A 144,179-nucleotide genomic window follows, 5' to 3' on the forward strand; every position below is an offset into this window, starting at 1 on the left:
AACATTTATCATTTCTTTATTGTAAAAACTTTCAAAATACTTGTAGCTTTTAAAAAATATGAATATATTATCATCATCTATAGTCACCTTATTATGCAACAAAACCCAGAATTTTTTCATCCTCTTAACAGTAACTTAGTTTGCATTCATCTACCTTTCCTATTCCACCTTTCTCTACTCTAACCACCATTCTACTCACAATATCTATAAGATCGAGTTTTTTAGGTCCCATATATGAATAATGTAATGGGGGTACTTGTCTTTCTATGTCTGGCTTATTTCACTTAAGGTAATAATCTTTAGTTTCATATGTAGCAAATAGCAGGATTTTATTCATTTTTATGGCTAAATATACAGCATTGTATACATGTACCAATTTACCCATTTATTTATTGATTGATTTTTAGGTTATTTCTATATCCTAGTGCTTGTGAATAGAAATGCAGAATACTCAGGAATACTGACATAATAAACATGCTGATTAATTTCCTTTGAATATAAACCTATTAGCGGGATTGCTGGATCCTGTGGAAATTCTACTTTTAATTATTTGAGATAACTCTAAATTGTTTTTCATTGTAGTTGCACTAAAATAAACTCCAACCAACAGTATGGAAGTTTTCCCTTTTTTTTACCCTCATACTTACCAATACTTTTGTTTTTATAATAGCCATCTTTTTTTGTTAATAACTATTTTTATTAGAGTGAGGTGATATCTCATTCCAGTTTTGATTTGCGTTTTCCTGATATACCTATTGATTATTTGTATGTTTTTGCATGCATTGTTTCCTTTGTTATAGTTTTTAAAATTAGATGTAATCCTATTTGTCTATTTATGCTTTTGTTTCTTGGGCTTTTGAGGTCTTATTTTAAAAATTCTTAACTATTCCAATATCATGAAGAATTTCTCCTATTTTTTCCTACTAGTTTCAAAATTTTAGGTCTTACATTTAAGTTTTTCAACCCATTTTAATTTATTTTTATAACTATCAGGAAATATGGGTCTAGTTTCATTCTTCTGCATGTAGATATTCAATTTTCACCCCATCACCTAATGAAAAGATTCTCCCATATGTATTCTTAGCAACTTTCTCAAATATCTCAAATATCAGATATCGAAGTGTAACAACATTTTAAAACATTTTAAAAATATCCTTCTAATATCACCTTACTATATTAAATTGTGGAATGCAAGCCCCAGAAAACAAGGAAGCATAAAGATAATGGAAAGGTGTTTCATTTGCTAACCTTGGTAACTTATCGGAAAAAACAAATATGAACTAGGTATAGATGGGGAAAACATGGGAAAGTGTATATACTGGCAAGTATTGTAATGTTTAAGCAGGAATCTTCCTCTTATAAAATGTACCCTTTAAATCAGAAAGATTCAAGGAAACAAGTTGCTCTGAACTAAATTAATGCATGTGGTAAAGGATTAATTGAAACATGATTTTCAGGAGATTCTGAGCTTCTTGTGTTAGAAAGAAACCTTGCAGGAACCTACACAGAGAGTAAGGTCTAGAAGGACAATATTTCTAGAAGGACTTCAATATTTCTTTATTGTAAAACTTTGGAGCTAGTACATCTATTCTGTCAGAAATCAGTACAGAAAAACAAGTTCAATAATAAAACTTAAATATTGATTGAATCATAAAGAACCATAAATTTCTGCTTTCTACAAAATTAAATGAACAGTATATTTCTGAAAAGAACATTGCTGAAACAAGTGAAAACACTACAGGTTATTTCCTGGTTTCACAGACAAATGTAGTAAGATAACACTCATATGAAATAAAAGGGATAAAGCATTTTTAAAGTAAAATAGGGTAAGATCATGAAGAACATAAAAGTAGCTTTCTGGAAAAATAACTAATAAAAAAACAAACAAACCCAGCTAAAATCCGCATAAAGATGTTAATGATTTGCAACAATATTTCTGCATTCAGGAATACATGCAACAATAAATATTGGCAAGGATGTGGGGAAACAGGTACACTCATACATTGCTGGTGGGACTGCAAATTTGTACAACCATTATGGAAAGCAGTATAGAGATTCCTTAGAAAACTTGGAATTGAACCACCATTTAATCCAGCTATCTCACTCTTCACTTTATCCCTAAAGGACTTAAAATAAGCATGCTACAGTGACACCGCCACATTAATGTTTATAGCAGCTCAATTCACAGTAGCTAAACTATAGAACCAAAGTAGGTGTCCTTCTACAGATAAATTGATAAAGAAAATGTGATATATATACACAATGGAATATTACTCAGCCTTAAAGAAGAATGAAATGGTGACATCTTCCAGTAAATGGATGGAGCTGGAGAATATCATGCTAAGCAAAATAAGCCAATCACAAAAACAAAACAAAAAAAAGCTGAATGTTTTCACTGATATATAGATCCTAATTCACAACAAGGCTGTGTGTGGCTAGGGAAGAATAGGGTTACTTTGGATTAGGCAGAGGGGAATGAAGGGAAGGGAGGGGTTATGGAGTTAGGAAGGATAGTAGAATCAGAATGAATCAGTCGGTATTATCCTGTGTACATATATGACTATAAGACCATTGTGATTCTATATCATGTACAACCAGAAGATTGAGAAATTATACTCCATATATGTTTGATGTGTCAAAGTACATCCTGTTGTCTTTTATAACTAATTAGAATAAATAAAATAATTTTAAAAACAGAACATGGTGCACATGAATTCAAAATGTGCTTTTCTACATAGCAAGAAGTTAATATTGGCCAAATTTTATATATATATATATATATATATATATATATATATATATATATCTGCAGTATTTTTATTTATATGTCAACTCTATTTAACTCAAAGTGTTGTGTGTGCACACACACACGAAGGTTTAATGAGACAATGCATGTATAATAATTGCACAATAATAGTTTAAAATTAAAATAATAACAGCAATTATATTACCAATAGTATAACAACATTATATTTAAGAATATTATGTGACAAACACACAATATAATTTTCATGAAAATTATTCATAACAAAAATAGATTTGTTATGAAAATAACAAAAATCTCTGTCATTAATTTTGAATCCATTTGGAAGTTGATAGCAAAACTTGATTTAAAAATGTAAAAACTCAAAAACATAAATTTGTATAAAAATAGTATACTATAAGCAAAGAGGCCCTGACAAAAGAATGCAAGGACGGTGCAACATAGGAAATTGTACTGATACGTCATATCAACAACTAAAAGGAGAAAATTATAATTATATTAAGAGGTTTTTAAAAGACATGTAATAAATTTAGTACTCATTCAAAGAAAATTTCTCGTTAAAATTTGAGTAATGTATATACACATGGGAATGTCTTTCTAGAAGGAAATAACATATGCATCATTCTAAAGATGGAATGTAAAAAACAGTTTCAATAATTAGCAAGGTAGAGTGCAAAAAATAAAATTATTTTAATTATTTTTGTATTTGCTCTTTATGATTTTTAGAGAATATGTTAAGACTAAAAAATAAAATAGTTGATGTACTTGTTATAAACTATGGTAAAATGACACTTGCAAACAGCAGATATTTCATAACAGTCACTGCATGCGAACTAAATAAACAAACAAGTCAATTTATGGATTATTTTTACAATAATTAAATAATGGGAATTAAATATAAATATTAAATTCATGATAGCAAAAATATCAAGCAATAAGTTTGATGAGAGAGCAAATCTAAAAGAAAGTTTTATATATATATATATATATATATATATATATATATATATATATATATCTGTTTTAAGGACATTAATAAAATTATTTAAATAATGAATACAATACCATTTATTTGCTTGGGAAAAATTTGATTCAAGATTAACAATTCTCCAATGCAATTATATTTATAATGTTACTCTAATTAGAAATCATGTCTATACTAGTTTTAAATATATTTTTTCATTAAAATAAAAATCACTTAAAAATATTTTTAAATAAAAAACTTTTGAGGGTTAGTGCTGTAGCTCAGCGGCAGAGCACTTGCCTTATACATGGGAGGCACTCTGTTCAATCCTCAGCATCACATTAAAAAATACACAAATAAAATAAAGGCATGCAGTCCATCTACAATTACAAAAAATAAATAAATAAATAAAAATTTGAAAATTACTTATGGATAAAATATCAGCATTGAATATTAAGTTGGTTCAATAGATAAATATATAAGAATAAAAGAAATTAAAGTATTAAAGTGCAAAATTAGCTTCCAATATATTCACAAAACTATTTTATAAAAAATACAATTTCAATTATAATTTAAACTACCAAAATTTGTAGATAATTTTATCTGTGGTCCCATTTCCTGACTCTGCATTTACCAACCACATTTCTTGATAACCCTAGTAAAATATATACTAATTTACTGAATTATATAGCTTTATATTTTCCCACATAAAATAACAATCACTAAAAATTCTAAGAAATAAAAATAAAATTTACTTTTTCCATTGCAAAATAAAAGTGACCACCATATTTACTAAAAAACAGACTTCAGAAAGTAATGTATAAATTGATTTTCAGGAAAAGATATTAAAATACTTTTCTTCTTAAAACCTGATTTAGGGTAAAATTTTATATACATCAAAGAAACAGTATATCATAACACATTGAATGGAAAAGCAACTAAAAAACCCAGGAGCTTTCATTGAGACAGATTTAAAGAACTTTGCGAAAAATGTAAAAAGTGCTATTATCACTTATTACAATTTATTTTTAACTATAATTATTTTTCACATAAATTTGGTTTTTGTTAACATGTAATGTGTTTATTATTGTTATTTTAAATGAATTAACAAATATTTAAAATTATTCTTCCTTGTAATTTTTATGCATTTGTTAATGAAAAATGTAATTTACACATAAAAATATTTCTTTGAGTGTTCAATAAGTTTCAAGGTTGTACAGTAATCATGACACCAGAATGATAAATGTTGTCATTAAAAAACAATATACATTTGGCAGGGTTTTAGGAAGGTTGTACTTAGTACAGAATCTAGTACTTAATAATCATTCACATTACTGTATCTTTTGTTTTCCTTCATGATAATAATGTTCTCAACAGTACCTTAAAAATAATTATTGCTTGAGAACAAACATTTAAGTATTCTTGAATTACATCTAAGTACTTTAAGTAAATGTCACAGTACTATTCATTTTATAATGTAAACTTTAAATATTTTATTTACAATCTATTTGAAGCAAATGAAAACTGCATGCAGTAATTTCAGCTACAAAATCTATATCTTTTTACAGCATTTAAATTGGTAATTTACTACTACATAGTATGTATTGGAATTAATAATTTTTAAATCAGTCATTATTCTCCCTCTATAATGCTTTAATGAAGATATAAGTAAGCAATAAATATTTAAATATTTCAGAAGAATCATATAATGGCAGTCTTGACAACTGGAGATTGTAAATTCTATTTTCACTATCAGGGATGAGTGAGTGAACCTGGATTTTGCACCATCTGTTTTAATATCCTCCTCTATAAAATGGGAATGATGCTAATGGTTCTACGAGGTGCTCTGAAAATAGTAGGTTACTAAGTACTATGAAATTCCCAGATATGAAGTGTCACCCTGGAGCAGTGTATTATTAAAAACTTGTAGAGTTATGAAAATATGTCAGTTAAAAGAAAGAATACTATCACAAATGTGTTTTATTTTATGAAAGAAAGGTTAAATATGAAATCCTGTTTAGTCCTGAAAATGGAGAAATTAAGTACTTATTAGGTATTTCATTTTTGTATTAGTTGTTCAAAACATTACATAACTCTTGATATATCATATTTCATACATTTGATTCAAGTGGGTTATGAACTCCCATTTTTTTAGATGATGAAGTATTATTTGGTTCTTCTAAGAAACAGTGGGGATTAGCATAATAAATTACTTAACTCTGAATTGCTAGCACCTTCCTCAAAAAACCCAATCATTTCTGTACATTTATATACAGGTGGCCCATTTTGGGACATCTCATCTATGTCAGGGACTATATCTAGTTTGGTTTTGAATTTTCTTTCATGCCTTGAAACATATTTGACATGCTTAATAATTTTGCTAAGTGAATCATATTGGTGGAATAATTTAAATAAACTAAGCCCTGTTGAGAGGAGGGAGATAATTAGAGAAAAGAAATCTAAGTATTTGTCCTAAGATAAAGTTTAATATAGCTGATAACACATGATATCTAAAGGAAATAATAACAGATTGATTTCTTAACATTGGACTCTAGGGCAACATGGAATAGGGAAATCTCAGTGGCAAGAGTGGACACCATGAACAGGATAGGTGGTGGAGTTAGAGATTAACAAGTAGGACAGGATTGTTTTTTCAGTAGTGTTAACATCTTCAATCCTTGTTGTAATTATAAATATAAAGTCAATAGTAATGTTTTTCATAACCTTTTGATCTTGTTGATCTCTTTCTGTTTTAAGCACCATTTTTGATTATTTACAACTCATAACCAATCATAGCAATAAGGAAATGGACTCACAAGTGTTGCTTGACTTAACATTCAACAAAGAACAAGTGTGAGAATTATTTATTAGCATGATCTAAATTAAAAGCATCATGCATTTAAAACCAATATTGATGCTTTTGCCTCTGCAGTAGTGTCTTGAGAATCATGGCATCAAATAGAAAATTAGAATATTTGAGATTTTGAAAAAACTGACTTAAGAAAAATACCTAAAACGAGACCTAGCATTTGAAGGAGGTTTTACTGAAATTTTAAGCTTGTAAAAAAGGCAGCGATGTCTATCCAGTCACAGTCTATGGAAGAAAACACTAATTCATAAATATCTTTTCAATGAGATATGAAACATTGAATTTGACAGAATAATGGTCCCTAAAGACTTCTGCATCCTCAATCCTGGAACCTGTTAGTACATTGCCCTATGTATGTGGCAAAAGGAGTTTGCAGGTACAATGATATTAGGCTCTTCTTGTGGGAAGATTATCCCAGGTCATCTGAGTATAATCAGTGTAATCAGAAGGATTGTTATAAGTGAAAGAGATGGAGGAATCAAGAGTAAGAGATGGAGAAGAAATAGGTCAAAAAGACAAGTTGCAGCCTTTGATGTGGAAGAGGGCCATGGGACAAGAAATAGGAACAGTTTCTAGAAAGTACTAAAGGTTAATAAATTCCCTAGAATTTCCAGAAGGAACACAAGACTACCAAGACTTTGATTTTAGAAACATTTGACCTATTTCAGACAGAACCACCAGCAGTATACTTGATAAGTTTGCATTGTGTTAAGACACTATTTTGTGGTAATTGGTTACAGAAATAATAGGAATCCAATAAATATGCAAACACCAAAATTAACATCTTGCTCAGAAACTTTCCAGTTCATTTTTAGTTCACAAGCCTTGAATACTGGATAGCAGGTGCAGACCATCTGGTCTTCTGTTGTAATTAATACTACTTAGTCTCTACTATGGTTCCTAAAAGAACTGAATATTGGATTTTGCAAGCATAAATTTTCCTGAGATAATTGTCTTAGAATCTAAGGATTGGACTGCCTTCTAAATTGTACAGGTCTTGAGCCTCTGCTAGTCTTAGGTCAAGCTAAAATGTTCTTTTAAGGCTTTAACCTATAAAAATGAGGGAAAGGAGGAATTTGCAATCAAATTACTATAATTCCCAGCCAAAAGAACTACACCTGCTCTGTAGGCAAGATAGTTTAGGCCAGATGCCAATGTTGGTAGCCTCATTTCCTTTCAGAAATCAAGAAAACCCTGGCACACTCTAAACTAGACAAGAAAGTGACTATCATTGTTTTGGATTTTATTTAATTTAGAATTGTGGATGTAAGGCTTTTGATACTCAAGTTTTATAGCAAATGATCTTGAAGTTCAATTCCTTAGAACCTTGGATTTTAATTTTCAAAGGGAATTACTATTATAACAGATTCTTCCTTCGGAAATTTATGAGACGTATTCATATTTAAAATTGGTTTCATCTCTATGTTGTTTGCATGTGATTATTGAACTACCTTTATAGATTTTATTTTAAAGTGGCCTTTTATTTTTTAGTTTTATATGTGCTTTGCTTAAAACTCCAAGGCAAAGAGCTTTGAGGGTGTTCTTACAGAATGAGTTCTGAACTGTCTATTACTGTCCTGTTTAGCTGCCTGACTTGGAAAAGGTGGTAACTGTTGTTCCAAATTGTGATTACAACAGAGACAAACCCTGGTGGGTATGCAGTTCTGTATTCCTAGAGCTTCAGATGATAACAGTAATTTTCGTGAATTTGGTCATTATAAGCAAATTTAGATACATGTATTGCTATGATAATTTTCTCTCTTATGAAAGTTTTTTTTACATTTTTCTAAGAATGTGTAGATAGGTAACTATGTACTTAGTATTCTTATACGTTGAAGAATGTGGGAAAGAAAATAGAGAAGAAAATACATGGCATCATAAAACCAGTGACTTATTTGATTGATAAATCAACAAAAATAACTGTGCATATTGGGCTCAGCTCATTCTTCCTTTGAGAGGAAGTCGGCTCAGGGTTTCCTTTCCAGCTTGTCCACGTAGTAAATCTTACTGGGGATTTCTACATATCAAGAAGCCTAGTCAAAGAAAGGCTGCCTGTGATTGAGTAATAAATTGTTCCAATCCTGCAAAGCAGCTCACAGATGTAAACAATATCTTCCAACCTGGCCTTTATTTGCAGTAAAGTTTATATAGCAGCCTCCATCTTTACATTCTTTATTGACTAATTCATATATGGTCAGAGAAGAAGATTATAATTTAGTGGGTCTACTTCAGAAATGCCAACATATTTTATGTCCAAAATAAAATAATATACAGTATTTTTCAACCAGGCCATATTAGGTTAGAAAAGTGACGCTATGTGTGTGCACACAAAACAACCAAACCTACACACATCAGAATAGCTCCTTGGATGTGTGGGGTTGTGTAGTGCTTTTATTTAGGTACTTTATTCTTCTGAGCCACTAAACTTCAAAAAATAAAAAATAAATGGTTACTGAAGACAGGGCTAAGGATAAAAGTTGCACCTGAAAATTACAGCAATCTTATCAGAAGGAACATATTGCCAAGGCCAGAAGCAAGACAAAATAATGGTAAAGTGCAATAAGTAACAGAAACAAACAAATAAACCAACCTTGGTTGGAAGCCACTAGAAAATAGGTTTACCTTTTGAAACAGTGTAATTTCCTGGAAATATTATTCTCTCTGTTTAAGCTCCAGTGCCATCAGGTTCAATGACAAATCTTTAGCAATACAGCAGGTTTTCTTACATTGGATTCTTGATCTGTGCTGGCACATTTGCACAATATGACACCCTACTGTTAATGAAAAGTGCAGGGGATATCTATGTTGAGAGTTTGCAGAAGAGAAAACCCGCCATCTGTTAGTGCAGAAAACTTTATGAACAAACACCCAAAGTACTTCAGAAGGAGAGATTCATGAATACCTTACACCAGGCAACAGAGATTAGCCGTCTGAGTTCTGCCTTCTACATGTCTTTTCTGCTGCTGTGAAAGCAGAGTGTTTCTATAATGATTCCAAAGTAGGACGAAGTAACATGTTCAGAGATAAGTGTGAGGGAAGGTCTATATCACACTCAAGATACAGAGATTATGAAATAACTACTAATATATGTAATCTGGAAATTTAGGAAAAAAATTAATTCAACTCCCCCAAAGATAGTATTTCAAAAGAATGCCATAGCCTTCTCATGGGCTTTGTGTCCTGTATATTTCCCACTTCCTTTGACTAAAGTCAACCTGTTATTCTATTACTGGCTTAAGTTAGCACCATACTGATACATTGCAGGTTTGGAAAATTATAATGGTTGAATTATAAAACCTCTGAACATTATTATATTTCTTACAATATATGAAAACATCTGAAGGCCGAAGATGCATAGTGTAATGATAACAAGAACAGTCCCTGGTGCTAACTTTCTGAGATTAATGCTTGTCTCTTCCACATTGTAACCATGAAATAATGGGCAGCTTCTGTGTCCTTGTTTCCCTCAGATTACAAAATCGGAATAAAAATAATTTTTCTTATCTTGTAATGTAGTTATTAATATAATTGATTCCAATATCCAACATTGTTTTGCACAAGAAAGCAATATATGCCTGTTAAAGAAAGTTTAATAATTGATATTTTAGAAGGCATCTTATGTTCTTTGAAACACTTATTGTCATCTAGAAACCAAATACATTCCCTTTTTATGTATCACTAAATATTGTACATTTTTTCTTTCATAGAACCTTTTTTGTTTTTAAAAATGCTTATTTATTATTTACTTTTCAATAGAGTATAAAAACATTGTTTGTCATATTACCTGTTGATTACCTAATACTTAATAGAGTGTATGACAAATTAACTGACAAATATTCATTAAATAAATGATTGATGAAATGATTCATGTTTCAGATTATCTCCGATACATATATATATATATATATATGTATATATATACATATATATATATATGTGTGTGTGTATACACACACACACACACACACACACACATACACTACTTGTTAGGTACTCAATATTTGTTAAATTGAACTGAGTAATTTCTACTACAGGCTTCTCAGTCAAAATATCAGAAAATTACTAATTGCGGTCCTGTGTACCTTATAATATATTAGCTATAAGAAAGCAATGAACAAAACTGTAAAAAAAAAAAAAGACAGCTTGAAAATGTAATTATAGAGCATTTCTATTCCCTTCCTCTGTCACTTCAAAACTTCTAAAGGGTAGTAACTGATTTTTCAATCTAAACACCATACGAGAAGAGTTCTGGTGGATTTGTTAGGTCTTCGACATTCTCTATTTCCAGAGTTCCACGTGCATTACGTGACAACTAAATTGTGTGCAAATTTGGACATTGCAGAAAATTAAATAATCTACATATTTACACATGTTTATGATGGGATATATTTTAAAAGAAGTTAAGTTGCACATTTATACAGGATATTTAACTATTTTTTATTATATAGTTCTATGAATTAAAATGCCTATAGGTTCATTTAACCACCACAATAATCAATACACAGAATAATTCCATATCTCAAATTGTTACTTCATGCTATCTTTCTGAGTCAAACCTCTCTCTACCACTGATTTTTGTCATTGCAATTTTTGTCATTTTGAGTATTCCATATAGGTGAAAAAGCAAGCTGTTTCGGCTGGCTTGGTTCACTTAACATCATGCTTCTATGATTCACATTATGTTTTTTCAGGTTTCAACACTTCACTATTTCTTTATTCCTGAGAAGTATTTCATTGAGTGAATTTGCCACTCTATTTACTCTCCCACTGAAGGAAACAAGTTGTTTCCAGTTTGGTTGATTCTGATCAAATAATTATAGAGAACCTACTATGTATCATGGGTTCTAATGGAAGGAATATGATGATGGCAATGGTAGAAAAGTTGAATCCTCATTAAAGTCCATTAAGTTAATTATGATTTAATATGCTACTCATATATAAAATAAGGATTATGCTAGAATTATGAACAGAGTGTATTTTGTTTGTTTTTTCGTTAAGGGTAGTTTTTCAGAGTTACGAAGGCAAGAGCAGGCGACGTTTTGTTTAAGCCATTATAAATGAGTCTGATTAATACTTGGGGTCAAATTGACTGCTCTAAATTTTTGAAATAGAAAATCCAAGCAATGCTGACTTATATGTCACTTTATTTATTTATTTATTTGGTACCAGGGATTGAAACCAGAGGTGCTTAACTACTGAGCCTCATCCACAGCCCTTTTTTTGTGTGTGTGTTTATATATATATATATATATATATATATATATATATATATATATATATATATATATTATAACTAGTATATATATATATAATATTATATATACATATATATATATATGTATATACATTATGTAGAAACTAAATAAGTTGCTGAGGCTGGGTTGAATTCACAATCATCCTGCCTCAGCCTCCAGATCCACTAGGATTATAGGCATGCATCACCTCACCCAGCATATGTCACTTTAAAGACATTAGTATAATCTAGTGGCTTCACTACTTAACATTAATTAGTAGTATATGATCTCATATTAATCTTCTTCCTATTAATGTATTGAGAGATACATATATCTGTAACTTGACATTGATACCATTATACAATAAGAGGCTATACAATGAGAATTTCTATATTCCCCAAAAAGAGGATACACCAGTGTCAGCCTTCCTCTAAGACCTTTCACCTAAGGTATCTTAGAACAATCACATACATGCTCAGCTTTCAGTCTTCTATCCTAGAAATCCATTTCTGTGCAATTATGATCTTTACATTAAATTTATTAAAAATCTAAATTTAATATATCAAATTTAATATATCTTCCAAATTAAATTTTATATTTAATATAAAAACCTAAATTTAATAATATTTGATAGTTTGAGTATCAAATGTGTCCATTCTGTAAATTTTAACCTGATATTTAAATAAAAGAGTACATGAGTGTCTTATATTGCAGTTGAAATTCTCTCTTTAAAGACTCACCTGTTTTCTCTTTTATCTGGTGGTATGAGATGTGCTATTTAAATCCTATATGTTTTGCAAGAAATAAGTACAGATTTAGACTCAATCTAACCCAACAGGTAGGAGGGCAGCCAGAAAGAGGTGACAGTTTACATGAGTGTTAGAATAGTTAAAGAGAAACAAGGTTAGTATGAATTTCAGTAATTTTTTGAAGCACAGCTTTTCACCTAAATAACAATATTTTTCTCAAATCAGACTATATAGGAGAATGATAGGCATAAAATTTATAGATCAAATATATTTTATTATCATTGACCATTTTTTCTGTAAAAAACAATATCTATGATCATAAACAATAGGAGACAAATAAAATAAAACATATGTTGCTTTTATGTAACAAAACTACTTCTATTTATGAACAATTACCTGTTGACCTGAAATGTTCATTCAGCTGATAACTTCTTTCTTTTTATGTATGGAGTTATTAATAATAATATCAATTACTCAAATATTTTAAAACCCTGAAGCTCAAAGTTTGAGAAGAATGATCTCATAAGTTCCCTCTCTCTCTCTTATTGGAGAGATAATTGCATGATTGGTTTGGATGAATTTCTGTAATATTCAACTTGAGACTGAGAGTTTTTTTCATCCAAATGAATTTTAGAACACATTTTTCTCACTCTGTAAAGAATGTCATTGGAATTTTGATGGGGATTGCATTGAGTCTGTAAAAAATGATCCTATGGCTATTTTGGTAATATCAATTCAGCCCATCCAAAAACATGGAGGCCTTTCTATCTTCTAATGTCTTCTTCAATTTCTTTCTTCATGGTTTCATAATTTTCATTGTAGAGATTTTTCACCTTCTTTGTTAGATTAATTTCCAAGAATTCTTTTTTGAGGTTACTGTGAATGGGATAGTTTTCGGATTTCTTCTCAGCAAATTGATTATTGGAGTATAGGAGAGATATTGATTCACGTATGTTGAACTTATGTCTTTCTGAATTTGTTCATTAGCTCTAGAAGTTTCCTGGTAGAGGTTTTGTGGTCTTCTAGATAAAGGATTATGTCATCAATAAACATAATTTGACTTCTTTTCTTAATTGTATTTCTTTAATTTCTCTTATCCGATTGTTCTGGCTAGACTTTCAAGAACTAGGTTGAATAGAAGTGGTACATCCTTGTCTTGTCCAGGTTTTAGAGGAAATGATCTCAGTTTTTTCTGTTCAATGTGATATTGGCCCTGAGTTAGTCATATTTTTTTTTATAACATTGAGGTAAGCTCCTTCTGTTCCTAGTTTTTCTAGTATTTTTACCATGAATGGACCCTGAGTTTTGTTGAATGTTTTTATTGTATCTATTGAGATTATCATGCTTCCTGTTCTTAACTCTATTTGTGTGGTGAATTACATTTATTGGTTTGTGTATGCTGAACCAACCTTGCATTTCTGGGATGAAACCCACTTGTACTATCTTCTTGATGTGTTTTTGAATGAGATTTGCCAATTAAGGACTTTTGCATCTGTATTCATCAGGGATATTGATCTGTAGTATTCTCTTCTTGGCATGTCTTTGTTCGGTTTTTGTATTGGGGTGATACTGACTTCATAGAATAAATGGGAGTGTTCCTCCACTTTCTGTTAATAATTGGAGGTAGAATTGGTGTTCATTTTTATTTGAAGATCTGATAGAACATGTTTGGGACTCCATCATGTCCTGGGTTTTTCTTTGTTGGAAGGCTTTTAATCTCTACTTTATTTTTTTTTTCAGTATAATCTCTTTTTTTTTTTTATCCACTATTTCTAGACACTTTATTTGTACTGGCAAGGTATTTGCACAATCCATCCATTAGGAAAGGTGTCAAATTCTATTGCAGAATGATTAGGACAGTAAGGTATTTGGTGGATTTCTTTTTTTTTTTTTATCAGTTACATATCCCCATTTTTACAAAATGCCATATTAGTAACTGTTGTATTCTGCTACCTTTCCTATCCTATACTGTCCCCCCTCCCCTCCCCTCCCCTCCCATCCTCTCTATCTACCCCATCCACTGTAATTTATTTCTCTCCTTATTTATTTTCCCATTCCCCTCACAGCCTCTTATATGTATTTAATCTCATTGCTTCATATAGATCTGTGTAGGTTTTATATATCTTCATAGTTTATTTTGGGCAGGTCATGGGTATCTAGACCTTCTAGATTTTCCAGTTTATTGGTGGATAAATTTTCAAAACACTTCCTAATGATGAAAATGGTTAAGTTCATAATGGTGACCACGTCAAAAGAAGAAAACATCAATTTTGTGTATTAAGGTTAAGGAAAATAAAAAGGAGTGAAATTGAATGATTTACTTATTTCAAGTAAGTATTAAGTTTTTATATAAGTTTTTAATTCCAGTTTCTTTTCAAAAATTTATCTAGGTTACTGGGAGTTCCTTCTGAAAGACTTATGTGCTTACTTCATTTTAAAAAATGAAATTTAAAAAAAATTGTCTATTTTTGTTTATAATCCAATGAACTTTTCTTTATGCCTTCTCTTTAAATCAGGTTAAAATCATTTTATAGTCACACTCATTGATGACATTAACTATTACCCCTACACTTAAATAGTGACAGATGATTCTGTTACAATTAACTATTTCCTTGGAACATTAAAATTCACAATATTTGAATATCTCATCCCAAGCTTCAAATTTAGTTTACAAATTTTTGTAATACAAATGCAGTTATACATTAAAAATGTCACTCTCTAAACATATCCATGAATTATACTTTAAATGTCAAAAGGGCTGGTATATTTACATGATTTTTCAAATGTTTTCATTTTAACATAAAAACAAAAACAAAAACACCAAATTAATTAGACCGAAGATGTGTTCCTAAAAATAAAAAATTATAACTCGTTATCAAAGGGTAATTTTTTTTAAATTTTTTTTTAAATTTTCATTTTTGCTGCTTCTTTCCTCTTAACTGTACAGGACTCATCCTCAGTGAGGCAGGTGAAATGATTGGCTTTCCCTGTAAGGACTTCAAAATGAAAAAAAGATTATTTTCATTACCACATCTGGGGGAGGCCAGATGTCTAAACAACCAAGAACACAAAGTTTTTTTAGTTTATTATTTTTGTGATATAAATAAGAATGAAAATTTACTGCCTTAATCATATTTAAGTTCACATACACATGCATGATTGTGTGTACCTGAGTGTATACACAATATATGCTATTTTCCTCCTGAAAAAATAGTTAGATATTATAAAATGTCAAAGTGAACCTTCAGAGCAGGTTTAAACCTAAGACTATAATAAACCTGAAATGTGAAAAGAGAACACACATGCAACAGAAGAGTTATTTAATTTTTAATCATATCACACATTTGTGATTTTTCTATTCTAATAAAACAATTAGTTTCCTACTAGTTTTGAAATATGTGTAGTGGGTAGAATGGTTAATGAAAACAAAGTGTGGATATTTTGTTTTTGATATTTTTGTAGTGGCTTGGTAAAGATTACAATAGCCATGATGCAGGTTTATAGTTATATTTTTAAATTTCTCTCCACACATGTCATGTTTTCTCTGTGTTTTCTGTTATTATTATTCTATTCCATTTTAGGAATAAAAAGACAAATCTAAGTGACCTGCTTAGTTTCCCAGAAACATTTAGTGGTAAAACCAGAGCTTTAAACAAGACTTTCCAACAGCAAAACACATTCTCTTAAAATACATTATTTCATGATCCTTTGGAAAGACTTTGATGAATATACTAGAAATATTAATGGCTCAATGCAGACAGATATTGTGGACTTTAAAATTTTGCTTCTAGAATTATATATTTTTTAATGAGGTTGATATTGAAATTTATCCCATAAAATGTTTTTTGGGAAAAATATATTCAAATGCATCTATTTGATCCTTCACATATTATTGCTTTTCTTTCTATCTATATTTGTTATACAACTCAGAGAAAAATAAGTCATGCGAAGTTGTAATATAATGTCATAAGAGTCCTTATAATGCCTCACATTTATTTAAACTAACATCAAATTGTAAATGCTGTTTCTCTCATGTTCCTCTTAAACATTGAGTGTTAACCTAGTCTAGAAACAAATTATTTTAAATGATTAGAAAATTAAGTTCATGAACACATTACAAGGTATTGATATGCAGGGAATAGTTAACTCAAATGAAAGAGAAGTTTTGAGATCTAACCAAGTCTCTTGGGAGACCACCTGGGAGCTTTGATACTGCTTCATGGCATTTTCACATTTTTCTTTTTAATTTATACTCATATATAGTATTCATTCAGCAAACACAATGCTCAGGCATGCCACCAGTAAACTCATTTGAGTACTTAATAACATTTATAACTTTGGTCTTCTAATTTTAATTGTCAGCTGGGGATGTAGCTCAGTTGTAGAGCACTTGCCTAGCATAAGTGAGCCCCTAAGTTTAATCTCCAATACTAAAAAGGAAAAAAAAACAAATTTTAATAATCATACATCCATTCTTCATAAAATAAAGTGGCTCTCTGGGTAATTCCAGGAATATGAAATATTTTCATTGACTAATAGGATAATTAGGGCAGAAATATTAAGTTTGATAGTTTATTTAAGAAGAGAGCTGCAAAAATCTCTGTATACCCTAAAGAAATCAAAGCTGATTTGTGAAGTTCTCCAAGTCAATGGAGCTCTGTCCTCTCTTGTGATTCTCTGAAATAAAAGAATAATTAGAATTTTGAAAATTAAGGGTATTCTTTGAGGTAAGTAATTATAGACCCTAGCCAAATATATCAGTAAATTTAGAAATTCAGACTTTCAGAAATTTCCCTACAAGTATCACAAATTAATCTTGGGACCAGGTGCAAGATAAAACTATAACTTTCAAACACTCTCCATTTTCACCCAGAAGCTAAACATTATCACTTGTATTAAATATACTATGGAAATCATAAACTTATAAACTTTAAAGAACTCATACAGCTTTGTGTATTCTGGTCTCTGAAAGAAATCTCACCTGCAAAGCCTGTTCTCTAAAAGTGATGTGGCAATAAAAAGTAAATCTTGGCAGGATATGATACATCTCCACACCTCTGATGGTTCAAGTACATAGTTTTGTGTGGTGTTTTAAAGCAAATTCTTTCTTAGTCTTCAGGAAATAAATCAATTTTGTAAATTTGAAACTGTGTAAATTAACTTTTTAAGGTGCCAGAAAGATCATGTATAAGTAGGTGTTTAATTGACTTGTATTAATCAAAGGTGTTCAAGTTCCATAGGACTTAATTTATTCATAGAAAACTTAATGGGGCAGGATTTTGCCTACATTTTAAGACAATCTTTTAATCTTAACTCCTCTTCTGCACTTTTTTTACTAAATCCACTAACAACTAAAATATAATGTAATTTGAGAAAAATATATTCAAATGCATCTTTTTGATCCTTCACATACTTATTGATTTTCTATCTGAATAAATATATAATATAATATATATATTCCAATCTCTTTAAACCTTCTCAAAATATTCATAGTGTTACAACAAAACCTATATAATTGTCTTACCATTTTGAGTTACTGAATTAAAAAGTGACCTTCTGAAGCTTTTCATACAATACATCATTTTCATTTTCTATTACCCATGTTCTTTTAATTTTTTTAAATGTATTATTTTAATCATAAAATAGCATTTTGCATAGATGCCTATGCTATTTAAATAAAAAAAAAAACTGCCCTTGCTGTTTATGAATGGTTCTCCAAATAGCATCAATACTTACCATGAATATCACTTCTATTAAAAATAAATTTAGAACAAATAAATGTATCTCAAGATGAAGTTCACTATCACATTGACTGGAAAGACATAACCTAGGGTGCCCATTACCAGCATGGTGATCATGCACTCAGACAAATCATCTTGTGAGGTCAGAGGTATTCTTTTTTTTTTTTTTTTTTTTTTTTTTTTTGCTTAGTAAACTTTTTATTTTTTTTTAATTGGTTGTTCAAAACATTACAAAGCTCTTGACATAGCATATTTCTTACATAAGCTTTGAGTGAGTTATCAGAGGTATTCTTAACCGCATCTGGGAACACCTCCAGTTCCCACATGGCTCAAGGTAAAGGTCTTCTGTTTTATAACAATGTCTATATAAGGTAATGAACGTAGAGGAACATAGATATAATTATTGCAAATATTCAAAGTAAAACAAGAGAAAAATAATAAATTGCTTGGAATTATTGGTATCAGTAAGAAATACTGAAAGTCTAAGCCAGAAAAAAAAGGAACAGAATATATATAATAAGTTAAAACCAGTAAATAGGAAAATAATGAAAAATACTGCACTAAAATATATATTCATAAGCATTCCATTATCATTTACCACCTTAATTCTTTTTTTACTAAATCTCTTTGTTGCTAATTATTCTAGATGATTTTAAGTGTGAACATATGGTCCATGCTATAATTAAAGTCAACAAATATTAAAATCTTCTTTAAAATAATCATATACCAGCTAAGGAATATGTAACATATACTTACTTGTTTAATACAGAATTCAATGGAATCTATTTTGAATATATTTGTTTAAAAAATCAAGGAAGGACTGTAGCTAAGTGGTACAGTGCTCACCTAGTATGGGTTTGATTCCTATCACTGGAAAAACAAAAACAAAAGAAAGGAAGGAAAAACTAAACAAAATACAAATAACATATTAAATTTATATTATGCTTCTTTTCTTTTTTATAGCATTCTAAGATTTCCTTGAAACCTGTTTTTAAATCCAAATAAAGCAATTTCTATAGATAAATGGTTAATTTTGTTCATGCTTTTTTTCTGTCTCTGTTATTTTGCCTCTATCTCTGTCTCACTACACACACACACACACAGAGTATAGAGCATATGTGTGTATATATATTTGTATATATATATATGTGTGTGTGTGTGTGTGTGTGTGTGTATATATATATGTGTGTAGACATATATACACATGTTTATACAAACATATTTGTGTGCATATATATCACAAATATGTATGCATTTGATTTAAAAATTGGTTTTAATGTTGCTTCTTTTTTAAATGTCTTTTTTTTTAGTTGTAGATGGACACAATACCTTTATTTTATTTATTTATATGTGGTGCTGAGGATCGAACCCAGGGCCTCACACATGGAAGGGAAGCACTCTAGCACTGAGCCACAACCCCAGCCCTGAAATATCCATATTTTTAATTTACTTTTTTTCTTCATTCTATGAGAGAAGTAATTTCTAGCCAATATCATTATTTATGTCTTACCTTTATTTAGGTTATTTTTCATTATCTAGACTAGGGAGAATAAAGCATTTGGGTGTTCAAAAGAAAATAAATGTAATTGAATTGATATTTTTATTCTCTCAGTGTAGCTAAATTATCTATACAAAGTCATTACTAATAGAATATATGTGTTTCATTTTAGTAGAAAGTTATATTTGTGTAACTTACTCTATTATGTTTACCATAATAAAGTTCTTAAAGTTTTACCATGCTCTAGACTAAGTTTGAACATAGACTGATATACTTTATTTTTCAGCATACTCTAATAACTTTATATTTTTTTTCCATTCTAGATACTTTTTTATTTATTGAAATATGTGGAGATAGGTTTCTATAAAAATAATAATTTTATTGTCAAAATAGGTGTTCAAATAATTCAAATTTTGAGCTTTCAGTAAATTACAAGATGTAAAGAGAATGGAAATGGATTATGAAATTTTGTCTTAAAATGAAAATAGCTTTAATGACAATTTTTCAATGGCAATCATTCAGGATATCTACTAAAACCGTTTTGTTAAATTTGTGCATTTTTTTTAGATATCTTGATGTATTAAGCAATGTTTAAGATAAGTGATCTAATTGGACAAAGATTAATCATACTAAATAGAATTAGAAGGCATTTAAGTTAAAAAATAATTTACTTTTTTTGATCTTTTCTAAGCCCTTAGGTTTATGTTTTTATCTAGCTTCAAATCTGGTAGATGAGTTGCAAGTTAAGGCATTTCTTAAATCAGTGTTATATACCAATAACCAAAATAATATTAACACCTAAAGCTGGTTAGACAAGTCAAGATCTCTCTACCACATTATCTAATGACCTCATAAATATCTCTAAATTTCCTCCAGAGTCACAGTAAAAGTAGAAGTCAAACAGAGTTCTTTAAATCCCTTTCTTGGATCACAACTAGATGATGGTAATAAGCATATATACAATATTGGGATTTAGTAGTTTTCTGAAATACACAAATCTGTTGTAGTTGGCAGAGAAATTGATCTAGGTATATAGCTAATCTATGTGCCTGATTTTTCTGTTTGTTTGGTTATAAAATTTCAACCCACAGCCTTGCTTATGCTAAGTACATGCTTTACCATTGGATCACAGCCCAGCCCCTATTGATCTGAATTTCATTATTTAAAGTGATAAATACATGTAAATATCTTATTCTGCTAGTATTGCATGCTTATTTTATATAAATATAAAATAATTTTAAATGTTACAGTTCTTTAAAGAATCTTACAATTTGAAATATTGTACACCAATATTGAATTATAATGTATGACCCAAAAAGAGGTTTGGGTAAAATCTTGTCATTTAAGGATCACTTGGCATACATCTGTTATCAAATTAAATAGTCCCCTTAGGGACCACTCCCTTGAGTGGTAAGGATCTCACTGGTTAGTTTACACAGTCACTTTTCATAAGAGTCAAAACAATGCTTTCTAATTTATCATGAATTGAGTCTTGATATTTCCTACATTGGAAGATATTTTGATCTTTGTTGTCAACAATCCTTCTCTTATGTGATTTATAAGCAATGTTGAGAGACAACAAGTAAACCTATTAAATTAAAGAAGAACAATGAAGATACTACATAAGACAATGTATCAACAATTCCTATTAATATGTATATTTTTCTATAGGCTCTTGTGATAATAAAAGTTTGCATTATATGGGAATAAATAACTTGGTAGTAGGAAAGCTACTTTAATAGTCACTATATGTTGAATTTTATTATAAATTATATATGTAATACATACACCAATACTCTAGTATAATTCCTTTACCAAATATGAATTTTGGAAATATTTTCTTCAAGTAATTATTTAATTTTTGAGGACATTAAATTTGTCAATTTTTATTTACATATTTCACCCCCTTTGCAATTTACATTTGCCTAAAACAAAATCACAAATATTTTCTCCATTTTATATAAATACAAATAACTTTAAATGTTATAGTTTTATAGGTTTAAATTTAAGTGTATGATATGTTTTTGAGTTTAGTTAAGGCTCAATACTCTTTAGCTTTTGTAATAAATATCTGAATTTTTTAGCACCATTCTTTGAAATATTATTGTTTGTTTATCGGCTCATCTCAGTAGTTTTTTTTCTTAGTATCTGTGTCTGGTTTTATAATCACAAATGGGCTTCACGTATCTTGGGTCTTATTCTGGGCTTAGGTAGGATTGGATTATGAAAATTTTTCTCACTGTCATTACTTTAACCTCAGTTTTAAACCAACTTTCTGTGACTACACAACAAAGGCAGTATTTCTCTAAGCTCTTTCCCTTCCTCCAGTAGGCAACTGTTATTTGTTGCTTAGTGCTTTCTAACTTCGTGGTACAGGGGCTGGGATGGTTTATTGTCCTGGAACAGCCTGAGTCTCAGGCAGGATCTGCATCCTTAAGTTCTTGGAGCTGGGACTTTCTCAGTGGCCCTTCCCCCACTTTCAACAGCAAGAATCTATGTCAAGACCTACAACCGTTTCCTGTCCTTCGGTTAGAGCTAAAAATTCATTTACTTTCCATCTTTCCCGGAGGCAGTGAGGTTCTTCATCTGTGTCCTGGGTGTGATTACTGAGGTTTAAGATTTTGTTCTTTAATACAGAAACAGGTGGACTTCCCAGTATTATTCATAACTATATGCTGTTTAAACATACAATGAGGGCTGTGTTTTAGAATCATGTACAGAGGGTATTTTGTTTATTTTTTTATTTGTTTTTTTGGTTGAGTATAATTTTCAGAATTACAAAGGCAAGCCCAGGATACATGCATTTTGTTTAAACTCTCATAAATGATTTTGATTCCTCTGGGAATAAGAATTAATGGTAGAGGTTTGCTCTACTGTCTTGATCTGTCCACATTGTTATTATTGCCAACCTATAATGGTCTCTGGAAAAAGCCTTGGAATGTGTACAAATTCCCCTTGAAATAATGACTCTGATGAGGTCTATATTCATATGCTCACACAAGCCAAGACTTTATAAACCCATTCACAAATTTTATTTGAATTCTCTATCCTTATGAATAATGGATTCATTTTCTTTGGGAGCCTTGCCATAAGTAACACCATGTTTATATGTCATCCCTCCTAAGGATACCTACCTTACATTATATTATAGGCTAGTTTACTGTCTTGCTGTATCACCCCTCTGAAAGCTTCAAAAAGTAATGATTTTGTAGATAATGTAGATTTTTACTATTACTAGTATAGAAATGACCCTCTTTCTACTTTTCTGGAACCTAACATAATCCAGATGTCTTATATCACCTTTTATGTAATTGACACTTCTATGTAAAGTGACAGTATAAACTTTTTTAAAGACATTATATGGCATTTTAAACAAATTAACAGTGTAGAAAATGTAAAGGTCATAAATGAACTGCTTTCCAATGAGAAAGAGCATCCACTTAGAAAAAGGGAAGACTAAAATAATAATCAGATGGTTTTAAGAAGTCCAAATGTTATCGAATAAAACTGAGGTAATGCTAATATGAATATATGGAATACTTTATTAGCAACTGGGAATAATTATTATCATAAAGTTTGCTATATCTTCAGTGATATTATGTAAGTTAAGATGTTGTGCCCACATTGAGAATGACTCATTGAGTATATCCAAGAAAGACAAATATAAATAGATCTACTCTTCACTAATCTAAGTAGGCAGCCATCCTTGGTCACAGTAGAGAAGTATACTGAAGTATACAGAAAGATTCAATATCTTTCTTTGGCTAATTTCCAGCTGTGTCTGTATAAAGTCAACTGCAACATTTGGCACCATATGGAACAGAGATGGCAATTCAATACAATATTTTTACCCCTTGAATCATTTTAACTAAATTGTGGTCAACTGAGAAGCAGCCAAACACTGATTTGGTGTTAGGGGTATACCTGTTCCTCATTGAAATAATCATTTCAAACAAACTAGTCAAATTTTCTCTATAATTCCAAATACATGGGATCACACATGTACTATTCTAAACATGAAATCTTAGAAACTTAGTGGCAGTTAGATATGTGGTTGACATATGTCACAAAAAACAAAGGGATATAATAATTTCAGTCTTCTTATTTTGCAAGCAGTTGTTAAAAAAATCATCAGATAATTCCTATCTGTAGACCATCTAGACTGACAAGAACTCTATTGATTGAGTTTAATTTTGTATCTACAAAGTAAATTACTAATTTTCATCATCATTATCTGTTATTGTTTGGATATGAGGTGTCCCCAAAAGCTCATATGTGAAACAATGCAAGAAGATTCGGAGGAAAAATGATTAGATTGTGAGAGTCAAACCCAATCAGTGAATTAATCCCTGATGGGGTTAATGAGTGGTAACTAGAGTCAGGTGGGGTGTGGCTGGAGGAAGTTAATTGGGGGCGTGGCTATGGGTTATATATTTTGTAGCTAGAGCTGGAGTTTCTCTCTCTGCTTCCTGATATGAGCTACTTTTCCTCTGCCACATTCTCCTGCCATGATATTCAGCCTCACCTGGAACCCAGATGAATGGAGCCAGCCTTCTATGGACAAAGTCCTCTGAAATCGTGAGCCCTCAAATAATTTTTTCCTTCTTATAGTAGTTCTGGTCAGATCCTATAGTCAACAGCAGCAAAAAAGCTGACTAAACATTATCACACTCAAAATCTTCATGGACATTAAAATAAAAATAGCTGAACATAATAGTAATGTTTGATTCCTGGGAATCTTTTTTCAGTTACTTAAAATAGTCTTTGAGTAAGTTGTTTAATATTTTCATGCTTCATTTTTAAAAATGTAATGTGGATATAATGTATTCACCCCAAATTTAAATATTTATTTTGAAAATTAAATGAATTACAGGTGTAAAACTCTAATAATTGGGTATGCTATGAGTTAAAAGTATTTGAGAATTGCAGTAACTTCCTCATCAAACCTTAGTATGTGTGCAATTGTATCACATTGTGATACTAACTTTCAATTTCCCCAATGAATATTGATATTTATCATCTTTTATGAAGACTATTTAGAATGTTTTGCTAAATAATTAGATTAATGAGTTGTAGGAATGATATGTATATTAAGTATAATCTATTGTGTGACGTATGCCCTGTAGTATTTCTTTAAGTTGATGGCTTGGTTTTTTTACTTAATAGTATCTTGGAAAGAAAAATTTAAATTATGTTTTAGAAAATCCAGCTATTTTGTGATCCATATTTTTCTCTGTTTTATCTAAGAATGTTGCTTACTTCACAGAAATTTTTTACAATGTGTTCTAGAAATGTTAATTTTAGGTTTTATGCTTAGGCATTTGGTCCATACCCAATTAATTTTGGGTATACAGTCAAGGTAAAGGACCACATCCATGATATCTTTTTAAACATACTTAAATAATTCCAAAGTATATCTAGTATACAGAATACATATATTAAAGTGCTTAACCTGATGAACTCAGTTGATTTTCCCAATCATCACCCAGTTACTAGATTGCCTATTATTGCCTAAACCACTTGCCTGCTTTAAGAATGGAAAGCATCTGTAGTCTGATTGTCTGACACATAATGTAGACATAAAGGCATTTATATAATTATTAGATTATTTGTATGCCTTAAGTATAGCAAGGTAAAAAAGCTCATGAAACTATGAATATTATATTTTGCAATTCCAGTAAAAACTATAATATTAGAATATTTTGATTCATAACTAATTATGACTTTTTCAAATAGAAAATCAACCAGTACCATTATGTCCAAATATTTCCAAAATGCTGATTTAGTAAAATCGTTTACTTTTAACAGCAGTATCTACTTCCTTCTGTTGCATAGATGCTAAAAAGAACTTCTATGTGGTGTTCTTATGAAATCTTACTCTAAAAAAGACAGAATACTATTGCAGTTCCTATATGATGCCTTATAAACATTATCAACTATTTATTAAATGAAGCATTAACAGAATTTACCCAGTAAGGAGATAAAATAATTTTTTATAAGCTGAGATAGGTGTGACACTTCAATACTCCAAAGGACAGAATACAGAATACAGAATGGTAGTGGCTGCAAATCTACCCTCTAGCTCTCCTTCTGTTCTCTTGGAGTTGTGGCTGAAACCCTGATTCAGTTTCCCAAAACAATGTAACAATCACTGATCAACAGAAAAATAAATACATTGATTACCAAGAAACAATCCTTTTAGAATCATCACCTCACTTAATCTTAACAATATCATTGAATATGCAGCATTGCTTCTATCTTGTACATGAAGATGTACAAGATAGAACTTCATGTACAAGATAGAACTTCCTCAAAGCCATACTTAATATGTGAAAATTCCATGTTTGGATTAAGGCCAATCTGGTGTTAAAATTCACGCTATTGTCATTATAACACACTGCCTCCTGGATCTTACAGACATTAGTGAACATAATCACAAAAACAAAAGTTGAACTGCAACTCTGATTGTTATTAACTAACAACATATAGTGTTTTAAGAGCCTAGCATAAAATGCATTAGCCTACTCAAGGAGGTCATAGACAGTATCCTTTAAAGATAGCTTTTAAAAAATAGTTTTTACTGAAAATTTATTTTGATGACAATCCATTTTGTTTGTTTCTTTTGTTTTCTCACTGCATCTTATATATACCTCTGTCTTATAAGATTTCCTCTTGAATTGCTTCCATTTGTTCCTCCTAACTCAAAAATGAATGCTTAGAAGAGAAGGACAATGTTTTTTTCCATATATCTTTATATTACCCCACCTAGAACATTGCACATAGGAATTAATTATTTGCTATTTCTCTTTTAAATTTTACAGTTTAAAAGACTTGTAAACCAGTTTAAACCATACCTCTCTGAAGTCTTCTCCTGGTGATGAGATTAGCTCCTATTTCACAAAATAGATGTGAAGTCTAGGAACCACTCTCATCAGTCATGTGCCATTTCTGTACAAATTTTTCTGTGAGGGATAATTTCCCAGATCCCATTTATGAAATTCATTCTCCAGTATTTAACAATGCATCATTTTGTGTGGTTCCTAAAAGATACCTGGCTTTACTTAAATATTCATCTGTAGATCAGATGCCTTTCCTCAGTTTGAGAAACTATTTCTAAGAGACTAATAGATATTTCTTGACTGTTTAAAGATACAATAAACTTCAAAACAAAATCAGTAACTGAGTGCATTTTTCCTTCCTATCCAACATGATCAATTTTGTGTTCAACATCTCAATTAAGTTTACCCCAAACAACACAATCTTTTGGGTGTATAGTCTTGCCATTAGCCTTATATAATTCATAACTTTATATATTAATAACTTATACAACTAACTCATAACTAAGTTTTATCTGTCTCTTATTCAAGAGCAGATAAATTTTTTTTCAATAAATTTTAGGGGGGCTGGGGATGTGGCTCAAGCGGTGGCGCGCTGGCCTGGCGTGCTTGCGGCCCGGGTTCGATCCTCAGCACCACATACAAACAAAGATGTTGTGTCCGCCGAGAACTAAGGAAAAATAAATAAATATTAAAATTCTCTCTCTCTCTCTCTCTGTCCCCCTCTCTCTTACTCTCTCTTTAAAAAAAAAATAAATAAATAAATAAATTTTAGGGATGCTAATTCTAATCTTCATCTTTATATCTTTACTAGTTGACCTCATATAATCCTTGTGGATCCACCTCACCATCAAATTTCATAAAATAGTGATCTATCCACCCAACCTCTGTAACAACTATTTGAAACCTATTAAATATTGAAAATGACAAATATTTTCTCCCTAAGTTAATGTGTTTAATAATTCTAATAATAAGATAGCTCCAGATAATCGTTAGAATGAGAAGAAAGAAACAATAACATATATAACGAGCTTAAGCCATGAAGAGTTCAAAAGTTGACAAAGTCAGGTCTAGAAAATGATGAAACCAAGTTGTGTTTTGGAATAGAATATCAATACTAATAGTTTTATGTGAATGATACCTTACTATGTATGTAGCTGTTGTAAAGAATTGAGATACAATAAATATATAGCTCTTGGAGGTCTGGAAATATAGGTTATATTATGTTTTCTTTAATAAATATGGACATAGAAATAACATTTAAATCATTATGATCAGTTATAAAGAAATCTGCTGTTTTCATTATTATATAACTATTGTAACATATGAAAAATTATGTAATTTTAGTACATTTGCTACTCCAAAAACTTATCTAGAGGGAATATTTTACATCAAATTTATACCTAAAACTATGCAAGCTAAGTGCCATGCCAATATTGAGTATTTTAAATGTTCATTGTATGTTATGAACTGATAGGCATATATGTATTTGCTTTCACATAAAATGGCAGATACAGAATAAATAAACAATAACAAAAAACATAGATAATGATAATAAATTTGTATATTGGTTATTTCCTTTCAGATGCTATTAATTTAGTTAAAACAGCCATCTCTGGGTGATCTGTTTTGAACTAGAGTAGGCGTGCATTGCTAAAAAGCATGTGACCTAATTGAAATGGTGTGTTATTCATCCTTTTATTCCTATTACCTAGAGCAAATCTTGACAAATACACAGGCAATACTAAATAAATATTTTTAAAATTAAAATTTAATTGTTTACTTTGGATTTTGTATATTAATGAAAGATTTTTTTCTACCAGAAATTAATATAACTCATTTATATGCCATTAATAATCAATATCATTGACTTTTAATTAATTTATAGCATGAATAATTATCGAAATATTTTGCAGTACAAATAGACTTGAGAAAGAATTCTATAATAGTCTATTTATGTGATAGTTTGTGATTTTATAAACTATTACATAAAGTTATCTGTCTATAAATTTGGCTGATATACAGAAAAACTATAAATATAAACATTTAAAAGTAAATAGCTCTCTTTAAAATTGCTGTGATTTTTGTCTGTGCATTATGAATGTGCATGAGGCTGGGAGTGTTGCTCATTGATTCAATAATGACTTTGGCAAATTCTGTTTAGTTACCTCCACACCTAATTTATCATGCTACCTTTGTTTGATTATAGTTAAAATGTAATATTTACTACTTGATGATATGTTTTGGGAAGTATTAAATAGGTTTGCTGCTTAGAAATGAATCATTTTTTATTTTATTTTTTTTAAATACAGCTCATTAGGAACCTTCTGGGCAGGGAAAGATATGTTTTAATCATCATCATCACTATTTTTCAACAAAGATAGAAAGGGAGAAACCCAGGAGGTAGTTAAAAAGCAAGACTTGATCTGAATTCAGAACATGAACTCCTATTTGCTGTTGTAAGTTTTGCAAATAAGTTTTAGCTACTGAATTATTAAAACTAATACTAATTTAATATATGACATAATTTTTTTCTATAAAGATAGATTTACCTAAAATTTTAGTGTACCAAATTACTTCTAAACTGTGCATTAAATTTTTATAACAATGTTAAAGATGTTGGGAGTCAGAGAAAGTAAGGTTCTTGGTTGAATAAAAGTAGTATTTTCAGTGCTCAGTAAATGTTTTATTAGTCCATCTGGCCCAATGTAAATTTTGCTCTCGAATGGAATTAAATGATGTAAGATTTTCTAGCCCCTCTTGAGGATAACCTTGAGAACAGATTTTGAGAAACACTGAGCTAATTCATCCAATATGGGATCATGTTCTTGGACAGGAAGTCCTATAGGTCCATATTTAAAGAAGCCTCCCTAAGCATCACCTTCAAGGAGATTTTTTAATTTTTCCTAAAATAAAACATTAGTGCTTTAATCCAAACTCTCAGCTTTTTTCTCTTTTCCATTGTTGTACTTCCTCCAGCTACTTCTCTGTAGTTATATAACATATATGTTCTACTTCACTTATACTTAATGTGAATTTTCTTTATATAATTTCTTTTGATTTTTTTTCTCTTAATTCTTATGTAATATAAAGGAAAAGATTTTTGGTTTAGCCCTTGTATTAGATTTCAGTTCAATTCAAATGAAAAAATAAACTAAATCAAAAACAATAATTTAAATTATGTAGATAAATTTTTCTTTCTCATGCAAAACTCTAGGTAAATGGCAGTGTTGCTAAGATGTTCATGATGTAGGTAAGACTTAATACTCATTACTCCTCATTCTTTCTTTGAGAATGGCCTTGAAATCATGGTCTCTAGTAGCCATTTCTACCATCATTTACATTTCAGTCACCAGGAAGGCATAGAAAGGTAGAGAAAAATAAACATTATATACATCTGATCCATTTTAACCTCAATAAATCTCTACAAAGTTCAATATAGCTGGAACAGGGATTTAGAAATGTGGATTTGTGGTGTCAAGGTGCTCAATTGAAATATGTACAATATAGAAATTCCATCAAAATTCATCATAGTCTTTCTGTGTAGTGAAAATATGTGGTAAGTACAGAGGAAAAACAAAGTGATACAGCATGCTTAAAATCAATCATACCTGAAGACATACCAATTCATAAAAATCACTCCACTTTTCAAGGTTATCACTAACACTTATAGTCTGAAATTAATGGGTCTATTCATTTTCCATCTTACTTGACCTATATATTTTCCCTTTTTTTATTCCTATTTTCCTTTCGTTTTTTGTCTTTCAACTTTTTAATTTAGGAGTGTTTTATGACTTCATTTTTGAAACTCTTCTATTATTTACATTTACTATCTTGATAATTTCCTTTAGCCTTCTGTTTGTAAATATCACCAAAGTTGATTTTAAAACATCTCCTCTAATCTTATTCCTTTATGGACTCCTCCTATATGTACTGTTGAAAATCTGATAGATAGCCCAGTTTTGTTTGTTTGTTTTTCTAACAGGGATTAAACACGGGAGTACTTAACCAGTGAGCCACATTCCCAGTTCCTTTTTATTATTTTTATTTTGAGAAGGGTCTCACTAAATTGCTGAGGCGAACTTTGAATTCCCAGTTCCTTTTTATTATTTTTATTTTGAGAAGGGTCTCACTAAATTGCTGAGGCGAACTTTGAATTTGTGATCTTCCTGCCTCAGCCTACTGAGCTTCTGGGAGATGCTCAATTTTACCATGACCATACTGACCTGTTAACTGTTTCCTAAAAATTGTTTCTTCTGATATTTTCCCAACTCAGTTGAAAGCAACTCCATTCTTGCTGTTCCACAGAGGAAAAAAATATTTCAGGAGTGTTTTACTTCTCTTTTCATCTACACTCCATGGACATTTTTTCAGCAATTACAAATGGCATAAAATAAAATACATAAAAATCTAACTCCTTCTCACCACCTCTACCACTACTTCTCCAGAACAAGTCAACATTATGTCTTCTGTACATTGTAGCAATAGTCTCTTAAATGGTCTCATGATTCCAAAATTGCCCTCATAGTTTGCTAAATAGTCACCATAGTAATACTGAAGTAATGCAAGTCAGGTGAAGTGATCTTTTTGCTCCAAATATTGCAGTGGTCTCACATTCTATTCAGACTCAACTTTCAAGTGTTTAAAACAGCTTCTAAGACTTTCCCATACCCATCATTACTTCCTTCTGTTTTCTTCTTTCTTTTCTCTGCCCTAAACACATTGACCATTTCTGTTTCCTGGTTACAGCCATCAGTATACTCTTGTTGAAAGGATTTTAATCTGTAATTCCTCTGTCTACAGTACTAATCACTTCTTTCTGCATCTCCAACAGTTTTACCTCCTTCAAATATCTTATCCTCAAATAGGCTTGCTTTTGTGATTTCATTTAAAATATCCACCACTATTAAATACTCCTAACCTTACTTTTAAATTTTTTTATTTCCAAGTTATAAACAGACTTTATAAGTTACTCTTATTGCTTACTAGCTACTATTTATGTTCTTCTAAAAGAATGCAAACTTCATAAAGCCAGGAGGTTTTTGGTATATATGTATTATTTGTTTAGTAAATAAATAACTTAGCAAAAAAATTAATTAATTTACCCCAAATAATAATCTGTGAATGGCAAGGAACCTCACCTTTCTGCATAGGTAGAAATAACCGATTAAATATAAATAAATAGAAGAGCCAAAGTAAGTCCAGTAGAGTAAAGAGAATGAGAGAGGGGAAGGAGGGCAAAGTTCAGGGAAAGGGAGAAAGAAACAGGGGAATCATGAAGTGAAATCAAATTCCATGCATGTAATAGTAGTTGGGTTCATCCCAACAAACTCAAACTATAAAACTCTAATTAAAAAAAAATACTGTGAATGGGCTTTTAAGTCATTTTATTGAAGTCAGATTCAAATTTTGATAATTTAAAGATAAAAGTAGAGATTCAGTATGAGTAATTTACTATAAATTATAAAAATGAATTTAAGTTATAGTTTTATTCTAAAATTTAATGTATTTACATGATTATGATAGCCAATGTTAAGAACTGAAAATGCAAAAAAGAAATATTTAGTGGTATCTTACTCTCTTCAGGGGAAGATGATGAGCTGATCTTTTGATAAGTGTATTTGTGCTCAGCAGATCAATATATTCTGTTAACATTATCCTTATGTTATACAGCAAAATCCTTAATAACCAATTCTATATTTATGGAAGAGTATTATCATGACAATTTTGCTTCTCTCACATTTTTAGATAATAAAAAATATAGACATAGGCCAAAGCACTCTATTTGGCATTTATAAATTAAATTTTAAATTATTAAAAGATCTTCCTTAAATGGAAGTCTCATACATTTTTAATGTAAATTAGAATTCCTGATTACTTCTGATTTTACTAAAATGTTAGTCACTGGACTTACAAAGCTAGTGTAGCCACCTAAGTGTATGGAATAAATATATGCCTAGGTAACTAAACCCTTTTGACTTTTATGTTAAGAATAAAGTTAATATGATAGCATGAGGGACTTTCACACAGAAGGATAAACATGGTTTAATTTGCTGGTTTTGAAAGACATCTATATTTTCTATGTACAAAATGCAAGATAGGGCAAGAATAGCGGTAGAACACAATTGGTAAAACCATTGCATTTACTTAAGAAAGATATGAATTAAGGTTGTGGTAATGGGGGTATAGATAAGTTGATAAGTAAATAAAAATTTAGGTGGCAAAATTGACATAACTTTGGAAGACCATATTATGTAATAAAGTCAGGTGTTTTAGTCAGCTTTCTCTCTGCTTTGACTATAGTATCTGACCAGCAAAACTGTGGAGGAGGAAGAGTTTATTTGAGGGCTCATGGTCTCAGAGGTATTAGTCCATAGAAGGCCAGCTGCATTTCTTAGGACTCAAGGTGATGCTGAACATCATGATAGGAGAGGGTGGTGGAAGAATGCAGCTCAAATTTTGGTGCCCAGGAGGCAGAGAGACTCTACTCTCCAGATACAAATATACATCCAAAGCTATGCCCCAATTCCTACCTTCTCCAGCCACATCCTACCACTTCAGTTACCATTCAGTTAATGCCTATCAGGGGATTAAATCACTGATTGGGTTAAGACCCTTACAACACAATCCTTTCTCCTCTGAACCTTCTTACATTGTCTCACATATGAGCTTTGGGGGGACACCCCACATCCAAACCATAAAATCGGGCACCTTGCATTTTCTACTTCCTGAATTCTCTCTTCTTGGACAAATTACTTATTGCAGAAGCTGTTGTTATCTCCTCAGTGATAATAGTAATTACCTCAGAGTTGATTAGATAGTTAAATGAGATTATGAGTATATGCCTGACACATAAAACTTAATAAGTAACTAATATTATTATCGTTCATATTAACATTAGATGTTGATTATGTATGCAGTGTTAAAATTAGAGAGAAAGAAAAAAATCTTAATATTTTTACCTGAGGAGAAAAGTTAATTATCAATAATGGAAAAACTGAAGAAAATCCAAGATTGGAGGGTTGAGTTAAAATTGAAGATACAAAGTTTAATTTGAAAACATTCTTATAGTACATTTATGTGTGAGAGTTGTAATTCTGACTTTTCAGAGATTACTAATAGAAGCATTAGCTAATAGCCACAGTAGTCAATTCTATGGTTTTCTCCTACTCATTTCTTACCAGGTAGAAGTTCCCTCACCCTCTGGATGCTAAGGATAGCATGAGCATTGTGTCCCAGTAGAATTCTGGGAGACAGATTGGAGGAGATATTCAGTTCTCTCTAAAACACACTTGTCTACCAGTCTGGTTATTTTGCTGATGTTGACCACATAGGCTGGTATTCTAAGCCTGTAAATGACAGATGTAATTAATCTTTCAGTAGCATTTGTTTGTTCACTTGCTATAATGTAGGATGGAGCAAATTAGAATCATGTTAGAAATTCAAATTATGCTAGCCAAAAGGACCACTATTTTATGTTTACCATAATCTTAAGTAACCTTAAAATGATAGAGAATACTGATAAAAATCAGGGATGAGGGAGGGAGAAAGATTGCTTAGCAAACAAAACAAAATGAAACAAACAACAAATCATCAAAAGTAGAAAAACAAAAATTCCGGATTTGTGTCCTTTCCTCAAATATGCAGGTAGCAGGATTTTCTATTTCAAATACCTTCCAATATGTCAAATAAAAAACTTAAGTGTTTTCCTTAAGTCCTTACTTTGTGTCTCATCACATATTCAATATATCAGCAGATATTATTAGCTTCATATTCAAATTATACTCAAAAATGATTACCTTTATCACCCTCACAACTATCAGTCTGGTCTTGGACTCCTTTATCTCTAGTCTGGATTAGTGTAATGACTTTCTGTCTTGAACATGTTTTTATTCTTGGCCTCTTTTAGTCTATTCTTCATCCATTAAAGATATCATTTTTAAATATAAACCGTATTGAATTATTTCTCTGCTTCAAACCTTGCAATCTGTCTTCTCACTTCCTTCAAATTAAAGTTATAGATTTGACAATTCCCTCAGATCATACATATTCCATTCATTTTCCTGATTTTAAGTTCTACTACATTACCTCCTTCAGCCAACCTGGCCTCCATTATTCTCCTTTGCTCATGTTGGGCAGCCATCCATCATAGGTACATTTTTCTTGCTGCCTTCTCTTCTTGAAACATTCCTCTATGAAGTACTCATCAGCATTGATATCCATTATGTATTCGGTAGTTGCTCAAATATCACCTTCTGTATGAAACTCATCCTGATGATTCTTGGTAAAGTGTTAGAGTATGCTTAACATGGAAGCTATTTCCCTTACTTTGAATCAGCTTCCTATGTATAGAACATAGTCCATCTCAACATGCTAAACTATATTAATCATATAAATTTTGGGAGGTGGGTGGGTACTAGGGATTAAACTCAGGTCAACAACTCATGTTGACCACTGAGCAACATCCCAGCCCTATTTTGCATTTTATTTAGAGAGGGGGTCTCACTGAATTGCTTAGCACCTTGCTTTTTTGCTGAGGTTGGCTTTGAACACATGATCCTCCTGCTTCAATCTCCCAAGCCACTGGGATTACAGACAAGCACCACCATGCCCAGTTTAATATGTATTAATATTTAATATCTATATTCTCTTCTTGAATATACTCTATGAGAGCACCAAACTTTATATTGTTTATTGACAGGTACAAGTATATACTAAAGTTTCTAGCACAAATATAGTAGTTCTTAAATTAACAGTAAATTAATGAATAAGAGAAAGGTACAGGAAAATTATGGAGACATTCCTATAGAATTGGCTTCTAAAAAATCTCTAAACAAATCAATGGCAATTTGTTAGTTGTATTATGCTAGTTAGAGCATCAACCTGTACTTCTAAGTATAATTCAGGGTAAAATCAGAGCATAATATAGGTGATTAATTGGAGTAATGTGTTTTAATATACAAAGTAAGTTCCACTGTCTTTAGGTTCAGTTAATTATGTACACTATCTTTTATTATAGAAAAAGGTTCATATTTATTAAATCATGCTTATACAAAAATGCTATTCAATAATATATTCAATGTATATATTGTCATATACCATGTAATACAGAATAATATCATGATTTATATTATCTCATTATGCAAAGCAAAAACAAAGACTGACTCAGAAGAGCAAAGGCAATTTATTCAGAGTTTTCTATAGTAAGGGAGACAGCCATTGTCACCCATATTTTGGCAGAGACTCAAAAGCAGGTAGAGGAAGGGAAAAACATTATAGTCAGAAAAAATTCATGGCTTCAGTTACACCTAATTTGAGGCTATTGGTATGGGGAAGTTGTAGATGAATAACAGCTATTAAAGCAACCAGTTGTTAATCAATTGTTGGCCAATTGGGACTGATTTTTACAGAAATTATTTAGCTTGCTGTATTGTTACTAGAGATAGCAATCTGACTTTTTTACAAAACTGGAATTTTGTAGGCCTGCTTCCTGAGTTATCTACTATGGTAAGTGTTTGGTTTTGTGAGCAACTGATGCTGGTTATAGTTTCAAATCTAAATACACACACACACACACACACACACACAAACACACACACACATATATATATATATATATATATATATGTAATCTCCATTGTCCATTTGTGAATTCAGCTCTCAGTATGCTCAAAACATTTATTGATCACTTATTATAAAATTATGTTATCTTCACAAAACTCTATTATAGATTTTGTACTTTTCAAATCTACATTTTATTGGTGAGATGTGACAGGTAGCAGTTTGGAGATTCAGCTTTGGTTACATAGTTAAAAAGTGGTAACAATTTGATTAAAATCTGGATTTATCTTGCTTAGGAGTCTTAATAATTTTTTTAACTTAATAACAGTATACTATCGGAAAGACCTAGATTTCAAAAGATAATTTAAGCATGATAGAAAATTTTCTCATAAATATTATGCAACAGAAATAAAGAGCTAAGAATTACTAGAAATATTCAAACTAAAATGATACTAATATACATAGCATATGTATTTATATGTTTGTGAATATATTTAAAGATACATATGTAGATAGCAATTTCAGTTTATTTAGGTATAAATAGGATCATAATTAAATTTATTATACTCTTTCAATTAAGTTTTAAACAATAATCATAATTATCACATTTCAAAAGAATATAACAAGTTTTGGTTTCTGTGGATTATATCTACTTTCTGTACATTATATTTTGAAATAAAATTTTCCTGCAAGGGCTATATCTTGCAATTTCAGTATGATAAATATTCATAATAACCACATAACTGGCTTCATGTAAAAGCAAATCTTATTTAATCTTTCAGCAAGTCTGCTTTCATGAAGAAATAATACATCCACAAAGTAAAGCAAATTAATATACCCACAAAGTAAAGCCAGAAACTAACCAAACTGAGGCATAAAATATCCTTAAAGTAAAACTGACAACTTAAAGGTGATTTTCTATATTAAGAAATATAGTATAAGTTAAATCCCAATTAAGCTACAGATTCTTTTCACAAAATTAACTATCCCAAGTCAATATGGGTAAGCTTTCAGTGAATTAAAATGCAAGTATAACTAATGGAACTAATCAATAATCTTATATTTGCATACAAAATATAATGTCAAACTACAACTTGCTTTTAGAACTATAAAGTTTATTTAAAAATCCAGTATAAACCTATCAAAATGAGGGAACTGAAATCCAATAAAGTAAGTGGTATATCTCCAGGAACATGCAACTAGTAAAAGAATGGAGTTAGGCTATAGCTCTCTTGACTTCCGGTTCAGTTATTTTGCTTTATTATCACTCTCTCATTACCCTGCCATAAATGCTTCCATCCTTTGTCCAGATCATATTTATAGATTCCAATATAATTTTAAGAGGTCTTGTTCAGTGGAGCAGAGAACATGATTTACACAAGGCCATGACACCATAATCCCTTAGTAATCACTTGTATTCAGTGGCCCTGGAAATTAATAGAGTCAATTTTATTTGTAGACAATCTAGAATAGAAAACCTTGTGAATTATATTAATGGCTATATTATAATCATAAAGATCTTTATGTCTCTCAATAATTAGTATTTGATAGGAGCAAACACTAGTCAGATCCAGAAGAGAAAAATCAACATTAGTATAAATATGCTTATTGTGCTTGTAATTTTTATTATAACTGGCTGAACATCAACAAATCAAAAGAATCAATGTTTACTTAAATACATTGTAAGTTTTAAGTTTAGTGCCACTAACACTAACACTAAATATTTTCATATATTTTTGCATATATTTGTATTATTTTGATTATTTAGAATCAGTTAACCTTGTATAATGAATGTTGTATATAAAATATTATTGTACCTGATAAGTACATTTGGAAATAAGTTACTTACAATATTTTGAAATATGACATGTACCTTGATTTTATAATTTTAAAATATGCTTTGGTGAAAAGGACTACAAAATTTTCAAAATTAAACTTTTACATATGTTTTTATGTTAATGAAGATTAATAATAATAAAAATTAACAAAGCCACATTACATGTTGCAGTAAGTAATTAAAGTACTTATTTATAATACAGTTTACATGTAATAATTTCAGTTTAACGATGTAAACTGTGTTATATTAATTATTTTAAAAATAATACATATAATTGTGAAATAACTTAGTCAAAAGCACAATGTTTTTAACATGTTTCTAAAATCCAATGTTTAGAAATATTTAAAACAATATTTCTAACTATTTTCTTCACTTATTAGACAGCTTATGAATTGTTTCTATGTTAAATTTCCAACATCCTTTTCATAATTTCACTGTACTATGATTTTTATCCTTTTAGAAAAATTGACCTCAAAATGATGAGTTTAGTTTTTGATCTCTAATTACACTTGGAATTAAATTATAAACCCCTTTAACTGAGAATTGAAATCACTCTCTTTTTTCTCTCTCCTACCTTATTTCTCTTTTTCTTGCTCTATTAAAAAAAACTGTGCATAATATTTTCTCAGGAACTTACTTGTCTTTTCAAATCTTTAAAGACATAGCCAATTCTACTGAATCAGTAGTAGTTTTTTTTTTTTTTCCTGTCTCATTCATAGTTTGTGGGTTACCTCACACTCAAGAAAGAAGAAATTTGAAGTGTATATGTATGGTAAATTTCCAACATCCTTTTCATAATTTCACTGAGCTATGAAAAGTGTGTATTCCACATTTAAATATGCTTATGGTGCTTGTAAATTTTACTGTAAATGGCAGAATATCAACAAATCAAGAGAATCAACACTCAATTAGTGTATATCATGTGATAAATCTTAATGAACACCTATATTATGCATAGATATGATATTTTATTTATAAAGTTAGAGATAAGTGAAAATTTATAAAGAAAATATTTTTGCAAGATATCAATAGGAAAGGATAAAAAAGGAAATAAATAAAAAAAGAGGAAAACAGAAATAGGGAGAAATAAAGCACCATAATCTCTTTGTTGTCTCTGGCAATAATTACTAGATATGATGATGGATGAAAGGGAGAAAAGATTGTGTTATTGATTTTATTTACTTCTAGTTAATAACCACATTAGTCTGATAAATCTGGGAATAAATTTTAGATTGCTTCTTTTGCCCATTCCATTATCCCACTTCAAGAAATATATTACCTAAATATACTTCCCACATAATTAGTATCTGTTTTTCTCCAAATTCTTTTGATCATTAAAAACATATAATAGATCTGAGGTCTAGATTCAAATGAACCATTATAATATGTTTTAAATAGTGAAACATAAAGTGATAATTAATTCATATTTTCTACTTATTTTGCATTCATTTCTACAATAGAAATGCAAAAATATTAAGGCCCAACACATTGGCTATTGAGTAATTACCCATTTCAGTCAATCTGTGATGCAATATACTTAACTAATATTTGAGGAAATGAATTTTTTAGAGTTACTGCTTTCACTTGTTTCACTTGGCACTTGAAACACACCTTCATAAATAGTATTATTTTCTCCAATCTTGACTTCATTTTAAAGTTTATTTTACCACTTCACAGATCCTTTAGGGAGATGTTAAACCCTTTGAAAAACTCAAGTTATTAGTTAGAGCACACTTAATCATGCATTAGTAAAAAAGAAATATTTCTAAGTCATTATAACATTTACAGGGCTAGGAAAATGAGTCATTGATAATTGGAAGGGCTGACATTTTCAAATAAGACAGATTAGATAATCCTTGCATACTGCAAACTTTAAGTAATTTAGGAAACTGATTAGTTAAAACACCAGGATTACCATGTATGGCAGCTTGAAAACAATATCAGTGATCCATGAATTGTTTGACCCAGGATGTCATTCCATTTGTATATTATTGGGTGTATATAGGCATTATACAAATTAGTGCTAGCAGAAAGATAAAGGAATAGAAATCCACTAGGATTACTGTCTGAACAATGACATTAGTGTATAGGTGTACCAGTCAGTCATGTGATTTTTAAACCAGCATTTTAATTTTTCTAAGCCTCAATTTTCTTGTTAAAAATTTGAATGAGAACAGTTGCCTTTCCTGTCTCCCACTGGCATCATTGATTTTCAATGGAGTAAAGTAGATGAAAGTTTCTATTAAATTCCCAATACCATTCCTCATTCTTTTTATTATCAAAATAATGTAATAGCTATTAACACCTGAGACTCTTTTTGCCTCTGCACGTCTCAGCAATATGTTCCTAATTTGTCTCCCAATCTTTTGTCTTTATATCTTACTTTTCTCTATTGTGCTCGTAGTCATTTTTCTTAAATTTCTGTCTGTGTCAATCTTTTGATAAAGCAGCTTAAGTAGATTCCACTTGCTTGTAAATTAAATTCCACAGGTTTCCAACTTCATGAAATAAAATCCATTCCCAACATAATAAAATAAAACTTTGCCTCTAGGCAAAATTCACTGTAAAGGAGTCCTCCCTTATAAACAGAGGATTCCATCTCCAGGGCCCCCAGTGGATACCTGAAACAACAGATATTACTAAAATATATATATATATATATATATATATATATATATATATATATATATACATACATATACATATATATTATCCTTTATACAAATTCATCAATAATGTTTAATTTATAAATTAGGCATAGTGAAATTAACTACACTAACAAAACAACAATTTAAACAATATTCTGGGATAATATACCCACAGACCAAGCAGGTGGAACATCATTAGTCAGTTGGCCATAGGAATGACTCTACCAATCCACACTCAGCCTCAGACACCAAGCAGGGAGCAAGAATTTAACCACTGGGGAGCAAGCCATGAAAGCTAGGACAGGACTTTGCCCTGGAGATCATTGAAGAAACTAGCACAGTAAAACACAGCATCAGGCATCAAATAAAGATCCTTATACCCAGGTCAGAATTCATGTATAGATCTTTTCTTCTAGCTTTTTAAACTATACAGTATGTTATCATCATCTCTAATTACCCTTATTATGTAATGAAAAACCATAACTTCTTACTCCTATCCAGCTATATCTCAGTACCTATCAATTAACATTTCCCTATCCCTTCCCTTGGTACTCTCTCTGACTGTTCCAGGAGCTTTGTGTATGTCAGTCATAGCTGGGCACAGGAGTTGTGGGACAACACTAGCATTGGTTTCACTGGCAAGCTTGGTACTGAGCTTCAGGTCTCAGACCTAGACACAATTCCTTCCTCCTTTCCCATTGGGAGGTATCCTTCACTCATCACTGTGGTCTGGAATTAAAAGAGGTAATGTGGGCAACTCTTTCCTTTCTGTTACCTTTGAAGCATCTGTTTATTGCACTAAAATCAGCCACTATGGTCTCTTACATGGCTTCCATAGTTAATTCTTATGAAGGTCGTTCAGTCAATGAATAGCTGTTCAATCTGGTGTGTATGTGGGGAGATGACCAGTGGAGGATTCTTACTCACCCACCATCTTGTTCCACTCCTGTTTTTTAGGTTTGTGTTGCTACTAACTTTTCTAATTTAAAAGTTCCTTATTTTTAAACAACACTCAAGAAAAATTTTCTTAATGTGGGAGATTGAATGATGCTTAATAAAGTTTTTTGGTGTGTAAGATTTTATTTCATTTCTTTCTTTTTGGTACTAGGAATTGAATCCAGAGGCACTTTAATACTGATCCCAAAGGCACTTTACTGCTGAGCGACATCCCCAGCCTTTTCTATTTTTATTTTGATATGTCTCACTAAGTTGCTTAGGGTCTCACTAAGCTGCTGAGGCTGGTTTTGAACTTGTGATCCTGCCTTCCTCAGCCTCTCTAGTCACCAGGATTATAGGTGTAAGCCGATAGAAGATATTTTTAAAAAATCATAAAAAAACCTTTGTAAATATATTGCAATTTTTTTGTGATTGGTGTGTATACCCCTTCACGTGCATATGTGTGTCTATCTGTAATCTGTGAGAAAAAAAAAGATTTAAAAAACACCTCTGTCTTATTACATATGCAGTTCCAAATATTAATGCAAACTAATACTGATTAATGAGGAAGAGGCAATAAGTTTTGGATTTTTATTATAGCACTAGTTTTACAAGATGATGAATTAATGTTATCTTTGGACTCTGATACTACTATAGAGAGCAATGAGTAGAAATGATTTTCACATCATTTCAATGTAATGATTGTCACCATTACATTTACTGAAAAGTAATAAAATTTGAAAAAATTTTTCTCAAGGCATATTAATTAGTCTCTTCAAATCTAAACACTCCTTCTGGAATTAAAGTTCTATGTCTACATACTCTCCATATTCTAATTGTTCATGCAGCCTCTGGCACATCAGTTTCTTCTTTCTAATATGTTGTACTTTTTGTATTATCTGAATTTTCATTCTAGAGTATTTTTCACCATTTTCCATTTAAAATATTTTTAAATAAATATGTCAAAAATGACATTTTAGAATCAGATTTTTTTTTCTGCTTCATGTTTGAATGAAATTCTAAAACAGAAGATTTTAAGGTGTAAGGTATGACCAAGAGAAATCCATTTCAAACAAATAGCAGTCACTTCTAAAGACAGCGCATGAAGTCCTTTCAGGTACATCAAGCATATGAAAGGCATAATAAAGGATTTTGTGGGGAAGGGGACACATGCTTCTGTAGAAGAAACTATTGATGTTGTGGCAGTTTCTATGCTACACCCACATGAGGGGAGGGACTTGCCTTGAGTATTTCCTGTACCTCAGATATTAAAACTGCAAAGAATTTTCCTGTTTGATCAGGAAACACTGAAGACAATTAAGAAGTGGTTGATTAACCTGTTTCCCAAGCTGCTGCAATGAGACCACTCTGTTCTTTGCTAGGTGTTTGAGGAGAGTGAGGCCTTTAAAAGGATTTCTCATTGTGGGAAAGGACCAGGCATGGAATGGGCTTGGCTCCTGTCCTAGAGAACTAAGGGAAAAGGTGAGAAGGAGCAACCAGAGATGCAGGGGGCAGCCTTCTCTAGACATACAGTGCTGAGGGCTATAAGGATACCCAAAGGAGATCAGCATTATTTTAGAATCAAGAAAAATGCTAAAGAGTGGGGCCAGCAGAGCATCCTTTGAATTGCTTTAAATAAATATGCACATTTAATCATTTTCCAGTCCTTGTACTTCAAGGTGTTCACATTTCTTCCATCTATGTCCACTCTCACCTGGTATTGAGAAGTCAGACTCACGAATAGCAACATTTTCCCTTCTATATGTTCAAGCATCATTTATATTCACCTTGCTTAAAAATTGTATTTGGATTCACTGCTTAATACAAATTTGTGGTGGGCATATGTGAAACAAAATGTAAAGAAACGAGACTGAGACATCAAACATTTTTTTTCTAGCATGTTTTTGAAGTTCTGAGTTACTTAAAAGGAAATATCTTTTAAAAACTTTTTTCTCTTCTCTTTAACTTGTGGATTAAAAAAAAAAAAAGAATTTGGTCTATCCCCTGAGGAAACACAAACTCAAACAAATTCATCCAAAAAGCATTTTGTAGGCTATCCTATGTAAATATTTCAATACTAAGACATTTTATGCCAACATTATTTAAGAACTCTTTATTAAAGGGGATATAAATTTTCATGAACTGGAGCCATATTATGCTTTCCTTTCATCTAATTTACATGAATCACTGCCAATAAATAATATCCTTTGAAGACCTGCACCGATTGTGCAAACCCTGTTGATCTTTCACATTATTAATTTCATTTTTTATAATAATATAAACTTATTTTCACATTCCTTTTTAACTATGCTCTTTGGATTTGGGATGAATAATTTATTTGAAGAACAGCTAAGGTTGTATACAATGAAAATATTTTAGACTTTTGGAGAGAACTGAGTTTGATGTGGTCAAGAACAATACAATCTCAAAAGATAATTTTATTACTTTTTAGTTAAATGGGTATTGTATGAACATGATTCTGAAAAATATACTATGCATAATAAGTAGGTACTATGTGAAGTCATGCCCAAAGATTAATAAATAAAACATAATCTCTGGAATAAAAATTATCATTTTTAGGATAGGACACTAGAAAAGAGAATTGATATTGAAACATTTTTAAAGATCAACTTTATTCTGCATACAATGCTTTTTCTTTTAATAGGAGAGTTGGGTTGATGTGTGCATGTGTGGATAAAGCAAGACTTGGGTTTTAAAGCCATTTGATTTATACTTGAAGTATCATCATTAATTTACTAGACATACACTTTTAAAAATGACTTCATTAGTGAGATCTTGTCTCAAACTAAAAAAATAAAAAGGGGCTGGGAATGTGGTTCAGTGGTCGAGAGTCCCTGGTTCAATACCTGGTACCAAAAACAACAACAAAGACCACATATTTTTAAATCCTTAAAACTAAGGTAATAATATTTTTGTTTAATAAAAGAGCTATTTATTTATAATGTTTAGAATATTAGGGTAGTCATGAATATCCATCTTGCACTTCACCTGTAAAATACAGTGAAATGAAGCTTGAATCCCTGCATGCTTTTAATTTGCAACGTGAGGTAGTAATTATTGATACCTTCTTATTAGGAACATTTACATTTAATATTCTAAAATTTAATTTTTATATAAATATGCATTGTTATATATAAATGCACACAGAACACGAATGCATGTGTGTATATAAACATACACTTACAATACACATATATGTTTTCTTTTTTAAAATTTATGATTTTATACTTAAAAACAATTCATAAGCATATTATTTAAAATTGTCATTTTATTACTTTTTAAATTTTTTCTTAAATTATTATAAAGCAAATGCCTGTTTAACAAAAACATAGACTAAAGATTAAAATTTTCATAATTTCCTAGAAACAGAGGTTTGTGTTTCTAGAAATTCCCAACACATTGCCCAGTGGTAAACACTATTCTCTGGGTCAAGAGAAAATTCCTGCTTTACACTGATACTTTAAGCACTTTGCTTTGGTTTCCATGTTTGCTGTTTTAGTCCCATTTATCTCTAGTTTCAAAAGAGTGGTAACAGCTCAAGGAAGTATAATCCTTAAAAGAATCAAAAGCTAACCTTTGCATTTATTTATTTCTTTTTATTTATTTCATTAGGAATCTTTACATACAATTAAGTTCACTATGTTAAAATATGTAGTTCAATGAATTTTCATAATTTTATACAGTTGTATAACCACAATTTTGGTTTTATGGAAGTGTCCCCGGCCAAAGCTCATGTGTGAAACAATGCAAGAAACTTATAGGTGAAATGATTGGGTTAGGAAAGCCTTCACCTATTCAGTGCTTTAATCTACTGAAAGAGATTAACTGGGTGGTAACTGAAAGCAGGTAACTGGAGGAGTTGAGTAATTGGAGGTGTGCCTTTGAGAGAGATATTTTATGAGCTGAGCTTACTCTCTTTCTGCTTCCTAGTGGCCATTCTGAGCAGCTGTCCTTTACCACATCTTTCTGACAGAATGTTTTGCCTCACCTCCAATCCAGAGCAATGGAGTCAGCCATCTCCAAACAAGGGCTTTTGAAACTGTGAGCCCTCAAATAAACTTTTTTTCCCCTAAAGTTTTCTTGTCAGGTCTTTTGGTCATAGTGGTGATAAAACTGACTGAAACAACTATGATTAGATAGAGACAAATGCCCTGATCTAATGTTTTTCCTCTTCTCCTTTTGTATTTGATCTTCTGTTCATACTCTAGAAGCTAAATAACTGTTGATCTTCTTCTATCAAGATTTTTTGTTTTCCTTTTTTTAGAATTCTGTATGATTATAATCATATACTACATGTTATTGTTGATTTGAATATTTTCAAGTAGCATAATCTACTTGATATTCATTTGTGTTTGCATGAACATCAGGTTTTTGTTCTTTTTATTGCAGTCCATAATAGAAGTAGACCACAACATATATTTATCTATTGACCAGAAACTGGTCAATGGAGTTGTTTCTGGTTTTAGGCTATTATGAATAAACTGTTATCAACATTCATGCACTTGATTTGGTGAAGACATATATATCCATATCTCTTAGATAACGAACTTGAATGTAGTTGACAGTATGCATGATAAACATCCTCTTAACTTGATATGATGTCACTATACTGTTTTTAAAAACGACATATCACTTTGTATTCCTCCCAGTAGTATACAAACATCCACATCCTTTGTAACTTTTCTAGCATTTCAGTAGTGCTTTTAATATTTCTGATGTCCAATGATGTTAAATATTTTTCTTCTTTGTTCATTGGCCATTTGTATGTCTTCATTTGTGAAATATCTGTTAAATTTTTGCCCATTCTTAATTTCTTTGCATTCTTTTTGTTAATTTCTTAAGGGCCTATATGGCTAACTTGTTTTTCATTCCTAATATTGCTAATTTGTGTTACTTTAAAAATCAATCTGTCTAGATGATTGCTCAATTTATGGTTTTTAAAAACAACTGGCTAGATTTCAGATTTCTCAACTGTTTTTGTTTTCAGTTTCATTGACTGCTGCTCTTGTTTTTTTTTTTTTATTGTTGTTTTGAAGTTAACTGACATCCTGCCTTATTATTTCCTTTCCTGTCTCTGCTTTGAAAATATATTTCTTCTTCTAGTTTGCTAAGGATAAACCACAGATTATTGATTTCAGATAGTTCTTCCTTTCATACGTTGGTGTTTAAGACTTTATTTTTCCCTCTGATCATTGTTTTTTCTCCATTACACATATTTAGTTAAATTCTTAGTTTATTAATAAACTTGTAAAAAGTTTTCTTTTTAAAGATCAAGACTGGTCATTTAACTATACCCAGATTATTTTCAGTGGTTTTCAGTATGTCTTTTTGGAGGATAAGAATTATCATGTGGTATCCTTTGTCTTCACTCTGATGAACTTCCTTTTATATTTATTACAGTGTTATCCACTGGCACCTTGATATTCTTTTAAATAATTTTTCCTCCATTAATAAATTTTACCTATATTCTTAAATTCTTGCTGAATACAGATTTCTGGGTTGATGGCTATGTCTTGTAGCACTATTCTGGCATGTTTCATAAAGAGAAGTCAACCATAATCCAATCATTGTACCTTGTAAAACTAATATGTCTCTTGATATTTTTAAGATTTGTTGTTCATCTTCAATTTTCAACTTTTTTATATATTTATTTTTTATTTGTTCTTTTTAGATATACATGACAGTAGAGTATATTTTGACATACATACATGGAATATAATTTATTCTAATTAATATCACATTCTTGTGGTTGTACAGGATGTTGAGATTCATTGTGGTGTATTCATATGATTTTCAACATTTTGAATATGCTGGACTTTTGGAATTGGTTTCTTTTGTATATTTGAGTCTCTTTTGTGCATTTTGTATGTGCAATTTTTTTCAAATTTGAGAAATATCAGATATTTTTGTTGCAAATATTTGTCTACACCATTGTTTCTTTCCTCTCCTTTTGTGTCTCCACTTACATATATCTTTGATTCTTTAATGTAATTTAACATCACCGTGGTGTTCTCTTCAATTTGTTTCCAACTTTTCTTTTTCTCTTGGTTTTTAGCCTCGGATGATTTCTACTAATCTGTCCTCAGGTTCACTTGTTCTTTCTCCTGCTAACCTATTTAAAAGACTAATTCTGTTTATTGACAATCTGTTTCAGAAATATTACTTCTTAGTCCTACAATTTTCATGTTTTAATTGTTTTCTTAGCTGAGATATTTTTCTTCTAATTTTTTGTACATTGAAAAAATGTTTTATTATACTTAATTGAAGGTAGTTATAATAGTAGCTGTTTCAAATCCTTATGTTACTTCCAACATTGGTTTACTTTATTTTATTTTGAGAATGTGTTTCATTTTTATATTTTTTGTGTGTTTTGAGTAAACGTGGAAATCTACACTGGATATTATTGATGTTAAATTGTTACATTAGATTCAGTTTATCTTGATCCAATTTGAGTGATTTCCTTTGTTTAAGCATATATTTTTCTTGGTTGGGTTTAAACTATATTAGCCCATTCAGACTATTACAGCAAGACACTACAAACTGGCTTATAAAGAACAGAAATGTATTTTTCACAAACTACAGACTAACAAGTGCTAAACTTGGTCTTTGGAGAAGACCTGCTTTCTGTTCTCAGTTAGTGCTTAGCTGTGTCCTCACATGGTGCCAAGGGAAAATTTAGGTCTCTTCAGCATCTTGTAACAGCACTTATCTTGTTTATGAAGGCTCTGCACTCATGAGGTAGTAATCTAATACTATCTACCTTAGAGCTTAATATTTGAATGAATGAACTGTTTTGGGAGAAGGCACATTCAGACCAATAATAGACTTCCAATTCTCTTTTGGTACAGCAACTCTTGTGTCATTTTATATTTGTGTTTTTAGTTGACCTATGTTGAGTTTGCACGCCAGCTCACAGTTAAGTAAGAGATGTGTGCATACCAAGTTAAGGGATTTCTCTTACCTATTTTTTTAATCACCATAATCTCTTTACCATTTAGAATTTCTTGGCTTCAAATTTCTCATTCCTCAAAGTATTAGGACTGTGGCTCTTACACAAGCTCTCTACTCCACTGAGACCTGCACTAAGCCCTAGACTGCAAGCTGTGAAAAAAGTAACTCATTTCTCCCCATCCTATTTTCCAAGTGTAGCCCCCACCATTCTCAGCCTGCTTCTCATCATTCTTCAATATTTTTAGGAGAGTGGTTCAGGGCGCCAGTCAGATTTTCTGCCAAGATCTGACTTGCTTTGAGTCTGTTCAGAGATGCATCAGAGCTTTGGACAGTGCAGCTGACTTTTCTTTCAGAGACTCCTGCACTTTCATAGAATCTGGGTTTTATTTTTCTGGTTTTTAAACTAGAAAGATTGTGCATTTTCATGAAAATCCTGCTGCTACTGCACAATCTGCAAACCATACTCAACTCCATTTAAAAAAAAAAAAAGAAAGGAGATGAGAAATTCTTCTCATAACTTCAATTTTTTTTTCTCTCCCAATGTGTTTGAAATCATTACCAGATTCTATCTGCTTCTCCTCACTGTCTAGTACTTTAGGTAGTTTTCTTACTTTGTATTAATTTTGATTTTATAATTGCATGCAGGCGAGTTTGTCTGATTGGGACCTAGTCCATCATACTAATAATTAACTTCCATATATTATGTTAGTAGATACATAACGTTAGGTTCCCTCATTAGTAATTCTAAAATTGGCCACCACCTTAGTGTTAGGACAGTCTAATCTTTGCACTGAACAGGTACATTTCCCTTCACCTTCATATGCTCTCTAGAAATATCAGAGAAAAAAGGGGATTTCGGTGATATATGAATATAACATTCATTATCAACACATTTTTTTCTGTATTTTAATGCTCTAACAAGGTATAATTTACCAAAAATTCATTTAGCACTGGTGTGCAATACAATTCATTTTTGCACTAATGTGAAATTCAATGATTTTTAGTACATTTCTAAAGTTGTTCAGCTCTTATCACCATCTAATCTTACAGAATTACCAATACTAGAAAAAGGAAATTTGTGCCACTTATTGTCACTTATCTTTCACTAACCTACCCCAAATACCATAATTTTATTTTATGATTCTATAGATTTGCCATTTCTGGGAATTTTGTAAAAATGAAAGCATGAAGTGTGTGTGTGTGTGTGTGTGTGTGTGTGTGTGTGTTTCCGACTAACTCTGTACACAACATACAGTTTTGAAGTTAAACCATTCCATGGCATGCATCAGTATTTTGTTCTATTTTATTGCCAATTGTTCTTTGTTGTATGATGAATACATAGTATTTCACTGATTGGTGGACATATGAGAACTATGAATAGTTCTCCTATCAATGTTCATATATAAGTGTTCTCCTTTCTTCTGTTTAGATACTTGAAAGTGGAATTGCGGTCTGGATGGTAAATATGTACAACAGCATAAGAAACTGCCAAATTATTTTCCAATGAAGAAGAATATTTTACATTCTATGATGGAATGTTCAGAGTCCCATTTTCCTGTCATCTTCACTAACATTTATGGTGTATATTTTTTTTATACTAGGGCTTGAACCCAAGTCTTCCCATATGCTAAGCCTGTCCTCTACCACTGAGATTCACTTCCAGATGCCTTCTTTTTTGTTTGTTTTGTTCATTTGTTTGTTTTTATTATTATAGTCCTTTTTGTAGGCATGGAATAGTACAGTTTGGAGAGGTATTTAATTACTTTTCCCACATTTAAAAAATAATGAGTAACTTGTCTTCTTATAAGTGGGTTATAAGAATTCATTATATATTCTGAATTATGTTTCTTATGAGATATAGGATTTGCAAACATTTTTTCCTGCTCTGTTTTCATTTCTTAATGTTATTTTGATGCTTGAAAGATTTCATTTGGATGAAGTCCAACTGATCAATGTGTTATTCTATTGCTTATGTTTTTACTTTTGTGTCTTAATGTTTGTTTAGATGTTCCTTTAAATTTTATAGTTTGAACTCTTATATTTAGGTCTCCGTATTAATATTTGCTATGGTGTGGGATGATAATAAATTATTTTATATTCATTAGCATATCCAATTTTCCCTATCCAATTTGTTGAAAAAAAAAACCCGAATCTTTCCTTATTGGATTGATCTAGTCCCTTTGTTCAAAAATAAATTGGACATCACATAAGGGTTTATTTCTCAACTCAAAACTCATATCTAAATGTATAATATTATAACATTGCCTCAATCTCTTAATACCTCTTTGTAATGAGTTTGACATAAGGAAATATCTATTCTACTTTCTTTCCTTTTAAGTTTGTTTTGTTACTGTATGCCCCTTGTGTTTCACATGAATTTTAGGACCAACTTATCAGTTTCTAGGAAGAAAAACAAGAAAAAAAAAAAAGCCAGCTAGATTATTGGTTGATAATTCATTGAGAGTGTTGATCGTTTCAACCATCATTATGGAGTATTCCTGTATTTATTTAGAGCACCTAAAAACTGCTTTATGAATATTAATATATTTATATATGTGTGTATGTGTGTGTGTGTATCTCCAGAGCCAATATCAACTGCTCACATTCTCTGTCTTTTCTTGTCTTTATTTAATATATATTCTGCAAAATTAAATATTAATGTTCATAGCTAGTGCTTATGTTAATATCATTTGTTTTATTTTTGGTAGACTGAACTCTCTCTCTCCAAAGGAGTCCTCTGAAAAGCCTCTTGGTAATAACATTGCTTGAATTTTGGAATGTTTCAAACAGATTGTGAGTTTTATTAAAAGCCAGTTATGCTGGATTTATAATCCTTGGCTTTTGTGTTCTTTTCTGAGTACATAAATTATGTTACATCATTTTCTTCTGGTACAAATTTTTGCTGTGGAAAAGTATAATTGCAACCTCGTTTTTCTTCAAATTCATGATTTTTTGCCTAGATGCTCTAAGAATTTTTTTTCTTTAAATATATCAACATTTCTTGAACATGACTTGTTGCATGTTCTGGCTCAATATTCTCAGATACCCTGTATTCTCTAATGCTAGGTAGTTTCATGTCGTTTTTTTAACTTCAGGAGATTTTTAAATGGATTATAATTTTCAATATTCAATTTCTTTGCTTTAAAACGAAATCCCTACTACTAACTCCTGTGAATTAAATTGTTATCTTAGTTACTCTTTTTAAAAAGTATTTCATTTCTTTCTTCTTTCTTTTTTTTCTTCAGAAAGCCCATTTTTAGGATTTACACTCTGATGTTATTAATGCTTGAATGGTATATTCTTTTGTTTCATTTTGAAATTGTTACCATCTCTAGTTCTGCTGAATATTCTGTAACCTCATTTCTTAATGTCAAAATCCTATTAACCTCATTTCTTAATGTCAAAATCCTATGTATAAGGTTCTCTGTCTTATTTTATTCTTAATGGTCTTTTACAATATCGGGTTTAACTTCCATCTCTTTTGTGAGTCTGCACTTCTGAATCACTTTTATTTTTGGTAGTGAAGTGATTCTCCTCATTTTCTGTTTTCCCCACATTTACCATGATATTTATTAGTTGCTTCTTTTCAAGAAATTATTTTTTGTAAAAGTGAAAAAAAAACTTTGTAGTTTAAGATAGCCTTTCTAACTTCTACTTTTTTATAGCACAGAATTTGAAAATATATTGGCTTTCTTTCTGATTTTTTTTTCTGGTTATCTGTTTCTATCCAACTTTTTTGGACCTTTTTTTTTTTCTTTTGAGACTGAAGTCTTTATATTCTGCTTCATTTGAACCCATTTCCAGCAGTTTGTATTCAGATGGAACTCTGTTTTGTAAGGCAACACTGTGTAATTGTTTTTGATAGATTACAGAGACAAGTGCACTTTTAAGACCTCTCTGAATCACTTTGGAGTCACCCACGACTAAATTTAGCAAAATCTGTCCTCCTTGGGGGCTCTGTCCACAGCCAGACTCACCAAGACTTCCCTACACTTGCTTATTGGTTATGTGGGGCTCTGATGTTCTGGACATTTTCTTTTTTCTGTTGCTTCCCTTTCCCTCTTCCAACAGCGACACTGACGGCACAATAGTTATGTGTCCACAGCCCCTTTAAGTTTAGTGTTCATGATGCTACAAGGTCATGTAGTTTCACTACATGTAAAATCCATGTATTTTCAGGATTGCTATCTATTTACTTTACATTCATGTGGCTATTGAACATATTCCAAAATTACCTTGACATTACTGACACCACTTTGCTAATTCAGTGCTTTTAATGTTATACAATTTATACTTTAAATATTCAGGAAGTTGTCTATAGAGAGTTGAATTTGGCATTGTTTGAAGTCTTGCTACTTTACTCTTAGATTATCTTCTTTGGTACTCTGGAGCAAAAGCCCCAAAGGTAAATGCTGCAGTCAGAGAATCATCAATGTTTTTACATGGTAATTAATTATGGAATATGCACATTTATGTGTAAATGAAATAGGCACTCAGGCCACAATTAATACTAAAAGATGAAAAAGTATACTTATATTGAATTAGAAAACATTGAATAAGTAGCTAAAAGCACAATTTTATAACTCAAAATTCCTCATTAAATACAGGCACAGTTGTCTTTTATATTTTAATACTTCATTTGTGTTTTAGTATAACCAATGTGAATGTAACTATTTTCAGTAAAATATTGTATTTAATTCAATAATTCATTATTTGTTCAATTCTGAAAGGATATAAGAATCTAAATTTGAAAGAAAGTTTCACATTTTTGTAATAATTGTTATTTTTCAAATGGAACAATGCTTTCAAAGGTATTTCTGATAGTTTTCAACATATTTTTCTGGACAACTAACTTTGATAACTATAGTTATTTTGTTATTTGCCAGAAATTCTGTGATTGATTTCCACATTGGTATTGTAGAAATAAAAAATTGCAGAACGTGGTGTTATCATTTTCTTTTCTAATATTTTTCATTCTTTTGATTAGCATGGATTAATTGTACAATTAATGAGATACTATGTGATATCTCAGTTCATACATAGAGTATGCTCTGATCAAATCAGAGAATTAGTATTTCCTTCTTATCATTTGTATATGCTTAGAGACATCAAACTCTTCTGATCTTTCTAAAAATATCGAGTAGTTCATTATGAACTATAGGCATCCAAACATGATGCAGAAAACCAGAACATTTCTATCTGTGTTTTGGTACCCCTTATTCAACTTCCATTTATTGCCTCACTCTTCATCACTTCCCATCCTCCAGTAATTACTGTTCCATATTCAGATCAACTCTTTAGTTTCCATATATGGGAGCAGACATGAAGTTATTTGTCTTTCTGCATCTTTCACTTAACATAAAGCCCTCCAATTTTATACCTTTTTGCTGCAAATTACAGGTCTTCATTTTTTATGGCTGAATAATATTCCATTGTATGTGTATAGATGAGCTTTTCAGGCCCATTAAAAGGATACCTGTCTCAAATTGGGTTTTGAACTCCCATATGAAAGATGATATATCATGAGCTATGTAATGTTTTAAATAATCAATTAAAAAAGTAGCAGAATACTTCCATGTTTTACAATGTTACCTTTAAACAAATCAAGCCCTCCTTATTACCTTCCAAAAATAAATTTAAATTCCTATTTCAAAAAAAAAAAAGATACCTGTCATTCATCATTGAGATCTTGAGAAGCAGCCCTTCTCAGAACTTATAAGTTAAAAAAAAAAAATCAGAGCTAAGGCACACTTGAAGAATATTACTGAAGCAAGGATTGTTCACACACACACACACACACACACACACACACACACACACACACCCCAAACATTTTTAATCTATTTACCAACTACCTAGGTTGATTCCATATCTTGATTATCCTAAATAGTGCCAACAGTAAACACAAGAGTGCACGTATATCTTTTGCATGCTAATTCAGTTCCTTTGGATATATATTCCAAAATGGGATCATTGAAAGATATTTTACTCAATTCTTAGTTTTTTGAGGAAACACAATATGATTATTCACAGTGATTGTGCTAATTTATATTCCTACCAACAATGTATGAGTTCCCTTTTCTCCATGTCCTTGCTAGCATTTGCTATTTTTTGCTCTTTAGATAAAGCCAATCTAAATGTAGTCTTGATTAGCATTTCCCTCATGTTGCCTTTCTGTATTTAAAAATAATGGGGCTAAATGTGTTCTCTCTGTGGCAGTTTTGTTTTGTCTTTGTTTTCTTCACTGATGCATCATAATCTGAGAGCATCTATTAATGCTTGGAATATAGTATAAAATAGCTGGTGAATTAGTTGTCATTTGAACTCCAACAATTTCAGAGGACAGATTTGAATGTTCAACCATTAAGTATAATTCTGTTGTAATGATTAATAGGATGTGTATTTTAGTCACTAGGATCCCCCAAATTCTTTCACATGTCCTGTAGCAAGAATACAACAAATGGCAATTAAAATTCACTTTACCATTAATGTCAGTGTAAGAGTTCAAACATTAGTTAAAGAGGTGTTTTAACTGAAGAAAAAAAATGTGTATGATTTTCAATACATGGGTTTTCTTTAGAGTGAAAATATTAGTTTTAGGATAATATTTCTGTTGCTATCAATAAGATATAAATCTAGTGTTTCAAATGAAAATTTTGATTATAAAATATTTTCTAGCTCAGAAATAAGAGCTGAATATTCATTCATTTATCATTTCATGCATGTCTAGTACAGTAATAAAAACATCTAATTTGTTCTTTTCCTAAGGCTTTTCTTGCATAAAGATCAAGCATCTTTCATTTCCAAATATTAAACAATTTTCATAATATCAGAAAATTAATTTATTCAAAGATGAAACTGTTGTGAGTAAAGAGACACACTTATGATAATTCTTTTTAAAATCTATGTAAAATATTTATCATAATCATTAAAAATAAAACTTATTAGAGATAAAATTTTAATTAATAATTCTATTCAAATACTTAAGTGGTATTGGAGGTTATATTATTTTATATTAAAGATGAAAACTGTGAAATAATCCTCAGTATTTTGATCTGTATAATAGCTAGCAATGCAACTGTCTTTTAATTTTATCACTGGAAAGTTAAATATGCATTATCAAGTTAAAAAAATCAAAGAATATAGAATGAATGGATTCATAAAATTATAACATAGGTATAAGTATATTATTTATCATGCTAAAAATATTTTTCTTCTAAAACAAAATCAGAGTATGTTATTGCCAAGTACAAAAATGTTTTCTATAATTAAATGATTTAAACAGTGATTAAGAAGCTGAATGAAAACATTGACAATATTTCTATTAGCTTCCCTATATTGCTCTTCTAAAGTTACAAAAGGGTTGGGTGAATGATACACACCTGTAATCCCAGCAACTTGGCAGGAGGAGCACAAGTTTGAGGACTGTCTGGGCAACTTAGGGAGACTGTCTCAAAATTTAAAAAAAAATAAATAAAAAGGGCTGGAGATATAGTCAGTGGTAGAATATCCCTGCCTGGGTTCAATCCCCAGTATTTAAAAAAACCAAAGACAATGAAATTGAATGAAAACTTGACATTTTCCCTTTTTCACAGGGATTTTTATTTTTATATTTATTTTTGTTCTAAATAGTAAACAATCATTTTTTTTTAGGTCTCCTTATTACTTAGAAAGAGAATCAACTCTGTTATAAAAGTGATTGATTAAAAGATGTGTTTTCAAAACAATATGCTCACAGTTTAATAGTAACTCAAACTATCTTATGTATGGCATATTTTGACAACTGTTACAATAAGCATAAATGTATTTTGTAATTTTGGGGCAAAAACCCATCAATATTTAAATAATCTAAATGTCCCTTCTACCATAATAACTCTGTTTTAGCAAAAGCAGTAAAACAAAATCATTGTTATTAAAATATTCTGTATTGATTTTGCTCCTCCAAACAATACACTTCTCATGTGCAAGTTTTTCATTAAGTATTCTGACTAGAAAGAATTCTAACATTCTCTACTAAGTAATCATAAAATTATAGATGATAAGCACCTCATTGTATTTAAGAGATCCTTCCCATTAAATTTCCTCTAAGCAGTTAGAGTGTTTTCATATTGGCCAATGCAGCCTCTAGGTGTCTTGAAACCAAAGATGTTAAAATTTGATTAGCACTGAATAAGGAAAAAAATTAAATGATTTTAGGCAAAACAATACATAAACCTTGGGCTGGGGTTGTGGCTCACTGGTAGATTGTTTGCCTAATATGCATGAGATCTTCTGTTCTATCCTCAGCACTGAAAAAAACAAAAATAAACAAATCCCTCATAAATTTATTTTATGGGATTATAAAATTATTTTGAGCTCTGTTTCAAGATTATAATTAATGTAATCACCAATTATGCAAAAATATAATTTAATTTTTAATATTTCAGTCATATTTTATCATACTTCATCACATTTGACGTTCAAATGTCTTCACTACCCCAAAGCTTATAGCTCACGAAAGAAGTAACACGTATATTTCTATGAAAAACATATTGATTTGTCTCTGCTAATTTAGAATTAGGGCTGGAGGCACAGTTTATTACCTTAATATTTTTTAATGAGACATGTTTGCTAAAGCAATTTAGCAGGATAAATAAAATATCTACGTTACATAAAAATTATCATTAATTAGAAACATCCAATTGCCTGCAACTTTTCTTGTGATTACTAATAATTTATAGCATTTTCTTAGAAACATGGTTCTAAAATGTGCTTACCATGCAATGGTTTATAAATTTCTTTCTCTATGTAAAACAGTAAATAATGTACAGTTTTTCTTTCCAAAAGTTCCAAAACCAGTTCTAAATGGTCTTCCTTCATACAACCTGTCTCTGATTATTTCAAGTCACATAACTTTCACCTTATGCCTACAAACCATTTATTTAGCTTCAAACAGATTTACTTCTGAGCATAAGTGATGTAGCCTTCTTTATCTTTAATTAAACATTAAATTATATATTATTTCTACCTTATTCTCTTTTTTTATTTCTAAGCCACAATTTATGAATAGAACCCAAACTTATAAATTATCACTGACACTGACAAATCCAAGTATTTACCTACCTGACAAATCCAAGTATTTTGTTCTAACCTGTCTTTGTCTTGCTTTCCTCCTTTAAGATATAGTCATAGCATTCAACTTCCCCGAGTGTCCCATTCTTAAAGGAGTAGTACTCAAATTCTGCCTCAATTTTCACCTTAAATTTTCTTCCATACCCATGTTGTTCTAACTTTTTTTTAACTCATCATCAATAAAGAAATTCCCAAACACTAGCAAACTAACACACTGCCAAACACAATTTTCATGCAGAAGTTTTTATGGCTTAGCTAGAATGTTCTTTCATGTTTAACAGTACTCATCATACATCCCTTAAAAGTATGCCTTACTTATATTTCCAGATTATTCATATCACATTTTCCCTAGTAATAATAAGTTCAAAATAAATATTTTAATTGCTTCCGATGGCACTGCAATTTTTTCCACAAATTGTACATGTAACTCTTAATCAGCATTGTCTAACAGGACTTCTATCATCCTCATCTCTTGTGCCTTGAAAAACTTAGCATCAAAAAATGAAGCAGCTATAAATAGGGACAGAGTAATTCACATGTGGTCAAAACATAATGCCAGTAATCTAATTTTTTAAAAGTTATATTTTTCAAAATATATAAAACTGGAAACATATTTTTTCATAATATTAATTTTATACTTTTTAGAGAAAAGAAAATTCATGAACTGTTTTTAAATCTCAATCATAAGTTTTGAACAGATGTGCAAAAAAAGTAGATACAATAAATAAGAATGCAGAATTAATTTTAGCAGGATTATTACTGCTGCCAATAAAACTTTATCTGCAATTTTCCTAAGATATTTAAGGAAGAATAAACTTATCAAATATGAATGTGTACTTTTTTCATCAATGTGAGCTAATAAAGGCATTTAATATATGATTAAAATGCATGAGTTCTCTTATGATTAAATCATTCTTGGTAATAGCTAGGTTCAAATTTCAATTATTTTAACTCCTTCTTAAAAAACTGAATTTCTATTTTATTCTGGAATTTCTTCTGATTTCTTTCTGGGGGGTGTTTGGGGAGAAATCTCAAACTGAGACATTCAGAAGGGGCTTTGGCGCCATCTTGTGGTTCTTTAAATTAGGTTCCTAATTTGTTTTGCTTTCCCAGGATGAAAAACTATATATATTTGTTGAAATCTTAAATTCCTATGCTGACCTTGCAAATTAGTAAATGCATTTCAACTGTCATGTATAGTAGTTATATTCTCAGTGATTGTATCATATTTATTTTTGCTTTTATGTGTTTACTGGTTGGTTTCTTTTTCATGACATCATCTATTTTTTTATCCTTTCATTCCTCATATTCAAGTTTTATTCATTAATCAAGAGTAAACCAAATTTAACACCTCCTCTTTGAAGACCTCATGCACTCCTCTAAGTTTCAATAGTTTATTTTTGAGCATTGTTAATACTCTTAAAATCAATGAGAAAAAGCACAATAGAGGACCTCACTTTCCAGTGGAAATATATTGATTTAAAGGAAGTAGACAAATTATTTAAACATTTTTATTATGAAAATTAAATGGTTTTATGAGCTTTTATGTACCCATTTTTCAAGTATACAATTATCTACTCAAGCCCAGTCATTTCATCCATAATCTTACTACTCAAAGTGTGCTACTCTGGGACCAATAACATTATCAAGAAGCTTCTCAGAAAGTAGAAACTCAGGTTTCATTAAAGAAGTATTGAATCAGAATATGTATTTTAACAAAATTTACAATTGCTCCTATGCACAGTAGTATTTAGGAAGCAGTCATCTACAATATAATACTCTTCTCTACCTCTTTCACACTGGTTTATTTTGGAAAAAAAAATATCCAAACATATCATATCTTCTTTAAATACTATGCAAGTTTTCTTCTACTGTAATAAATACTTGAGAAAGTAAGTTTATAAAATAAAGACTTGTTCTGACTCATAGTTTTGGAGGTTTCAGTCCATGGCCCTGTTGTTTTGGGGCCTTTGAGGAGCAGAACATCATGATGGCAGCACCTATTAGGCCCCACCTCCTAGAGTGGCCACCACCTATCAAGTGCCATTCTGGGAAACACACCTTTGTTTCTGGTGCTTCAGATAAAATCTGGGGGTGCTCCAGATTAAAACTACAACTAATAGTCCAATAAACATCTTTTAGAACGTTATTAGTGTATAAAATATCACTGATTTGGGGGTGTTAGTTTTGTACTCTGTAATTTTGCTATATTTATTCTGAAACATTTGGGTGGAATCTTCAGGGTATTCTGTATATAAGATGAGGTCACCAGCCAATAGCACCAATTTTTATTCTTCCTTTTCTACAGAATGTCTTTTATCTCTGTTGCTTCACTGCTCTGGAGAGCACTTTTTTCCCTTAATGTGATGAATCCTATTTATTTATTTACATATATTGAATCGTCCTTGCATTTCAGGGATAAATCCCACTGGATACTAATAAATGATTCCTTTCATGTCTTGTTGAATTATAATTGCTAGTATTTGGAGGATATTTGCATTTATGTTTATGAAGGATAGTAGCCTGAAGTCTTTTTTTTTTCCTTGTGATTTTCTTGTCTGGATTTGGTATCTGAGTAACACTGGTCTCAAACATTAGGATTCTTTATTAAAACATAGTCATAATATCATTACTATATAATTAACATGCAAAACCAAAATGAATATTTTTCAGTATTATCTCACTTTTTGTGTCATAATTCTTTAATTTTATAATTTATTTCTTAAAATTATATTTCAAATTCACATATACATTTTATTGAAGTGTGACTTAAGTTCGTAATGTAAAAATCCCTTTTATTATAACTTTCTTTTTTAAAAAATTGCATTTGTTGAATAAAGTAAATTCTTGAAGAGTTCCTCATATTTAAAATCATGCTGTTTGTAGTTCCAGAGTGTAGTGTACATAATAAGCCTAAAGATTATTCAGACATTCAGTATAGTTATAGAGTGTATAAGATGTTGTTTTTGTCATATATAGGTACAATAATATGGTGTAACAAACTCACTGCTTCAAAAAAGTTAGGCTTTATTCCATGTGTTTGTTCAGCTGTAGAATAATTTGGTGGCTTGCTGATATTACTGAGCTTTTTCATGTGCTTGAGTTTCAACATAGACAATTGTCTCAATTATATTTTTCCTGGTGTCTTATCCTCCAGAAAGTTATCCTAGGTTTATTCTCATGACACCTATAGGAATCCAAGAAAGACTAAAAGGATGTAAGTCCTATTCTCCCTACCCCCAGGGAGTTGGCCTCTCTGTGCTGAGAGTTGTCATTATTTCATCTCTGCTCCAATCATTGGTCAACTCCATTTTATAGTTCAGATTCAAGGGGTAGGCATATGAATTCTTCTTTTAATGTGTGGAGTTGCAAAAACACATTACAAAGAGGCAAAATGAATAATAAGAATCACTTTTCCTAATACAATTTTTAGAATATTTTGTTGTATATTTTAAAAATATCCAATGCTATATTATTTCCATGAGCAGTTTACTTAAATATTAATTACTATATGTCATTCTACCTTGCTAATGAAAACACTATAATATTTTTTAATTTGTGTGTCTTATAAAGTAATATTCTTTTTGAGTATTCTAGATGTTCTTTTAAGTTATTTAATCATCTTTAAATATATATACATATATAAGAAGTATACTTTTTCAATATTAATTATATTTTTGTTGACTTTTCTATGTTATTATGCATTAGTCTTACACATTGACCACAGTTATTATACCCCCAAAATATTGGTGCATGTGGTTTTGTGTGTGTGTGGGTGTATATGTGCACAATGTGTGGGAATCCTAGATAATATAGGCATAAATCAATAATAAGTGAAAGCAAAGCAAGGAATAAAAGTGGAAGCTAGATTTTCTTATAACTTGTTAGTCATTATCATTTGTCATTGCTTCTTCTTCTACTTAGTGAAAATGTGAATATCAGGTACTCAGTAGAGGTAGGCTTCTCACCACTGTCGACTCTTTCAGACAAATGCATACCTAATACTTATTTCCAAAACCTAAGGAAATACTATCCAGATTCCAGAGGTATTCTAAACCAGAGTTCATTTAGGCCTCTCTTTGCTATCTACAGTAGATCTCCACTTCAGAACATCTAAGCTAACATATGTTTCAGTTACTAATGGATAAAAGCAATAGAACATATGTGTTTTCCAGGGTTCATAAATAAACCATTAATTAATAGCAACTATTTACATATAGTAAGAATTCCTAAATACAGAAAACTATTATTTATTTGAATCATCAAATTTTTGTATCAAATAATGTATTTCTATGTAATGTTGTACAGTGCTAATTAAGATAGTTACTTAATATCACTTACTGAAAGTAACTTTTTACTTTAAAATGTAGAATTCTGTTTCCTTGACTTCTAAAGGAGATTTTGAATTTGGTTTCTCCATATACAACTTTCTGCTATCTTAATTAAAAAGTCTCGATCCCTTTTCTTATTTAAATTAAGAACTATTTCTTTTACAAGCAGGAATCCTGAAAAGATTATTAAATAAATTGTAAATGTAGAATTTATTATATTTTTCTCATTTTGTATATAATGTATGGAACTAATTCTGAAATTAAAGAATCAAACTATTTTCAGAAGGTATCATTAATATGACTGTATTATCAAAAATAATTCTGGGGCCAGGGTTGTGGCTCAGTGGTACAGCACCTACCTATCATGCATTGTAATGGCACCCCCCAAACACACAAAAAAATCTTAGCTTCTCCAGAAATCTTCACCATAATTGATTTTAAGACTATAAGCATGAGAGTCTCTGGATATTCCTTGGAAAACTGGGAATGGAACCACCATTTGTCCCAGCTATCCCTCTCCTCCATCTATACCCAAAGGACTTAAAAACAGCCCCATCAATGTTTATAGCAGCACAATTCACAATAGCTAAACTGTGGAACCAACCTAGATGCCCCTCAGTAGATGAATGGATTAAAAAATGTGGCAAATATACACAATGGCATATTCCTCAGCAATAAAAGAGAATGAAATAATGGCATTTGCAGGTAAATGAATGGTGTTAGAGAACATAATGCTAAGTGAAGTTAGCCAATCCCCTAAGAACAAATGCCGAATGTTTTCTCTGATATAAGGTGACTGACCCATAATGGGGTAGAGAGGGAGAACATGGGAGGAATAGAAGAACTCTAGTTAGGGCAGAGGGGTGGGAGAGAAGGGGAGGGAGAGGGGGTTAGCAATGATGGTGGAATGTGATGGAAATCATTATCCAAAATACATGTATGAAGACATGAATTGGTGTGAACATACTTGATATATAGAGATATGAAAAATTATGCTCTATATGTGTAATAAGAATTGTACTGCATTCCACTGTCATGTATTTGAAAAATAAGATCAATTAAATATTTAAAATAAAAAGAGTCTCTACAAAAAAGTCCAATGTAGATAAACTTTCTATTTTCATGTTGCCCTATTCTACTTGGCCACTAGCCTGGAAGAAATTAGCACTTCAGGTGCTGGACACCCCTTCTTAGTTTTTCACAAACATTTATCCAGTATAGTAGTTGATAGAAATGTAAACAAGGTCTCTTGCCTTGAGCTGAAGCTTCACAGAGATGTCTACATTTCTAAGATAAGAGAAGTTACCAATTGGGCTCTGTGGTAATAGGTGGCAGGGGGAGGGAAGAAAGGGGAGAAGAAGCTCTCCCCTTCTCAGGTATTATCCTTGAAGGATTAAGTTGCCCAAAACAGTGAAAGAAAAAACTGCTTTTATGTGAACTTCTGAAGACTGTGAACTTCTGAACTTCTCTCCTTACATGCTGGGTATAAAATTCTAAAATTACCTGAACTCAGGATTCAGGAGATAAATTGATTAAGCAGAAGCTGTGCCCTCTGAACCTGGCTGCAGCCAAATAAAATTGGTTCCTGCTATCTTCTATCTTCAGTGCTTTGCCTCATCTGTCCCAACCACAGTGTGAAGCACTTGGTTCGATGCCTGCACCACATAAAATAAATAAATAAATACATGAAGATATTGTGTCCATCTACAACTAAGAAAAAATTCTGTAGTAGATTCACAAATGTGAACAGATTAACTAAAAAATGTTTGTTTTCTTTATTATATGAATTATAAAATAGATATTTTGGGATGAGTAGTTGAAGTAATCTCTATTTCACAATAGAATCTAGATTCTCAAGACAATAGAAGTTGTTCCATCCATCTGTGTATTCTAAAGATCCCTATTATCAAAGATTATCTTACAGATGAGACAAAGAACAATTTAAAAACTCATATGAGTGATTGTCATGGGCCAGACTTGAAAAGTGTCAACACTGACACAAATTCCATTCATCAGAGCTGTTTTTCAGCCACACATAGCTGAGAAAGGCTGCAAACAGTACTGTGGTTGTGTCTTTAGAATTAAGAAAAAATTAATTTCATGAAAACTAGATTGTCACAAGCACATTGTTCTTGAAAAATGTGTTATGCATTGATTACAAAAGAGCTACATCAAGTGACACATAAAAATTAGTGCAGTTAGGAGAAAAAGTATAATGCTAATTTGAGTCAGCTATTAGAAGACTTTAGCTCTGCCATAAATTAGCTTAATGTTGCTACACATTTATTTTCTCTGTAAAATACAGTTCTTAGTCAAGTTAGTTGATGACATGAGTACATGAGTCCCAAAACTATTTGAGAATCAGAGACAGCTTATTAAAACTTTAAGTGCATATATATGTGTGTATATATACACATATATATACACACACATACACACACACACACATAACATGTTACAAATAATTTCATGTGGGTTGCACAAATTCTATAACCTAAGGCTTTTATTTGTAAGTATAATAAATTCAAATTATCTTAAGAAATAAATTCAAGATGTAGCATAAGAAAATATATTCTTTTTAATACTTTCAGTGATAAGGTACCCGGTAGACATTGATGATATATATATCAATATATATACACACACACACACATACTCTCAAATATCATATATATATATGTTTGTATTGATTTTTATTAATATTTATAAATGTTTTACATATATATGTAAATGTTGTATACATATATACATAAAGGTTTTTATTAATGCTTCAAAAAAAGGAAAGAATAAAAACCTTTTTTTTGGATGGTCAGCCTCGTATGACATTAGCAATAACTCATTTTATGATGTCAATGTTAGTTCACACCTGTGTGAGCTTGATATTTCTAATTCTGTGCCTTAAGAATTAGTTTTCAAAATAGGACAGGCAGTGGGAAAAACTAGATTGATCTTGTTCTTTAAAAATTTGATAGATTTTGGAAATTGAGAATGTTGCCCTGATATAAAAGAAACTTTTCATTTTTGTGTTGAAGGGGGAACAGAGAAAATATTCCTATTCCTTTAGTTAGCTTCCCTGAGTTGCTCATATATCACAGAACATAACATGGCATGAGAAAATTGATTCTCAGGGTATACGTATTAAGGATGAAAACAATTCCATTAATTTTATCCATTACTCTTTTTCTGTCCTAAAATTTGGACTAACTGGACAATGTCGGCTATTTTTGCAGTGATAAATAACAGGGATATTATAGGACTAAGGTGTTTTGGGCCATTCACACTTGAATTACAGGATGAAAAATGTAGGTTAAAAGCTTTTAAAATTTCAGTTTTAACTAAAATTTATGCTTAACCCATAATTTCAGCTTTTGTGCCAATTTCATGAACAGTCCCCATTTTATTAATAAACATTTAGATGTGCATATAAATTCATACTATACACTAAATATGCTATTAGCACACACAAGCTCCACATTTGATTTCCCATCTTCCTACTTAGTAGGTTAACTATTGCCTGTGAGTCATGAGAATTTAAAAACTTAGTGGAAATAATAAATTGCCCAATAATGTACTACTGCTACTGTTTCTGTAGCAGTATCTTTAACATATATAGTAGAAAACATTTGGAATACGAGTGTATGTTTTTAAATCATACAGTCATGTCATTTGCCTGATCACTCCTCAAGACCCCTGCGAACACACACAAAACATTACAAATTAAATTTAATCCACAATATTCACATTGGTCTCAGATTTCCAGTCTCAAAATATATTTTGAAAATTAATGGTACAGACAATAATTTTGAAAAATTCATCTCTTTTAGTTACAATTGCAATCCACATCCTGACCTATGTAACTTATAAATATATGGATGGTATGAATTGGAATGAGTTTTTCCAACTTATCTGGACAATATGTGGATCACATGGCAATAATAATTATTGGACAAGGAAAGATGGATGAAGAGTCAAGAGATTAGATATTGAATATGGGAGGTGATCCTTTAATCAAGGAAGGTCAAAAATTGGAGAAAAATTGAACACTCCAAAAACCTTGAATACCTCAAAAAGTAAAGTTGCAAATGCTGATTAATACGGACAAATTGTTAATGTAAGAGCACCACATCTTGGTCATAACTGAAACAAGAAAATTAAGATGGGAACATTCTGACCTCAGTTTAGTTAAGAAAATGACTAAGTATTTTCTGAATTAAAAAGATTTCATTTTTCTGCTTCAGGAAAATTTTTAGATTTTTGAAAAATAAAAGTACATTTTTTTCAAACCATGTCTAGCTTAAAATTCATTTGCCTTGTTTTGCATTACATGTTTTAAAAATATTTTCATGTTTTCTTTCTCAATATTTCTCATTAAACAGTTGAATTATATATATTACAAGTGAAAGGGCACTGAAGGTCATAGGGGCTATGAAAGTAATATTATACAATTAATACAATCAATAGTGGAAGAGACTGAACTCGATTTTAGGCTCTTAAGGACCTCCATATCCTCTTCCAAGCTCGTGCTAATATCCCTTATTAGACAAGTTGAGGAAAGTTAAACCAAGCCACATTTTTCACACAGATATCACGGTAAAATTTGTACACCTCTGTATAGTTTTCAAAGAACTATTCTTACTAGTTCTCTAATACTCATTGTGAGCCACGAGGTAACATTGATGATGAAAACTCAATAAAAAGAGTAATTTACAAAAATGTTTTCTCATTTTCCCATGAAGTCACTGTGCCTGCCTTGAATTGTCTATGTCCAAAAAATTCTACAATGTTTGCACCATCGGTTTCTCTCCTGCCTTTGGGAAACTGAAGCTAATCTTACACCCTATGAAAAATAAACTAAAAAGACACATAAAGAGATTTTTTTTTCTTTGACTAATTAGATCAGTCCATAGGACACTATTAGACATGATAATAATTAAATAGTTGATCTTCATATATCTTAAAAAAAAAAAAAGAATAAGAGCTGGAAGTGGCAGTACATGCCTGTAATCCCAGTGGGAAGCTGAGGTAGAAGGATCACAGCCTCAGCAACTTAGCAAGGCCCTAAGCAACTTATTGAGACTCTGTCTCAATAAATAAACAAATAAATAAGAGAATAGGTCACTCATAAGGAAAATGAGGACAAAGGGGAGAAGGAAGAAAAGTCAGAAATAAGAAAATGAATAACAGGGAAGCAGAATTGTCTGGCTTCAGCACTGTGCAGAGAAAGAGTCGTGGTCTAAAATTTAATTATCTTCGTATTTGTGACAGATAACCAGACATTTTTTCAACAATGGGAATATATAAATGAAGCTGTAAGAGACTATTATTTAATATTTGAATCATGTGCAATGACTTTCCTTATTATAATGGAATAATTGCAATGAAAATTTCTGATTGATTTGTCTTTTTTTGCCACATAAACTAATAAAGTTAATATGTAGGTATGTGTTACGGTTCTATAAATTAGTACATTAATTTCAGTTTCAATATATATTTTATGTTTTTGTGAGTTTAGTTTGTGAAATCAGTCTCGACTAAATATAATGAACTCTGGAACACAGATAAGAATGTATCTTTTCCAACATGACAACTTTGGTAGTCAGGCCCTGCACTGTGTGTGAACCATGGATCCTAAAAATATGGTTGATGAGGTGTCTTGCAAAATATGATCTAAACTTCCTTGGTCAAAATCATAAATAGCCCCAGTTTTTTTCACTACCTTTTTCTTCTTCTACACAAGATCACAAGATAGAAAATATTACAATAGAATGTGAGCAGGAAGCTTATAAAGGAACCTAGGAAGAAATTGACCTATAAAAGACACCCATCAGTGTTCCCTCAGATCCTTCTCATACTTAATACCTAAGAGATCCCATTTGAAGCACTTCAACTTGTTGGTTTTATATTTCCTCATGGTTTCAGAAAACTATGATATTTCTCATTCTTCTTGTGAAGCAGAAATGTATGTAGTTGGTTGCATATGGTAAAATGGTACCTAAACGTTTGTTTTTTCCATGTAAATATTTAGTGTGCTCATTGCATACACTGTACTTCTATATAACAATTACAAGATAAAACAATGTAGGAATACCTTAACAGAAATTTCTCAAAGTACTTTGTATTAGAATATCATGGAGTGCTTATAACCATAACGAACTCTGAGAGTGTGTTAGGCTTGTATGTAGCCATGATATATCAAGGCCTATAAAAGTGAACTCAAGTCAAAATTAGAATGTATTTTACGGTTCACCAATAAGTTCAAATTCTAGTTACAAAATTTTTGTTTATAATTTTCAGGACAATTTTAGATTGTTTTGCCTCCTTATATCTATTCTTCATATATTTTCCTCTGCCAGTTAGATTTTAATATTATCTGTCTTCCTCTTAAACTCTGTCTGTTCTTTCACAGTCTTTGATAACAATCACTATTCTTTGAACCTTAAATTATTTTATTATTTTACAACTTTCATAAATCATGTACATTTTCACCCCATTCGGTTTGATATCTGAGATGCACATAATCAAGAAGCATGCTGCTTCTATAAGTTCTAGCTTATGATTCAATGAGATGACATGGTCATCTTTATCAAACATCATGCCACGTATACTGGGAGTTTGCTGCAATTTGCTTAATCATTATCTTGAAAGATATACATTAGAAGTGAAATTTAGAAAATGTCGTTCGGTGTAGTATAACCCTGTGTAAGGCACATTGTACTTACTTTCACTTTCATACTTATGAACAACATGTTAAGCATCACCAGATGCAGCATTTTATATTAGATGGATAATATGCTAATTCTAAAATTAATTTACAATTATCAAACTTTCTATATTTCAGAGTGACTCACCTCCCTTTCTACCATATATTTTAAAGGTCTGCTATAATATTTGATCTGAACTGTTAGAAGAATAAGTTCATTAATTATTAACTATTAAAGTATTTTTCTGATATCACTATAGATACAATAGAAAAAAATATTTTTTGACTACTGAAAAAAATACATTTCCCTAACCAGTTGACAGTCAACTAGATATTTTATACATATATAAATACATCTCTACTTTCAAGAAAAAAAGCTCTTTTTAAAAGTAACATATAAAAATCAATTAAAGTGTTCATTAATTAGAAATACAGGCGTCCTCAAGTGTAAATTCCACAGTGGTATGGACAATGTCCACCTGATCAATGTTATACTCCTGGAATTCTCAAAATGAATAAGAGCTTGAAATAATAGATGAATGTGTCTGCAAATCCCTATACTTCCTGACCAGATGAGTTTTGAAAGACGTGTAGAAAATTTCTTTTATGCTGTTCCAAATCATCAAAACCAAATCTAAATATGTGATTTTAAAAATGATTATTTTACAGTGACTATAATAATCATAGTAGTTACAATACCTGTTACTTATAGAGCTATAATTATAAACCACACACTCTTCTAGTCTTTCATTAATTCATTAGTGCCCATGTAGTTAATACAGAATTTTTCAATTGATGAGGCTCAAGTACAGGAAAGTCAACCACTGAGCCACATCCCCAGCCCTATTTTTGTCTATTAAAGACAGAGTCTCACTAAGTTGCTTAGCACCTCTACATTACTGAGGCTGGCTTTGAACTCCTGTCTCAGAGCCTCCTGCCTCAGCCTTCTTAGATGCTGGAATTTCTACAGGCATGTGCCAATATGCCCAGAAAGATTTTCACTTGTTATACGAAAATGTTGGTAAATGCTGATTTATAATTCCATACAAGTAAGATTATATTTAATTTCTTTTATATTTTATGAAGATGTTTATAAATTATTTCTATTAAGTGGAACACAATGGGCACATCCCTAATCCTAGTGACTTGGAAGGCTGAAGCAGAAGGTTCATAAGTTCAGGATCATCCTGGGCAACTCATTAAGAACCTGAATCAAAATTAAAAAATGTGAGAAGGACTTCTATGGAAATCAGTGGTACGGCGGCACCCTGGGATCAATACACAGAGCCAATAAATAATACACACATAAATGAATAAAGTTTAAATTCTGCAACACATAATAATGAAATGTATTCTTTAGGTCTATAATTCATTATTTTAGTAAGAGTGTTTTCAACATAAGATTAAATACAAATGTATCAAATATAACTGTGTGTAGTTTTGCTTACATGTTTCAAATTTTAATTTTTCTAGGACAGCATTAAAAATGTATAGATTCTAAATTGTGTCAACTATTACTAGTTTATATTAATATCCTTAGGTTACAGCAAAGTTTTGGGGAAAAAAAAAGTTTTGACCCTAAGCACACCAAATGTGCTGTAGATCATTTGGAGGTCCCAGCGAAAGAAGTGATGAAATAAATGCTCTCACATACATTTGAAAAATTTGAAATGTAAGATAAAGGTAATTTCTAAAAAGCTTCTGTGCTATCTACAAAGTGAATAACACCTAATATATTTGGGGAAATAATACAACAAAATAAAGTTCTAGAAAAATAACTTTACCAAATTGTATGTTTGATGGTTGAAAGTAACAACATACAATTTGCAAGAGCAATTTCTATCTAGAGTTTGAGCTAGCTTGTGTTTTGTCACCTCTTGGCAAATATGTTTTATGTGGGAAGGAAGAATGAAATGAAACAACTTTTGTTTCATTTATCACTGAGAATGCATGACAACTCCCCCGCAAAGTAGAAAAGTATAGCACAGCCTCAAATGACACCATGTTTACCATTGACAAAGTTAATTTGGGGTTTAATTGTATAGACTGATTTGGAAGTTAGAACAAATATGTGATTACAAAAAACAAATTTATGCATCAGGTAATCTATTATTCACTGAGCACATATACCTTGAACAATATCTGACACCATGTAATCTTATGTTCTGACAAAATTCTTAATAATTTTAATGTTATTTTATATTTAATATTAATATTGAAAATCATTTAAACACATGTAAAATTAATTTAATGCACACTAGTTGTTTAAGAATGTATTTAAATTATAATTTTAAGAAACCAAGAGGATATGTAATTCAAGATAGTCTTTGAAATGTATGTTAACTCCAATCAGTTGATCACCACCCTATATATATGAATCAAAATATGACTTTGTACCTCATAAATAAGTATATTTATGCAAATAATAAAAATCCTTATGCTGAAGTAGGAAATATTATGAACAAATTTCAGGGTTTGTTAAATCCATTTCAGTCTATAATTTAACATACAAAATTTCTGTCAAGCAAACTACATAAATAAAAATGAAAAAAAGAAAATTTTACACAATCACTAAGGTAATATTTTCTATCATGTCAATTTGAAAAGTACACTCAGTACTGCCTAATACCCTTTATTAGAGTCTAGCCCTGAGATTTGAAATTTAGGGAGTCATTTTCTTGTCATCCTTCAGTTATTTACTGTTCTATATGATGAGTCATTCACATTCGAAGCAGACCACTGATTCAGAATGTGACTCCTATTAGCAGACTTTAGAGACTACCAAACTAACAGATAATTGGAACATACAGATGAGCATCCAAATGATGCTGAGCCTGTTTTAAGGCCTCCACATGCTTCATCCTTCCCCATCCTCCTGAGAGCCTGCTGTGTTGCCAGTCATTGACCAATATGGCAACTCTTTTACAGGGACAAGGAAGTATCTTGCCTGTATCTGAGGACTTTTGCAGTGCAGGACAAAACTGGGAATGTCAAGAGAAAAGGGAAGATAAAAGGCCCAGTGCTAGGGATATAATGATCAGCAGCCAAGTTCTTGGAATCCCATATCACCCAATTCCAGTACAGAAATCCAAGAATTATGAAAATTAAAAAAATTAAAAATTGGCCTTCCAATACACAATTAAGCTATATTTCCACATCTTGGAGGCTAAACATATTTTATTAATGTATTTTAGCTTGATTAATAATTTTTAAATATTTAAAAATGTAGCAAGTGAGTCTTCATTTATTCTGATTTATATCTCTTGCCCACAAAAATGATGTCTTTTGAGAATTCAGACTGCATACACCTTGGCCAATTTCCCTCAGAATGCAGAGTTGGATGAAGCTAAATCTTCCTGAGACTTAGCCTGGGAACTGAGCATAACTTCTGCCACATTCTATTGATTAAAGCACATCTCAGGACCAGAACTGATTCAGGGAGAGAAGATTACACTGGTGCATGAGTTATGTTCCATTCAGGGACACCAGAACTCTGCAGAACATACTTAGGAAAATTAATCAATAGGAAGATTAGAAAAGTAATGCAGTCAAAACTTAAGGCATAATAATATAAGCTGCTACAACATTTTAGTTGTGTAAAATTACAACTGCAATTTTAATTGTAAAAGGTTTCATGAATGAGGGGAAAGACTTCTCATTTCCTATTAGTTAAAGTCCACTAAGTCATTGGACAAATTTAAGTTTATTGTCTTTTTGCCACAAAGTCAATGCAGTCATGCAGTGTATCAGTAAGAGATTATTAGGAAAGTTTGGTTATAGAATTTGGCCTTATGCAATTTGACTTTTTGGAGGCTTTAAGTAGGACTGTATGTTATCCTAGGTTTCTATAACAAAAGTTCCACAAACTGGATTAATTCAAGTTACAGAAATTTATTCTATTTTGGTGGTTAGAAGTTTGAAATAAATGCATAACAGGCTCATGCCCCTCTATTATTGCCACTTATGATCCCTTAGAGAACACAATCAACCATACTCAAATAATACCATTTCCCCCCTGGTCCCTGAGATTCATGACATCTCACAAAATGTTAATTTTATCCTCAGTAGTCCCCAACATCCTAACACATTCCAGCATCACTCAAAGGTTCAAACCCAAAGTCTCTTCAGAGACTCGAGGCAAATTCTTTCAACCACAAATCCCTATAAAGTAATAATAATAAAAGAAACAAGTTACATACTTCCAAGGTGAAATGGTGGGACAAGGATAGGATAATTATTCTGAAAAATGGAAATATGGAAATAGAAGTAGCCAACTCAAAGCAAGGTCAAACCCAGAAGAACAGATCCTAAAGCTCTCTATTAAGCCGTGAAGCTTCAAGTTCAACATCCTGTGCACAATGAAGCAGGGAGTGAATCCCCAAAGCCTTGGGTAGTGCTGGCCCTAGGACTTTCATAATAGTAGGCCATACAGTTACTTTTTTTGGATAGCTTTATAAAGTACCTGCAAATCTCTCTAGTGGGCAATAAACATTGCTCATGACTCTACCTTTTAAGGAGAAGGGTATGGCTCCATCCCTGCAGCAAATCTCTGCTTGGACTTCAAGGATTTCTTTTGAAATTTTGGTGGGAAATGACACAATAATTCTTGCATTCTGTGCACCTGCAAAACCAGCACCATAGGAATGCCACCAAGTTCTGCCACTAATGTGAGCAGTACCTGAGAGTACTTGAATCATGGCTGAAGCTCTGGAGCATTTTACAATCAGACAGGAGGGAGCAAAATACATAAGGTGGCCCTGGGAAGCATAGAGGGTGACCTGGGCTCACTCTGAATCATATTTGTAATTCTCTAAACATAGTGGGAGATGCCCCTAAGGTCTTTTTTCCTATTGCCTTACTATTTAGCACGTGTCCTTCTATCTATGCTAATTTCTTTACCAAGGGATTCTTTGGAAAAATCCTTGTTTTATTTTCCCAAACGTGCCTGTTTTGTTTTTTGGTTTTTGGGTTTTTGGCTCTTTCCCTGGAAAGGTTAAAGATTTTTGTAGTATCTCTGCTCTATTTCCCTTTGCTCTCAAATTATGTTGAAAGCAGTCAAAAGAGAAGACATAATCCCTCTGTATTTTGATTAGAAATTTCTTCCACCAATTTTTCATCATTTTTAGATTTGGTGCTTCATAAAACTCTAGAGCATGAATACAGTGGCCAATTTTTCTGTAATGGTGTGGAGTGTATGGCATGTGTGTGAGACACACTTGGGGAGACAGGAAGCCAGAGATCAGGGAAGGGTCAGTCATGCTCCTTTATAAGAAACTCTCTTGTGGGAACTCACTAGGATCACAAGAAAACTATGGTAATCCCATCCAAGACCAGAGCTCCTAATGACCATCCACTAGAATACAACCCTTAGAGAACTCTGTACTTTTTAACATTGCCTTGTTTAGGATCAAGTTCTCAACACATATGGAAATTATCTCAACTACTCACATAGCAATAAATGTGAAGAGTTAGGATTGAAATTTTATCTGGACAAAGATGGGTGATTATGAATTCTATTTTCAACACCATGAATTGGTGTAATATTTATATGGTGATGCTGGAAATTGGAAATGAAGCTGGAGACACATTTTTTAAAAAATAAGAATGAATAAGTTCACTATAGGAATCCATTTAGCCATGAAGGAATTAAAAAAAAAATGGAACTTTCAAGAATATCTATAGATAGGGGGCTAGGGATATAGCTCAGTTGGTAGAGTACTACTGCCTCCCATGCACAAGGCCCTGGGTTCAATCCACAGAACCACCAAGAAAAAGAAGATCTATAGGTAGGACATTGAACAAAGAATATTAAGATAATTCTTAGAAGGAAGAATACCCTTAGACTTCTTTAATTACTAAAAGATTTACACAAGCAGGACTATATTAGAAGTAACAAGGTAGGCTGTTATAGTTTTGATGTGAAATGTCCCCCAAAAGCTGACATTTGAGACAACACAAGAAGGTTCAGGCAGAAAATGATTGGGTTGTGAGAGCCTTAACCAAATCAGTGAATTAATCCCTTGATAGGGATTAACTGCGTGGTAATTGAAGGCTAGTAGGGTATGGCTGGGTGAGGTGGGACTTTGGAGGGTGTGGCTTTAGGTATATATTCTGTATCTGGAGAGTGGAGTCTCCCTCTCTCTGTTTTCTGATCATTATGTGATCTGCTTCCCTCCACCACACTTCTCCCACCAAGATGTTCAGCCTCACCTTGAGCCCCAAGGAATGGAGCCTACCTTCTCTGGACTAAGACCTCTGAAACTGTGAGCCTCCCAATAAACTTTTCCTTCCCTACAATTGTCCTGGTCAGGTTTTTCAGTCAAAGTAGTGATAAAGCTGATTTAAACATCGGCCCTTTTAGTAACCATGAACCAGTACTTAGGACTATATTAATAGAAGAAAAGGTGCTTTATGAGCAAGTTTATTTCCTAACAACACAAACTTTAGAAGAATTCCTAAATTGCTACTTCCTGGTAAATGTTATAGGCATGAAGTGAGACAATTTTTTTTTTGTCCTGAGTCCATTATTCTATTACGGATAGTGAGAAATGATGGTAAAAAAGACATAATGATATTCACTGATAGTGATGTGGTTTACTGAAGCAAAATTTGAATTTATTTTCATATTATTGAGTGAGTAAACAATCTTAAAGCAAAGGAGGTGATATGATATGGTTTAGATATGAGTTATCCCCCAGAAGCTCCTGTTAATTTAGGAATGTTCAGAGGTGAAATTATTTAATTATCTGAGATGTAATCTAGTCAGTTCTAGTTTGAATGAACTGAGTTGGGTGGTGACTATACGCAGTGAGCCATGTTAGAGCAGGTAGGTCACTGAGGGCAAGACCTGGAAGTGTTGTTCTTTCTGGGACCCTTTTTTTTTTTTTTTTAATCTTTCTCTCTGCTGTCTGATCCTATTATAAGCTGAGCAGTTTTCTTTTACTGGGCCCTCCCCCCATGAAGTGCTGCCTCACCTTGGACCCAGAACAATGAAGTTCGCCAACTATAGCCTGAGATCTCTGAAACTCTGAGTCCCAAATAAAATTTCCTCCTCTAACTTGGTCTTACTGGGTATTCTCATAGCAGTGCAAAAGCCAACTAAAACAAAAGGGATAATCAATGAAGAGGGAAAAAGATAATACAAGAAGGTAGGAAGATGATAAAACAGCTTCTTTAGGGTAGGGTGCAGAACTAGAATCAAATGTCCAAGAATTCATGCTATATTTGGCACAGATGCAGTTAATCTCTTTAATAGTTTAGAAGAAGAATTTAGAAACTTTTGTTTATAGTTTTTTTTTTTTTGTTGTTGTTGTTGTTGTTTTTTGCAGGGGGGAGGTGACTCTTATTTGTACAAAGCCAAATTAATAGGAATTATGTTCCAAAGTGAAAATGCTTTCATATGACAATTATTCTCAGTATAATATTAAACAAGGAAATCTGTTAAAAGTGAAAAATGTAGAAGTGATATTTGAAGCATGAGTAATAAAAAAAAGAAAACCTTTAAAATATGATGGGCAAAAAAATAAACCAAAAAGAGTTAAAATAATATGAATTTATATGCAGTGCAATAAGAATAATGCCTTTCTCCAACCAAAATGAGCAAAAGTTGACAAGGTAAACTTAGAAGTAATACATGCTTTTGATTGGCATGGATAAAGTACAAAGATTAGCAGCACAAGGAGTAAATTAACAGAATGTATTGCTCATAGGTCCTTTGAAATAGGGAGCCAAGAAGAACTTTAAAACTGTTACACCTCTCATTTTCCTATCATGTATAACTAAAAAGAACAATAAAAACAACAATAACAAAAAACAATACAGAACCCTATGACCTCTCAATTTGTGAGTGGGGATGCTAAAAGCACAATTAGAGAAGTAGTTCTGCAGATGTATGGTTCTTGGATGACTATTTTAGGAAACTGAAATATGCTTTGTATCAGTAGCTCATTTGAAAAAACTTTTTAAAATGTCAGAGGGTTAAGTTGATGTTTACTCAAACTGGTTTTTATATTTAATAACAATTAAACAAACTCAAAAATTAATTGCCCTACATAGAAAAGAATAATTTATATTTGAGACAATATTTCAATACTTAGTAAAACTTAATAAGTTGTTTTTAATCAGAAATAATGGCTATTCAATTAGGAAAATAAAATATTCTTGTTTCAGGGAGCTGAAAATCAAGCTTAGTAATAATTAAAAGAATTCCAGCAACATACCTCTACTTGCTAGAGAAACATTGAGCCAATTCATTAATCTTCATTTACATTATAGTTTAATAAAATAGCAACTACATACATTGTAAATAATTGATGAATAGAATTGTTTAGTTTTGTTCTTTGGAGGATTATACTTAGAAGTGGGAAAATATATTGAATTGTCCAAAATCCCAAAGCATATGCTAGGCAAAAATTGCCTTAAGGTTTTCAAGAAAAATGTAATACAGTGGCTCCATGGTCAATTACATTTGATAGAAATATATTGGTCAGCTTCATGTGACAGGACCCAAAGGGCGTTCGGAATGAATCTGCCCAAATTCTGTTTCGTTTACTTACTAAAAGTAAGTAAACATTGGTATTACTTAACCTTTCTGAGATGCAGTGTCTCTATTTGTAAAATCATAAAATATTTATCTCTTAAAGATGTTGAGAAGATTAAATTGTTCATGAAATATATATATATGAAATCGTCTAGTAAGATATCTGTCACATATCAAATTTCCTTCTTTCTCTCATTTGTGTAAAGCCCTTAACATATTTTTCTTCCTTCCACAGGGAAAGTGTTGAATAAGGAGGTAATCTACAAAGCTGCTCAGCTTCCTTATGTCAGGATCCACATAATTTTCCATGTAAATAGAACCTGCTTAGTTATAGTACAAGAGATTATTGTCACTCTTGATAAAGGGGGAGAAAAGGAGATAAACCTAGTACTATAAATTTTTGCAGTTGATATCTATATCCAAAAATTATTTCTACATGAAAACCAACAGAATTTGTTGTAATATCAAGTACTCTATTGATTTTCTTAAATAACCAAGAAAGAATGTTAACCTGACCTCAAAATCAACACCAGAGATGTTTATATGATGACTTTAGCAGCAAAGCTACTTCTGGGTGGATGAGAATTGGTTTGTTCTGCATTTTATATCTATGGTCTCTTTTAGGGTGCTTTTCTTACCACATAGATGGCTCTTTTCCAAGTCTAGCATTCTTAACTCTTTCTAAAAGGCAACCAACTGTCAAACATAGAAGAGATTCTCAGAACCAGGTTTAGTGCAGTCATGTCTGTCAAGCCTCTGATCCAGCTCTAACTTGCCAGAAATAAGATCACTTGATAATCCTAAAGGCCAGGTGGGGAAAGGAAGAGAACAAGGGAAATAACCCCATCAGACCATAATCTGGCACACTTCCAGAATCAGTCTATCAGGGTCAAAGATGTTTGACATATGCTAAAAAAAAAAAAAAAAAAAAAAAAAAAAAAAATCAATGTATTTTTCATGTACTTGTTGATTGATTGTATATCCTCCTCTGAGAAGTGTCTGTTCAGGTCCTTGGCCCATTTGTTGATTGGGTTATTTGTTATCTTATTGTCTAATTTTTTGAGTACTTTGTATACTCTTGATAGTAGGGCTCTATCTGAAGTGTGAGAAGTAAAAATTTGTTCCCAGGATGTAGGCTCCCTATTTACCTCTCTTATTGTTTCTCTTGCTGAGAAAAAACTTTTTAGTTTAAGTCCCATTTGTTGATTCTTGTTATTAACTCTCGTGCTATGGGTGTCCTATTAAGGAATTTGGAGCCCGACCCCACAATATGTAGATCGGAGCCAACTTTTTCTTCTATCAGACGCAGAGTCTCTGATTTGATATCAAGCTCCTTGATCCATTTTGAGTTAACTTTTGTGCATGGCGAGAGAAAGGGATTCAGTTTCATTTTGTTGCATATGGATTTCCAGTTTTCCCAACACCATTTGTTAAAGATGCTATCCTTCCTCCATTGCATGCTTTTAGCCCCTTTATCAAATATAAGATAGTTGTAACTTTGTGGATTAGTCCCTGAGTCCTCTATTCTATACCATTGGTCCACCCGCCTGTTTTGGTACCAGTACCATGCTGTTTTTGTCACTATTGCTCTGTAATATAGTTTGAAATCTGGTATCGCTATACGGCCTGATTCACACTTCCTGTTTAGAATTGCTTTTGCTATTCATATTTTTCCATATGAATTTCATGATTGCTTTATCTGTTTCTACAAGAAATGCTGTTGGGATTTTGATTGGCATTGCATTAAACCTATAGAGAACTTTTGGTAATATCGCCATTTTGATGATCTTAGTTCTGCCTATCCATGAACAGGGTATATTTTTCCATCTTCTAAGATATTCTTCTACTTCTCTCTTTAGGGTTCTGTAGCAGTTCTCTAGCAGTCAGAGAAATGCAAATCAAAACCACCCTAAGATACCATCTCACTCCAGTAAGATTGGCAGCCACTATGAAGTCAAACAACAACAAGTGCTGGCGAGGATGTGGAGAAAAGGGTACACTTGTACATTGATGGTGGGACTGCAAATTGGTGCTGCCAATTTGGAAATCAGTTTGGAGATTACTGGGAAAGATGGGAATGGAACCACCATTTGACCCTGCTATTGTCCTTCTCGGACTATTCCCTGAAGACCTTAAAAGAGCATGCTACAGGGATACTGCCACATCGATGTTCATAGCAGCACAATTCACAATAACTAGACTTTGGAACCAACCCAGATGCCCTTCAATAGATGAATGGATAAAAAAAATGTGGCATCTATACACAATGGAGTACTATGCAGCAATAAAAAATGACAAAATCATAGAATTTGCAGGGAAATGGATGGCACCAGAGCAGATTATGCTTAGTGAAGCTAGCCAATCCCTAAAAAACAAATACCAAATGTCTTCTTTGATATAATGAGAGCAACTATGAACAGAGCAGGGAGGAAGAGCAGGAAGAAAAGATTAACTTTAAACAGAGACATGAGATGGGAGGGAAAGGGAGAGAAAAGGGAAATTGCATGGAAATGAAGGGAGACCCTCATTGCTATACAAAATTACATATAAGAGGTTGTGAGGGGAATGGGAAAATAAACAAGGAGAGAAATGAATTACAGTAGATGGGGTAGAGAGAGAAGATGGGAGGGGAGGGGAGGGGGGATAGTAGGGGATAGGAAAGGTAGCAGAATACAACAATTACTAATAGGGCATTATGTAAAATTGTGGATGTGTAACCGACGTTATTCTACAATCTGCATTTGGGGTAAAATTGGGGGTTCATAACCCACTTCAATCTAATGTATGAAATATGATATGTCAAGAGCTTTGCAATGTTGTGAACAACCAATAAAAATAAAATAAAATAAATTAAAAAAAGCAATGTAATTTATATCCTTATTGATGTGATCTTGGGAAGTGTTTACTTTTAACAAAATGAAACACAGATTCTGAGAATTATGGCAATTTAACTGAATGTACTTTCAAAATGCAAGTTGTTTATTTATAATTAGCTAGTACTGAAAATAATATAGCACTAATTTTTGGTAATTTTGGTTAATGATAACAGTTTTGTCAACTATGTAGATTAATTAATGCCTGCACAATAAAAGTGAGCAGAGATCATATTTTATTTCAAGTAGTTCCAACTATTCTTACATAAAAAATATTTATTTCAAGTTATTTCATAAATCATTTTTAGATAAAAACATGTAAAGAGTTAAAATCTTAACACTTAAAATATTTCAAGTGTACAAAATTTACAGGTTTTATAACCTGATTTTCTTGTTAAACTATACTAGCCTGAATTTACTTAAATTGTCAGTTTTCCATAATAATTCAACTATGTAGAAAGTCATTTCCAAAGATAGATTACCTTTAGAATATCTGCTTCTATAAACTGAGACCCATGAGCTATTTTTTGGTCCGACACAGGTCTTACCACATATTTTTGTTTCCTATCACCATTTTCCTTAAAACCAGGCCATCTTCCTCTTGCCACAAAATATCTTGCTAAAAAAACAAGATGGTCTCATTTAGACTTACTCTTTGTGAATAGCAGAGTTTTCTTATTTTTATTCTATGTATTTCTGGTGGGATTTTTTTCTAGTACTTTCCACACAATAAAAAAGTAAAGCTTCAAAAGTATCAATGAAATTTGGAAGAAATACATAAATGAGGAAAATTAGGGATATTTTCACACACACACACACACACACACAACACACACACAAATGGATGTTACAATTAGTAGGCTGTATTCAGACAAAGAACAATTGTGGATTTCGCTCAATAGACAAACAGCATGCTTGAAATGTTACATAATTTCAAGGAGATTTTAATCTCAAATTTTACATTGATTAAAAACTGTGCATATTTCATTAAGACAATATATTCTAGTGTGCAGATTAATTATAGTTTTCATATTCACATCTTGTCATATTTTAAAATTATTATTCCTATAATTTATGGAGTAAATGTATTATTGATGTTCTTATGTGGTAGTTTTTTTTTCCTTTTGTCAGCTAGTATGAACAGCTCATTGTGTTCTGTTGTATAATTGGACCAATCACACTGTACATTATCTATCTTCCTCATTCAGATGTAAGAATTTCTTTTTTTTTTTCCTCAGTACTGGCAATTGAACATGTATGTTAGACAAGTGCCCTACCACTGAGCTACATCCTCAACTCCATCCTATGATTCTCAAGAGTAAGGGTATTATGGTTTGGATATGAGGTGTCCCCCGTGTGTGAGACAGTACAGGTAGTTTCAGAGGAGAAATGATTGGAACCTGAGAGTCTTAACCCAATCAGTGAATCAATCCCTGATGGGACTAACTGAGTGGTAACTAGAGCCAGGTGGGGTATGGCTGGAGGAAGTGGTTAATTGGGGGCATGGGTATGGGGTATATATTTTGTATCTGATGCTGGAGTCTCTTTCTCTGCTTCCTGATGTGAGCTGCCTCCCTCTGCCACACTCTCCCACCATAATGTTCAGCTTCACATCAAGTGCTAAGGAATGGAGCTCGCCTTCTATGGATTAAGACCTCTGAAACTGTGAGCCCTCAAATAAACTATTCCTCCTTCAGTTATTCTAGTCAGATCCCTTAGTCACAGCAGCAAAAAACTGACTAAAACAAAAGGGCTATTTCTTGTTTATCTTTCAAACTTTAGTGATTAGCACGGTACCTGGAACATAACTGACTCGTGTGTTTCTTGAGTAGGTAATTAATCAGAGTTAAAAAAAAAATCATTGAAGGAAATTTTCTGCTATATCTATTTGACTTGACACTTTCAGTCATTCAGGCTATCATATCTCACAGCATTCAAACACCTTCTTTCATCGGTACTATTAATCTGAAAAATATTTGCTTATAAATATGCTTTACTTTTTATGACTTTTGAATTTGATATTTACCCATTACAAGCTTCTATAATTCAAATTGCTTGACACTCAAAAAAAAAAATTTTGAAGTGAGTTATTTGCTGTTCAAGCTCATTTAATGCTCCTAAGTGTAAGATTTCAATCAGAGTTCTGCAAATTAAGTAGTGGTAACCAATTACTTAAATTAAGTGAGAAGTGAGAATGCGTCATTTACTTTAGGCCTCCATTAGGTACTGGCCTTCTGTTTCTAATAGAGTAGGAAGGTCGAGTAAAAATGTTGAAGATGGAGGAGGTAGAAGTCAAATACTGCATTTATTCATAGAAACAGCTTAGTAACTGAGAATGAAAATCAGTCTCTCAATTCTAGACTTCTTTTTTTTTTTTTTTTAAATCCTCTAGAAGCCCATCTTCAGCTATTGTTTCCTAGGACAGTACAGGGTAATGATTGTAGTGCAAAGAGAAGCACTAATAGCAGTACAAGTTCAATGGTCTTCAATTTATAATGTTTATCACTGCCTCTCACATTTCAAATACTATTTGCAGCAGTATCGCTCTTTTTCTGTGTTCTTCGGTCATTAAGTTGTTTGAATGATACGTATTACCTCAGGATGCTGACAACTAGATTTGTGTATTAGTTTCCTGAGGCTGCTGTAAAAATTACACATACTTAATTGCTTAAATGATACATATTTTTTTTCCTTTAAAAGTTCCTGAGATCAAACTCTAAGGGGACAGTAGGGTTGGCTTCCTTCTGGATGTTTTGGAGGGGACTTTGTTTTCAGTTTTTAGATTATACCTGAATTTGTTGGCTCACAGGCCCTTCTCACATCACTCTCCCCGCTCCTGGCTTTATAAGAAGTACACAGTATGGCCGAATAATAGAAGAATTAATGATTTTTGTTAGAATAATATTTGCATGTTTTTATATCATAGAATCACAGAAGCACAAGAATATTGTTTGGATCAACCAAGCAGATGGTGATACATTCTGTACTTTAATACCTGTGCCAATTGAATGCACAACTGATGCTTTAAAACTTGTAGGAACAAGCTTGTGAGGAACTAAAACACAGCTCCTGAGAGGTTACACCCAGGACAGAACAGTGGTTAAATATATATATTTTAGCATAAAAACCATAGATTTGATCCCTTATGCTATAATTAATTATATCCCCTGACACCAAATAACTTATTTTATAAGCTTTCTAATATTAATTTATCATTCTTAATATGTAGCTAGTTATACTTAATATATGTGCAGAATTAAAACATATTTTATGCATATAGAAATTTAGAAAGATAACTGCAATACAACCTTAAATGTGGCAGAGTGAAGGATTAAAGAAAAGTAGAGAAAAACTTACACTGAAAAAAAGGAAAATAGATATTTTAAAAAAGAAACAAAGTAAAATAAAATGATTATTTTCAAAGATTAGTAAAATTCATAGACCTCTGACCATGCCAAAGGAAAAAAAGAGAGGTCACAAGTTACCAACATAACAAATGAAAGAGAAAATCAAATAATAATAGGAGTTGAAAAATAAAAGTATGCCCATTAATTTGATAATTTAGATAAAATGGACCAATTCTTTGAATGAGATAAACCAGCAGAACACATACAAAGAGAAACTCTTTTAATGTGCCCATACCTATGAAATAAATTAATAACTAATAACCTAGTGGAAGAGTATTTCCCGTGCTCAGATGATTTTATCTCCAAATTCAACCAAATTTAAGGAAGAAATAATACTAATTCTCATGATCACTTTTAGAAAATAGAAACAGAACTTTTCTAAATCACTCATTAAGGCCCCACTTTACCATATCAAAACTAGACAAAAAATTTTATAAGAAAGGAAAATAGCAAATAATCATGAACATAGATGCAAAAATTCCCAATAAAATACTATGAAGTAGAATTCAACATGTATTAAAGTTTTATAGTTAACAACCAAGTGAGATTTTTGCCAGGTTTACAAAATGTTCAACATTAGAGAATCCATCAATGTCATCTGCCATATCAGCAGGGTAAAGAAAAATTATATGACAATATCAATGATGCAGAAAAATAATTTAATAAAATCTGATACCCATGCATAATAATGTCTCACAGAGAAAGAATTATTATTTTGTTAAAGAAAATCATAAACCTACAACTAACTCTGAGATGTCCTACTACTAATGACCTAAGAAACTTGAAATTTAAAATGATACTGAAAGCTCAATCCTTTTCCCCAAAAGGAAAAGAAGTTTTATTGCTTTGCTATCAAAGGAGAACCGCAGGATGTTCCTGTCCCAGCGGCTGTGATTCTGCCCATCAGGGGGAAAAGGGAGTTTTAGAAGAGGATTCAAAGACTACATTCCAGGAGTTCTCCATCCTGAGTTGTAATTCACTTGTTAATTTAGGAGAATGTCATTCCTTAGATCTTCTGCCTTCCCCTTCTCTGAATTACTGTGTCCTCTGGCTGGTGGGTGTGCAAGGACAGATAACTCTGCTTAAGGTAGGGAAGAAAGTAATCCAGTTTCCTCTGATATTAGGATGGGAAGATTAGGAAGCGAGAGGGATAAAGGAAGGGATACCTCCATTTTAACAATAAGTCTCAGTGAGCTTCAATGACTATTATTCAAACAAATAGTGGAGGACAGTTAAAATGAAAACCATAACAATTATAAGAAATTGCAGAAAAATGAAATACTTAGCTATAAATTAAGACAAAATGTACAGAACTTATATACATAAAACTTGAAAATACTAGTAAAAAAAAAAAAAAAAGAAATCTAAATAACTCCTTCCTGTCTCCATTGGAGAGAGAGATTGTTAACAAAAGAGTTCTTCCCAAGTGTGTGAGTCCACAAGGGAGTCTCTACATATAGAACACATATCCTAGGAAGCCTTGACTTTTCTCAGATAAATACCTCTCTTGCCAAAATCAGTCTTTGTTTTTTTGAGAAAATTGTGTTAATAAGTGGAATCACAATTCTGAGCCTGGATCTATTCTCCTACCCACAAATATATCTCATATTCTAAGTAATTTTATTTGGTCATGAAGTCCTTCAAAACAGCAGGTAATGATAGTGGGGAAGAAAGAAGCAGACTTCATAGGCCATGATGGATACAAATTCTCTCACAGAGTATCCTGTAAGTACCTCCCATAATCATGTATGGCCAACATGTCTATTTTAGTAGCTTTTTTTTTTTACACAATATATAAGCACATCTCACAAATAAAATTATTTCTGAGATATTTAAGACTAAATAAGCCTTCACATAATACCTCTACATTCTTAGAGTTAGTTCTTTGAATTTCTTTCTTTCTTTGGAATCGATAAATATTACTAATTATACACAATAATGATTAGTTTGTGATCCTCTTCAGGACCCACATAAATAAGAATAAGGATACTTTATTATCCAGTAGCTGTTTTTTGATTAAGAAGAAATTCCTTTTAGACAATAATTTAATATTTTTTGTGTGATACTTCATTTTTTCCCTTGTATGTATCAAAACAAAGGTGATTGTCTGTACTGCTAGCTTTATTATTATTTTCCTTGTCACCACCATCATAAGGTAAAGTTTAATCAGTTATTTATAGGAAAAATGCCTAAACTTAAGAAACTACAATGTCCTGAGTTTGCATAAATTTGTAAGAATAAATGTTTCATTTTGCTTAGCTTTTTAAACTCACAGATAAATTGTGACAAAATTCAGAGCAAAACAGAATACTCTGTATCTTTTAGATGCAATATTTCTATTTAATAAGGACTCATTTTGTACTAGATTTTGTAGAAGCACATTATATTATTCATTTACATTGACTGGTTGTTAGTTAACACCAGTATATCATTTTTATAACTTTACTTGTTCAGATTTGTTCTCAGCTTGAAATAAATTGTTCATATTTTTCAACAGAGTAGAAGAATAAGTATTTTTCCATATTAAATTTATTTTAAAAGAATTCATCATCTAGAATATGATTATTTTATTTGCCAGTGAGGGTAATCAAAATTCTCCTCTATGTTTAATATTCCAAAATTTAATGCACATACCTTCATTTATGTCTTAGTTTAAACTATTCAACAAAATAAATATCACACCACATTACCAAAATGTTTCTGGGTTTATCAGTTTTGTACCCACCTACTACTGTTTGATTCTACCAGTAGGTTCAACTACTTTGTATCCACAAACATTATAAACTTCCTGATGAAATGTTGCTGAAGAATGAGTACTTATTCTATTAAATTTTCATCAAATACTAGTCTAGTAGTTATAAATATAATGTACTAATCTGTTATGCTTTGCCATATCTGGAAAATATTTGTTACAGTTTTACAATTCATCCCTCAACTATTGTCTGCAGTCAGAGGTAAATACAGAAAATAAACGAGGTTAAACTGAAAATCACGAAAAACCTGATATGTTTTTTGTTCAGCCAATACCAAATTAATATTATCTTAACCTTTTATAATTAAAATATAATATCTGTGGATCAGTGCAATTAAACAGCTAAGCAGATGGTATGAGAGTGGATAAAAATTAACCACTTGCGGCGTCATAAACTGTAGTTCCAATTTCACAAGAAGCATTATTACATAGGAGCTTATTTACCAATCGAAATACTGCAGTTTTCCCCCAAATCAAACAAGGAGTAAACATTTGTTATTTTACCTATAAAATTTAGTGCAATATAAGAAATATTACATTGACTATTCATAAATTTTGTCTCTTGCATTCATATAGCTACTGCCATAGATGATCTGTAAAGCACAATTGATTAGTTCACTCCATCTTTTAGAACTCTTAAATGAAAACCCATCCAACCAGAATAGTGTTTCTCCACCTTTACACTATTAATATATCAGATAACATTTTGTGAGGACTTCCCCATGAAAGCTAAGACAATTTAATGCCTCTCCATTAGATGCCATTGGCATCCCCCACCTCAGGTTGTGACATTCAAATAGTCTGCAGATATTACCAAAAATCTCCTGAGGGGCAAAATTAAACTCCGTTGGGAACTACTCAGTTATAGAGTAAGATTGGAGTTATGATACATAACATCAAGGCCAGATATAACTTTAATTCATTTTTTAGTAAGGTCTTTTGCATTTTTGTTGTAAAGTCTATTTTTTTTCCTAATTTTTCTGCACTTGCCTTGTGATTCCCAGGCTCTGTGTGTCCCCTTTTGCTCTTCTTTGCCTCTACTGTCAGTGGGATAACTGTTCTTAGAATTTCACTCAAAAACAATCTTTCAAAAAATTTTTTTCAAATGCCCCAGAAATGGGTTAAGTGTTTCATTTGGGGGGTTATTTACTGCCCTGAGGCTACTTTTTACTTCACACATAACAAATTATAAGCAAATATTAGTAGAGATGAATGACCAAAGTCATTTAATTCAAACATCTAGTTCCTATGAAACATTCTGGCTTTATTCAGATAAAGAATTGTGGAGGTAAAGAAGAAAGATGCTTCAGAGTAATATTAATTTAGTATCTATCTAATCCATCTAGGTATCTATCAATCAAGTATCTATATTAGCATATTTGCTTCCGGTCATGGACAGCAATGGGGATGCTGTATATTAATATATTGAGTCACTCATGCACATTGTGCATACACTCATTATTTATGCATGCCCATCCTATGCACTAAGTTGAAGGGCTAGATTCTGGGCAATGATGAGCGTCTGCACTCACCCCATAAATGCTTCCATGACTTATGGAGTTAACCATTAAATAGCCAATAAACTACAGGAAAATATGTTTTTTTCTGTTTGTTTGCTTTTGTTTTTGAAATTGGACTCCACATTTCAATTTTATATTTAGTCTCTCAAATTATGTAGGCACACCTCTTTCCATATATATATATTTTTTCTGCTGTAGATGAGAAAAATCACAGTGTCATCAATACTTAAACTCTGACAATTTTAAAACTTTGAAAAGAATAGCTTTGTAGTACTTATATAAGTCTTGAACTTTGAATCCAGATTTTGAATATTATATAATAAATGAGCAGGTGATAATATCATAGCTTATAAATTCTTAAATTTAATATTAAGTGTTAACTTTTAATAGATAAAATTTAAAAAGGAATGAGCTATGGTTGCATACATCAATGTAAATGATTCAGTAAGAAAACTCTTTATTTTAAATTTTATCATTAAGAATTTTCGTAATTCAATCTTATTTTACTTGCCAGCACTGCAAAGTTTCAATTCACAAAAATAATTATTTTCATTAGTAAGTTGCAAAATGCACATAAAATGAGGAAATGTAATCTTATAATTATTAGAAAGTTATTAAGATGCTTGAAAATAAATATCACTACATAAAAACAAAAATAAATGTCAGAAAATATTTTAACTATTATACTAACATTATGATTTTTTCAAATTTTTTAGTTTTCACTACAACTTATTCCTTCTAAAAATTTTTCATAGTTTTGGATTTACAAAGCCAATTATGCACATAAAGTCTGGTTGTTGATAGGGACTAAAAATTAACTTGTTTAGCTATAATAAAGCAAACACATAACATCTGCTCTTCTGTGACTATATTATTTCAGATAGCATTATATCTCCAAGTTGATTCATATTGTCACATATGGCAAGATTTTTTTCTTTTTAAGGTGAAATAATATTTCATTTTATGTATACATCACATTCTTAATCCATCTATTCAAGGGGATTTTGGTTGTTTCCATATCTTGGCTATTACAGAAATGCTACTAAATAGTTAAAATGTTTCAGTTATACAAGATGAATCAGATCTAGAGATGTGAAAAGCCATGCTAAAAAATAATTTATTTGCCTGAAATTCTGTTCATTCAGTTCAATAATTTCATGTTCTCTGTGCATAAAATTATAATGTATGGAATGCTACTAAGAACAGTTATTAAGGGAAAAAAATCTACCTTTTCGGGTGCTTTCTTGAATACACCAATACACACAATAAGTTTGACTTAATTTCTTAGATTGATTAAATTCTGTCTGATTTCCTGAACATACATGAAAGTAACTTTAAAGATAAACTGTTTCAATTATAGTTGCATATCAACTTTGAATTATTTATATCTTCTTTAGATATTGTTTATTTCCATATGTAATGATGGGTGAAGTTATCTTAGAGTTGGTATAGAAAAACAAACCAGGAGACACCAACAACTAATAGCCCCAGTATTATAATTATCTATTTATTATACAATAGTACTTTTTTACTTTTTAGTACTTTTTTTTACAATAGTGATTTTTAAGTGAGATAAAATAAAGAAGGCTAATATCTGTGACTGTGCATTTGTGCATTTTTAATTATTCTATTGTTTTACATGTTCCATTTGTGAAAACAGGATTATACAGTATGATGATTCCTTTCACATAGATTTCTTTAATCAAAATTCATTTATATGATAGCATGGATAGCTATTTCATTAATTTTTGTGGCTGAATGTTAGTCTATTTTATGGCTATATCATATCTTGTTCAACAGAAATTTTAGCTTCCATATTTGGAGCATTATGAATAATGCTGCCATGAACATCAATATACAAGTTTTTAAATAGATATACTTTTGTTTCTCTGTAATTCATGAATATATGTGAATTGTTTCACTATACAATAAATCTATACATAATATGTGAGGAATTGTCAAACTGTTTTTTGAAGTATGTGTGCCATTTTATAGTCCCACCAGTAATATTTCAGGGTTTTAATTTCTTTTCAATTTTGACAACATTTACTATTATACATGATTTAAATTATAATCATTATAATACATGGAAAGTAATTGCTAACTGTGGTTTGTGTTATGGTTTATATAGGAGGTGCACCGAAAAGCTCATATGTGAGTCAATGCAAAAGGATATAGAGGGGGAAAGGATTAGGTTAAAAGAACCTTAAACTAATCAGTGTGTTAATCCACTGACTGTGATTAATTGGATGTAATGGTAGGCAGATATGGTGTGACTGAAGGAGGTGGGTCACTGGGAATGTGTCTTGGGGTATGTGTTTTGTCCTTGTTGAGCAGAGTTCTCTCTGCTTCTTGGTGGCCATGTCCCAAGTTGCTTTCTCTGCCACACTCATCTTGTTCTGTCCCATCTTCAGCCTCAAAGAATGGGGCTAGCTTTCTCTGAATTGACACCTGTGGGTCCCCAAAGAAACATTTCCTCCTAAAATAGTTCTTGTCAGGTCTTTTGGTCACAGCAGTGAAAAAGATGACTAAGACAATTTTTATTTGCATTTTCCTAAAGGCTAATGATGTTAAAGATATTTTTGTGTGATTATTGTTCATTTGGTATAGATGTATACTTCTATTTCTGGTTGGTTGAGACATTAATCATGAAAGAGTATTGGAACTTACTAAATATGGTTTCTTGCATCTCAGTGTGTATATGTGTGCATTGAGATTATTATGCCTTTATTAGTTTTTCATTACGGTATAATGTAATACATAACAGATTTGTTTTCTTATGTTAGTTAACATGGCAAAACTAGAGTAAATCATACTTTGGCAGATTGCTTAATGATTTTTATGTATTTCACTGAACTCGTGTAGATTTTTTTTTAAATTTTATTTTATTATATGTTTTTATATATTACAGCAGAATACATTACAATGCATATTACGCATATAGAGCACAATGTTTTATATCTCTAGTTGTATACAAAATATATTCCCATCAATTTGTGTCTGCATACATGTACTTTGGTTAATGATGTCTATCACATTCCACCATCATTTCTAACCCCATGCCCCCTCCATTCCCTCCCATCCCTCTGCCCTATCTAGAGTTTATGTATTCCTCCTATGATCCCCCTCACTACCCCAATATGAATCAGCCTCCTTATATCAGAGAAAACATTCAGCATTTGTTTTTTGGGGATTGGTTAACTTCACTTAGCATTATCTTCACCAAGTCCATCCATTTACCTGCAAATGCCATGATTTTATTCTCTTATATTGCTGAGTAATATTCCATTGTGTATATATGCCACATTTTTTTATCCATTCATCTATTGAAGGGCATCTAGGTTGGTTGAATAGTTCAGCTATTTTGGATTGTGTTATTATAAACATTGATGTGTCTGTGCCCCTGTAATATGCTTTTTTTAAGTCTTTGTGTATAAACCTAGGAGAGGGACAGCTGGGTCAAACGGTGGCTCCATTCACAGTTTTCCAAGGAATCTCCATACTGCTTTCTATATTGGCTGCACAAATTTGTATCCCCACCAACAGTGTTTGAATGTACCTTTTTCCCCACATCCTCACCAACACTTATTGTTGTTTGTCTTAATAATAGCTGCCATTCTGATAGAAATGAAATATAATCTTAGAGTAGTTTTGATTTGCATTTTTCTAATTGCTAGAAATGATGAACATTTTTTCATATATTTGTGGATTGATTGTATATCGTCTTCTGAGAAGTGTCTGTTCAGTACCTTGGCCCTTTAATTGATTGGATTATTATTATTGTTATTATTATTATTATTAAATTGTATGTGTGTTTAGCTTTTTCAGTTGTTATATATCCTAAAGATTAGTGCTCTATCTAATGTGTGAGGGGTAAAAATTTGCTCCCAAAATGTAGGCTCTCTATTTACCTCACAGATTGTCTCTTTTGCTAAGAAGAAACATTTTATTGATTCTTGATTTTGATTCTTGTGCTATAGGAGTCTTATTAAGGAATGATAAAGATTAGAGCATGATAAAGATTAGAGCATGATAAAGATTAGAGCCTATTTTTCTTCTATTAGACACAGGGTCTCTGGTTTTCTTCCTAGGTCATGATCCACTTGAATTGCGTTTTGTGCATGGTGAGAGATAGGGATTTAATTTCATTTTGTTGCATATGGACTTCCAGTTTTCCCAGCAGCACTTGTTGAAGAGGCTGTCTTTTCTCCAGTGTATGTTTTTGGCAACTTTGTCTAATATAAGATAATTGCAATTGTGCAGGTTAGTCTCTGTGTCCTCTATTCTGTACCATTGGTCTATCAGTCTGTTTTGGTGCCAATACCATGCTGTTTTTTTTACTATTGCTCTGTAGAATAGTTGAAAGTCTGGTATAGTGATGCCACCTGCTTCACTCTTCCTACTAAGGATTGCTTTAGCTATTCTGGGTCTGTTATTTTTCCAGATAAATTTCATAATTGCTTTTTTAATTTCTATGAGGAATGTCATTGGAATTTTTATTGGAATTGCATTAAATCTGCATAGTGTTCTTGGAAGTATGGTCATTTTGATAATATTAATTCTTTCTATGCAAGAGCAAGGTAGATCTTTCCATCTTCTAAGGTCTTCTTTAATTTCTTTCTTTAGGGTTCTGTGATTTTCATTATATAGGTCTTTTACCACTTTTGTTAAGCTGATGCCCAAATTTGTTTGTTTGTTTGTTTATTTGAGGCTATTGAGAATGGGGTAATTTTCCTCATTTCCCTTTCTGAGGACTTGTCACTGATATACAGAAATCCCTTGAATTTATGGGGGTTGATCTTGCTACTTTACTGAATTCATTTACTGGTTCTAGGAGTTTTCTGGTGGAACTTTTAGGGTTTCCAAGTATAGAATATATCATCAATAAATAGTGCCAATTTGAGTTCTTCTTTTCCTATATGTATCCCTTTAATTTCTTTTGTCTGTCTAATTGCTCTGGCCAGTGTTTCAAGAACTGTGTTAAATAGAAGTGGTGAAAGAGGTCATCCCCTGTTTTGTTCCAGTTGATAGAGGGAATGCCTTCAATTTTTCTCCATTTAGAATGATGTTGGCTGGGCTTGACATAGATAGCCTTTACAATATTGAGATATGTTCCTGTTATCCCAAGTTTTTCTAGTGTTTTGAACATAAAGGGGTGCTGTATTTTGTCAAATGTTTTTTTTCTGTGTCTATTGAGATGATCAAATGATTCTTATCTTTAAGTCTATTAATGTGATGAATTACATTTATTGATATCTGTATGTTGGACCAACCTTGCATCCCTGGGATGAATCCCAATTGATCATGGTGCACAATCTTTTTGTTATGTTTTTGTATTCAATTTGTCAGAAATTTAATGAGAATTTTTGCATCTATGATTATTAGAGATATTGGTCTGAAGTTTTCTTTTTTTTGGTGTGTCTTTGCCTGGTTTTGGAATCAGAGTGATATTGGCTTCATAGAATGAGTTTGGAAGTTCTGCCTCTTTTTCTATTCCCTGAAATAAATTGGAGAGTATTTGTATTAGTTCTTCTTTAAAGGTCTTGTAGAACTCGGCTGGGTATCCATCCAGACCTGGGCTTTTCTTGGTTGGTAGACTTTTGATGGTGTCTGCTATTTTATCACTCGAAATTGTTCTGTTAAATTGTGTATATCATCCTAATTTAATTTGAGCAAATTATATACACTAGAAATTTGTCAATTCCTTTGATATTTTCTATTTTATTGGAGTACAGGTTTTCAAAATAATTTCTAATTATCTTCTGCATTTCTATAGTGTCTGTTCTTATATATCCTTTTTTATCACATATGTTAGTGATTTGAGTTTTCTCTCTCCTTCTCTTCATTAGTATGGCTAAGGATCTGTCAATTTTATTTATTTTTTCAAAGAACCAACTTTTTGTTCTGTCAATTTTTTCAATTGTTTCTTTTATTTCAATTTCATTGATTTCAGCTCTGCTTTTAATTATTTCTTGACTTCTGTTGCTTTTGGTATTGATTTGTTCTTCTTTTTCTAGGGCTTTGAGATGTAATGTTAAGTCATTTATTTGTTGACTTTTTCTTCTTTTAAGGAATGAACTCCATGCAATGAATTTTCCTCTTAGAACTGCTTTCATAGTGTACCAGAGATTTTAATATGTTGTATCTGTGTTCTCATTCACCTCTAAAACCTTTTTACTCTCCTCCTTGATGTCTTCTCTAACCCATTTCATGCAGTATCATATTATTTAGTCCCCAGGTGTTGGAGTGGATTTTATTTTTTTATTTTATTGTTGATTTCTAATTTCATTACATTATGATCTGATAGAATGCAGGGTAGTATTTCTACTTTTTTATGTTTGCTAAGAGGTGCTTTGTGGCATAGGATATAGTGTATTTTAGAGAAGGATCCATGTGCTGCTGAGAAAAAAAAATATATACTCTCATTGAAGGCTGGAATATTCTATATATGTCAGTCAAGTCTAAGTTATTGATTGTATTATTGAGTTCTATAGTTTCTTTGTTCAGCTTTTTTTTTATGTGTGTACATCAGATGTTTCTTTTTTTAAAACAGTTATATTTTGTTGAAAACACTGTTCTAGTCCTGGGTATTTTTGATTGCCTCTTGGAGTACTAATGGTTTATTCCTTACTCCCCTTTATTTTCTACACATTGGTAGATAGTGAAGGCTTGAAAAATTTAAGTCAGAATCCATCACCAGTTATATTGTTTGTCATTCTTCACTTCAGGAGACATATAATATCTAGTAGCTGTTCCAGCACTGTGCTGAGATTGATCATTGATTAGTATGTTGTCAGCCTATTCACTCCATTGTAAAGTTATATGTTTTCCTTAAACTCATTCTTGAAAGATTGTTTTCATTTGGTATAGAATTTTCACTAGACAGGTATTTTCTCTCCTTTTCTGGAAGATATTATTCAATCTCTACTCTTATTGTTCTGTCAATTTAATGTCCCTGTTTTGTGGGTAATTTGTTTATATATATATATTTTTTTTTCCAAGCTTTTGTTTGGAAGATCACCCAAAATTATTGTGTTGCAGTCTATTTGACTCTTGAACTTGAGAAAAGTTTTTTTTTTTTTTTTTTTTTTTTTGATGAACATAGCTGCTCCATTGTTTGGGGCATATATATTTATAATTGTTAAGTCTTGTTGGCGTATGGTTCCCTTGAGCAGTATGTAATGTCCTGCTTTATCCTCTTTGATAGACTTTAGTTTGAAGTCTACTTTATTTGATATGAGGATAGAAACTCCTGCTTGCTTCTGTAGTTCATGTGAGTGGTCTGATTTTCCCCAACCCTTCATCTTCAGTGTGTGATTGTCATTTTCTATGAGATGAGTCTCTTGGAGGCAGAATATTGTTGGTCTTTTCTTTCCTTTTTTTAAATCCAATCTGCTAGTCTATGTCTTTTGATTGTTGAGTTTAGATCATAAACATTCAGGGTTATTATTTAGACATGATTTGTATTCCCAGACATTTTTGTTTATATTTGGTATTTAACGTGAATTGGTTTTTGACTCTTATTAGATTTTCTTTTAGTGTAATCTCTCCCTCTGCTGATTTTTATCATTGTTTTTTATTTTCTCTTCTTTGAATATTTTCTTGAGGATGTTCTGTTGTGCAGGCTTTCTCATTGTAAATTCTTTTAACTTTTCTTTATCATGGAAGGTTTTTATTTCATCATCAAATATAAAGCTTGGTTTTTCTGGATATAAGATTCTTGGTTAGCATAATTTTTTTTTTTTTTTCAGAGCTTAGTATATGTTGTTCCAGGATCTGCTGGCTTTGAGGGTCTGGGTTGAGAAATCTGCTGAGATACGAATTGGTCTCCCCCTATATATGATCTAATTTCTCTCTCTTTCGGCTTTTAAGATTCTCTCCTTATTCTGTATGCTAAGCATTTTCATTATAATGTGCCTTGGTATAAATCTGTTGTAATTTTGTACATTTGATGCCCTGTAAGCCTCTTGTATTTGGTTTTCCAATTTGTTCTTCATGCTTGGTAAATTTTCTGATATTATCTCATTGAAGAGATTGTTCATTCCTTTGGTTTGAAACTCTATGCCTTTCTCTATCCCAATAACTCTTATATTTGGTCTTTTGATGCTGTCCCATAATTCTTGGTTGTTCTGTTCATGGTTTCTAACTTTTTTCACTGTGTGATCACCTTTATTTTCCAGATTGTATACTTTGTCTTCATTATCTCATTATCTCATATTCTTTCTTCCAAGTCTGTTGTTTATGCTTTCTATTGAGTTTTTATTTGATTTATTGTATCCTTCATTTCAAGGATTTCTGACTTTTTTTTTTTTTCAGGGTCTCTGTTTTTTTTTTTTTTCAGGGTCTCTATCTCTCTCAAAGTAATCTTTTGATACCTGTATTTGCTCTCTTATCTCATTGTTGGAGTGATCAATTTTTGCTTATTTTGCTCATTTAAGTCATTCTTTAATTAACAGATCATTTTAATTATGAACCGTCTGAACTCCTTCTCTGACATTTCATCAACTTTGCTGTCCATAGGTTCTGTTATTATAGTGTCCTGTTTTTTTTTTTTTTGGGGGGGGGCACTTTCCTCCCTTGGTTTTTCATGTTGCCTATGTGTCTTTCTTTCTTGCAGTGTGGATCTGAGATATTACAGTTTCTTCCCTATGTTTTTGTAGTACCTGTGCAGATTGTCTGTAACTCACCTGGATGTTGGGCTTCCAGCCTCTGCTGGTGTCCCTCAATGGATGCTACTGCATCCTGTGTCTGAGTAAGTTGGAGTGGGTTGGTCTGGGCTGCTGAGCTTGACTTCCCATGGTAGTCTTCTGATAGGAAAGGGCGGTCTTGTGCCAAAGGCTAGGCTCTGGCAGTGTCTAACCCACTGGGGGAGGGGTGAACCAGGCCTACTGAAATTCTGGATCCCTTGTGGGCTGTTGTGAGCCTTCTGGGCTGGATCTGGGCTCTCAGGGTAGTACACTGGTCAGAAGGGGTGGTCCTGTGCCAAAGGCTATGCTCTGGGGAGTGTCTGCCCTGCAGGGAAAGGGGTGAACCCAGCAAGCTGTGCACCTGTGCCCTGCAGAGGAAGGTGGAGGTGGATCTGGGCTGCTGGGCTTTTTTTTTTTCCTCTCTCTATTTTATTGATTTCAGCTCTAATAATTAATTCCTGCCTTCTACTGCTTTTGGTTTTGATATGTTCTTCTTTTTCTAGGGCTTTGAGATGTAATGTTAGGTCATTTATTTATTGAATTTTTTTCTTTTTCCTTTAAGGAATGAACTACATGCAATGAACTTTTCTTAGTACTGCTTTCATAGTGTCCCAGAGATTTTGATATGTTGTGTCCATGTTCTCATTTACCTCTTAGAATTTTTTAATCTCCTTCTTGATGTCCTTTGCAACCTATTGTTCATTCAGTAGCACAATGTTTAGTCTCCAGGTGTTGGAATAATTTTTATTTTTTATTTTGTCATTGATTTCTAATTTCATTCTATTTTGATCTGATAAATTGCAAGGTAGTATCTCGACTCTTTTGTATTTGCTAAGGAGTTGTTTTGTGGCATATTATATGGTCTATTTTAGAGAAGGACCCATGTCCTGCTGAGAAAAAAAAGTGTATTTGCTTGATGAAGGATGAACTATATTTGAGGATTTTTGCATCTTTAGTTATAAGGGACATTGGCCTATATGTTTCCTGTTATGACATTGTCTAGTTTTGTTATAAGAGTAATACTAGACTCATAGATTAAGTTTGGCAATGTTCTCACATTTTCAAGTTTTGGAAGAATTATTAAGATATTGGCACAGGCAAAATTTCCTCAATAGTATGGCAATAGTGCAGGAAAGAAAAGCAAGAATGACAAATGGGATTACATCAAATTAAAAAGCTCTGTACAGAAAAGGAAACAATTAGTTTCAGTGTGAAGAGACCACCAACAGATTTTCTCTGCCAGCTTTTCATCTATAAGGGACTAATATCTAAAATATATAAAAACTAAAACAAAATCATAACATCATAAGAATAAGCAATACATTTAAAGAAGAGAAAAGAATCTGAACAAACACTTTTCAAAAGAGAAAGTTCAAATGGCCAATAAACAGAAAAAAAGACAATTCCTTTAGCTATGAGAGAAATGAAAACACACACACACACACACACACACACACACACACACACTGATGGACTGATGGTCTGGGGATGTTATTCGGTAGTAAAGTACTTTCCAAGAATGAGCAAGGAGTGATAATAATCATATGCACTGCAAAAGCAAACAAAAACTAAGTGGAGATTCCATTTTATATCAGTCATAATGGCTATTATAAAAAATAAAGGTTGAGAAAAAGCCATCCTTATGTACCTCTAGTGGGAATGTAATTTAATACAGCCACCATGAATATCAGTATGGAGCTCCTCAAAAAGCTAAAAAGATAGCATATAATCCAGCTATATCTTTACTGGGTATTTATCTGAAGTAAATGAAGTCGGCATACAAAAGAGATATTTGTGTGTGTCCCTTATAGATGAAGTTGGCATACAAAAGAGATATTTGTGTGTGTCCCTTATAGATGAAAAGCTGTCTATATATATATATATATATATATATATATATATATATATATATATATAGACACTATTCACAATAGCCAAGGTATGGTATCAGCTAACCTGCCCATTAACAAATGAATAGATGAAGAAAATATGGTAAATATACACAATGGATTATTATTTAGCCATAAAGAGAGAAATTATGTCATTATAGGCAAATATATGGAACATCATTTGAAGAACATTATATTAAGTGAAATAAGTCAGACACAAGACATAAACATATCACATGTTAATCTCTTATATGGAAATCAAAAAGAAAGGAAGAAAAATGGTGATATGAAAATAGAGGAGGGACTATTGGAAATGGAACTGATATGTAGGGGAGAGAGAGGAAGATGAGAGGGTCAAAGGGAGGATAGAACATATGTATAGAAATGACAAAGTGAAACTCATTAATTTGTACAAGTCATATTTGTTAAAATTATATTTTTAAAATTATAGTTTATTATTATAACTATTGATTATATTAACCATAGGTGTATTCATGTATTTTGTTTTTATATTCTTTCTGTAGCTTGTTATTCTAGAAATTTGTCCATTTCACCTAGAGCTATTCTCTTATAATCTTTTATTTCTGTAACTTTTGTATTAATATTCCCTCTATTCTTCTGATTTTAGTAATGTGAGTATACTTTTATTTTTGCTTGCAGCTTAGCTCAAGAGTGTGAAGCTTGTCAATCTGTTCAAAAAATCAACTATTGAGTTTTTGCTTTGAAAGAATTTTTTTCTGAACTTCATCTTACTATTTTTATTCTCATGTTTATTATTCTACTTTGCTAAATTTTGGTGTTCTGTATTTTTGTTTTCCACTTATCTCAAAGTATATTTTGAGGTTATTAGACTAGTAATTTAGTTCACTTTTTTTTTTAATGTGGTGCTGAGGATTGAACCCACTGCCTCACATGTGCTAGAGCATTTTTTTTGGCTTAATTTTTAATTCTTATCTATCATATTTTATTCCATACCTTATACACATTTTTATTATTGTTTTGGTTTTATTTTTCTTTAATGTTCTTTTTCCTGAGAAATTAGGCATGCAAAATCTTCATTTCCTTTCTAGCTTATTGGAATACCTTTCTTTCTTATGTCCTCACTCCATTCTTGCCTTTCTAGTCTGTTGCTGATAAAGTGCCCAGAATACAATGTTATAACAAAGGACAGATAACTTGAATTCTCTTCTTGAAATATCCCTAATGGCTTCCCAGGTAAACATCTAATTAACTACCTTAATTTAAATATCATGGCATTTTTCTCAGGTCTCTCTTCTTTCCTCTAGTACTTTAATTCATATGACTCTTCCTGGATCACTCTACATTCACTAGGATGAAAGATGCATAAAAATTGCAAAGCTTGTACATTTTACCCATTTTATTCACTGACCTCTCATCATTATTGATAAATACTTGTTCATACAAGAACCCAGCTTACAGAATTGAGCATCAAAATCTTATAATTTCAGTTCTAACTCTATTTGCCCCCATGATGTATGTTGTATTCATTTTTTCTACTGTTTACACATGTTGACTAAGACAAACACAAAGAAGTGAAAATCGAAGCAAAATCAAGATGTAGTTTGAATAGCAGAGCATTGCAACATGGAAAGGCATCCCATAGTAAACTATAGGCATACTCAAGAGATAATGGCAAAAGAGAGTTTTTTAAAGCAAATATGAGGATCCTTCAAGCTATTTTGAAACAAGAATCTTTGTCCACAATGATTAATAATAGGAATGACATCAGCCTGAGATTAGGCAGATATTTTGTTATGGTCAGTGTAAGTAATTCTGTCATGATTGTAACAGTTTCTCAGACATGTCAAAATTTAAATAGAGATATTTAAGAAAAAAATTTCAAAGTAGTTATTCTAATATTTTCCCCTAAAGTCATAAAGTATATGCAAATGTGATTTTTTTGTATCTCACATTATTCAAGATATGCATGAAAGCTATAGTTTGATAGTCATCATCAAGCTGTAGCTGTTTTATTTTCTTCTCATTGCTAAAGCATTGTATAATAATACCTCTTCATACATGCTTTTCTATAGTTATATATGAAAATGAGCACATTAGAGATAACTTTCAATCTCAGTAGTTGTATAAAGGTTTACACCTACTCTTTCAGATTATTCTTATCTTAAATATTAATTGATAGCATAAATATCTTGTATTTATCATGGGAAAATGATGTTTCTATTAATAAAGATTTTAATTATGTAAAAAAAAAGCCAGCTTCAAGATTTTCTGGGTTTTTTTAGAATAAATTTTAAAAATAGTTTCTGGTTCAATCTGTATTTCAGTAGTGTCTGTCATGATATTTCCTTTTTCATATGGAATTCGAGTAATTTGAATTTATTCTCTCTTCTCTCAATTAGTGTTGCTAAATATATATCAACTTTATTTTTTTTTCAAAGAACCAACTTTTTTGTCAATTTTTTGAATTTGTTTTGTTTCAGTTCCATTGATTTTAGCTCTGATTTTAATTATTTCCTATCTTCTACTGCTTTTGGTATTGATTGGTTCTTATTTTTCTAGCAATTTGAGATGTAATGTTAGGTTATTTACTTGGCTATTTTCTATTCTTTTTAAAATTATATTTATTTATTTTTAATTTTTTATTCTACTTAGTTGTACATGACAGCGGAACGTGTTTAAATTCATTGTACACAAACAGAGTGCAACAATTCAATTCTCTGGTTGTACATGCACCATTCATGCAAACATTTACCTAGGGTAATGATGAACATCTCATGAACTCAATGCAATAAACTTTTTTCTTAGAAATGCCTTTCTAGTGTCCCAGAAATTATGATATGTTTTTACATGATTATGTCTCCAATGTAATTCTACATTATGTACAACCAGAAGAATGAGAAATTATACTCCATGTGTATATAATGTGTCAAAATACATCCCGCTGTCATGTATAATAAGAACAAATAAACAAAAGCTGCAACTAAGAAAAATCTGCATGAATTATATGACCATAAAGGGTTAGAAAACCAATTTTACCATGTAAATATGTAATATATTTACAATTATAATAATATATAATTATAATATATTTACAATTACAATATTTATATTACATGTAAATATATTACATGTAATATATTTACATGTAATATATTTACAATTCTGCCTTAAATTTTAAGCACTATGATATTTACATATCCTGATTTTTTAAAAAAATAGTTATCTATTCAAAGATATCATTTTTCTACTATCAAATTAATGTCAAAATCCTGAAACATAATTTTATAAATTTTATAAATATATTGTCTATACTCAAGGTGATTATTGCTTTAATATTTCAAAAACATATATATATATATACACACACACACACACATATATGTATATATATATATATATATATATATATACATATATATTACAATTTTTATACAGAGATATTGTAATTGTTTATTGTATTATTGGTAAACATTTTCCTCAGATATAAATAAAGTCTTTGCTATAATCACAAAGGGGAAGCTATTTATATGTATAATCTATTTATTTGATATTGACTAATTGTTTACATGTCAACTGTATTCAGTAATGAGAATTTGTCACCATATGGTTTATAGAAACATCTGTATACTTCAAGGACTACATATTGATGAAAATGGAAACTTGTTTTATAAAAGGTTAAAGTGATAGTATATCAACTGAATTGCCCAGAATATATTTTCATAACTGTTTGTAGTAAATGCTTTTGTTGGTAATTAATAAACAATGCCATTTTACTTAGAGGATGTGTTCAACATCAAAATACATTGAATTTTTTTTTAAAAAAAGTAATAACAATAATTTATGGCATTTTACCAGAAATTACCTTACTATAATAGTCACTGAATATTTTGATCTTGGCACATGAGTAAGTATTATTGTAATACTTAAAGTAGCCAAACGTAAAATTTTTCCAACTTGAAAGTTTTCTATCATCTACAGGAAAGAAACCATAGCATTTCTTAGTGATTAACTTTTAATTCATCCTAAATATCTTTCTTTAATCCATTAAAAACTGAGAACATTTCCATGTACATGACTCTTGGCTTGTTCCAGGAAACTTTTGACTAAGATTACAAAGTTACGTACAGTAGATATTCTTCATAATTTTCTTAGGAAATATTTCTTATTCTTTAAAAATAATTTATGGAATCATATATTTTGCTCATCTGGGTAAAAAACCTTGTTTCTTAGGACAAAGATTTCCTCATCCAGAAACTTGGATCATTTAAAAACTTTTTTAATTTTAAAGGCATCTCTAGTTTCTTAGCTTCCTGTGACCACCTGTCCTATTATATCACAAAATTTTCCTATTCTTATTTAGATATCAATGTCTGAAGACCCTTGAATACAGGGTTGTTTTCACACCTATAGATATCCACCTGTGACTTTCCTTTTTCAACTATCACTAAATATCTATCAGGATAGTGTTTTCTCATCTTACAGGAGGATACACAAATGTAACAGTATTTCATCAATGTCAAATGTCATTAAGGGACTTTTTTTTTTTTCATAACAGAGATTGAACCTAGTGATGTTTAAACACTGAGCCACATCTTCAGCCTTTTCATTATTGTTGTTGTTGTTGTTGTTATTATTTTGAAACAGGATCCTGTGAAATTGCTGAGGCTGGCTTTGAATCATGATCCTCTTGCCTCAGCCTCCTAAACTGCTGGGGTTACAGGCTTGCACCATTGTGCCCAGCTAACAGGTATCATTTTGGGAAGTCGACTATCTGTCATACTCCAGAGTCCTTGAGTATATTATGTAGTTCAAAGCCATTGTCTGCTGAGAATCAGGCTGCTCTTAGACCCTGATGAGCTTATTATTAGGAGTCCTTCATTTGTAACTATGAAATAAATCTCTCAATTGTTTGTGCTGATTTTAGTTTGTCATGCTCCAAATTTTGAATTTATATTTATCTCTGCAGATCAAAAAACCCCGTTTTTTTAGTATTTCTTTAAGTAACTTATTTACTTTGGAAATTTTCATCCTTAACATAAATATATGTTGCTATTGACAACACTATTCTCTTTATTTCTGATTGTCCTTGTCTATTTGGTCTATGTGTCTTTAAGCAAATGTTTATGAATAAGAAAACATATAAAGGTTGATAACATGAAAAACTCAGAAGATTGGACCCATTATGAGAAAACATTGCCTTGAATCATCTATTAAAACCTTATTTGAGTAATTCTAAGGAAACTTAATGATAGCAAATTATCAATTTCATAGAGTCTTATAATTACACAGTAAAATAATGAGATTCCTGTGAACAAAATTAACAAAAGTTAATATTTTAATAACTTTTTATTGTCTAGGAGGTGATGCAACATATTCATTAATATTAATCTTAAATTTAAGTATGTCAGAAACTATTTTTATGATTTTTCCAAAATAAAAACAGTCAATGTTTTAAACTATATATATATATATATATATATATATATATATATGTATGATTCCCAATTTATAAGGGCTTGACTTACAATTATTTGAAACACTATGATGATACAAAAGTAATGACACTCAATAGATACTCTATTTAAAGTTTTGAATTTTGATCTTTACCCAGGCTAAGGAAATGTGATAAAGATACTCTCACAATGCATCATCTACAGCATGCTGTGTTGCTAAGCAAATGTGTTCTGCAGGTTAGCTGAATCAAATGAAGTTTTCACTTATGATATTTTAATTTATGAAGATTTTATTGGAAAATGATATCATCATAAATTGAGAAGCATCTGTATTTGAGATAAAAATGAAATTATAATATATTTATCCTTCCATACCCAAGGGTTCAGTATCCATAGATTCAACCATCAGTGGATGGAAAATATTTGGCAAAAATTGCATTTGTACTGAACATTCACAGACTTTTCCTCTTTGTCTAAACAACGCCGCATAGCAATTATTTAACAATATTAGTCATTTTAAGTAATCTAGAGATAATTCAAATTATATAGTAGTTATGCGTAAATAATATGCAAAGTATAAGAATGTTTGATTGTTTTAGGCACTGTAAATAATGTAGAGATTATTAAATTATATAGTAGGTGATGCATAGCTATATAAAACTACTGTGTTATTTTATATAAGGTACTTGATCATCAATGGCTTTGGGTATCCATGTGGGTTGTAGCATAAATCATCTATGGATACAGAGGAACAATTGTATAGATTACATCCAAAAGTATATGAACTCCCTTTGAAACCTCCCTCTGGGGAGAATATTAGACAGTCTGTCCATAGAGATGGCCTTTCCGGTAAAAATGGACTTCAATGCTGAAATTCAATAGTCATCTTTGTGGGTTTCCCTTTTCATCATGTTAGGCTCTGACTTTCTAAACTAGGTTTCTCCATGAATGGATCTTCTGTCTACTGACTTAAATTCTAATTCTCCAGGCTGGGGAGAACACCTCACTACCATCATATATGTGTATCTTCCTTATCCTGCTTGTACTTTGACACTCTTACCAGATCAATACTCAATAGATTCTCTCTTAACATTCTTTGGTGTCTGACACCTCATAATTGGCTATCTCCCTGAACAAAGTAGGTTATCGAGCTCAACATAAAGTAAGGAATATGAAGTTTTCATAATTTTTCTGTAGTTTCAAAAATTCTTTCCCAAGTTATGAGAGGGTAGAATAAAATATGCCATTTGAATGAGTTGTTATATGGAAATGTTCTCCTTAATATCTCTATAGTATTTGGAGTAAGAGTCATTGTTTTGTCTACTGTTTAAAGAAAGCATAAAGTGGGATATTATAGCAAACACTTGCAAGATTGTTTATCTTTACATGGAGAATATTGTCAACATTCTCTGTAATAAGTGGTTTAGTTTTCAATCTTGGAGTAATAGAGTATGTAATTGAATTTTTTATACTAAATGCTAGAGAACTTTTGAAGTGATATTAAAGTATGAAACACACATATACATATTTATTCTGAGTATTTATGACCCCTCCTCAATTCATATGTTAAAATCTTAACACAATAAAATTATTTATTCTGGGCTGGAGATGTGGCTCAAGTGGTAGCGCGCTCGCCTGGCATGCAAGGGGTGCTGGGTTCAATCCTCAGCACCATATAAAAATAAAATAAAGATGTTGTGTCCACCAAAAACTAAAAAATAAATATTAAAAAATCCTCTCTCTCTCAAAAAAAAATTTTAATTTAAAATTAGTGATTCTAATTAGAGGACAGGATCTTTGTAAGAGTAATTATAAAATAATCATAAAATAAGCCATCCATCCTATCTTCTACTATCAGAGGCCACAGAAAGTAGGCAACATCCAAGAAAAAGAAAGCAGAACCACATTGGACCCAAATTATGCCTTTAACTTGGTCTTCCCAGCCTTAGCTATGAGAAATAAATTTCTGTTTTTAAAGTCATCCAGTTTATGGTATTTTGTTAGAGAATTCCAAAATGACTAAGATAGAAAATTTGTAGAGACATTAAGTGGTTCTGCTAAAACCCATACCAAAAATGTGAAAAGAGCTTTGGAGTTGTGTAATGGATAAAGGCTAGAAGAGTTTCAAGACATTGCTAGAAAAAGCCAATATAAGCATGAATGGACCATGAATATTGATTCTGCAGATGGCTCAGAAATAAAGTTGGAGGAAAGGTCTCAATCTCCTTAGGGAATATCTAAGTGGTCTTGAAAATAAGTTGGTGGAATTACAAATAGTTAGGGTCATTCTGATAAGGTCTCAGATGAAAATAAATATTTTATTGTAGAGGAGATCCTTATTATGATCCTTGTTATAAAATGCCAAAGTATCTAGATTAATTTTGCTATGTCCTACTGTTCTGTGAAAGGTAGAATTTGTGAGCAAATTAGTAAAAGTAAAAGTTAGTAAAAGTTCTTTCAAAGAAAATTGTTGAGTAGGAGACTTAGTTCCTCTCAATTTTTTTTACATTAAAATGTGAAAAGGAAATGACTTAATCTAATTGTTAGTCAAAAGGGATGCATAACTTAAGTTTTGTAGAGTTCTCAGCTTATCAATAATTGTAAAGAATGAGAAACACTTTTTGAGAGTAAAGAGTGCAGTCAATGATTGTTTGATCAGGAGATTCTTATTGATCAGCCATGTCAATGGAAGCCAGGTGCTATTCATAAAGACAACAGAACAATAGTCTTTGGATTAAACACATGGAAATATTTATTTACAGCAAGCCTATGCGGGGATGCATTTCTATGCTTGGTATGATAATGGATCCAGACAGAAATGATGGGAATCTGGGTGATACTTGTTCATCAGCTTAATTTCAATCAGACTCATCAGGGAATGTTCCTTTACAATTGTCATCTGCATGTGTAAACCAGAAAGTTAATTTAGCAGCTGCAATTTGTTTCTGCCATGAGTGGGCCCAAAGATAAGTGTGTTAAATTGGCCAGTTCACTGTTTTCCTAATGTGAAATAGCCAGACTTTGAGCAAAGGTCAAAAGCTCAGCATCAATAAAGCACATTTCATTTTAAGTGAAACACTGGGCAGAGCTAGGTAAATGGCTTTAATTTCTGCCCAATGAAGGAAGTGACCACATCAATTTTTGGTTCTGCTTAGCTGGTTTTGAGGTTCAATAGCTCAAGCAGGCTATTAGACACCAATCATCAAATTTTAGCCTATAAGAATAATTGTCAAACCAGGCCTGTAGCTTAGAGGAATCTTTGTGAGTTGAGTCCAGGTAATTTAATATCTTTGCTTTAGGTAGCACAGTAAGGAGGTAAATATTCTATCCTAAATTGACAGCTTCAAATTTTTCATATGCCATTGAGATAACACAGGGATTCTGTTGCTTCTGTTCTTAAGTATCCTATACACATATAACAAGTGAGGCTGGATGGATCACTCTTAGCTTGCTAACCCTTGGGTTTGAGTTTAACTCTCTTCCAAGTAGCAATATCATGCCAAAGTCATGAGTCCTTCATGCATCAGAAGTTAAGTTTTATTAGGAACAAATTATCAAGCTAGCTTCTTTTTTAAAAATTGATATAGTTATTAGCTGCATCTGGGAAGCTAGTCTAAAACCCAAAAGATGCCCCCAAGTGGAGGATGCTTTTGTTCCCCAGAAGCTCCAATCAGCAGAATTATCATTCAGAGATGTGTGGCTCAAAGATATGCCTAGGTTTGACTAGCCTCCAAAACAGAATGTATTTCAGTGTTTTGGACTGCTTCTATTGCTTTGGATTTATTGATATGTGTGCTGCTCAAAAATGCAGATGTGTAGATTAGTTAACATAAGAGATAAGTAAAATTCACAAATGAGAACATTGGAGTTTTCTCCAATGCCTAAGGAGTTTGATGAGGTGGTAGCCCTCTTTTCTTATGTAAGAAATCTGAGAAAATAAATTGTTTTTAGACTGCCAAGGTAATTAGTCAATCATTGTTAATCTATTGCTAAGCAGTTTTTTAGTTTTCATTAAGGTTTATTATTTACTCCTTCTGAAGGAGGGATGATAACTCTAAAGTCAAAGTCATTGGGTCTGAGTCTTCTTACTTACATCCAATAGTGCATCATGTATTTAACAAAAACTTTAGACAACTGAAGATAGAGACATTCATACTAAATGATATTGACACTCTCAAGGCTGGCAAGTACCAAGGGAGTTTAGATGTTCCTGTGGGATTACTACAAACATATTGACGGCTTTGAGATCTAAATGTTAGAGTTGTAAACATAGCTTAATGGGCAATTATTGTGTGAGCTCAGAAGACCAGAACGCCAATAAGAATGTGGACAGGAAAGACTCTACTCATGAAGTTTAAGATGGAAATTAGGATTTTTTTTTTTTGAAATTAGACTCCACACAATTCCTTTTGCATTCTAGTGAAGAACTTGTCTCCATTTTAAAAATATCCTGAGACTTTCTCTGAGGCTGAGTATTGGGCAAACTAATCTTTGAAGGAAATTTCAAAGCAGCACAGCATTATGCTAGTGACATGGATATTGCTGGCAGCATTTAGCCAAGTTTACTCTGAGAATTAGGAGCAGAAAGCCGAGAGGAAAGATTCTAAAAACTTGCAGTTTGGCCAGAAAAACATAAAATTATAGCCAAGGAAATTATGGTTGCTACAGGAATTATGCCACTAAAGAGAAGCTAAGTATTTTGCACAGAGAAAATAGGAAAGAAGCCTTGGGGCATCACTGGAATCTGCAAGACCATATCCACTACAGGCTCAAGACTGTAAAAGTGAAAACTCCTTTGAGAAGAGACCATGTGGGTACTTTGCTTGTACCACGGTGCCTTGGAAATTGTTTGCTCAGGATTTGTTTCACTGTGCTCTCTTGCCCAGGCACTCAGAGTTTACTGCAGCCATGGTTCAAGTGAGCATAGATATTGTTCTACGTGATAACAGACCCTGGCATTGTCCACAGGGTACTTACTCTGGAAGAATGCATAATGATGGAGTTTGGAAATCATGAAGGTCTCCACCAAAACTTCAAAGGAAGGCCTGGGAGGCTTGAAGAAGCATAGCAGGGTCAGAAACCCTGAAGGTAACCCCTGAAAGGGCAATGTGTAAAGCCTCTATTTATAATATAGAGAGTAAAATACAAGATCCACAGCATTTGTCTCCCAACAATTGTATTAGACATGATTTTTTTTCATATATTTATTGTTGTTTTAGAAATAAAACAAAAAATCATTTTAACTCTGACCTATATTAATAAAAATACTTGGCCAAACATACTTTCTCTGTTGAAAAATTATTCTGTCGGAACCGCCCTCCAACAGAGATTAGGGGAGAGCACTAGACCAGCTAGTGTCTCCAGGGCTGAGCGAGATGATGAGTGTCACGACCCGGTCCCTGCCAACCCACCTGGCCAAAAATCACACTGAGTAGGAGCCTTGATGGCGCAGCAACTCAACTTTATTATGTGGGGGGTGACCTTTATAGCAGAGGAAAACAGGAAGTAGAGGAGAGACCGAGGTGGGACCCAATAAGAAATATGCACATCCCTGTTGCTCGGGATTTATTCTAATATCCTGATGTGTGGCTAATTTATTCTAATTTATTTATTCTAATTTCCAGAAGCCATATCTCATAACTGTATACTGGCACGTATACTGCAGCCACTTCTCAAACTCAAATCATCACGTACAAGGAAATATCACAAGACCAGAGTCACGAGACTGTTTCCTCACACACCCGCAGCTCTGTGGCAAGTATAGGCCCCAACATTATTCCAACAAAAAATTCTGTGATAATGCATAATTATTGATGTTTGTGCTAGACAACATGGCGATAAGGCAAAAATATAGCATTTTGTTCTTCAAAATAGTTGCTTCTGAGGACAAAATAAAATAAAATAACTTATGTAGCAAGACATTTAAGCTATATCATCAATCATCAATACAAACATTAGATAATTTCTTCCTTGTGCGAATAAATCAAAAGCCATTGTATCAAAAACTATGTCCATTCCTAAATTGATCCCCACCTTTTAAAATCATTTATCTATTTATTTTGGTACCAAGGATTGAAACCAAGTGAGCTCTACCACTGAGCCACATCCCCAGCTCTTTTTATTATTTTCATTTTGAGACAGGATCTCACTAAATTGCTTAGGGACTTGCTAAATTACTGAGGCTGGTCTCAAACTTGTGATTCCCCTGCCTCAGCCTCCCAAGTCACTGGAATTATGGTATGTGCCACTATGCCCAGCGTTTAAAACCCTTCTTAAATTTATACATACATTTACACTAAATTTAAATTTACATTAAAATCAATTTGAAACATCCTCATTCTGAGACACTGTTTAGGCTCTATCAAGGTGATGTTCCATTTTATTGCAGTAGATCTAGTAGCTCTTCTTGTTCAACAGCAAGAGTTCTCAAGTTGTCAATGGGAGCAAAGTAATATTATAAGGTCAATATTTGCTGTTAGTGACTGGTTTTGAAACTTTGATAGTAATTGTTCACAGTTAATTATCACTTGATAAGGTAGCCTTGGGACAGCATAGGTGGAGGGAGATGTATATCATATTTAACAAAGTTTCCCTCTGCTTAATTGGATCAATATTGGAAATAGATACTTTATTTCCAATATGGATGCACTAATATTATATCATAAAGCAGTAAAATGTACTTAGTTATTAATTTGTCTTGAATGTTCATTGTACTTGACTCTATTAGAGCTCAAGTTTCCCTGCTGTCTAGATTATTGCAATGCAATTTGTGACGGGGTTTTACTTTTTTCACCTAGCAAATTTTAATATAATTTTACTGCCATAAAATTATTGTTTCTGCTTATATTTGCAAATGACATTTTAGGTTTTAGAAAATGAAGTAGCTAAAATAAAGCCCAAAACAGTATAATGTGTCATTTTCAATAAATATTTTAAACATGTATGTGTGGACACTTTATTCATACTAGTGCGGGATTCCCCTTTGCCTTACCTTTACATTATCACTAAGCCAAATGCTTTTCTTACAGTTTGCAAAAATATTCTACATCCATTCATTTATTGTTTTGTTAAAATAATTAATATTAAGTTCACAGCTGACATTTTTCCTTTCCTTCAAATTTTTTCCATCAAGTAAAATAATTTTGTTTGAATAAAAATATATTTCATGTAATTTATACTAGTGGTAAAATTGAAGGTATTGAAAAATAAAACTACAATAAATCTCAAAAACAGAAACATCTCTGAAGAACAAAATATAGATAACATAAAATTAGGAAAAAAAGCACAACCAAAAATATAATTTACTGAATTATCTCAAGCTTCTTTAAAATAGAATATTTTCAGAAGTTCTTTGACAAAAACAGGGAATTCTGAGATGAAGATTTTCTTGAATATGTTTGAGGTGATTAAGTAGTTCTAATATAGTCCCAGTACTGTTTTTATTTTTTCTTCATGTGATTACTGTATGACAGAAAATAAAATTTTTGCCACTTGGTGGTGCTGGTGGATTATATAAAAAACAAATTATTCCTGGAGCACATGTTGAGAGAACTGGTTATGGTGAGTTAAATAAAATTAAGGGAAGGACAGCTTCATTCACCTCTGTCATTCCTTATTTTTCATTTCTCCTTTTGACACAAAGAGTATAAATTAGGCAGCATAGTTGCTACTGATGGCTTAGGTCCTTGCTAACTAGCAAAGGGAACACAGATCTTTAACACAAATTTCATGGCTTTGGAGACTGACAATTAATGAGGCTATTATTTTCATTTTTAAATTGTCTGCTTCAGTATGAAAGATTGCTTCAATTACTCACTTTATTTTCGTGCTCTCAAAAGGACAAGTTTTGTAGGACTGCTCTTGTTTTTATGTGTATGATGCCCATTGGATTGTATTATTCAGTTTTTTAATGAGAATGCAAGTATTTTAACATATAATTGAATGAGTTTATACAAAAATTAATAGTAAATTCACCTGAAAACTTGAGAAACAGTTCAATTATAGTTGATGTCAGAATATTTTCAGTTAGAAAGAAGCAGTTAGCTCAATGTCATATAGTATGTATAATAATTATCAGTCTTGCCTTCAGAAATATATTGCTTTCTTAAAAGTAAGATCTCATAAAGTGGTAACAGTCTTTTATATTTATTTGCCAGTGTTTTTTATTTAGCTTCAGGTTTCAAATTTTTAAAAATGCATATATTTTACAATTTTATGAAGTATTCAATCATGTATTTCTTCAGTCACATAAAAACAGAGAAGTATTATGTCACTGGTTCTTTTTCTTTTCCTGTTATCTATGAACCAGGGGCAAGTCTATGAATTTCTTATGCCCAGAGTTAACCTAGACTGTACTGCTCCACGGGGAGTGTGAGATTGAAGAGTTATGTGGAAAAGATTTTCAATGACAAAATGAAAGTTTTCAGTTTGCGCTTCACTTCAAAGTAAAGAACCCAGCCGACACATATTCTTTGTCACATTGGTAGGCAGATACATTATTAACATCTTTGACATGGAAGAATAGGCAGCCTGAGGGTCCCAAATTCTGTTTCTATATAGATGAAAGAATAAGCACTTAACTCTGTTACTGAACAACAACTGCTTTAGAGACAAAGCAAAGGAGGACCCCAAAACTTATTTGTAACTGTGCATGCCCTTTCAAACTTAGGGTCATATATTTCTTGATTTGAGTTTCCATTAATGTTTTTGGTTATTTTAAGTGGATTTGGTCACAATGAGGGCAGTGAGAAAAACTGACCCAGTACAAAATGCATGAAACTTATGGTAGTTAATACTATAAGCACCCACAGTTGTAAAAATCTACTCATATGAATGGAACTCAATCATTCACCTTTCTAATACAGCACATAATGGAAGTGTTAGGGTCCGTCCATTAGGAAAATCTATTTAAAATGAACTAAAATTCCACAAAGCTGCCTAGTGTAAAAATATAATTTTTTGTCATGATCCTATTAATATTAAATATTTTTAGTCCATCTATAAAGTATCTTTTTGGGTTTTTTTGTTAATAATATCCCTTTTTATTGTTACCCTTTTATTCTTTGTATAAACAAAAATATCTATTCACATTTGATCAATTACTCTTATTTTTCAATTAACTTAAAAAATGATACACAAGTGAAAATAAAATAGGACAGGTAAAACAAATTCCATTTTCTTCCCAAAGAAGAAAATGGAATCATTTTCCGCACCTATCACACATATGCTATGCCATATTAAAAGATAAAAAAGAGACATTTGATTCATTACAAGACAAATAAAATAAAAAATAAAATTAAAAAATAAAATAAAATAAAAATACAGTCACAGTTCTATCTTTACAAGTTGGTCCATCACTGTACCTCTCCAAGATACCATTTTCTCACTTATAAAATATTTAGCTTTGGCTACCTAGAAACTGAAATGTGACGAGTCTAAACTGAAATGTATGTAAGTTTCAAGTATAAGACATATTACGGAGACCAAGCACAAAAACCAAAATGTAGAATACTTCATTAAAAATTACATATATGTTCCATACGAAAATGATAAAATTTTATCTGTATTTTGTTAAATAAGACATTATCAACATCATTATTTTGTTTCCTTTTGATATTTTACGTGTCCATTATAAAGTTTAAAGTTATATCGCCTGTGAGAAGGTACTGGGGAATGAGAATGATGAAGTTATGTTATGCATGTACAAATGCACCATATGAATCCCACTTTTATGTATAATTATAATGCACTAATAAATTTTTTAAAAAATTTACTTTACCTCATAATTTTGGACTGCATTATCTTTCTGTAGGGCAGTGCTGGTCTATGAAACAAAATTTAAGAGCTTTTTACTCATAGGAGAAAGATGAATCTCAGTTAACCTTCTATTATTTTGAACAAGATATATTTGCTATTCAAAATATTCCTTCCATGTTCAATTTAATATTTTAACAGAATATATTTTGTTTATTTTAATGTTTCAAACTTTATTTTACTATTTTTATATTCTAGATTGAGAATGTAATCATGGTCTGTGAAACTGACCTCTACTATTCAAGGACACAATTTTGAGATACTGGCAAGTAGGAAGGATACCTACTTATTAAATTGAAGCAGCCACTTCAGTCCTCCTGAATCATGCAACATCCTTACATGCAGTCCTTTATTCAGAATCATGAAAATTAGGTGGAGATGTTATTGTCACCATATTCTATCATTAAAATTAGGCAAATTTTTACAGTTGAAACGTGAAATGTAGTTTGATATTTTCTTGATTTGGCTGATGAGGTTTTTATTGAACCAATTAAGAGTTTTCAACACTAGGAGTTATCCCATCTTTCAATTTTCAGACATACATAGCAGCAATGTTATGATTTCCTCTGGGCTGCTGCTTTATGAAAGCAAGAGATTACTTTAATGGGATACATAGCTCTCATGTAAGGAAAAATATCCTAAGGTCACTATTTTTTATTTAGAATATTTATCTGTGAGATATCTCTCTTTGATTCCAAGATCAAAGTAAAATCATTTTAGCTAATTACATATAGGTACTATGTTTTATTATATACATGTGTGTATACACACTAAAAAGCACTTATTCTTAAAGAAACATTAACATAGTCATCCTGTTAGGTTTTGCACATTCAAAAACATCATTTACTCAAAGTACAGTAAACATTATTTTCTCTTATACTAAAAGTACAGTTTCATTTGTTAATACATGTATTCACACACTCAAAAAAATAATTGCCAACTTTCTTTTCTCTGAAAAGCATTGATTATCAATGTACAACACCAGAAAGTAAGATAAAATCCACAAGGTTGGAAGCAATTTTCTTAATGGTAATTATTTCAGATGATGAGTTTTGGTGCAATGGAAACCAATTAAATTAAATTTCAGTTTTTTTGTTGAGTAAACAAAAACTACTGAAGATTGTTGATATTGAAAAAAGCCATTAAAAACTCTGTGGTTTTCATATTGAACTCTTTACTCTTGAGTCATACTTGTTTATTTATACATTTTATAGTGACAATGCCTTCATTGAAAACTAGAAATAATTAGATTGTTTTGATCATGATACACAATTCAAAATGCCATGATATTGTAAATATAAACTTCCATTTAAAAAAATAAGTGAAAAATAATAAATATTGTGTTTCAAAAGCATTTGAAAACATGTAATCTTAGTTTTTACCAAAACTTATTGGAACAATTAGTTACTCTTAACTAATTTTATATTACTAAAGTCCACTTAGAGCATCCAGGTAGAGTGTGTCCTAAATAATATTAAATAATTGTTATGGATTTTAAGACTCAATATTTTTTTCATTCACCTTACTTTTCAATTGGAGATTACTGTTTGCAGAATAAACTGGATTTAATGCTCTTCCCTTAATTATGGCAGAAATATACCAAGATCCCAAGTGCATGTCTGAACTCTATATGCACAGTGTCTTTTTTCTATACATACATACATACCTATTACAATGTTGAATTCACAAATCAGTCAAAATAACAGATTACAACAACAAATGAAGAGTGATAACAATATACTATGGTAAAAATTGTGTTTTTACTGGATAGAATTGCTCTCTCTAGTCAAAACAAATTATTTCAGAATTCAGTTGACTATGTGTGACTGAAATCAAAAATACATAGTGAGGACTACTTTGTCTATTTCCATTTAAATATTGCAAATTTAGCGAAAATGTATTATGTATTGAAACATATGTGTTTGGGAGGCTCTCAGTAACATCTTAAACATTTTCCAATTAAGGACAATTATTATCAGTGTGATTATTACCTACATGATTGTTTTTCATATTCTTAAAACTTGGAGAAAAGGAGCTAAATCACTTTGCTACAGAAATGCTGTATTTATCTACATTTAACTGGTAGATTTACTACCTAAATATGAAAAAGTAATCTATAATTAAACTATTGTCTTAGAATTACCCTTATATGTATTTTATCTTTAAAAAAATCCTGGATAATAAAGTCTCACATTTCTTTGTTTCTGGAAAGTATTCTGATTGAAGTGATTTTTATCTTTATATGAACCAGTAAATGAAGAGAAGCAGTTCTGGTCAGCATTACTTTCACAGGCATAATAATTTCTTTTTGCTTCTCACTGCAAATTTTAAGTAATAAAAATAGAGTTATGCTCAGAACCCTGTCTGGCTCTTTTTTGATACACAAAAGAAAATATCATCAAAATTAGCAGATAATAAATTTTTCAAAAATTCTTTACATATTTGAAAAGTATATCTTCTTTCTTCTTCTCAGAAACAAACAAAAACAAAACAAATAAACAAAACTTCCTTGATGTTATTGTAAAACAAGTGGATAATGTAGAACCATTAAGAAATTAAATCTCTACCAGATGAAGTCACTTATAATATATGTGACTTTGAAATTTATTCTTTTATTTTTAAGTTTTTTTTGTACTCTTTAAAGCATTCAAATAATATAGCCCAGGAAAACAAATACCTTGCTATTGTTTTTGCTTTAATAATAAAATTGCATGAATTCAGTGAGTTCATGTGTGTTTTATTGTACTTGCTATTGATATCATATGCAGAATTATAATATTCAGTATAGAGTTACCACTAATGCTCATCCAGAAAACAGGAAAATGACCGTTAGTCAAACTATCTAAAAGTATTATGTGATATGTAGGGAATGAAAGCTTTAGGAATCTGCATGCATCAAGATTCTATGGCAACATTGCTATTATAGACTAGGACAAAATTGTCTCAGTAAGGAAGATCAACATGATATTGCAGCAGTTTGTGAATCAGGACAAAGGAGTATACAGATACACTAAAAACCAAATGTGGACTTTGATTTAGCATTTGCAAAGATATAATTTTTGTATTATTATCCAAAATTGTAAACTTAATGGAAGCTTATTGATAAATTCTTCTCTTATTTTCTGCTATAGTTTGAATGTTGAATGGCACCCAATAGCCTATGTGTTAAAGGTTTATTCTGCTGGGTGGCTCTTTTGGAAGGTAGTTGAGCTTTTACAAAGTGGGGCCTCATGGGAAGTCCTTTAGTCATTAGAGGCATGCCCCCAAGAGGGCTTGAGGGACCTTGTCCCTTACTCTTTTTTTTTTTTTCTTTTTCCTGGTCCGGAGGTGAGTGTTTTTTTACTATTATATGCTCTTGTCATGTTATGCTGATTTGCCACAGCCCCAAAACAACATGGCCAAGAGATCAGGTACAGAAAACTCTTATACTTTGAGCCAAAAATAAACCTTATTAAAAATATGTTGACCATCTAAGATATTTTCTTATAGTAATTAAATGCTAACAGTTTCAAATAAGTCCTTATAAATGAAATAGCCCCTATCACTCTCTACAACTTTTTCTACCTGTATCCATTCTCACTATTATGCAGAAAAGTCAATTCCTGTTTGTTTCTGAGCATTTGTAGGTATTTTGTACCTACAAAATGTCCCTTTGCCAATATTCCATAGTTTTCCTTCTTATTTCATTCATTCCTTTGTTCAAATTTCAAATAAAAAGTCTTTTCTGACATGTATAATATATTTTCTTCTCTTAATTTTTCCCCAAACTATATATAACTACCTGCCAGCAAGTTACATGTTAGTGAATTTAAGTCCACCTTCTGAAAAAAACTAACAAAGACTGGCTTAATCTAGGAAATTTTATTTCTCACTCATATTACACTTCCTACTTTTGTTAAGTGGTTCTTTAATGGGCAGTGACTCATAGAACTTTCCATCATGAGTCACTGTCATTTTCTAGGGTCTCCTCAGTAGCAAACCACTGTATTTGCATAGAGACACAAAAAGTAGAGAATAATACAGGGCTTGTCATGGCTAGGTTTAGGTTTGAATTGGCACAATCAATTCTTTCTCTTTGCCAGCATCCAGTGATATGTTTCCATTATAACCGAAAGGGATACTGGAAAATATAAGTCTTTGTATTCTGTGTAGTCTGGACATATAAACAGGATGGATGACCCTTTACTAAGGGCCTACTGCAACATTTATTTGTCCAAATGTTTATCTTTTGTGTCTCAGCTATGTTGTACATTTCATGGACAAGAGCATTATTGGGCTCCTTTTCTGCTCTATTCTCAATAGCTAGAATAGAGCGTCACACAAGGTTCAACAAATAATTGTTAAATGAAAACATAAATTCAGTCTTTTATTTATCTTTTGCTCCACATTGACCTACAAGCTGATAACACATACCAGAGCCAAGAAAATCTTCTAGCATTCAGCATTTCTGTGCTAACTGGCAACAATCAGAAGTATACTTGCAAGCTAGCCACTCTCTCTCCCTTTTATTAGGGTCAGCTTAGGTTTCTATTTGATTCATTTAATTCGCACACTGTCATCAAACTCTTGGATATGTAAGTAGCCTAACTTCTCCTAACCATTTAATAGAACATGGGAAATTTTAATTTCATATATAATTTTATAATAAAATACAGTTAAATTTTTGATTGAAATTTTTTCTAATGGGAAAGTATTTGGGCTGAATATTGCATTTAATTCATTAAGACAGTGTATTCTTTTTATAACATTTGCAGAGGACTTTAGAAAACAGTTAATATTCTTGATTATCACAAAAATATGCTAGTGTCCTAATTGCTTCTGTTTTACAGAAAAAGACTATGGGATTGAGAATCTGTCATGCAAGATCACTAACTCATGAGCAACTAGGTTTTAACCTTGTGATCACTCCACTATATTAAGTGACACAAGTATTTATAAACAAAACTCACAATCTCCAAAGCAATTTTCTAGGCAAAATTGCTAGTCATGTTTTTATGTGCATTCTTTGGTACAATTGTCCGCAATTTCATAATATATTGGGGCTGCAGAAAAGTATGAATTCAAAGCTCATATGGGCCCCTTTTATCAAATAGAATGAGACCTTCTGGTTAGTTATACAGTAGAGGATAACAGGCCAGAACAGGCAGGGGAAGAAATATTCTAAGCTATAGAGGTAGACGCAAGCTTCAAAACATGGCTATCAAAACCTGCATTAAATCATTTCATATAGTTTGGTGATGACTATCTATGATATAATAGAAGCAGTCATAGAAGGTATCCTTTTCCAAAAGTGATGTGGCAAAAATGATCATCTATGTTAAATCAGAGCCCCTATTAGAGGCAAGGATGTAAACACAAATTTACGCTCCATGATGGATATAGAAATACAGAAAATGAACTGTGATTCAAGGTAGATTATAGACACAATGAGCAATTAAATTGAACTGCAAAGAAAATTTACATATTATGGATGAAAATTTTTTTTTAAGAAAAGAAGGGAATATATGTATGATATTGTAGATTATTCCATAATGGAACGTCTGAAAGCTTCATGCTAGCATTTTAGATGGCAAGTTTAGGATGCACAATATTTTCAAACATTGCCTATCAGCCAGGTACAGACCCACATATTTAAAATTGTTTGATATTTATTGATTCAGGCCCTAGAAAGGACTAAGCCCATAAACTAATGGTTAGTTATGAGACAATCAAAACTAGATGATGACTTCTGACAAATTTAACATTTTAAGAGATCTGAGAGTACAAGTAGAGTAACATATTCGTGTCTATAAATGGCCATATATAGACCATATATAGAAGTCCGAACAAAATACAAATAGAGAAGTTCATGATTGTTTCCTTGTTGTAAGGCAAGTATAGATTTTAGTGATGGCGGTGTTGTGTTTAATGATATTGCAGAGGAAGTTTAGTCACTATCTTAGTTCTTAATTAGGAACTGCCTGGGTGATATTATTTATAAACCTCCAAATTATTAGGTATCATCTGTCATCATGTTAATAATCCTAATTCAGGTACATCGTTTATTCCTTATATTGGAAAATTAATAGCTTAAATAAGTTTTATTTACAAAATTTCTGGTGTTAATATTTGTTATTTTTAGTGTTTTATCATTATTATTCAGATTTTTTTCTTATAATTTCTGACATTTCCTACTGTGTTAAATATTGCATTTGATGCATTATTATTGATCAAATTTAACCCTTCCTCCATGATTTATAATACTGCTACTGCCTTAGGTCAGTGTTCTTATAATCTGGTCTAATAAAAATATTTTTTCTATTACATTGATGATTCCCTTAGCAAAATAAATTAAGTAATTAAGAATTAATTTTTAAAAACAAAATTATGGAATACTTCTGCTAAGGTTAGTCTTACTACTCAGATTAGTTTGAAAGAAAGAGAATACATGACCTGATTCAATATTCCAGCCCTTGAACAAAATGATGGCCTTTTAAATCTTTCTATTATTTCTGTAACTATCTCTCCTAAAGTTTTTGTTAGGTTTATTTCTAGGTACATGTTTTTTTTGTAGTCAATTATGAATGAAAACATTGTCTCTAATCAAAGAGTAAGTATATTTCATAACGTTTATGTAACTAACTTGATTAATTATCTTATTAATTCAGATGGTTTGTATAGGTGAGTTCCTGGATTTTTTATGTAGTTATTCAGTCAATTGAAACTTTTAAGGTTTAGAATATTAAAATTTTAAGGTTTAGAATGGATGCTCTTTGAATGTTAAATTTGTTTCTTATGGTTGCATATATATATATATATATATATATATATATATATATATATATATATTTTGGCATTAGCCAGGACCTCTGATACAAAGGGCTATATTCTTCCTGTTTTTCAATTTCAGTGTTTCTCACCACTAGGGTTACTGTTTTATGTTTGTTTGTTTGTTTGTTTGTTTTGGTACAAGGGCTTGAATTCAGGGGCACTCGAACACTGAGACACATCCTCAGCCCTATTTTGTATTTTTATTTAGAGATAGGCTCTCATGGAGTTGCTTAGCACCTCACTTTCATTTAAGCTGGCTTTGAACTCACAATCCTCCTGCTTCAGCCTCCTAAGCCACTGGGATTGCAAGTATGTGCCACTGTACCCAGCTGTTTCTTTTTAATATATGTCATTAAGGACATCATATTTCTAGTTTCCTACATTCTATAACTCACAAGTTAACATTCGAGTTTCTTTACTATTTTTTCAGCATCCACTTGTGAAGATCAGAATTTTAAATTTTCTAATTGATTCCAAAAAACTTAATTAATTTTCAAACTGAAATACATATAATCCTTAAAAACACTCAAAACCTTTCCAAAGACTACATAGGCTTGAGTGACTTTAATAGAATCAATTTTAAGATTCTCAATTTTAATTGTTCTTTCTTAATATAGACATGCCTAAAAATATGCACATATTGCCCTTTTACAATTGTCCTTCTTGACTATGACCAAAGAAAATTGTAATTCTAACCTATCTAGAATATGATTAATTGCACTGATTATAAAATACCCCAGGACACAGAACAAAGTGGAAAAATAAACATCTGTGTTTGCAAAGACTCCTTTAGTCAAGGTAACCTGGAGACAAAGTAGTCATTATATTCTTATTCTGTCTTATGCATGTTTTATGTTAGGGTGCATAGTGTGATAAAAAGAATAAACTATTTTGGTCCATCTTAAGAAATTCTAAACTAGATATGGTTCAATGAAGTGAGAGAGATGATAGCTTTCATTTACTTGTTTGATGGCACAGTTATTATAAAAAAAATGTTTCACTATGAAGGAAAAAATCCAACAAGAGGGGGGAAGTAAAGGAAACCATTTTTAATAGAAATGGTTGCTATTTAAGTGATCAAATTTTATTTCACTCACCTCAAATATTCACAGAGAGCCCTTCTACCTTACATATTATAGATTATTTTATTGCTCCCTAGTTTTAATCCCTTCCTAAAAGAACATGCAAATATTAAATGACTGTCATGTGGTATTGCTTTGGTTTGCATTAGAGTCAACTGAGCATTTATTATTGATGTCCTTCATTTGGGCTATTGCTTTCTTTTTTTTTCACCAAGGAATATAAAAGAAAGAAGAAAAAGTGGCAATGTGTATTTTGCTGGCTGATGTTTTAAGACACATCAAGAGCTTCCCTTGGTCTTTTCGCATGTTCATTACCCACCATGAGAAAATCATTGCAAGTGGCATTGCTCATTCAGCCTGAGGCCCAGAAGGAAAAAACAGGTGGAGCAGACTTAAATTGGCCTATGGCCTTGCCTATTTTCAAATAAAACAACGAAAAGGCCAACCTTTGCTGAAAATGTGAGAACAGTGTTATAGCCAAAAAATTATGGGTTTTGCCTTACCAAGAAAGAGATCTAAGATTACAAGGAAAACTAACAACTTAAAATAGATGCATTCACATGTGTATTAATTTTATTTTTTTATATTTAAGACCCCCCCCCCTTTTTAAATCATGGTGAATAATGAACACTGTTATGGGGAAAATTAGGAATTACTTTTTTTGAGGATGCTATTCCTTTGCTCTGTGAGTCAAAAATAAAGCGTGCAGCCCTGGATTTTCTTACAAACACAGATATGAGCACTTTAAAAAATAAAACAAGGACTTTAGAGGAAGATGCATTTTATATGTATGTGATTTACATTGCATTGTTCTTATAAATGGCAGAGTCCATGTTAATATTATGATAAACTGTGTCTAAATGTAATACACTGCCAAAGGCCCAAACATACTGCAGTGTATTCCTGAATGAATACAGTCTATATATTGACCAACAGTACTGCCACAACTGTGAGGAAGAATAAGACTTAAAAAAAAAAAAAAAAAGAAAAAGAAAAAAAAAAGTACCTCATGTGAAAGCTAATATTTCTCTGCAAAAGGGACTTGGCTAAAGTGGAACACTGAGGATTATATTTAGGTCTTGATATTCTTGCACTAAGAAGATGCACAGAAGGAGAAAATAGGGACTGATGCATATGTTATAAATTCTAGTTCCAGAATTATAAATATCCAAGAAACAACTTGGATTCATTTGGAAGGTTAAATTTAGAACATTCAAATATTACTTTAAAATTTGACTTATATATAAAAAATGTATGAGTATTCACAAAAGAAATAAAGTATTATGCCATATGCTTCCTAAATGCATTAGTCAACATTTTCTTTTCAGAAGCTACAATCCAAGATTTATATTTCTAATGCATATAGAAATACACTGAACAGATTTTATTGTTATGTAGATTATCACAGAAATCAGCCACTTCTGCAGAGAATGAAACCAGTAAACAAAAGTGAACAACAAAAAAGAATTACAGAGTTACGAAAAGTGGTGTTGTGAATGGATAATTATGATTATAATGCATTCCACTATCGTCATGTAAGAAATAAAAAAATAAGTAATATTATGATTTAAATAAATAAATAAATTTTATTTAAATATTTAATGCAAAATTTTTTAATTAGATATGTATTCAAAATCATACAGGCCTTCATCATGGCAAAAATGACATACTTATGCTGGGTACAGTGGCGCATGCCTTTAATACCAGTGACTCTGGAGGCAGAGGCAGGAGGATTGCATATTCAAATGCAGCCTTGGCATCTTATCGAAGCCCTCAGCAACTTAAAGAGGCCCTATTTCCAATAAAACATTAAAAAAGTGGGGGCTGGGAATGTGGCTTAGTGGTTAAGCCTCTGGGTTCAATCCCTGGCACCAAAATAAATAAATAAATAAATAGTGACCTAGTTATGAAATGATAATTAAAAAGCAGTATGGGAAGAAAAACTAAGAATAAAAGTATTGTACAGTACAGCCCCCAATTCTCTAGAGATATTCTGGAGAGATTTAAAAAATCACAAAGGAAAACAAGGTAATATTTGATCAATGTTTGACTTAGTTCCAAACCTTCTTTAACTTTTGACTTCCCTTAGCCCACACTCAAAATCAATCATTAGGACAGGCAAGAAATGTGTAGCAGATCATAGGAGGGAATAGAGAGGTATTTGTCTTTTTTACATAAAAGAGCTTGAACACGTTTTTCCACTTCTAAAGTTTATGCATGTGAAGACATGAGATATCATGAAATCAACTATTTTATAGGGATTCTGAATAAAATCAGTGCAATCTTTATTTTGAAATGACCATTTAGATTGCAATGTAATAGAGAAAGGATGAAAAAAAGAGTGAGGAAGCTTAAATTATGTATTTGTATTGAATTATTTTTTGTTAATGATTGAATATACAACCTTATATAACATGCATATATACACATAATACACATATATAATGTTATATATACATAAATATGCATATATACACACACTTAAGATGGAAATAGAACAAAGTATCTTATAATACTTCAGTACAAACCTTATACTCTGAAGGTGAAAGGTATAGTTTTGGTTACTTGCCTAGCTCTATTTTTGTTTTTTTTCCTGTTCACCATTGCCAGAAATAATAAAAATAAACTAGTCAAACTTGAAGTTGAAGCTGAAGCTGTATTATGTTCAGATATTGGATATAGTATGGTTAAACAGTATTATGTGCTTCATTTGAAAGGGGCCAATTTAAATATGTGATGTAGAAATGTACTGATGCCAGAGTTTCACTCCATTGAAATAAAGAAAACTAAGTTTGCAATATAAATCTCAGTAAGGGAGTGATTTTACCTGAAAAAGCTTTAATGTGTATTGATAAACTGAAAACATTTAGCAAAGTGAAGCACAATCTTCAACATATTGAGGGGCCAGTAAAGTTTTGTAAATGATTATAAGAATCACTGTATTATGCCAGAATGGATGTAATGAGAATGGAAAGCAAGGAACAGGTAGCTATGAGAGATATTATGGAGACATAATTGTCAAAAATCTTTTTATTGCCTAAATGTCATAGCATAAAAGAATAAGAATTCAATATGATTCATGTTTCAAGTCTTCATAAGTAGAAGCAGTATGATATGTACCTTTATACTAGAATGTATTAGAAATTCCAACAGACGGTTATTTCAATATGTGTTTTTGTAAGTTGATTATCATTATTAAATGCAATAAATTTGCTAAGGTGTTGAGCTAACTAGAGAGCTAAGTAGGTACAATTTTTCATTAAGTTTATGTAACATTTATAGAGAACACATTATGTACAAAGAACTCTTGTATATATCAGAATGGGAAAATACTAAAGCGGAGAGAGTTTACAAACTTACCAAGTGTTACAGTGGGCTTAATATACTTTACTGTTTAACTTCAAATCCCATGATCTTTTCTCTGACCCAAAAACCTATTTGTGAAAAAACATAAATTGAAAAACAAATTTTTTTTTAAAAAAAATAGGAGCAACATATCTATTCATTCACTCTTTCATTTTTAAATTCTAGGATTCTGCCTCGGCACTCATAGAGTTAACGCAGTTTTTCTGGGCAGCTATATGTCTTCTGAGTCTTCAAAGCTCTGAATAGAATTAGATTCAGTCAGATGTGGGTTTGAAACCAGACTCTCGGTTAACTAGGTGTACGACCTTGAGTGACTGCCTTAACCTCCCCGAGGTTGAACAAAGCTGTTAATGAGCTCTCAAAGCTGGTAGCCTAGAGTAGTCTGCACTAAGTGCAATTAGGGAAAGGAAACAGGCCAATTAGTAATTGGAAACAGAAATTGATTCAGATAGGCTTCAGGAAGGAACAGTGCTGGCTTCCATCAATCAACCAATCAATCAGTTGGGGTTAAGAAAGGAGAACAAGTCATGATGGATTATTTGGAGATGTACTAATTCTGACTTTTATATCTTAACTCCACATTGCCTATTTTGAGTGGGCTGTTCATTTGAGAAGCAGTGAGCAGTTTGGAAAATTGGAGCACTGAATTAAGAATAAACAATTTCATTTACTTTAAAATATTATGTGCTAATTGTTGATATTAAGGTTTAGGTAACAGTAACAACTGATTAGAACTAAGGAGATTTGCTTCCTAGTACTTATATTATTGGGAATATGTCATTGACCGGTACTGACAGTCTTTGAGTATTTCTGAGCCCTAGTTTCTTTGTAAAATAAAGGTTTGGGGATAAAAATTTTCCAAAGACCTCTTTGATATAAAAATTCTGTGATTCTTTTATTTGAGTTCTAACAAATACAACAGGGATAGAAAAGAAAGCTTAAACAAAATGAAATCTATGATCTATTAAAGATAAACTGGTATTAAGAATAATCCTACATAAAGAAAATAATTTTAAATTAATGCAACCTCTGATCATACCATTGGAGTTAAAGGTATTTTATGTAAATATACAAGTAAGTATAGAAAAGATTCAGTCAGAAAGAATCCTAAAATGAAAAAAAAATTGAAATACTAATTAGATATATGTAAGAATACTTACATAAACAATGTATTAATTTATACTAGTTGCTGAAGAAATGAAAACAAGTATTAAATCCTACTAATGAAATAAAAGTGGACAACTGTATTATAATTTAAATATAAGGATCTAAATATTATTACTATATAGAAGGTAATGGTACACATTCACGTTTGATTGAAAAGAGAAAGATTTTGATCATTAATAGGAAAAATGTAAATCGAAAGTGTAAAATTTTAGCTCAGCATTTAGTGAAATTCTCCAAGGCCTTTTATAAAATTAAAAATATTCAGTTTCCTCATTTTGTCAGATGATTCGAAAAATTAAAAGTAATCAAGCACACTGCATTTCAAACTATTTTCTTTTATCATTATTTCATGAATCACATAAGGACCCAACACTACACAGAACCTTAAATTCTAAGGTTGTAAGATGTTGACAATGAACTGCCCTGATTCCATTTTTCAATGCCTTTATATTTGTGATATAGGGGATTTTTCTATCATCTTTATTTAATTCAGCCAGAATGGGCTTTTAAAAGGGCTGTACTTGTTGTTCTTGTATCCTACCAGCATGGTTGGCCATGAGACATAGTTTGAAATTGAATTTCATTAATAGCTCAGCAGCCTATTAGTATCCCCTCTGGATGAAGGCATGTCAGATTCATAGAGAACAAGCAGGGACCTGTCTAGTTTGATCTCACAGACACTATCCCTTCTAAAATAAGGTAAAATGCTTAATCAAACCACAGGCCTTGATGCACCTCGTTTCTGAAGACCCATACCCCAGGCATATGGGTTTGTCTCATTTTTAGATACACATAATAAAACGGTCATTCTGAAAGTTCATTCATGTGTGCCCGATACAACTGCTGACACAGGGGGCTTGTATTCTTTTAGAACATGGGGCACAGTGGGGGTTTGCAACAGGCTCTATTTGCTAGTCAGCTCTCACAATGGATCACAGTCTAAGTCCTTTCACTGTAGGTTTCAAAATTGAAAGGCAAACCCTCTGAGAAATCTTTCATGTATTTCTTTTAAGCTGGGCTGCAAAAATAATGAGCAATTAGCTCTTGAAATGATGCACTGCTGTTTAGATGAACGACTTGTAGATATTTCAAGTAGCCCATTTGGATCCTGGAGAAAAGAAAAGAAGTCTACCTAGGATGAGCCTTCCTATTTAGTCTTCAAAGTCCTGGGTTGTTCACCACCAAGCTGAGCTTCTGAATAAAATCATTGCTTTTAGCCTCTATGAAATGTTGGCACTCTGTCAGAAACATGTTTTTCAAGTTTCATTTCCTAGTGCCAAATTTTCATGCTATGTAACTCTTTAGGTAGTCTCCAAGAAAATTAAAGCTTTAATATAGAAAACCATATTTCTTTTTCATGGATTTAGTTTGATTAAGCAAATGTGTTTGTAGCTTTTACCATTTGTAGCTCTTTCATTTAGGGAAAAAAAAGTTGAAACTCAACCCTTGATCTCTTTCTTTGAAAGCTAGTACAGAACACATCTGGCAGCAAGTGGTATTGTTTGTTTTTCTACTAACATGTAAAAAAATAGATTTAGATCATATTATATTAAATATACTTGAAATCCTTTGTCCTATTTACATAGTTTGGTAATCCATAATTGATGAACTGATTTCACTTTGAATTTTTCCCCTTTTGCAAAATGTATGTACACTTCTACAAAGCTCTGAAGTTCCAATATTAGCACTTAAACACTTTAGGTATAGAGAATCTCAGAGTTCTTCTCCACCCCATCTCTCCTCTCTTTCTTTCTTCTTCTTCTTCTTTTTTTTTTTCTTTTTTGGCACTGGGTATTGAATCCAGAGTTGCCTAACCATGAATACATCTCCATCCATTATTATTGTTTATTTTGAAACCCGGTGTCACTTATTTTCTTAAGGCCTCACTAAGTTGCTAAAACTTGCTGCCCTGGAACTTGAAATCCTCCTGCCTCAGTCTCTTTAGTCACTGTAATTACAGACAAGTGTCACCACATACACAGCATCAGTTCCATTTCTAATGCTGGATTAATGGTGCTGCAAATAGAGTCTTATGGCAAAAGGACAAAAGAGTCAAAATATTGTGTCTACTTATTCTGCAATTTCACCAGGTTACTCACTTCTTTAGTTTCCATTATTTTTTTTAATTAAAAATTTAACTTAGGGAAACATCCATACTTTCATTTACCACTTTGAATTAGATTACTTTATGAGAATCCAGAGAGTATTCTAGGAGGAAAAAAAAAATGGAGCACTGATAGGAAATTTTTAAAGATAAAGGAACAATCAATATGCTTAGAACACTGGGCATGAAAGTCAACCCTGAATGATGTTCTTTAATAGATTATTGGTAAACAGAAAGTAGAGCTTCCCATGAGACCAGTTCCCTTTCAGCAGAAGTCTGTGTGTTTCTGCTCTTTACCTAACACAAAATACATCATCCAATTTCTAGCACCTAAAACTTCAAAAAATAAAAATCTCTTGTCATTTGATTTATGGAGTTTTCTGGTATACTAGGCAATGACAGAGTCCAGAAAGTAGAACAGGTTGCCTGCTATGAACAAGCAGGCCTTTTTCCGAAAGAATGTGATAACATTCTTTCATAGATAAATTTTTGAGTATGACTTCTCCGTTGCTATGGGAAAAAAAGTCCTCTCATATATCTGCCAAATTCTCACTAGAATCTTATACTGTTAGAACCAGAAGCCACTGTAGTATTTGCTCTACCCCTGAGTCATTGATTTGACAGTGATATGTTCAGTACAGAGTCTACTTTGAAGCATGTATCACCCCAGGACAGTGGGGATGGCACAGAGATGCCAATGGCTGCAATGCTACAGAGAAGAAAGATCTTGAGGGAAGAAATTCCCTATATACCAGGCTCCGTGTTTTCTATAAATCTATTTTAACCTCTCCAGGGAAGAATTCAGTATGAATGACATAATTTGGATTTGTGCAAAGCAGGAATATCTTTCTAGTGGCGGATTAAGGACTGAGAAAATTAGAAACACTCCAGGAGCTGAAGAGGGTGGGAAGTTAATAGATGGCTAGTAATGGAGAGATCAGAACAAAGGGCCTGGGGGGATTACAAGTCTAAAGACCACTTCATCACAAATTTGAAGTGAGGAAAACCTATCAAGTAGGAAAGCAATGGAACCGTTTATTCAGCTCACAGAAGAGACATTACATGATTCTTATAGAGACTTTCTAAGCAGAAAGCTAGTAGTGAGAGCACAGCAAAAACTGCACACACAGAGAATCAAACAGAATAGTAAATCCACCATTTTTCTGCATGGCAGGGCTTTAATGTTAGAAAATTTCCTGACAAAGAGGATACAAGGCCCACAGGCTCCTTTTTCTGCCCCCAGTAATGATCTCGTGTATTTCAGAGCTACAGGCACTTAGAAGCAAAAAAAAAAAAAAAAAAAAAAAAAAAAAAAATGCTTACACCTATAAGTTTTGGGGCTCTCTAAGTTTGTAGCTGTGCATATTGTTCTTATTATAGATGTTTTCGTGTCTTACAGTATTCATTTTTAAAACCAAGTTCCCTGATCAGTTTCAGTTCCATGTCTGTCCAACTGCTTACAAAACTTTTTGGAAAAGGGATTTTATTGGTTTGTTTGCTTTTGTTTATAATTTCACCAAAGCAGCTGCTTGGACACCACATTATATGGAAACATAACCTCCCTAGAAGTAAGGTTTGGTACTGAGCATGAAGAGTCGAAAAACAGCTTGTCACACAACTGTCACAAGCCAGACAACTTCTCTGGGCAGCATTTACTCTTCTGTCTCTTTTATGGCCTGTGTTCCAATCCTTCACTGCTGCCCAAAGGAGTCCAGATTTAAATGAAAAAGTATTACGCTTGAGCTATAAAAGTATTGCAGAAAAAATCCAAGTGTATAAAGAATGTTTACTCACTCACAAAATCCTCTCCTTTCTATAACATTCCCTGATGAGCAAGAGAAACCAATGTTACAATGCTTTTCCATTTTTTTTTATTTTTTTATTTTTCCTGCACCACACAATAAAGCAAGATCTTTGGGGGGAATGAAAGGTGAAACTTCTCTACCTTGCTTTTTAATCTTGTTTCTAAAAACCCTTGATCTCATGGCTTTCACTTGTTTTTGATGTCCTCTCCTGAGACTTTGCATTCCTATCATATCTCATAGGAAAGAGTGGATATTTGCAATTACAAATATGAATAACTTTGCTTGATATATAAGCTATATCAAGCATTTTTGTTTTTCTTCCTAGATAACAGAGATTTGAAAAAAGATATCTTTGGGGATTCTTAGGTTTCAAGTAGAATTTAATATATGCAATTTACTCTTAAAAGATAATTAAAGCCCTGTTTTTAAAATGATTTAAAAAATAAATCCCATTTTATTCCATTAAAATTATTACCAACCTTTCTTCATTAATTAGAGTAAAAATGAAATTCATGTGCACTTAGAGAGGATTACCTGGAAGGAAATATTTTTCTAATGACCATTGGAGATAGTACATGCTTAATTTTAGGAAGTTTTCTTTAAAACAAAACATAGAATCTAAATCAATCAGGTTTCTCTAATTGCCTCTTAAATGGTGTCTAAGTGAAATGATAAAAAATAAAATAGATAAAATTGACTAATTGAAAGAGAAATGTCTGTTTTGTCTTTTGAGGTCTCATTTCCACAATTTCATATTTAGTCCTATTTTATTTTGAAAAAAAATTGAAAAATGGCAGGCATGATATTGGGAGAACATCAATGGAACCAAGTGAGCACAGGCTGTACAATAGAGGGGTTTTTTGGTTGTTGTTGTTTTGATGCTGTTGTTTTGTGTTTGTTTTTGTTTTTTCTTCATTGTGTGACAATCTGAATTCAGAATGGCCTTTCATCCCTCTGTTTTTTATCCTTAAACCTTTATGCCTTGTTAGACAAATCGTTCTAATTTTAATGATTAAGCATTTTTCATAAAATTGAAAGTGTTTACAGGAAAGCAATCTTGAATTCCTAATGAGGATGTCTCAGACCTAAGGAGAAAGAGGTCAAATTCTCTAATCAGATTAGGAGCCTCCTATCTATCACAGCATTCCCTTTGTCTTTCTACACTGTTGCACAATCTTATCTGCAGAAGCTCTGCCTGTTAAAATTTCTCCAAGGAGCATGGTAACAGGACTCTGTTTTTAAAAGCCCAACAGCCACTGTTTAGTAAAATGATGTTTTTGTTGTTGTTGTTAACTTTTATATTTTACTATTTATTCATTTAATTTCTCCAATATTTTGATTTTTCTTTTCTGCTGTATTAATGAGTTTCTTGTTTATTTGCTAAATCATGGTCTTTTATATCTTAGAATACTGGGAAATTCTAAGACATGAAAGGTAAATGCACAGGGCATAAGTTTTCCTTTGAATGACTTCTTTCCCTTCTCTCATCACAAATAGCTGCCCCTTTTCTTTCTCTTAAGTAACTGTAAGTGCCTCCACTCCTGATAGGGTGATGGTGAAGAGCCAAATCTTTGGGGCTCAAGTGCCTGGGCTCAACTTCTAGACTGCACTTTAGCAGGTTTACATTGTGTGACAGAGAGCAAATGATCAGCTTCTCTCCATGTGTGTTTTATAAATTTAAATCATCAATTTATGGAAAATAATAAGGTAAAGCTTATCTCAAAGTGATGTGAAAATTAACTGAGATGTTTGAATTAAAGTACTTAGTGTGATGTGGGCCACCTAAGCAGTACTTAATAATGGATTTTGTTAGTAAGTCTGAAATGTGGGCAAATGGTGTTATAAGCTTGGAGGACTTAGAATGTGGCGTGTGATCAATAAATATTTAATGAATTAGAGCTAATGCATCACATCTGAGATGGAGAAAGCTTAAAGAAGGATGCATTGGTTAGCCTCATGTTGTCTAAAGCCTCTATACAAAATTTTTTTTTCACAGAGATTGATTACAAGAAATAGAAAAAATTATGAATGAAGAGAAAATTTATGAATTTTAGATTGATTTATTATAGTAAAAGTGGATCATAATATCATATGACACAAATAATAGAGTAAATATATAATAGTAAATTTATTTAATTTCATGTTAGATCCCAGGTACCACTATAAAAATATATTATAACACTATAAAATTATAAAAGATATAAAATATTATTTTTTGCCTTTAAATAATTTAAGAAGATTTTATTCTGACATATAGATAAGAATCTGTGGCACAAAGTATCTAAGGTACCAAGCTCAATATTGTGGAACTGGTGAATAATTGAGCTGTAATTGCATCAAGGCAATTGCGTATCTTGGATTATATTGGCCATCACTTTGAGACTTCATCTGACTAGTGAAATTCTTTAGATATATATTGATGTATTCATTAAAATATTTATTTTATGTTTATAATTGATGTGTTCTTTCATTATAATGAAATAATCATATTTTAAATAATTCATCCTGCAATTGTCAAAAACTAAGTACATTGTTAAGTTTAATGCAAGGTATGATAAAATAAGATAATCAAATTTGCTATGCATGTTTAGAGGTGAAGAATTTAAAATGTCTAAGATTTTTAGAGTATATCCCTTGGCTTAAATTTTATGACTTTGTAAACATATCACATCAATTCTGTGGGGTAAATTCTATTATCCCTTTTTTAATATGAGATTGCCGACTGTGAGACCTATAGAAATTTGTCCAAAGTCACATGGCTAGTATGAGGCACAGCTGTATCTAAATTCAGCAAGTTTGTCTGAAAAGCTTGAGTTCTTAAACACTCCTGAAATTACCTTCACATCTACTTAGGTGGGGGGGTATTAAAAGTTTGATGACATGTATGATTTAAAAGGAGTTATAAAAATAGATAAGAAGTTTTTCATAGAACCATAGAATTTCACAGGCAACAGAGCTTTTTTGATATCTGTTACTTCCACTCTTTCACTTTACAGATGAAGTGAAGAGAATTGTCACAGACAGAGATTTATGAAAGAATGAGACAAAAACGTGTATTCTGTGCAGAGGCAGTAGCCTGAAAAATTGCATAGATCTAGTAAAGAAAGGTGATATTTTGAAGTAATGTATGATAGTTCAATTTGGCTGGAATATAGTCTACATATGTGTGGTTGGTGGATTATAAGACTGGAAATGCTAGTTGTAGCTAGAAAATGAAAGGCCCAAATGTCTAGCTGAAAAATATAGAAATGACTCACTGGGAGATATGGAACTGTTGAACAATTTAGAACTGAAAATTACAAGAGAGAGAAAGAGAGTTGTGGTTCAGAAATTTCAATCTGATGGAAACTTGCAGGATATAAAATAAGTGAGACCATGTAAGATTCTCTATGAATAGTACAAGAAAATAATAGGTGATTGAAATAGACTGGTAATTTGAAAGATGAAACAAAAGGATACAGCAATAAGTTATTATTAATAAAGGATCAATCACCCTTCTCAAGTAATCAGATGTGTGGAGCAAGAGATAGAAAGGTGCCCATGAGAAGTTTACCTATTCAAGGACTAAAAGAAGAGAATGCCAGTCATATAAGAAAGCACATCAATCACCTTCCATGGTATTGTCTGCCATTAACTTACAGCTTTTTTTTTTTTTTTAATACTAGGGATTGAACCCAGGGGCGCTCAACCACTGAGCCACATCCCTAGCACTTTTTATTTTTTTATTTTTGAGACAGGGTCTCTGTAAGTTGCTAAGGGCCTTGCTAAATTGCTGTAGCTGCCTTTGAACTTGTAATCTTCCTGCCTCAGCCTTCAGAGTCACTGGGATTGCAGGCATGTACCATCACGCCTAACCTAACAGTTATTCTTATACTAGCTCTGAGCTAAGTCTTTACAAACTTTGTTTCTTTGAATCTTTTTCCTCAAAGTTTAATTGGCACTTTATTGCACTAAGGAGTGGGGAAAGAATATTACATCTTTTAAATGTTGACAACAAACAATATTTTTGCAATACTGTATAACAGGCTATCTATCCTGCATTTCATCATCACTTAATATGAACATAATACAATTAAGCCATTTCAAAATTATCAAAATTTTATATGAAACTTTTTATAATGAAATGTGCCAATATGTAGCAATGATTGAGACTTCAATATGAAACTAATGCCATATCCATTTTACAGATAAGATCTCCAAGGCATAAGAGTATAAATGAGACTATTTAAATCAGAGTCCCAGTGGGTGGTAGTCAGAATTCATTCACTATGGCTAAATTCTGGGGAATACAATGAATATAAGTATGGTTATTTTGTGTTTGAATTACCAGTGTGATATTGAAATCAATGAAAGCTTGGAATTTAGAAGAAATATAAGGCTTAATGTAGTTTTGTGGGTTGGTAAATATTGATCCTATTTGATGTTTCAGAGGTTGATGATAAATGAAGGGAATGCTTGAAGAAAAGAAAAAAGGAAATGAACACAAAGGAATCCTTCTGTTAGAAGAAAAGGAAATAGACATAATAAAAAGGTTAATTTATAAAATAAAAGAAGAAGAAGAAAAAGAAATAGGAGGAGGAGAAGGGAGAGGAAGAAACCTGACAAGATGAGAAAGAATAAATAGTTGGGGAAATAGAGCAAATGCATAGCCTTACAAAGAAAAAAAAGTATGAAATGTACCATCTGCTATATCATCCTCATAGCCTGTATTGGATTATTTAGTTACCCTACATCTTGTGATATATCTAAATTAAATCAGATTAATAACTATGCACCTTATGTTCAACTAAATCATCTATTATAACTTTTAACTAGGCATGTGTCAGTGTTTGTGGTAGAATCTGGACATAAAAGAGTGAACATGGAACAATTTTAAGCTTCTATTTCTGCACTGTGCATTATTTACCTGGGGATGTAGACAGGGTAGCATGATATAGTTGTTCATTTCTAAAGGGAAAGTGCTATAACAGAGTTTTGTAAAGCATTTGTGTATCCATTCTGTCTCCAAAATGTGTTTACAGACTGACAAACATTGATATCATTCAAAAGATGATTCAGAGGAGATCATGAGAAAGAGGTGAGGTTTAGAGAAGTGAAATTTATTGCATACAGATGTAAAAGATCATATAATGTATTGCAGAGAATTTTGTAATTCAAGAATAGGAGAGAAGTAAATATGAAACTGAAAAGAGCAAAAAGCTGGAATATTGGGGGTATTTTGTACTGTTTCAAGAGTTCAACTTTAATTCTATGTAGAAAAGTGAACAATGGTCAGGATTTAAATAGAACCGTGACAAAAACAAATGGGCATTTTTAGAAAGACCTCTTTGAAGGCCAGGTTAAGGTCAGGTTAGATGTAAGTTGATAACAGAAGCAGAGACACAAGGAAGCTGCTCAGACAGCTGTAGCAATCATTGGGTGAGAAAGACAATGCAAGACTAGAGCAATGACAGTGAGATTATAAAGAAGCTAAGAACTCTAATTACAACTTGGGTTTATATTTATTTAAAAAAATGGATTTCTAAGCCAGGTGTGATGGCACATGCCTGTAACTCCAGCTACAGGAAGATTGCAAGTTTGAGGCCAGTCTTAGCAACTTAGTGAGAGCCTGTCTCAAAATAAAATAATGAAAATAATAACATAATATAATATATAATAAAAGTTTAATATTAGCAATAATAGCAATGCCTAGTGACATATCTCAGTGGTAGAGTGCTTGCCTAGCATGGGTTCTGAGTTCAATCTCTCATACTGAAAAAAACAATAGGATTTCTGTAGTAGATTATCCTAATATGATGTGATCTTGAAAGATGAAACAAAAGCAAACAAATTTTGCTTACATATTCTATGCATTCACATTATCAGGAAAATATTAGTCAGAAGTGAAGACTAAATCTAAGTCTAAGACATCTATTTAAGATGTTATTTTTAACCTCTTGAAATCATTTTGGAGGAAATCCAAGAAATGCTATAAAGAAACTTGTATATGAATGACTTGTAAATCTAGACATGTCTAGTGTGTTACTGGACCTAAATGTTGTTTGATTGTGGAACTCTGAGCGTTACTGACCAGAGTTTAGATTTTGTCTCTCTGAGGTAAACCAGCTGAACAGAAGGGTGCCTGGCATTGATGAATATAACTTACTGAGCAAATATCATTGTATTGTTGAGTGAATTTAATTCTTTGTATCAGTAGTACTAATGTAAGAAGAATAATGAATCCATGTTCAATGCAGAGATTTTTCTCACTGAAATTCACATCTTATTGAAGGTCAATTCTATATTACAAAGTCAATGCATTTGACTCAATTTAATAAAAACTCATTGATTTCCTTCTATGTGCCAATCATTGCACTAATGCTAGAACTATAGAAGGGTCATGGAAGATGATAGACTCAGCAAATTATAGCTAGGATGTAAACCAATCCCTTAAATTAAAACAGATTTGGGAGGTACATATTATACCTCTTTTCACAGAAAAAAAATATGACAAACATCTATTCAAGAGATGATTTCCAAATGTAATTCTGAATAAGGATTAATAGTTGTGTTACTAATACTTCAGAATATATATGATAAAGGGAGTCTAATAGAAAGATTCATATCTATTAACATGAAAATATATGCTATTGGATACAACAAAGGAATGTGAAAATAACTTGAAATTTAAGCTTATTCTGGTAAATATTTTGTGACTGAGTATCATTTCTTAAACATATTCTTGTTGTATTATATTTTGCTTTTGTTGTTTGTAAATAAAATTAATTCATGCCTCCCAACACTGAGAATAGACAATAAGTGTGATATATAGCATTTTGAGGTGGATCCATTACTCTGAGTTTTAATGTTTCTGTGAGACCTACTTAGTTTCTCTATTCCCTCTGATTTTGAGGGTATCTAAAAATCCACAGAAGTATTTGGGTGAATGGCTATAGAATTCATGTCTGTGGCACTGTTGCTTGTTAAGGAGAAAAATTCCATTCAGTTAACTTGCCATTTCTCAATGTTAAAAAAAGGAAAAAAAATATTTTTTAGAAAAGTTTTAATTCATGCTGGCACAATGCAGGAAAAAAAAATTGACAACGCTTTCTCGGTCCTTTGCAAACAGCAGTGAAATTGCAGAAGTGTAGAGTGGAGCAGCATGCCCTGGTCACAGTTCAGTAGCAATTACTGTGGATGATTGTGTTTACTCTCTCCAGGAGATGTCACTAAAGGCCGGCAAGGACATGCTTTACCTATTTGTAGCAAAGATATAACTGGGGAAGGTAGCACTAGTGGGTGAGTTGTGAAGCTTCACTCATTCTGAAAATACATTTGTTCATTTTAACTGCGTTCTTTCTCTGAATAAAGAAAAAAATAACAGTATTATGTGTATCTTGCCTTATAAAAAATTTATTTGTACTTGTTCATTAAGGAAGGCCATTTTTATCTCCATTTGCAGAAATATTCCTGCTAAAAATGGTTGAAAGAGGAAGTCGTTGGCTATTTTATTGAAATGAAAGTCTCCCTATTTCTCCCCCAAAGAGAAGCCAATAGAACCTCAGGCAAGAGTTTGTTCATGAAGTTTTCAATATGTGTTTTTTTATGACTTTACTTTGTTTTAGTATAAAGGAACAGAAATATATTTACTCAGTAGAACTGAAAGTTTAGCTCTTCGACTCAAGGGATCAAAATCCTTCAAACATGTAGGACTATAAAATGGATTGCAGATTTTATCTGATGATTTCACTCCTATTTTCATAAATATTGTAATGTACATATTGCTATAACAGAATCATACATGGTTTGATTATAATATAAAGGCTAGAATCACTCTACTTCATTTCCCCTGTTCTGTTTTTCTTCCTAAGAATTTAGAAATGGTTCTATTGTTGTTTAATTTTTCATTTCTTAAAAAAAATGTCTTTAATTGAGACCTAGTCAATTTAGACATCTAAAATCAACTGAATTTATTCAAGTACAAATTTATTTAACAGTATACTATATCTGTTTTTTTTTTAATTCTACATTAGTATCTATCATATTGCTTGATATAAGGTGGCATCTTAATCAATATTTGTCAAATAAATGAATATAAGGAGATATAACCTCATACCAATTTAATTGAAACTCATTCATTCATGTCTCATAATTCTCATGTGGGCCAAATGAAATAGTAGCATCAAGAAAAAATTTTCTCCAGATAAATTATTTGGCAAAATAATGATATTTTCTGTGGAGAACATGTGACCTCATCTTACTATCTCTTATTCAGCTCTTCTTTCACATAGAGGAAATTAGGCTCAAAGTAACTAGTATGGGGAATTTTTCTTCTCAAGCCTAAGAAAAATCCTGGTAATTAATAACAAATTTTTTTCTTTGCTTGGGTTTCATTTAGATAATTAATTAGTTTATGCATAGGCACAGATTTGACATTTAACACTCTAACTTATTATTATCATAATAATATCACTTGGTCACCTTAAGAAACTTTTGTCTGTTTAAATATCAGAAGAAAAAAAACTGTTGAACCTAATTGACAGAGATCTTAATGTTGGCTTAAGTTACTTTCAGATGTATTTTGCTTATGCTAACTAACCTTACACTCTGAAGTTAGAGTTTAATCTCCACATTTATACTTGGCTCTGTGTATTTATAAGTTCTGTTGTACCTTCTTCTGTTGTACCTTCTTAGATTTCCAAATAGGAATCTCTTATTTACTAAAAATAAAAGAAGGGATAGTAGTGTTATGCCCTTTATATTCTTGAAGCAAATATTACATGATTGTGCTGAGAAGTAAAAGCAAAGAACTGTTCTAAGCAGCATCTTGATTATTAATTAATAAATTACGATAATGATTCCCTGTTATCTTTTCGCTACCTTGACAAACTTGAGACAATTTCCACAGTGCCCATTATGAAAAAAATATATTCAAAGTATTCAAATATTTAAAATATTCAACATATTCAGTTATTTCAAAAAGATTAGAACCCAAAGGGAGCAGAAAATTGTCACTTGAGGGAAATGAAGCCATTACAAGTGATAGTTATATATTTTCTTGAGAGTTGTGCTAAGAAACATACCCATAAAAAGATTGGGGGTGGGTCTGGGGATGTGGCTCAAGCACTCACCTGGCATGCTTGCGGCCCTGGTTGGATCCTCAGCACCACATACAAACAAAGATGTTGTGTCCACGGAGAACTAAAAAACAAATATTAAAAAATTCTCTCTCTCTCTCTCTCTCTCTCTCTCTAAAAAAAAAAAAGATTGGGGGTGTGCTGCAAGATTAAAACTTCATATACATGCCAGATGAGATGGCATATACCTGTATATCCCAGTTCCCCCTGGGAGGTTGAGGTTGGGAGGAAGGCAAGATCAAAGCCAGCCTCAGCAAAAGCGAGGTTCTAAGCAACTTAGTGAGACCCTGTCTCTAAATAACACAAAATCGGGTTGTATATGTGGCTCAGGCTCAGTAGTCCAGTGCCCCTGAGTTCAATTCCTGGTACACCCCTCCATCAAAAAAAATTCATACTCATATGCACACATGCAAAGAGGCACACACACATTCAAGGAAGAAGAATGGCAATGAGGAAAAGGAACAGAGGTAAGAAAGCACATTATGTAAATATTGAATACTTAAGCATTTTGTCTAGTGTGAACTTGTGTCATCTTCTTCATGTTGCTCAGTTACTTCATGGCAATATCAAATCAAGATATTTATGATTGGTTCTTACTGGAAGGTATAGAACTAAAGATGTAAGAGTGACTGTGTAGCTCTGGTCTCTTTAGCACTCTCATTAATTGAAGTACCCAGTCATATTACATATTAAATACCTTATCATGTAATTGCAAGAAAATCATGTAAAGAGTCTTACTGTAATCAAACTGATAATGGCAAAACAAATGGAAAACTCTCCAGTCTTCAATGCATCCTGATACTCTAATTCCAGAGGTACCAAACATTAAGTATAAAATGAAGAACTTTATGCATATGATAAAGGGGGCATTTTATTTTTGTCATTTTAGCATTCAAATTCTTAGAAACATTTGCTGTGATTTTGAATTTTATTACAAAAAGCGCTTTCTTCTTCACTTATCCACAGTAAAAGTTAATGTGATGTTACAATAAATCAATTGAATAATTTTAAATTAATTCCAAAACATATGTCCAAGATAGCCTTTAAATTTCACTCAGCCTGACTAAATTTTAGACAGGCTTCTTCCTGCCTCTAAACCTTTGACCTCTTTCTCACCCCAACTCTTGAAGCATCCAGATGGCCTAACCACAGAGGTCCCTCCCATCCTTTTTCTTAAAGCATTGCCTTTAGAAAATTTGTCTTGTAAATTCTCTCTCAGTCCCTTTGAGATGTATGTAAATCCTTTTTTAAAAACTTCTTGCCAGTTTTATGACTCAGGAACATCTTTTTCAAAGACCTTGGAGCCCTTCTTTGTAATGTAGTCATCAAGGCAGATGGCACTCTTATCCATCAATTCTGTGAGATGGTAGGATCCTAACTTTAGTGAGAATCTTGCTCTAAGTAGTAAAACTCTCTCCTTTCATAAGACACAAGAAAAATTTATATTCCTTTTGGAAAAATTAGCAAACGGTACAATCCCCTTGACCTCCTCTGTTAAAAACCTCGCCTGCCTCATCTTTCAGTGGAGTTGAGTTCATACTGTACTCTGTTCTCCCTTTATTATTGTGATAGTGAGCCTGGAGTAGTCTTCCTCACCAGAAGACTACTGGTCTTTTTTCTGGTGAGGTTTGTTTTGTTTTGTTTTTAATAATCATTATCAAGGATTACAGAGTACTGTAACTTGTTAAGATCACAAAGGAATTTAAGCCTATGCTACCCTCTGAATTCTACTGAGAAAAAAACACTTACTTGAAATTTCTCAATGTTAAAATTATTCTTATATTTATACGTATTTTGTAATTAGTAAGTAATTTATCTCTGATTATTTAAAAACAAATCTGTGAATCTTCAAATATTGTATAATTTTATTGCATAAGAATATCTATATAAACTGATACCAGGAAATAATATTCAATGAAAAATTTTCTCTGAAGTAGAAATTCTGCCTAGTGGTTTTCACATATTGCCAAATGGAATCTTTGTGAAATCCTCTAAGAGTGATACTATTATCATTCTGTTAGGTAAATTTTCAGTCATGAATGTGTGACCAAGGAAAGAGTCATGTGACTGAAAATCTGAAAGATAAACACTTGGTATGTTAAAACCTGCCCCAGCCATAGTTTACATATGCCCTTAAGAAAAACTATTGGTTTAAGATCATGTCATACCCTACCAGATGGCATGGATAGTCCCTTAATATCTAAATTATGTTACAAGCTTAATCACCCTGGCAACCCAAACATCAAGAACCGCACAAAGAGATCTTGCTTACTATGGTTACACAAAGGGCAATAAGTCATTTGAAGGGTGTTGAGAGCCACTCAGCATATGTTGTCTCCATAGGTGGAGCTGTTGGTCGGACACTTACGCCCTCTGGTGATAGAAAGGTGTTAGTAGCAGCCCTTTCAGACCACGGAGCTGCTCACTGGGGGACTCTTTTGGCTCTGCCCACGCGACCCAGCCAATCTGCCTCAAGAGCCATTGAGGTGCTGGCCAGAAGAGCCGGTGGTGGCAGTTGGGCTCTCGGGGAATTCCTGGAGAGCTCGGGTGGTGCAGTGTGTGTTCAAAAAATAAAGTTCATTCCTGTTTGACAAGTGGCTCGTAAATTGTGCCCAGCCAGACTGTGGCAGAAGGGGTTGCAGAAAATTGAGACAAAAATAGGGGAACTCAGTTTCCTCAAAATCTTCAATTCTGAGCACCATATGAACTCTTCTTGGTAGTCAGTACAGTCCTTATGCTGTCAGTCAAAATTCAAAAGGTAGACCTGGGAGAGACTCTGGAAAATTCCCTGAGAACCTAGTTTTACCAGGACAAGAGCAGGCTAGGCACATTATCATTCTTCTCTCTGAGAGGACCCACTCTCTCTTGAGAGTGTTCCCTTTTCTGTTTTCCTAACACTTCTAAAAAACTCATTTCTGTTACTATGAGAGACATGTCTAAAATCTTTCTGACGTGATTGCAAAAATCAGAGTTTGAAGAGGGGGCCTGTGCCCTGTAATAATTCTAATACAAAACTGGAGAATAGAGTAGTTAGGTAAATTGGCAGTTGTCACTCACTTTGTAAATTGTGAACTTTCATAAGCTCAATGCCTGAAATTTTCTATTATTTTGGTTATTATGCTGAGAGAAATTATAATATTTTAAATCATTTGTTTTTATTTTTATAAGGATTACTTCAAAACCTATCTATCTCAGATATACTAACTATACATTAAAAAGTGCATAGTTGCTTTTCCTATGAATGATTTCCTTGTATATAAATTTTGTAAATATTTGAAGTTCATACATTTAAGACTCAACTGAAGTTTTAATTTAATTCTAATTTAAGTCATGCATGTTAATCTAAATTATGACATAGTCCACCTTAACTTAGATCTGTTATACTGATATTGCTTTAATATCTTAATAATGATTGATTTTTGACACATATAGAAAGCTTTGTCCAGATGTCAAATGGATCCAAATTGCTGGTGCTGATTTTTCTGTGCACATTAGCATATTCCATTTTTCTTTTCAGGTTTTATAAGCACCATCAAACACAATGTTCCAGCTTTGAATTTAATACTTCAATAGCATTAGTAGATTGAAATGGCCAAGTAGCCATTTTTTTTCTAGCAAAGAATAATACTAAATTAAACAAAATGTTAAGGGAGTGCCTCTGGTTTAAAATTATCTATGTAAAGTTTCTTTAGGAAACAGTAAGTATTCCTCTAGTTCTCATATATTCAAAATTATACTTTTGAGCTCTTTATAATGTTATATATACACTATGTGGATTTTGCAGCAAAAGGGAATTTGGTTTTGCTTTAATCTCTATTACATAGTTTTATAGCTCACCAATTTTTTTTGGCTATAAATTCTTTCCTATATAGTAGGAATCATAATAAAAAACTTTCTGTAAAAGGTGATTAAGATTGATTTATAGTACAAACATATTCTGTTTTTATCTGTACTTATTTGCTTCATTTTTAGTTTAATATAGATTTATATGATAATGAATTTATATGATAATCAAATATATACTATATAAGACCTATTTCAATTTCAGTTAATGAAAATCCACTTCTAAGTAGCTGAAACTATGAAAATAAATTATATTCCTTAATTTAAAAAAATCATAGTTATAGAAATGGTTAACCCAATGGTTTTAATAAAATTGGAGACTTTATTTTCTTATCTCTGCTTTTCTTTGATGACTTTATGATCTCAGGTCAGATAGATTCATGGTTGTCTGTTTCTCCAGGCTAATAGCCTTACATTATCTGTGATCAAAAAGGAAAAGAACCAACTTTATCCTCAAAACAATTTAAAAATTCCTAGGAAAGGACACAAATGGGCCTGGATCAGGTCACATGTTTATACTTTAGACCAATATCCTTGCTGAAGAGGTGCCACATGTTGATCTCTGTGAACAGAAATACAATATTATGGAGTGATATATAGAGTCTGGTCACAAGGAACTGAGTGTAAAAACAATATCCCAGGACAAATATCAAACAACTGAATCTGAAATGTCTTCATAAAATGATACTTTGCTTAACTTTTGCGTTCTTTACCAAGAATTAACATTTCATATACAGCATTGTTAATTGCAAATAAAATAACACCGCTACTGAGTAATATAAATGCCATAGGCTAGCTTCATTAGATTAATGAGCCAATGATTCCAACCTTGATGTCTCTTCTAATTATGCATAATGCACAGTTCCTTTCAAAAGAAGACATCTAATTAATTATATACAAATGTCATCCATAGGTCATTGACAGCTAAGATGATCACTGATGATTCCCTTTAGTCCAAGGCAACTTAGTACTCCTTTGGGATTTTCAGAAAATGTCACCTTCGAATCAAAAACTTCTCTAGCTAAAAGATTAAAAAGGGAAAAATAAATCTCCAAATTCTCACCTTTTTCATAAAAAAATAACTTTATCTAGATAATCTGAGCAACAAATGCAACCTTTTCAGACACACATATGTGAAGATTTCCTGTTAGTGATGTAACTAGGTGTTTGAAATAAATCATGTGCCTAAAAAAGAAAATATTTGTCATTGTCAATATTTA

Source organism: Spermophilus citellus, assembly GCF_964194105.1.
Source record: "Spermophilus citellus genome assembly, chromosome: 1".
NCBI classification, from domain to species: Eukaryota; Metazoa; Chordata; class Mammalia; order Rodentia; family Sciuridae; genus Spermophilus; species Spermophilus citellus.